We start from the raw sequence: 121896 nt of genomic DNA on the forward strand, positions 1-121896 counted from the left end.
ATTTATGTATTGTTACTCAGGCCTACACCATACCATTTTTTGTGGCTCCTGAAGAAGTTGTGCTTCCAAGAGTTTCTCTGTCAGCTGACCCTGGAGTCTCCAAGGAGGTTTCCAAAACACAATGCTACACAAACCACTATAAACTCAGCCTGCAATTCTCACCTTAGGACTGGGAGGAAAGAACACAGCAGAGATATGTCTGCAGCCTTGCTCGGCACTCGTCATGGACAGAACTGGAACTCCGCCGCCCTTCAGAAGTGCTTCCCATGATCCGATGGGAACTGAAGCATACTGGAGAGCAGCAGTCTGCCAGAACACACAATCATATGCACAAGGCCATGTCCATGAAAAGCAAATGGGCCCAAACCAAAGCTCATTTGCAGATCAGCAGTTGTGGAAAACTAAGCTTACATGCAAATGACCCATCTCTTTATCCTGGAATGAACCTAAGTCTAAGGTATAAGCATCTCTAACAGTGGAAGCTGTTCAAATCTGGATCTGAATCAAATGTTGTAACTTAGGTTTATGTTTAATGTTTAGTCATATTTCACTTACTGTAAAACAGCTAGAAGGTCGATGTTACCTTAGGAAGCTTTTTTTTTTCTGTAATTGCTCAGCATCGTGCTGTTGAACAGAAAACGACATTTCTATGTCATTGGGATCTCTGACTTCCAAAATATATATTTTTTCTTTCCTTTTTTGAAAAATCAGAATGCCCAGGAAATACGTAAGAGAACGTTTTCAGGATGCAAACTATCAAAATGCTAAGTTTCTATTTCCTAGACGAATAAGAGCCTGGAAGCCTGAAAGATACAGTCACTAACTTTAGCTACTAGAACTACAGAGAGTACAAACAGTTTCCCAGCAAGGGGAGTGCTGGGCCTCTCCGTACATGCATGGGTTCTATCCTCCAGAGGAACTCAAGCTGCAAATGCCAGCAAGACTTTCCCAGAAACAAACTGTATTTCATAGCAGTGTCCCAAATTGCAGGAGGCACAAAATCAGAAGGCCAAAGGAAAATGAGCACAATGGCCAAGTTATTTATGCCATCAGTCAAAGGCAGCATTATTACAAAATGAGGAAAATGTCTTCACTCTTCACTTAAAACACTCCAGTTGCTTGGCAAAACGTGAATGCTAAAACCACACACCTTTGTATACAGACCAATAATTGTAAAACATAAAGTAGAGAAAAGAAACTCACAACTGGGCTATTAGGAATGTGAATACCTATAATATCAAGTAAAATCTCTCACTAGTTGTTTGGTAGAACCAAGTCAGGAAATAAAATTAAGTGGTTCTCAATCTACACAAAGCACTTTTGAAACTTTCCACCCTGCTCTGGTACTCAGCGGTGCAAATTTCTGTTTCCTACTAGCCCAAGCATGTACCAGTGCAATAGTATTGACAGGAGTAATGACATCAGCAAATAGTTTCATTTCTGCGCCGCTGCCTGCTGTTTTATTGAGCTTCTCCTGACAGCTTAGATTTTTTTTTGACATAGATTTTTATCTACGAAAGCTGGTAATGCTGTGAGGTTTTACATTGTTCTTTTTTTAAATTGCTTTCAGTATTGATTCATTGCCACTATGCGATGCTGCATTACGAAAAAATTGGAAATATGCCCCCTAAATAAGGGACTGTGCTGCTCTCTGAGGCGTGCCCTCTTGCCTTACTTAATGGAAGCATACCTATTGTCCAGAGCAATGTAATTCTTTTTGATTCAGTGCACTTGAAGTAGATCATCTTGCCTACTGGATCATCTTGCCTACTGGATCATCTTGCCTTGCTGGGGTAAACAAGCAAGCAACTTACTGCAAGTGGCCAGAAAGGGTAATAGATAAACTGAGCTCAGGAATGGAGACAAAGAAAAACTCACCAGTCGAAGGTTTGCAAAGCTGCAGAATCCACAGATTCACATTTTCTGCAAAAAAGGATGAAGATCATAAGAAGGAGTAAGACTGTTTTCACATGAAAAACATAACAATCCACTTCATTTTCTAATCACTCTCTTTCTTTAATAGCGAAAAAATCAAATCCTGGCTGCACGTCCTGTCATTCAGACTACTGGTTGAAACTGTAGTTTCAACATTCCCCCATGAATGGGGAGTATCAGAGTTGACCTGTGGAAATACTGCTTTGTGCTTGCAGGTCTGTTCTGCACTTGTTGTTCAAGGTAATCAGCAGTAAGTAAGCTGGAGCCCTCCTCCCCCCAGCACTGCACAGTCACACAGATCCGGATGTGCAGAATCCCCATTTAGTGAGAGTGGGCCAAGGCTCAGGTGTTTTTCTTGCATATGAACAGAAATTTGAAACACCTGAAAGAAAGACATCCCTGGCCCAAAACCTTATGTAGGTTGATCTGTTCCCCTGACATAAATTTGCAAGACTCTCAGGATTTCAAACACATCCTCTGTAAAATAATGGGGTATACATTAAATATAGCGCATTAAAGGGCAAAATAAAGATACTTCAACTATTTTGTTGTGAAGCTTGAAACATAAAAAGAAAGGCATTGCCATATTACATCAGATTGCTGCTCCATCTATTCAGTAAAACTTGTGGGACAACATATCGAAAGAAGGAATGTATTGCTAACTCCAGACAGACAGTTGTTGGATTATATTCTGAAGTCTAGGTATTTATTTTTATCCAAAACTAATTCAATGTTCCCACTATATAAACAGGTCTAATCTCTGATGCCTGCCAAATTCTGTTCCAACAGCTCATACTACAATTACCTAAACTAAGAACTTCACCATAAATTTGGATGCTTCTGATCCTTAAAGATTGTCCAGACTCATCTCCAGATGAAAGAGCGTATGAATAATTAGTCCCAGAACATGAGTTAAATTACAACAACAGCATGCATTAAGCCTAGTAAAGAGTCTATAGAAAATGTATTAACTTTTAATCAAATACATTTTTGTTAGTGAACTTAAGTGTCAATGAAGTACAGAAAGAACATGTCTTGATCTGCTCTTTGTTTCCAAAAGAAAATGGTTTACTACAATAATGGATGTGTTTCAGAGATCTAATATCACTGATGGAAAACCAGATAATAGGAACTAGAGATGCTCAGCTTTGATTTCAAACCCTGCAATATTGGCAAGAAAAAATAAGTATATTAGCTAAATGCTAGGCAACTCAAGCAGCTGATAATGTAGAGTGTGGAGCAGTGATCATATATATTGTAGAACTGATTGCCTCTCACTAGTCCAAGTCCAGTCCAAATGAGCTATGAGAGAGAGGTGGCTATTCATTATGTGATATGACACACGTAATCAGACATCTCAGATCACCCTGCAAAAGGCAAGTCTTCACACCACATGTTGCTCTGCGCTATATATCAATAAGCAGAATCATGCACTCAGCAAGAGTGGAAGGACAGCTCAGCTACCTATGTAGGAGAATAACTGCTCCCCTGGGATCGCCTGGAAAGCTCATGATGGGAAAAGGAACAGGACCCATTTCAACCTTCCATTGTCTTGCAGAAGGAAATATTGCTTCAGGCTTTACTAGAGAACTTTTCTTCCTGGAAAATCAGGCTTTTAAAGGGCAGAAGATGCCAAAGAAACTCTCTGAGATGCAGATCTAGTGGCAACGTGCTGCCAAATAGCTGTGAGATGAAATTCGTAGAGAGACACAGAGTCAGCAAGTATAGTTGTCTGGTTACTTAATTCCATTTGATCAACTTTGCATTTAGCCTTCTGTTCTTAGCCTTTCCAGGCTTCTTTAGGCTTCTTTAGAAGGCTGCTTTCTTTGGGCTTTCTTCTTAGGCTTCTTTAAAGAGAACAGTTTTAAAAAAAAAAAAAAAGATTTTTAAAGATCTCCCTTTTTCTCAGATTGCATCCCAGGAGTATGTTCGCAGGAGAGGTGATCTGATACTAAGAAAACAAAACATCTAATTAGCACTTCTGGCAAGCTGAGCAGAGAGGCCATTAGCTGATTGAACACTGAGACTCTCCCCGCTGAGGGCTCAGCAGCACTATGGAGCACAGAGCAGAGGAACCTGCACCACCAGCTCTCTGGTAAAGAGGTAACCAGCTGCCAGTCTGGAACCTGGTCAGGCACCAAAGTTTGACCGTTACTTTTATTCTTCCCCACCTACTTTTGATTTTCAACCCTTCTTGAAACAATATATCCAAAAGAACTAGAAACCCCTGTAATTTAAGCCTACAGGACATATACTTGGTCCTCTTAGTTGTACAGATTTTCTAAGAAGCAACTCAATCAAAGAGCTGTGGAACACAGGTGCAAAATACCAGCGTTCACTTAGAAATACATAATGTCTACATTTTCCTGTCAGAAAAGCATGACGTGAAATTATTGCATGAGTCCAAAGACTTGGGATCCACACTTGTCAGAGAAGGTACCTTTGAAAGTTAGAGCGACCAGGCTTTATTGGGGAAATTCTCCCAACCATGACAGACAGAAATGAATCAATGATTAAATAAATAAATAAGATCTTTTAATAGTGTGATGGAGATTATCCACTAACTGCCCTTTTCAAAAGCTCCCTTCAGGTTTGTGTATAGGAAAATGATTAATGGTGTGCTGTTTAGCACTATCTTGTGCTGACTTGTCCTTTGCAAAGGAATGCCGTCAAGGGAGAGAAACACATTCAGTTTCAGCAAGAAAAACAGAAGATACAAGGTAAAAGGCTTTGGTGTTTGGGCTGGGTTTGATTATTTCTCAACAGCAATTTCAGAGCATAATCATTAAGAAGAGCAGAAATTGTCAGAGTATGCCATTCATTACTATTATAGGATTAAAAATGGAAATAAAACAAAATTAAAACCTGTATAGGCAATGGTACATTTAAATGTGTTCTGATTAGGAATAAGAGGAATAACAAAAAAGGTTATAATTACATGTTAATAAAGCAAATAGACTATTTTTTCACTATACTACAGATAGCTCTGCAAAGCTCCCTCCAGCCTAAACCTCAGCAAGATATCTAGTGAAATTAGAAATGTTACCTATGCAGAGAAACCAGGTTTACCTAAATTAACTGCATGCAGAAAAACAGGAAAGGGAAAAGTTCTTTTTCTCCACACCGCAAGGGTTAATTCATCTGGGCTGAAGTTCATCTCCGTTTGGTGTTGGATTAGAGTCCCTCCTCTCCCAGCACTGCCTCAGCCCCTCGCGGATGCTAACACTGATACTTGCAGTCCTGCTCACAGATGGATAGCTCACAGCCATAAGTCTATTTGTCCTCACAACATCTCCTTGAAATAGGGAACTACCACTCTCTCTCCTTAGCCCAAAGAATCTCCTTTGCTTTACCCCTTGCTCAAAGTCATGTAGCATAGGGGTATAAAGCTATTTTTCTCGCTTTCAGGTGGAAGGCCTGCCATGAGATATGAAGCTGCATTGCCATGTTTGGACCCAGATTTGGGGTTAGATTTCACAGAATCACAGAATCGTTTAGGTTGGAAGGGACCTCTGGAGATCATCTAGTCCAACCTCCCTGCTCCAGCAGGGACCTCTAGAGCATATTGCCCAGGATCACATCCAGACGGGTTTTGAATATCTCCAGCGAAGGAGACTCCACTACCTCTCTGGGCAACCTGTTCCAATGCTCAGCCACCCTCACAGTGAAGAAGTTTTTCCTCAGGTTCAGATGGAACTTCCTGTGGTTCAGTTTCTGCCCGTTGCCTCTTGTCCTGTTGCTGGGCACCACGGAGAAGAGGCTGGCCTCATCCTCTTGACACTCCCCCTTCAGATACTTGCACACGTTGATGAGATCCCCTCTCAATCTTCTCTTCTCCAGGCTGAACAGGCCCAGCTCTTGCAGTCTTTCTTCACAGGAGAGGTGCTCCAGCCCTCTAATCATCTTGGTAGCCCTCCGCTGGACTCTCTCCAGGAGTGCCATGTCTCTCTTGTACTGGGGAGCCCAGAACTGGACACAGCACTCCAGGTGAGGCCTCCCCAGGGCTGAGTAGAGGGCCAGGATCACCTCCCTCCACCTGCTGGCAACACTCTGCCTGATGCACCCCAGGAGACCATTGGCCTTCTTGGCCACAAGGGCACACTGCTGCCTCATGCTTAACTTGTTGTCCACCAGCACTCCCAGGTCCTTCTCGGCAGAGCTACTTTCCAACAGGTCAACCCCCAGCCTGTACTGGTGCATGGGATTATTCCTGCCTAGGTGCAGGACCCTGCACTTGCCTCTGTTGAACTTCAGGAGGTTCCTCTCCGCCCACCTCTCCAGCCTGTCGAGATCCCTCTGAATGGCAGCACAGTCTTCTGGTGTGTTAGCCTCTCCCCCCAGTTTAGTATCATCAGCAAACTTGCTGAGAGCGCGCTCTGTCCCTTCCTCCAGGTCATTGATGAATATATTGAACAAGACTGGACCCAGCACTGACCCCTGGGGGACACCACTAGCCACAGGCCTCCAACTAGATTCTGCGCCATTCACCACAACCCTCGGAGCTCGGCCATCCAGCCAGTTCTCAAGCCACCTCACCGTCCACTCGTCTAACCCACACTTCCTGAGCTTGCCTGTGAGGAGGTGATGGGAGACAGTGTCAAAAGCCTTGCTGAAGTCCAGGGAGACAACATCCACTGCTCTGCCCTCATCTACCCAGCCAGTCATTCCATCAGAGAAGGCTAGCAGATTGGTCAAGCATGAGTCCCCTTTGGTGAATCCATGCTGACTACTCCTGATCACCTTCTTGTCCTCCACATGCTTCGTGATGACCTCCAGGAGGAGCTGTTCCATCACCTTTCCAGGGACGGAGGTGAGGCTGACAGGCCTGTAGTTTCCTGGCTCCTCCTTCTTGCCCTTTTGGAAGACTGGGGTGACACTGGCTTTCTTCCAGTCCTCAGGCACCTCTCCTGATCTCCAGGACCTTTCCAAGATGATGGAGAGTGGCCTAGCGATAACATCCGCCAGCTCCCTCAGCACTCCTGGGTGCATCCCATCGGGGCCCATGGATTTATGGATGTCAAGTTTGGACAAAAGATCTCTAACCCGATCCTCCTCCACCAAGGGAGAGTCTTCCTTTCTCCAGCCTTCCTCTCTTGTCTCTAAGGTCTGGAATTCCTCAGGACTGGCCTTAGCAGTGAAGACTGAAACAAAGGCAGCATTCAATAACTCTGCCTCTCTGTATCCTTCGTCACCAGGGCACCCGCCCCGTTCAGCAGCGGGCCCACGTGTTTTTCCCTAGTCTTCCTTTTGCTATTGATGTATTTGAAGAAGCCCTTCTTGTTGTCCTTGACATCCCTTGCCAGATTTAATTCCAACTGGGCCTTAGCCTTCCTTGTCACATCCCTGCACACTCTGACAACGTCCCTGTATTCCTCCCAAGTGGCCTGTCCCCTTTTCCACATTCTGTACACTTCCTTCTTCTGCTGGAGTTTGGCCAGGAGTTCCCTGCTCATCCAGGCAGGTCTCCTGCCCGCTTTGCTCGACTTCTTCCTCAGAGGGATGCACTGCTCTTGAGCCTGGAGGAAGTGATGCTTGAATATGAACCCCTCTTCCTTCCAGGGCCCTACCCCATGAGATTCCCCTAAGTAGGTCCCTCAAGAGGCCAAAGTCAGCTCTCCTGAAGTCCAGCGTTGCAATCCTACTCATTGCCCTGCTCCCTCCTCGTAGGATCCTGAACTCCACCATCTCATGGTCACTGCAGCCAAGGCTGCCCCCAACCTTCACCTCTCCAACTAGACCTTCTTTGTTCGTTAGTACAAGGTCTAGCATTGCACCTCTCCTCGTTGGCGTCTCCACCACCTGAGTCAAGAAATTATCATCAATGCTTTGCAGGAACCTCTTGACAACTTCATGCTTGCAGGCTGTCCTGTGTGTGCTGCTGGCACGGTACCCAGTTACCTAAGCTGTGTTTAGATACTCTCAGTTGGTAAAGGCAAAGGGCCCAAGCTAAATCTTAACAAACTCATAGTAATTTTTTTTCCATTTGCTTTCCATCGATCTTGGATTAGATGCTATAAGAACAGGTGACATTTCATAAAGAAAAATATAGCAGCCTGCCAAAAGCAGGGTATTCCCCCTCTATTCCCCCTTCCTCCCAAAAATCCAGAAATAAACTATTTCAGTAGTTACAAGACCCAACTGATACCTCAGAGTATGGATTTTCTAATACTTGTAATTTTTATGTGTAACTGTTCCAGAGCCTCTAAGCAGTTGTGAACTGAAGCAAAAAGATAATCATTTCTCCCCATTTTGCAGCAGAAAATCTAAAGCATTGCAAGGAGGCCCTCTGCAGGGATCTCTCTACACTACAGCAGCCCCCCAGGGCATATCACCCTTTGGTGATCTCTTCAATCTGGGAAGGTCAAAGGAATGTTTTCTCAAAAAAACTATTGTTCAATCTATACACCAATGTCTAAATTATTTGTGGATTAAAAAAAATCTGACTATGGGCAGACAATTGAAATGGTTTGGAACTTCCCTGTGATTCAAGTCTCTCTCTCTCTTTCCTGGACAAAGCAGCCAGGGATTTCAAATCACAGCCCTTAGGGACTAACAGAGATTTGTTAGAGGAGAGAAAGCATAATTAAATATTCCCCTGAGAGAAGCTGTATTTTTCCTGTAAGATGAGTAAAATGAGTAAAATGAGTGCTGCAATGAGAGCTGCTAAACAAAGCGTGTGGCTTTTGATAACTGCCTGTCTCCAAGGAAAGAAAATCATTTTGTATATTATTAAAAACATACTGCAGATCTCTCTCCTGAAAGGAAACAACACCTCTTCAAAATACATCAGCCAAAAAAAACACCTTCACCATGGAGCAAACAAAAAGCAACTCAAATTCAGTAGCATTTACACTGCTAACCCTGGAACCTGCGTGAAAGCAAAAGACCATCTGGTTCTGCTGACTGACAGCCCAGAAAGAAAGCAGTGGTAATATAAAGAGATGAAGCAAATGGCACTTTACCTGTTGTGCTGCTGTGATAAAATATGCCTGTGAAACTGTAACAAAACTCCCGATGTATTGTTTAGGATGCTTTTAAAAGGCAAAAACATATATTCAGCTTCATTTTATTCAACAGTTCAGACTAGATCTGAAAGATAAAGAGATTCACTATTGATTCATTCACAAGACAAATCACTGACAAAGACAGGTCTATCATACATTCTCATGATTTGTTTGTCTTAAGTTAAAAGTGTTCAGTTAAGCACTATCTACAGGGTTTGTACCTGATGAATACCAAAGGGAAGAAGCGATACAGCAACTGATCTCTTTGAGAAGATATCTAAAAGGTTTCAAATGCCACAAAAAAGAAAATGGTTTTGTGATCAAAAATGATAAAAGGAATTATTTCTTTCAGTATTTCTACAAAATAAATCCTGTTTTGCAAAATCTGCAATGATCTGAAAACAACCTGTACAAAATTATACCCAAATGGAATAGAAGGAAGCAGATAAAGAAAAGATAAACCACCCTAAAACTGATTGAAATCATTGCCTCTGTTTTAGGTACCAAGCTGTAGAATGGGTTCAATGTGCCACCGCCAGTGTGAGGAGATCACTGAAGCTGAAATATGAGTTTCTTAATCCAGATGGAACTGGGAAGAATTTTAGATCTTTTAATCCTGACTTGCATTAGCTGCATTAAAGACAGCTTTTTGAAAACAATTTATTGTAAAGGTTTCTATTAATCTTGGTGATAATCTACAATATACAGCTTAGCTGCCTATCCTACACGTTTTCTTCACTTGATGTTCAGTGCTTTCCTCTAGGAAATGAGCCAGACCTCCTAAAATTAGTATCCAGTCATGCCAGAAAGTCAGTGGAGAGAAGTAACAGCCCCTGAAGACCTCCTGAGGGACATCCTGCTCCTAACGTCTCTCTTCATGGAAATTAATACCTAGATCCACTTTGGATCCAGCCTATCTATCTTTCACCTGAAAGGACCAAGGACTTGGTGGCCACATCTTCCACCTTCTTCAGAGTAACCTACTGAAAAGAGCCCTCGCCAAAAATTGGATCCTAGACCTCCTTCAGTCTAAAAAGACCTAAACCCACACCTTCCACAAGGCTGCTCCAGACTTCAGATTGCAAGTCACTCAAGAGAGGGGACCTGCTCCAGCCACCTTGGGTCACTGTTGGTCAGGCAGGCAAGAGTCATCAGGCCAGAAAGAAAGCAGATAAGGGGGAGTGTGATTATAAGGTAGAGATTAGGACACTCAGTTGGGAGGCATTTGGAAAATTCTTCCATAGGTCTCCAACAGAACTTTTGGGCTAGGTTTCTCCTATTTTCTTTACTTTTTGAATTGCTCATGGTAACATCTTTCTCTTGGAAGGCATCGAGAATCATTGTTGAAATAGAAATTTTAAAATCCTTAGTGAGAAAAAGTGATTTTCTACTTGGATGTTTAAGTATGTTTAAGGTATGTACTTTTACAGAACTGATTCCCGACAGATTTACCTTCCATCAATTTTTCTACAGCACACTCAGATCAATGCTGCTCACTTAAGAGTCACTACAGACTTACACTGTACTCAGTGTAATGCTTTACTCAGTATAACACCTTTATGAATGAGCTACAGTTTCCTAAAATTTAAAGGCATGCATGACAATCTGCTGTGGTATCCCAGTGGACCCAGGCACACTGAAACTATTCTCCTGGTTTACAGAAGAAGAGTTACATGCTAGCACAGTTAAATACATAAGTGCATTCTGTAATGACCCAGTGACTTATATACCAGTGTAACTAAACAGAGAGCCTGGTGCCCCATCTTCAGAAGTCCCAGGACCTAAAAAAGATTTCTTCCCTTAGGAATCTGTGCCAGGCCACTCATTTAAACTGTAGCCTACTTTAAAAAGCACATCTGTTCTTTAATTAAAATGCAGTTCTTTGAGGTAGTAATTCTCTTCTGTGTGTGCTTACATGATGACTAATGTAAGGGGAGCTAGATCGTAACATGAGTCCTTAGGCAATTAAAGAAAAATAGTGATAAAAAAATGATGATTAAGTAACAGTCATTATTAGCTAGCTTCCTCTGTTTGCTCTCTTTAGCTCAAATTCCTCTCAAATTTCTCAGAAGGAAAGCTGAAGTCTCACCAATATGAAGTACATGTCACTCCATCATACGGCTTCAGCTCATTTTTGAATGATGAGGTTTATTGCAGTGGTTTGCTTCAGTGTGATAAGCTGAATTTCCTTGAAACAAAAGACTGTTTTCTCTTTTTCAGATACAGCCTTTGTTTGTAAAGAAATTGAGTTGTACCATCTGAAGCTTGAATATCACTCAGAATTGGTGGGTTGGGGAGTATGGGGGAAGAGTAGTTTATTTTTGTTTTGCAAAATGTGTTTGTGAATAGCAAAGATTTTACATATATATGAACATATGCTTCTGGTGGGCATATAAAACACCCTTTTTTTCTACAGAATTATCAGAACTGTAGCTGTATTGCTGAATTCATCAATTATATCTTAATATCACTGTTACCCGCAATAGTAAGACTGCCCAGATCACTGGCACAGCCATGAAAACTCCCACATTTGACAAAATGCCACTATTAGCTTACCCTAAGGCAGCTGAATGAGGGCTACTGATTCAGCATCCCTCCTGCTCCAGCTGAGCAGATTTCAAGCTCTCTTCCTCTAGCCAAAGACTTAGCACTTTCGGTTAGATCACATCTAGACATAGTCTAGACCACGGCCAGTCCCCACAGGCTCAGGCCCAGATGTCCCTATTCCAGCCTTACAACTGAGTGGGTGTGCCCCAACCTGAACTCCTTATTCTCCCACATGTCCTGTTTTTCATGCAGAGGAAACCCCAATGCCTGCCCTGGACAGGAGCCATGCAGCCTCCCCCAGCTGCTGAAGATACATGCCTGAGAGGCCAGGGCTCTGGGGAGAGCTGAGGTAGTCAAGGTTAGGGTTACCAAATCAGATCCATGAGATGCAGCGTAATGGCAAATTAAGCTGATTCAGTTGCCTGAGCGTTGGTATTGAGTGTTATTTTCTACGGCCTACAGTATTTGAGACACAGGGCTGGCAGATATGACAAGAAACTATGGATGACCCACACTCCTGAGGAAAGGCAGCTCGAGCACAGATAGAATACCTTAAGGCCTCTGACATGATACTAAACACCTAAACTAAGTCACTCAGAGTTGCAAGTGGAGCATAGTCAAATACTATCACGTTTTTTTGAAAACAAGCTAAAAAATTTGCAAACCAGACAGCCAGTGCAAAAGGCTTGATGGAAAGGAGAGTGTGAAATAGTTTGTCATGACCAGTTTGAGCTGACTTCTATAGCTTATTCTTGGTTCCTCAAATATAGATGCCCCAAGCTCATCAGTAGAACCTTTCTGTCACACTTTACCATCATATATGTGCCCATAGAGTGCTATGCACAGATGTGTACACTTAAAGTTTTTTTCCATTTAGTATGCCCCTAAATATCTCCTCATATCTCATTGGCTCTGTAGACCAGCACAGTTAAGGCACACCAGTTCTTATACCCAGCTCTCCACACACAGAGACCAATGTGGCCAGCATCACCTGCAGTCATTTCCACTCAAAATAATGCCCAGCGAAACACATACCCATAGCTATGTGTAAAGCATAGCATTTGTGATGAGTAAAGCTAAAATTCTGTCCCTTTAATCTGCAAAAAGACAGTTTTTCACTTTTCAGAGAGTTATGTGCATGTTTGTGGCTGAATTCACAGGTCAACCTCGGTGCTTTCTGCTATCCATTGATGTAAAAAGAGGACAAAGCTGTCTTAGCAAGATGCGTTTCTTCACCTACGTACTCTAGGCTAGATCAGTCAAATGTTGCTAACCAGAGTATGCTAGGGCTCTGGCACAGAGTATACAGTGTGGTTACAGACGTTTAAATGCTTATACTCAGTGTGACAGTCACATCTTGGCAGAACTCTGGTTACACATAGAAATGATCAGGCTTCTCCTGCCTGAGCCAAGCAGCTTTACCAAAGGCAGCTACTACTCTTCTCTCACAGTCAGAGCACAAGGGCTTTGGTTCAGTCCTTACTGCTGATGTTTCGCCACTGGAGAGTATGTAACGCCTTGGGAAAATAGGTATACTTTTTAACAAGCATTCAAAATGACTGAATCCCAACCTGAGGTTACACTGCAGATATTTAGGGCAGGGTGTTGTTTATCTCATATTCATTTAATAGTATCTCAGCTTTGTCCAACATGACGCAGCAATTCAAGTTTTTATGAAATGTATACGCTCAGCTTTATGTTGTTAATGACAACCTTTTTATTAGAAACATTTTCTACCTGAAATTCACATATAGAAGTAAACAACAGAACTCTTCAAATAAAACCAGTGTTTCAAAGTTAGACCTTTAGACTCACAAACTTGACATTTTACTGACTGTTAAAAGAGAAAATTAAAGCATAGGAGTAGGTAGTAGCAATAGAATGTGACTAACTATCAACAGAAAAGATATATAAAAATTTTTACCTTGTGGAAAGAATGCTTGGCTTTGGACCTAGTTCAAAACTGGTCCACTACCCTCAGCAGATCCATAACCAAGCACCTGGAGCCTCAGCTTGGAGCAATTGTCATGTCCAAACAGAATTCATACTGAACAGGGGAAGCAAGCATAGACAGAAAAAAAAGGTAACATCATTCAAAGCAACAGGAAAGATGCTTTTAAGTAATTAAACCTGCAGAGGAACAGAGAATAAATAATAATCAAAAGGACAAATCAGAACTAAACAAGGAAAAGGGAATAAAAAATGTAATCAAAATATCAGTATAACAGTCAAATAAAGGAGAAGAGGAGAAAAATAAAAATGCATGAAAACAATCTGAGTAATTTCCACTATGCAAAATGAATTTGAGAAACAGTTTCATAAGCTGATAAAAGGAAGCCCTATTGTGTGGCATACTACTTGTGTAGAACATTAGGTTACATAAACTGTAGAAAAGAGTTATGGTTAACCACAAAATTTATACAGTGGCTAGCTCAGCCCTTGAAATTCTTTCAGCTGCCCATCTAACTTGTGTCCAAGTGAATGAGTAACGTTTCTGAATAGTGCCAACGTTTCCTAATTGCCCAATAGAAACTTGGTCAAGTCCTTTAAGAAAAATAAGCTCTAGAAGTCTCCAGGAACAATTTGGAAAAGAACACTGCTGACCCCAGTGGCCCACTGAAACTTCAAGCTTAAAAGCCAACAGTACATTTGAAACAGAACAGAGCAATGCTGTTTCTGATCTCCTGATCTTAGTTTCAGACCTACGTTATCTCATTCACCATCGGGGCAGAGGAGAAGAGTAGCGATGCAAATGCCCACATATCAGATCCTCATATTAGGCCCCATCATGGGATTTTGGTTCCTCTTCACTTCCCCCAAACTGGGTCACACTTTATGGCTGAGGGCATAGGCTGAAGCTAGAGTCAAGTAGATATTTTCCAGTTGCAGCACAGTTATTCCTTCTCTCTAGTGTAGGAGGAGCAGGAGAGAACCTATGACAGCATGCAGCTGTTGGAAACTCTAAGAGGTGCCAACACAGCAGCAGGACAACTGAAGGAGGATAGATTAGGGACAAGAGATATCTTACAGTTGTGGTAGACCCACACCTATTCTGGCATTTTTGGTGACTTGGTCCACTGTCTGAAGATGAGATCTCCATCACAGGAATGCATGCAAGAAAAGTCACTTTACGGGTCACAGGACTTTACTGGAGAGATGGCAATGAAGAAGAAAAGATGTGGAAATACTGCCATAGTGTTCCAGCATAAACCTGTTCCATTGCCAACTACCTAAGAGGTAGAAGGAGATAAGGTATCAAAAGAGTTCCAGCTAACAATTTATTTTTCTAAAAACATGGCTATCCTCTGCAAAAGTTATTCTAAAATAGCATCACATGGTTCACATTCATTAGAACAAGCACACTGAACGTATACCGAATGCGTATGTAAGTATTTTATTCTAACAATCAAAATTGCAAATAACTGCATAACAGTTATCTAGGCTGGATTCATTCAGGTCCACGTGGCATAACCAGAAAGGAAATTATGAGGCTAGAATGAACTTAAGAATTTTGTGGCTGGTGCCTAAACCTTCGTAGACTCTAGTTCTCTCTCCAAGATATACCAGGGGTTTAGTGCTAGAGGGAGTAAAATATAATGGTAATGTATTTTATGCTCTGAAGAAGCTGATGCCATGCAGATTCATGCCTTTTTTTTTTTCCTGTCCCAGCAATGGACTACATATGTGTGTCATCAGAGTACAGTCATTAACATCATGACATCATTTCTAGCTGACTGATCTGGCCAGACAATGTTAAGATCATTCCTTTTACAAACAGGTTAGGAAGAGTAAAATAGTTTTTGTATTTATTTCTTGATGCAGTATATTGAGATACATACTTAGGAGGAACATTACATTAGATTGTAAAGGCAGTTCATGAGTTACCATAAATAAAAGTTAAATAACAAGCAGAACCATTGCGTTCGCATTTTGGGTCTACAGTGGACTTCCAATCTCTCTGCTTATGCTTGCTTAGAAAGGAAAGAAGGAAAAACAAAGTTCCAACTCTGTTTCACTGACTGAACATGGTGTAATATGGCTGTTTTGGCATCAACTGTGACATCTGTCCTGTTTTATATTTGTTCTTCTATGTGATTACTACAGTACAATCATCTGAGCTACTTTCACTTGGACAGAAAGGGGAGCACAGGACTACGTTCTGTTGTGTATTTTTCTCATCACTTCTCCAGGAGCAGAAAAGAGTGAAAAGCCAGCAACAGCACAACTTTGCCTTGATGTTTAAGATTTTTGAGGGGGTAGTTTATTTTGATATCGCATTAGGTTATTCTTTAAAGTACATAGTGATGTGTGTTTATCTTAGAAGAAGCCAGTTTAAAAGAAGAAAATATCTTGAGATGTGTAATGATGCTTAGTTCCCCAATAGCCTCTTTCCAAACACTCAGACTTTGCCAGGAAAAGGCCATGAATGTTGCATTGTACAAAGAAGCAAATAATCATCTTGGAGGCTTAAGATACCTTTTAGATATCCCTGGCTTCAGTCACAGAGTACATCGATCAGCTCTTGAAATGGATGAAAAATTCCATAGAAAGTCAGAGTTTGTCTGAAGGGCGAGTTTGATACTGGGATCTGTGTAACTAAGACGACATGCAGTAGCAATCCATATTAGTTCAAACATCTAAAGTGCTAAAAGACTCATGCCCAGCTACATTACATTGCTATAGTGAATACAAAACATAATGAAGGCATGATTAACTGAGCCATTATTACACAGTGTAAGAAATATGTCTGAGGCAAATTCTTTCCCTGGCAAATCTTTTCAGCTGCCAACAGGCAATGGTTTAGGGACTTTCTGAGCCAAAAGTCACATCTAGTTTATCAAGTTTATGGCAATGTGTGGATTTATCCTCCATAAATAAGTCAAACTTTTTTTGATTATTTCTGACTTTGGCCTCCACAACCTCAAAAGTTCCATGATTTAGTTGTTTATTATGTAAAAAAGCATTTCCATCTGTTTATCTTAAATCTACTACCTGTTAAAGAAAAAGCCACACTAATGAAGTTAATTGTGAGAAATTGCTAATAATCATTCTGTATTCACCTCTTCCTTATCATTTAGTCTACGGACCGCTATCAAATTCCCCTAGTTATATCTTTTCCAACATTAAAAGTTCTAGCCGTCTGTCTTTGTACAGATGCAATTTTATATCTTTAATCTTGGTTCTTCTCTGCATTTTTTCTTGTTATAGTTGATAGGATGACCTAACTTGACATGATAGAAGCAGCCAAGCCTATTTCCAGACTACAGACTGCTTGACCAGCTGAGTTGTATCTTTTTCTTTGTTGGAAGATATACAACTAAGGTGAATTTTTCAGAATGTTTGGCCTTGCATTCATCCCTGGCTTGTTCTTGCTCAGCTTCAACCTGATGTTCTTCACCCGGGAGCCACCTAGCTGATAGTGAATGGCTGAATCCAGAGATCAGGTAGACCCACGTATCACATGCAAACCTCTGTAATCTGAATCCATGTTTTCATGAAACAGCTGTCAAGACTGAGTGCACCAACAGGCTGTGCAGCCTTTTCCTCCCTCCAAGATTCAGCTGCAGGCGCTCAAGGCCAGTTCTGGTAGAGTGCAGCTCTAACCTTGGGTCAGGCTGCTGCAAAAAAGCCGTGTGACAGAGCTGTGTGACAAAAAGCCGTGAGAAGCCTCATCTGGGGCTTCCTCTGGGCTCAGGAGCTGCATTTGAGCTCAGGCCTTGACCCTCAGCTGGGGACCCTTGGGAGCCTTCAGCCCTTGTGCCTTGCTGCCCCCAGCCTTGACTTGCTGGCTTGTCTTCCCAGCTAGACCTCAGACCTGCCTTGTCACTGTGGACTTGTCTGGCAATCAGGACCATTAGCTGGCCCTGGTTACCATCACCGGACCTGCTCTGCTCCTCCTGTTGGGGGCTTGGGCCCTTGTCCATAGGTCTCTGCCCTGCCTGCTTTGCTGCCACCCTTGGCTCTGGACTCACCTTCCCTTGCAGAGCAGTTCCACTCCTGCTGCTTACTGACAGGGCTGCATGAAAATATCGCAAGGGACAAGATAACTGGCATTTTTGATGTTCTTCATGAGTCAGGTCATATGTTGGATTTGCAGGCCTTTTTCACTACTCAGAAGGTACATCCCTCAAGGAAAAATTTTAGTACCTTGAAGATGACTTTTCCTTCAGGCAAGACATCTCAAGGACAAGAGCATCAAAAGCTTCAGAGAGACTTGAGAGGTTACCATGGTTATCTGTCCACTCTTCATTGTCAGGAAAATTTATTAGTTAATGTCACTAAGGTGGAACCAATTCCATCAGCCAAACTGATGCTGGGCTAAAATATAAGCAAATATCACATGGACATACAAACGGCATTTAGCCAGCTACTGTATGAACCTGCTGGAGAGCAAAGAATGTTATAAGGGGCATCAAATGGCTAGAACTGATATAACTAAGATAGGTTCCTTAGTATTTCTTACAGTTCACAGTCCTGCCACTTAATCCTTTAGCATAGGAACCTTACTATTAAAACAGCTTTTGAAAGAGTCTTTATATAAAAAGTCAAGGAAAGACCTCTTGCTGGAGTAGCTGATTAATCATAAATTCAAGAACATTCCTCCTGATATGAAACTTTATTTAAGTGAATAGCTCCAAGAAAGTATAAAAATCTACTGTAATACTAGGAGAGTAGCCTTTCTTTCCTGATAACTCATCTATAATCCAGGTGAACTGTAGCAGATACAAAACAAGACTCAGTCTTCTCTCAAGAATCAGTCTAAAGATACATAGTTTATCACATACTCTTAAGAAAGGAAAATGAGTTAATAATATTTCACTGCTTTCAAGTTGAAATACCTCATCTCAATGCCCAAAACTCCCTGGTCCACAGTATGTCATGAAACAACATGGAGGCAGCAGCAGGGTGGGGACTGTTTTTTGACTGCAAGTTTCCATTGTTATTTTTAGCCACACAGAGGTAGAAAAAGAAAAAGAGCATTGTTACGAGGAAAAAAACCCAAAGGGAAAAAGCACAAGAAAATATTCCCATTCACATTAGCTTGGATGTCTAGACAGAAAATGTGATAAGTTATCGGCAGCACATTAACTTGACATATGGTCTTTACAGACTCATATGCAAGCAATGAATTTGTTTTATTTGTTCCTGGCTCCATTCACTATCATTCTAAGCCAATAGCTGCAGATATACATCAAGTTTGCAAATATCTACAGCCTTTTTGTTTTATTTTTATTGCTTGTCTGGCTTTTACCCTGTTTCTCCTTTCAGGAATTCTTTATGCTTGTGGAAACTGAGAGCTTTCTCTGTGAATTCTTGACTTAATCCTGGATCAGGTATAACTTAAGAGCCTACAAGCTATACATTTCAAGTTAGATTTACTGAAGAACTCACAGCTCCTGGAGATCTGAGATAACAAGAGGCTTGCCTAAACTTGGCTTTGGAGATTTTCTGCCTGAAAACAAGCCACTGGACAGAATTTATCTACGTTATAACTTCCTTGGGTCCAGAAGAGATAAGTTAGGAAGAAATTAGCCAGAAGGTATTTTATATGTAAATAAGCTAGTGTGCTGAGGTGGAAATAGCTGTCATAGTGATATGATGTGAGCGCAGCAATATAAGCTCTTTCCATCGCATGAACACACACAATGCATACGGCTATGCTAGAAAGTAAAGAGGGTCATCCTTTCTGATAAAGGTGAAGATTTATATAAAAGTGCACAGAATATAGTGAAGATGGGGGCAGCACAAATTCCTATGGCTGAAGCATGGGATAGCAAATCAAGACATCAAAGCATTTGCTTCCGCCTTTCTCACAGGCTCTCTGTGACCTTGAGGCAAGACACTTAAATCCACACATGAGCACTTACATATGTGCCTTTGTTTTCAAGGAAGCTGAAAAGTGGCTATATATTTAAATGCTTGCTTAAATTTCTGCACCCAAGCATGTTCTTCATTTTCCCTTATTTCATTTTGCTCAGACAATAAAATGTTAAAAATATCCATTGTAACTAATCATGCAGGCATGTAAGCTTTATTGTAAGTTGAAGAATCCCAAGTTTTACTATTGCAGACTCTCTCTGTACGTTTTCTAATGTTTTATAGTGAAGTTTGAATTATCTTAGTGGAGTTTTAAATGTCTTAAGCAAAGTGGTAGTTCAGATGCCTTAAAAAAAGGTTAATGCTAGATCCATCCCTATTGTTTGGCTAAACCCCAAACTAGTTTTGGTAATACTAAAGCAGACAGGGAATAACTTTATAATTGGAAATCAAGCTTCTTAGTCAGAACTTCATGTTTTACTGGAATATGTGGTTTTCTATTCATGAAAACTGGCATCTGAATTGATTCTGACATTTAGCTAACAATGACCAATTCTTATGTAGGTAGTTCACTCCCACCTTCCTTCCTTCCTTCCTTGACCATCTTTACTATTTCCTGAATTCGTTCTGCACTCAGATAGAAGTCTTATCACCCCAAGTAAGCAGGTTTTTTAGCTGTAAAAAAAGAACCATTGAAATGCTGGGGGATGATTCCCCCCTCATCCCCCAGCTCATTACCTAGCCAGATAAATATTTCAAGAATGCAGACATATGCTCTCACTGAATTGAATTATTTTCAAGGTCATGCAGTACAAAAGAAATCATGTGAGGAAAAAATAATACATAATAAGGATGAGTCACATTACTTTGGAACGGACTAGAAAATCATCAGACCTCACTATTCCCCATTGGTAAATATCTTGTGGTATACTTCACATTTGCTCGTCATAGTAAAGTGAAAATATCACATCTATGAGCCACAATCATTTCTTAATTACAGTCTATTTAACCTGGAATTAGTCAGAAATTGAGAGCAGTTCCTTGCTGCAAATGTTGCTAATAGCAAACTTACATGAAACTAGTATTCTCTTTTCTGTTAAGAGAATAAACATAAATCCATCAGACAAAGAAAGAAAGAGATACTGGTAGACTGTCACAGAAAAAGTAGCTCATACAAACATATATATAGCATTTACTCACATGATGGAAGCAAACTGGAAAAGCACCTGTTCATATCAGTCCCAATATCTGGTATACAGCTTCCACTGCATGATACATACACACACAGCTATGTTCCCTGCCTTTGTAAGATCACTTTTCACATAAAAGTAGGTTAGCACCTCCCAAAGGACCCATCTTCTGGGGACAACTAAAGCAGGGTGACACTGGGTCGTATCTAAAGCCACATGGTTCCACCCCATTAGTTACCACAAAGAACCAGAAGATGAGCCTCTAGAAGACATGCTATCTTTAGGGCATAAACCCAGCTCAGATTTTGATGGTGAAAGTACTCGTATGTGAGTCAGCTCCACAGAGGAGGAACACTCCCAAATTTTGCACTTCTGCTTGTTCTGAAAATAGGCTAATGGAATCTCATAATAATAACTCAGCTACATAGTGCCCTTGCATAACCTTGTACAGATGTTCACTGGCTTATTATTATTTGTATTATCATAGTGATTGAAAGTCCCAGGCAACATGAAGGGCCTCTCATAGTACATTAAAATACATTAGGAAACAAAAACCTGTTCTGAACAGCTGAATTAGGATCTAAACACCCTGATTCCTGAACGGAGATATCACACCAAAGGATTGTTCATGAAGTTATCATCCAAGAAGTCCACCTTCTCTCCAGTGAAAAAGGTAAGAAGGGGGGGAAAAAACAAACAAACAAAAAAAAAAACCCCACACTACTCAAACCACTTAAAATCACCCTCCAAACTGCTGCAGTAAAGGCTGTGGTATTTAAGACAGGCCAGAACTTGTGACTTAAAACATAAGCGAATGTGAATCATGATGAATCTTCAGAAAATATCTACATAAAAGTTCCACTTAGGCATGGAAAAATACATTAATACATACTATGACAATAGCAAAGAAGGTGCTAATTATCAAGAATTATACTAGAAAGAGAAGCGCTCTGATTTTGTAATAATAATGTGATTCTCAAAAACTCTTTCACATCAAGAGGAATAATATCAAATTTCAGACCTTTTTATCATGTTCATTTTTAATCTGTTAATTACACTAAATGCTTCATCATTTACAATTAAAGATTTGCATATTTAATTCACTGGACATCTGTCTATTGCTTTCAGTCTAGCTTGTCTGATACAGTCATCTAAGTGTTTCCATATGTCAGTGACTTCATTCTAGTAAACACAGAAAAGTGATGAGGGTGCCAATGAATATTGCTAAGCTTCTTCCATAACAAAGTCACCGTGGCACAAGTAATCAAATACTTGAAAAGAATTACTAGGAATCAGTCATGAGAAACAGCTGTATAGTTACACAGATCAGACTAAGGCTGTGCAGCTAATGTGGGAACCCATCGGGCTTTGACTCAAAGGAGACACAGACTGCTTGTGAATGTTCAGACTACTTTTCAGTTTCTGCTTTCTGCATTACACACAGTAGGGCTTATAGCAAAACCCAGCCATCCTACTGCTCCAAGCAGTGACCTACTGATTCTGGGATGTTCAGAAATCCTGGATAATTGACTGCAGTACATGTGCAAATCTGCTGTATATATCCAGTCAGTCTAATGCAGCATATGCAGGGAAGTATTAAACAACATCTCTAGGTTTTTAAAAACTTCTATCCAAAGTTCATTCCTGTGCAAATAGGAGGCAAAAAGTGAGCTTAAAGTAACCCTACCAGAATTGTTACCACTCATCTGTGTAATATAAACATCTGTATAACAGAAGTGAATAAAGCTGCAGAAGCTATGTTAATACCTTTCTGGATAGTGAAATGCTGATTTAATTATCTGGCCCATTCTTAGCCTCAATAACCACCATAGCCATATGGACTTTGGTGTTCCTATATCAGTTTATGCTGGCTTTCTTTACTAAACGTTGATTTTGTAATAGATACGACTATCAGGAACCATCAGAGACTAGAGAGGGGAACTCTCTCTCCTAACTTTAGACCTCTATAATATATAGAGAGAAATATTATAGTTATAGTGAAAAATATGTATTTCTATGACATGGCTTATCTGTTCCATCTTAGATGACCACTCCAAGATGAGATGAATCACTTGAACCCTTTTAGGATTGATTGTTTTATACTACTGAGTAGGGTTTCATCTCATCCTCTTTTAGCTATTCAAAAATTTACATGTCTGAGCTGACCAGTAAGGTCTCCTTAATAGTCAGTGGGGAAAGACAGGCATCAGGCATCTTCAGAGGGCGATCATCTCATCCTGAAACAGATATCTAAGACAGGAGCGGTGAATAGTCTTTGGAAGTGACTACCTCCCTGGAGTGAGTTTAGAAAGAGCTTAAATAGCTATATTTGATGAAACACCTAATTTTCAGATATCAAAAGCTACCTTTCAGTATAACATGAGCAGTCAGGAAGAACCTGAGTCTCAATTAGCAGAGAAGGGAAAGTCCTCACAAAAGGTCTTTGGGTGTTTATTTTTTTTCCTGAGCTTTTAAAAAGGAGAAAGGAAAAAAAGAAATACGAAAATATTCCTTTCCCCACAAAACACACCAGAGCTCTAGACAGGTAGTGAAATACTAAATTCTCCTTTGCATTTATAAACTTTTCCCAAATAGCCAGTACTTTTCCCAAATGCTCTGCTGGCTTCCAGATATCAGTGACATCATTTCCGTAAGTGCCATGATGTAAAGTGGTGGGCCATGGAACAAAGGCACCACATCATTTTTCAGCTTCAGCGTGGCAGCCTGGAGAGGCAACATTTTCTGATAATTCCATATGATGGTTAGATCAAGAAGCAAAATCCCACTACTAATGTCAAAGCTTAGCAGGTCTGTCTCTTAAGGGCTTTTCTCTAAAGGTAAGGGACACTGAAGGTAGAGATAAAGATGAACAAACAATTGTTTTCTTTCACTGCTTATATAAACTAAGAACCATGTTCTACTGACAGGTTGAAAAAAGTGATTTCTTCTTTTATTTTTATTTTTTTATTTTTACACTATACTAGACACTAATCCATACACAACACTGTTGAGCAATCCACAGTAAAAACGCCCATAAAGTACTAGCCCCACTGACAGGCAACACCACTCCTATGTGTGCGATCAGCTTCTTCCTCTAAAACCTCTCAGTCCCAGAAATACAACCTGAGCAGAAGCTCCAACCACAGTTTCCATAGGCAAGCCCAGAAAGTTCAGTAACTTGTTCTTCTTTTCACACAAGAATCTGAGGCGGATGACAGAGAATCTGGGAGATTGCCTCGAGCCACACAGCTTTGGTATAACTGGGGGCTGGCATTGTTCTGACTGGCTATAAAAGAGAGTAAGCCACATGGCTTGGACCCACAGTCAGCCGGCCTGCGGACCTGAGGACCTGCCCGTCAGCAGGGATGCCCCTGATGTCAACGGCATGGTGAGGAGAAACCAGGGAAAAGTAGATGGGAAAGATGGACCATAAGGGGCAAGAGCAGTCGCTGTACTGAGCGCCCATTGCTTGGGTATCTGAGGGAAAAATATACTGGAGGGGTGGCCCTCAAGGAAAGGGCAAGAGTGGTCATTGTACCATGCACCTGTGATGGAACTATAGAGCTCTGATATATGTTTTCAGTTCTGTTATATTTCTAGCTTTGCTGTACTTTTAGCTTTGTTATAACATCTTATCTTTAATAAATCCTCACACCTGACAAACGATGATCTCTCTCAAGTTCAGTGCAACTAACCCTAGAATCTGAAAGAATCCCAGACGCCCCTCTAGGGGTGCGTCACAGCCTCTTGCTTGACTGGTATAAACACATCCGTTATTAGTATATCGCAGTCCTTGGAGAAAAATCAACAATTTATAAAAACCAGCTGCCTTGAGTATAAACCCAGGAAAAGAGGTCTGATGGTAACATAAAGAGAGAACTACTTCCAGTACCTTGTGGCCACACCAGTCTCAACATCAGTCACAGACCTGTAATTTGCTATAAGCAAGGCAGTGGAAAACCCAGAACTCGTTCAGATTCGTCACCACTACACAGACCATAGAGACAACGAAGGTCTTTTTCTTCTGTGGCTTATCAAGGCAATTTAGCTAGTCACATACAAGAAATCTATGACACAGTGACTCATTTTGCAACTCTGATGTTTTGTTATGCTGCTGCAAGTCATTGAACCTACAGCTACGTATAGTCCATTCAAGCTGCTATGGTCAGCTTAATAAATGATGAAGGTAAGCATCAATATACCACTTCCATGCAGACAGCTGTCCTATATTCCTGTTTCTTTCTTTCCTCAAATACCAAGCAGTAATTAAAGGCCCTGAGAGTACCAGAACCTGATGGACTTCTAGTAGTTTAATCAGCTGCCCAAATAATCTGCAGAAACACTGCCAATAGACAAATGCCTGCTGGTAGACTGTGAGGATACAGGATTCTCAGCATTAAACCAAGCCCCAATTTTCTAATGCTGAGATAAAAATGCAAAACCCTAAAAATTTCTTTAATTAAAGAATTAAAAAAAGAGTGGAAGAACTCATATACTTGGAAAGACTAAAATGGAAGAGGGAATGCATCATTTGTGTAAATTAGTAACACTTCCCTCCATCAAGAGACCAAGCCCCCTTCCATTAATACAAAAATAGGGCCCTATTTTAAACCTCAGTCTTTATTAATTACTAACATAAGTACTATTATTCTAGCAGTGCAACAGTATGCTAAGAGTCATCCACATGAATATAAAGATATCTGTCTTGATAATGCTTACATTGACTGACTACATTCCTTTATTTAATTTAGCAGAGTTATGCCAGCAGAGCGTTTTAGCCAGAAGACAAACAACTATGAAGAACACGGGAACAGAGGAAAACCACCAAAAGAGTGGCGGTTTTTTTTCCAGGTATAATCTTTTTTTTTCCTGAATACATTACTTTTTTTTTTTTTTTAAATAAAAAACTTTATTTAAAAGACTTTATTTAAAATTTTATTTAAAAGATTTATCTCAATAACACCCAGTTTTCCGTCCAGGTTTTGGTTTAGATTTATTGCAGGCAGTCTAATAAGCACAAGGATCTTCTCTGCCCAAATGACAACCTACAGATTAACTTTTGTGGCCACTTGCTGTCAGCTGCTATGACAATATGTGGTTTGACAAGAGCACCAACATTAGCTTACAGTTTTACCTTCGTTTTTAAATTAATTTTGTTTCTTTCAAAAGAGGCTTTCCTGTGATCTTCTCTTGGCTATTTTCCCCAGTTTTTCACATAATCTCTGTTTCTTCACAATACATAATACATGGAAATACAGAAAGACTTGCCTGAACCACATTAACTGCATCCAAAATAAACTCCCACTCAAACATGGCAAGGCAGTGAGAAAACCATCTATTGACTCAGCAGGAAACATGAGAGAGATAGATGCATGTGAGTTACAGACACAGAGGGATTATTTACAGCAAACTTCTGCCCCTCTGGGACAAATATGTCAAAGGGTGGGCTGTGACCCACCTTAATTTTAAACTGAAAATGTAAAATGAAGAATGATGTTTCATTCATGCGTGGATCTGAAAAGAAAAGTGTAATGTTGGTTAAAGGGCGCACTAACATAGAATATATGCCAGTTAAAAGAAAGGATAATGTATGAACCTAAGAACATAAGAACTGCCATGCTGGGTACAACACCAGGCTCATTCAGTCTTCTAATCTGTTTTCAGCAGTGGCCATTAACACCTGATTTAGGAAAAAGGGCAGGAAAAAAGGAAGTATAGAGGACTGGACTATTTCCTTTGTTCCCCACAACCATCAGTTCAGGGGCATGCGGAGCCAGACAGTGAATCTAGACCACCATTTCTAACAGCTATGCAGACCAACTTTCATCCACCCTGATTCATCAAGAAGGCCTATTTTGGGTCTTTTTGTATGATTAGAAATTGTACAATGCCATTTTCTAGCCATCTTCTCTACAAAAAGATATTTAGAGAGCATGAAAATTAAGACCAGGAAATGTCATAAATATCTTCCTCTTTTCACCACTGAATACAAATGAATTAGTAAAGTTCAGAAGTTTCCCCACATACAGATATACTTTCTCTTTCTTCCTCTCATTCTTTTTTGATGTTTTACCATTTTTTCAATGAAGAAATTCTAAAATTTAGAGGAACAGAAAGCAGAGGAAAAAAAAATGAAAGAAAAAAAAGCCCAAAGAAAATAAAACTAGTGCTAGATGTTACTTTATTTCATTCTAAGACCAAAGGAATAAAGGAAAGAGTAGTGGTGGAAAAAAAAAAGAAAGAAAGAAAGGAAGGAAAAAAAAGAAGCTTAAACCATTCAATCCACCTCATGCTGGGTTTGCAAGCTAATTCCAGTTGGAAAACCTATATTCCAAGCAATGCAATTTTATCATTTATCTGTCCAAAGTATGTCTACTGTATCTGCTATGCAAGCCACATGTTATTTGCACTATGCTATTTTTGGGGGCCAGGAAAGGAAAATCTATCAGCGGCAAAATACACGTATAATGAGGGAATGACATAATTTTCTTTTTACTGAAAACTCTGCCCTTCTTTCATGTAATTTTGAGCTTTCCATTTAAGTGCCTGGCTAACTTTAAACTTTCTCCATATATAGAGTGGTGGTTCTTTTGCTTAAATTAGGACTGATTGGAAAGTGATTTTTTCCTAAAATAACAAATGGAAATATGAAACAATTATTCCTCACTGGGAAATGAGGATCCCTTATTTTCAGCTGCCTTTTCTTTGGATAATTAGAACAATTCTGAAGCAATGACATTAAAAGGAAAAGTGTATTTGTCAATTCAAATTAATTATGTATTGTATGTACCAACCAATCAATCGCAGTAACCAAATTTCACTTACCTTGTATTTCAGCACAGTCATTTCAGCACTGCTTAGCTGTAAAAAATAAAATATCTTAAATAAAAAAAAAAAAATCTGTTTACGGAACTATCCCATAGAGCTAGCTAGGCTCGCAGCCTATGTGAGGAACAAGATATGACATTGATCAAAAGGAGCAGAAGCAAAAATTATCAGTAAGAAAATCCAAATACAGCAAGAAATATTAATTTTAACTAAACAGCTTTTTCCTCACAAAGCTTATTGGGCAATTTTTTTCTCTCTGTAATAATTAATACCAATGAAATCGATGGAATACAAACTCAGTGAAAATATGAGGATATTTGGAAGTAAAATATGTAATATACACCAAAGAATACAAGTAGCACTCTTCAGAAAGCTTCTACGGAGAAAGAAAAAGTCCATGTGAAAAAAATGGAATTTTTACACAAAGGAAATCTGTTGCTATGTGATGCTGACCTGCTAAGATCTGGACAGTAGACTTTCCTGAGCCAGTACAGCCATGCTGCAGGAACAACGCTTAAAACATAAAAAACATAGCTTAGGTCACCTTCTCTGCCCAGCTGCCTACAACACACCTTCTGATCATTAGATCATGTAATCATTCTTTTTCTATCCAATTCTTTGCCACTTATTGTGCACATGGACAATCGTGCTAATGACAACTGCTCAGCATTTTGAATAGCCTAGAGTGAAGAGAGAGTAAACAAATTTTGGTACTTTTGCACAATTATTTGCTGTAACGGAAATTGTATCTGTTTCCTAAGAGTATTGAGTCTTATGTGGTACTTTAAAGAACCATTTCCATTCGCTTCCATCCAGCTCTGAGGCCCCAGCACTTCTACAAGTTTATCCTTAACATATCAGACAGGGTAGCCGCTTACTAACCAGCAGAAAATGACTTGTCCAGCTACATAGCAGAGGTATGACAAAAACACAGGATTCTCCAGGGCTGCAGACATATATATGACTGCATAATCAGTAAGACTATCTTTCTTCTTCCAAATATTTATCTTGATTTACTAAGATAAACCTTCCAAATTCAGTAACAAATTATGGGTCTGCCATACTCCAGTAGATAAAACTAATTAGTTTCCAAAGTAGGATGGGAAAGCATTGTAAGATTAATGGTATATAGAATGTAAAGTCTGTTCCATGGCTAACGAATAAGCCTTTATTTCTTATGAGTTAGCCACAAGATGACTCCTTCTGTAAGAGAAGAGCGTCCCCTCAGTCTTACTGTTTTCCCTCTTTGAAGTCTTCCTACAATGTCTTGGGTGGTGAGTAGTACAGCACTGGGACAGTACTTGCGTGCTATCCAATACTGATCAGTCCGTAGTAAACTAAACCTCCAGCAAAACATCACAATAAAAATTCATTCTAGAGGTGCCTTTTCTCTGCCAAGAAACACAAACCAAACCCCGAAATACTTTGACCTCTCCCTTATATACCTCTCAAGCCCGGGAAGGTAGTCGTAGTACCTGGATAAACTCCAGCTCAGCCGATGGCTTTTTGCTAACTTAAATTTTCTATTTGTTCCACATGTTGCATTCTTCTTCATTTATTAACATGAATTGTTGTACTCTTTTCCATTTATTATATAGCACATGCTGCATCTGAAAAAGGTAGCTGTGCGAAATGATGTAAAAGTTAGTTATTTTAGAAGGCATTAATTTCAGACAAATATTAAAAGGCAATGCCAGAGACTTCTCCAGTTTACAGCTGGACTAACTTCAAAAGCTGATCTTTTGTCTAGCAATTCAGAATATTCTTTGCTGAGGAGAAAGGAGAGGTTCTATAATTAAGCCTGTTCATAGCATCTGCAGAACTGGACAGTTGCTATCCACGGTAGAATAATGCTGGAGATGCTAAAAAGGTCAGGTCATGGAGTCAAGAGAAAGGACATCTAACATTATTATAATCTCCATTATTAGATAAATAGCATCTGTGGTAAAACTCTTATTTCAAGCAAATAACAGCTTGTACCAGAAGGATCCCCAAATTATAATTAACGATCACTTCACATACAACTGAAATACATCACAGAGTGACACTTGATAAGGTTATACTATTCATAACATGTTATACTATTCATAAGGCAATTTGTAAAGGAGAACATAACAGTTATATGATCCCTGATCCAAATTTCTAACTACAAAATTTATCAAAAAGCTTAACATTACAAAAAAGCTTAACATTACACTGAGTAGTACCACTAACTTAAAATAGGATTACTTACATGACGTAACATAAAGTTAAAAAGGTCTGCGACAGATCACCAGCCAACTCTTGGGCATGACACAAACATCTGAGGTAGGTACACAGTGTGGTAATTAGCAGGACCGTGAAGGACAAGGGTTGGAATCCATTTCAGATTTCAGAGAGTACATAGTGATGTTCCCACACCAGATCTAGGGTGAGATTCCATTACCTAAACAGACACTTCCAGTGCCCCAGGCTCTACAAAATAGCTGCACAGAGCTCATAGTTATGACGTAGGATTCACAGGAAACTTGCAGAGCCGCAGCTGAAGTCTGGGAACATACCCCACTATCAAAAAGAACAGTCAGCTCATATGCTTAGGCAACTAAATCTTCACCCAGTCAATATAATCAGTGGAGTTCAGAGAATGATTTGGCTTACCCTGAAAGAGACACCTGCAAGTGATCAGCCGAATAACCTTCTAAGACTCGGTTAAGCTGGATTCATTCAGCTGAATCCCATCCCATTCTCTGGGATAATTAGTTCCCTATTTACTGCAGTGCGATCTTAGACACCTTGCTTGCATGTGGAAATTTCTAGGGAGACACATACATTTAAGTGTCTACAGTCTGGACATGAATCTCATCTCGGGTTCTTAAAGACACAAATACTTGGATGATCAATGCAAACATGTGCAAGATTTTCAAATAGAAATAACACACCCTCTCTGGAATTCCACGGAGATTACAAATGCACAGAAACATAGGAATGGATAGGAGGCCATCCTCAGGTATCAAATCCATTCTCCCACAATGGTAGGCAGACAAGTCGTAAGCATGAGACAACCATTCCATGCCCTTACACACATCAGAAGCCACAATATGCCTCCTATCCCACACCAAATGTCATGCTATTAGTACAAAAGACCAAAAGCATCAAAAACTAGAATATGCCTCAGGAGGTACCAAAGGCTTAGAACATAAATTAGAGTACCACACAGCTGATAATTCCAAAATATGTATGGTCAGAATAACATAGTCAAAAATTATGTTATTCCCCAGGCAGCAGTGTGTCCTGCACATAGTAATTAACACTCCTAGCCAGAAAAAAAAAAAAAAAAAAGAGAGAGATAGAGAAACAAAACCAAAGGGAACTCAAACTGTGGAAAGTTTTTGAAGGTAGATATGTAAGCAGGACCCAGGTGTGTAAAAGGTGCACTATGCATCTTTCAGGGCCACAGGTGTGCCAGTCTCTTCAATTAGCCTACCTCTTTAAATAGTCTTCAAGTATTGAGCTAAATTCCATAGGAGAAAGTCCTTAGAATCATGAGGCATAGACATGTGTATTGATAAGCCATTTATTTTAACATATAAACAGAAATTACAACCAGCTTTTCAGGACCAGAATGGAACAAACTGGCTTTGTTCATGGAAGAAAGTGCCAAATGCTTTTGATTTCAATATCCTTTCAAGATTTTGGATTTGTTTATAATTTACAGCATACTGTATACTAATAATGATAATAATAATACAGAAAAGAAGGAAAATAACAAGACAAAATGAAAAGGAAGCTAATTTCCATAGCATATCTTTCTAGATTCTCTAAACAATAAGATGATGCAGTGATTGTATTCTGTCTGAAAAGGACAAAATAGAAAATGGCTTTGAGACAATGTTCTTCTTAATAGACACACTTGAGGCTCATAAAGTTAAAAAGTGGAGGCTGCCAATAGCTGGAAAGAAACATGTAGTCTCATACAAAATTATGAACTGATATATAAGAGAAAGTTACATCATAAGGATACTTGGCCCTCTCACCAGGTAATTTTTTCCATGCTATGTCAGTTTACCAATATTTAATCTGAGTTCATTTCAGAACTACTTTAATTTCTTCATAAAAATAATATTACTTATTCTGAATAAAATTTTAAATTGATTTAAACTAGAGGCGTATTGAAAATGATAAAAACTTGAGGCATACAAACAGAAGGATAAAATAATAGGGCTCCTTCTTCCTCTCCTTTTCTGAGAAAGAAAAATGAAGTGCCTCAATTTCAGCTATTTCATGGATCAGAGACTGATTTTACTGCAGTTAAAATTAGTACTAAGTAACTTAATCTAGATGTCCCTTAAGTGCCTCAGTCTTGTAGATGAGTCCCAACTGCCATTTTAGGTGCGCTAATCAGAAGTGTAGCCCAGCAAAATCACCACTCAATATCTGTTCAAACTGGATGGAGAGAAAATCTGCAGCTGACCAAGTGTCTGCTATCAGAATTCATCTGATGCCTAGACTTCTGTGGCTGGGAATTCTCAGAAGAAACCTAATCTTGACAGCTCTGAGAAGCTCAGCACCTATCTCATGTGTAAGCCAGAGCAGGTGTTCCTATAGTCTTAGGGCTGTAGGCTTAAGACCTCAATTCACGAGGCATGTTCAGAGAATATACAGTGGATCAGTATTTCCATAAAGGAGAATGAAGTGCCCCTCTTTCCATCATTATTTTAGTGGCTAGTGCAATCACCAAAGATGTGGAAGATGGGAATTCAAGCCCACTCTTTGCATGGGCAATTAAAACTTAAGTGTTTCTGCTTTCCCAAAGAATCCCTTCCCCACTGCTTTAGCATGTTCAGAAAAATGTGTGTTTGTAGGATAAGATAGAAGGGAGAGGGAAGAGTCGAGGAAACATTATTCTTGATGGTTCTGTTCAGATTGCAGCATTTTTCATGGATAATCAAATGTTCTTCAGACTAGACAGGAAAAAAGAATGTGGAAGAAGTGAGAGAAAACTCCAGAGAAAGGACAGATAAGCAGCAATCTAATCTCCGATATCTTTTGAGAGAAAGGACTGATTCCTCTTCAGTTTTGTTACATGGGCTCAGAAAGAGTTTTTGTGCTGTGATTCTGCTGAGAAAGTGGGAAAAGTTAAGATTAGCAACATTCCAGTTTTCAGTATTTTCAACAACGTAATGTATACTGTTCCTCAATCAGCATGTCAGCATTCATGAAACACATCTTAGGTATTTATCTCTGCCTAATCGGGACATGAACGTATGTTTATACTAGTAAAATAAACATGTCATGGCACTTGTTTTGGCCCTCCAGCAAGTTAGCATAGCATGGCCTGCATCCAGGCTAGTAAACTCACCACCTTCCAAAACAGGGTGGCCTTGTGCCAGATGCAAGTTAGGTGGCAGAGACCCTGGCAGAGAATGTAACCCCCAGACTTCTGAATTTAACCACACATCTCTCTAGCATGCTATATAGGCCACACACACTCATCTGCCCCACACGTGCAGGTATCGTCACATCCACAGATGCTCTCGGATGGGCAGGTATTGATCACACTGCACCTTAACCTGCTGCCTCTGGCTGCTGTCAGGGAGCACCTGGACGCTCATGTTCCAAAAACCCTTGCTGCTATGAGGTTTTGTTACTTATGTTCATACCAGACAGCCTTTGATGCCTTCTCCAACTGTATGACGATTGTTTTCCTGTTTGCGGCCAGCAAAACTGTTACTTACCGTAGGCTCCGTAACGCATGCATCCCATGCTTTCTTCTGGGACTCGGCAACGCATAAAAGAAAATTGCTGTTGAGGCCCAGACCTCTCCACTGAGGCCAGTGGCAACAAGGAGGGTCCAAGTCTGCTATACAAGAGAGGAGGTCTAAGGCCTGAAAGACTAGTACGCATCGGAAAGACTACTTTGCACTATGAGTGGGATGACCAGCAATGGGTGAAAAACTTCCCCATGCAGATAGTCACTTTTGAAGTTCTCTGGGGAGAGCTGACTCTGGACCATCACAGTCCGTCAGCCCACCTCAATGGAGAAATAGATTGCCTGCCATCCTTCCCGCTTTATAGCCTCACTATCTCACTAATCTTGCCAATTACTGGGTAAGCAATTTAGTATCAACAGGCTTCAAACACACAGAAGGGTGCTGGAGACTGCTGAGGCTATCAACCATATCATCTACACATAACCATTCCCTGCCAGCAATGTTTGGTATTTACTTTGGCATTTATTTGCTGCACTGAAGACAAAGCTGCACTGAACAAGCAACTCTTCTTAAATTGGATGTCTTGGAAGACAATGCCATGAAAAAAGTAAAATGTGGGAGCGAGAAGGCTGAAAGAAGCAGAGATTTCAGAATGGCAAACCATTTGGTCATTTGGTCATGTGCAATACTGAGACGCAGAGTAGGCCAGCCTGGCCTGGCAAAACCAAAAAAGATGAGCACGGACTGCCAGTGTGCTATAGCAAAAGTTGAATAAAATATATGAGGCAGAATAATTAGTTGGTTAGTGACTAACATCATCCCACTGATTATTTCAGTCTTACCTGTCTACTCCTGTCTTCTAGAGATATGCTGTATCATGGAACAGTTTGTTCTCCATGGGAATTTGTAGTGAGCAAATTCCCCATAGAGCATATCAAACTCTCCACCTAATCTGGTAAAATTCAGGCCACGCAGAAACTTACAGGTCATTTTACAGTGCTTCTCACAAACACTTTATAGAAAAGGATCTCTGCCTTTTCTTGTCACAATATATATCATCCTTCATGCTGGCAGAGATAGTTATGTTTGTTCTGCGCCATCCTACACTTCTGTGGAGAATTTAGAAGTGCCCACATGGCTTCTCCCAATTTTTACTCGCTAATGGCAAGGTGATAAGCGAAGGCTGATAAATCCCAGCGCATAGTCAGAAGGATTTCCTTTGCTATGGAGTATTTCCAAATGTGCATACTCATTAAATTGCATTCTTCCACAAATATTGTTATCAGAGCTGTTCAGAAACATAACCACAACTTCCCACCATTAGAGTTCAATTAAGTTCTGTAAATGTGAGATTTCTAAAAGAATAATTAAGCCAAATACCACAGAAAGTTGACTGGATAGATACCCAATTGCATATGTTGTGTGCCAAAACCCCAAACTCAGTTTGAGATTCATTCTGCTGGCTTTGTCACAGTCCCTGTAGTCTGTATAGTTGCAGATTCACTACTCCAGAGCCCCATATATCAGATGTCACAAGTTACCCTCATCTGGGATTTGCTGACTACCAATTGAGCAAAATAGCTACTGGACTGGTAGAATGGCAGGAAAGCCAGTAGCATGATCCCACTACATGGCCCTCCAGAGCAGCCGCTTTGCACTGTCAGCCCTCCCCATTTCACATCCCCCAGGGCACACAGGCACCCTACCCCAAATGCAGGTATGCATCCTTCCTGTAATATATGCACAGCAGCTCATGGAGCTAACCATCGTTTGCAGGTACATACCCATCATAAAGCCAGATATTTCTTTGTGACAAATGAATCTTGTGTGTCTGGAGTCTGGTCACTTGAGATATTGGATATTTTAGAGAATAACATTAAAGCAAATAGAATGGCAAAGGAGTACTACTTAAAGTCTCAGGAGGAATACTGATTTTTCATGTGCTGAAGTCTCCTTCTCTTGTCACAAGTTGGAGCTAGCTATCTTACTCTTATAGTCACACAGCAGGAAAAGATATATCTCCTTTCTTATGCCAGAAGCAATAGAGAGCTTCCCGACTGCCTTCCCTTGGCTTGGATATATGCTGATTCCCATCACAGCCTATACGGTCAATGTAATCAACTTTTTGTTTAGATTTGTCATGAGCCTTGTGGCTCCCTTTACATTAGCATGTATGAATTTTACAAAAGGATACTATTAGAGAGCAGAATAAAATATTATTCCATTAACATAGCATTTATCATGTACTATGTTTTATTCAATCCTAACAACATGAAATAAGTTCTTATCACCAGCAGGTGAAAGGGTAAACCTGCCTGAGCTGGGTGTAAGGCTATGAAATATTATGTCAAAGACCTTATCCATCTTTTGCATTTCAAACCATTACTACTGTAAGCTTTTCCTTCAAAATACTGCTGACAAGGCTACACGACTAGAATTACCTCTGTTCCACAGAAGTGAGAAGTGTCCCTTATACCTGTCTGATCCTCTTTAAACAGACACTTAAATAAACAGCTTATAAAATGCAGTCACAGAGCTGCAGATAAAGCTTTAACAGCAAACACATTGAGTTTTAGGAATAAATGGGTTACAAAACATATTAGCGAAAATGTTGGTCACCGCTAAATCAAGCTATATAATTTGATAATTACCAGGGATGTACTGAATGAGGCTACTCTGCCAGCATTAATTGCTAAAGCTTATTTAATATTAACTGAATATATATAACATCTTTAGAATTTAGAAGCCTCTGATAAAATTTTCACTTCGGGCAACGTCTTAAGAGATTTTGTGCTGATTGTTGACCATCTACTTCAGCAGTGCAGCCCTGACCTCTAGTGGGTTGAGTGAAACACTCATTACAGGCAGAAGAAAATGCTACGTCGGTTTCGTAATTATTTTCGATTCAGGCTGGAAAATGTAGAAATTCTAGCACAGTCATATGAGCAGCCAAGGACTATTATACAAATGAAAATTAATTACAGGCCAACAGCAGTACTGCCTCTGCCTTATGGCAGCATCCATCTGACTGATGAGGTGTTTATGACAGTCAGTACATGAACGTTCATTCCTATTGGGAGTTCTGTATTAAGTAAACCCCATTACTAGTCTCTTTAGATATCTGCATAGTTTGCTTAGCTTATCTTTTTTGACTGACTTATCTTTTGACCCAGAGATATCCATTGGTGGCTTCACAAAAACAAAAAAGGTAGGTTAGGGATAGGAACATTGCACATTTTTATAACGCAAGCCTACCTGATTGCTGTGAAGCATTATCATCCCCTTTTACATCCAGTGAAAACTAATAGCACTAAACACTTCCATGATACACTCCAGGCTCAAAGATTAGGGATCTTACGTTTCCTGTTATTTCTGTCCCACAGTGAAAATTAAATCCAGTGCCCTGAAAAGACTGCTGCAATGATTTTTCAATGAAATAAGGGAGGCTTCTATATGAAGACTCCAGAAAATGTGGAAGATACATTAAATATAGTTGTCTTCATACTGAAGGCAAAGGAAGACAAAAGGCGACAGGAACGAAGACTGTCTCTCTCAAATTCTTGACACAGGGTAGATGACATATGGACAGTCTTAACAGGATAGCCATAGTTACTGTACTTTTGCTCCTCCCTGTAAATCCTAGTCTCCAGCATGGCAGTGCTAATGAATGAATTCACATAGTTGATTGCCCTAGTCACTTACACAATATAATCATATTAATGTAAATGACGGTGTTCTGATTTACCATGAACTAAGCAAAATGGAATCAGATCAAATGAGATACAGCGTAACAGGGGCATCATTCTCAGAATGAAAACAACAATTAAAAAATAAAATCACGACACCTCTTCCAAAGAGTCAGAAACGCACTGCACTTCCACATCATCTGTATGTGATCAAAACGCAAATATGCAGATATACTTTCCAGACTCTAAGCATTACAAGTGAAGATCAAAATCTGTTACTGATGAGGGCTGGAAAACTCAGTCAAAGTATCTCATCCAAAAATTAGTTATGTAGAAACGCTACATTTCTTTGCTTATTTTACTACAGAAGTAGCTTAATAAAAGGTGCATTTTTTATGTTTGAAGGAGAAGAAAACTTTCTCTATCATTATTATAGATTAGTTCGCAAATTCAGTCTCTACTCTCCACCTTCTTGCATTCAGGGAATCCCAGATGATCTTTACCCATTCCCTCTTACTAATCAGCTTGTGCTGTCCTCTGTGGGAGTTGCCAAGTTCAGGCAAGAGGAAAGCAACGAAGAAGGGATGATAATCAAATATTCTGGGCCAGGTTGCCCATCCTGTTGCTCCTTTCTTCTACGAGAGGCTGGTAAGAGTGAGACAAAGTCATTTATGTAGGACAGTGAAGTGATGTTAATATTAGAGGTGCTGACTGAGTTCAGGGTAGAGCAAGAGCTTGGAGAAGTTGAAACGGCTGGTGGAACAGGAGTTGTGTCCAAGTATCCCACAGATCTCCAGCATGAATGCTCTGTTCATTCTCCCAAGGCTCCATAACATGCTGCCATGTAGACAAGGTAGCCCAGCTTTCAGTAGCCTCAGTGGCGCAGCCATGAGAAGAGCAAATTCAAAATAACACATGTGGCTGGAACTGAGTGTCTTCTGTTATATTTATCCAATAGAAATCATAAAATTTTAATGATAAATCACTTTCTTCAGTTGTCCAACCTGAGAGCCAACAAAGATGTCTAATTCGTGCAGTGTAAGCACGTTCTGAAAATCAAGGCTTTTTTTTAAGGTGTCCCTAGCTAAGCCTCCCAAAACTGAGGTATCTAAAGCTCTTGCAGAAACACTGAGTTTGAGATGAAGACACCTAATTTTCTGTGTCTACTTGTGTCAATGCTGCAGGGTCAGCGGAGCTCACCAATACAGCCAAGGGAGTCAGAGACGGTGACTCAGCTGACCAGCCAAAAGCTGACAAAGATAGGTGTCTAGCACCATTTTAGGCTCCGCCTGGTATCTTCCTGGCCTCCAGCTGAAGATCTGCCCTAAGTCCGGTGTTATATCTGCTAGCCCTGCATAAGTGTCTCAGATATTCTAGGGCATCACAAAAGGCACTAGATGCTTATCTTCAAGCAACTGGCGCTTACATAAGATATCTACTTTAGGGCGAAGTGAATTTAACTCTAGGCTTTACTGTGTATAATGGAAACCTATGCTCCTAGCACACATGTAGTCACTCTAAGTGTCTTAACTACGAACTGAATCCTATCCCTAGTCACTTCAAAACATTTATTCCATGGTATCGCATGTTTAGTTCACCTCTATTGTCCAAAAGCAACTGGAGAGCTTTCTCTGTGACTTTTTGTGTATGTTTTCATGAAGGAAAAACAACGTTCAGGTATCTTTGAACATAAGTTGAACAAGAATGTTGTTCATCTCTATTTTCCAACTGTAGAATTCTCTTTCAGCAGTCCAATTACAAATACCTGCCTACAGAAGAATGAGTGGCTGTACTTGACAAGGTGTACCTGACCTTAAAAATAAATTGAAGCTGTGGGTTCTCAGCACATCTGCAAATTATTTAAGTCCTAAATATGAAGGTACATACCCAGGATAGAAAATGTTAGTCTTACAGCCCACGCAACAAGTCAATGACATAACTGAGTTAGAATTCAGGAGTTCGTAGCTCTCAGCCCTAAATTTAAACCACATGCCCACAGTCTGTCTGACTTGAACAAAGAGCTTTCTACTGATGAGCAATGCTGTCATTTCTTTTTTCATCTCTACTCAAATGAGGGGGATAGTACTTGAATCATTGTATCGGCCTGAGCACATAAATCTGATTCATATGCCTGCATACCATTTCATTGTGAAACAGCACAGGGAAATGGAAAACAGCTTTGCAATTTTCTACTGGGATAAGTGTTATCACTATGGCTACAGAACTCTGACACTCTGTTTTCATGAATGCATCAAATACACCAATCAAGTAAATCTGTTTATAGACAGATAGCTATTATGAATGAAGGCTTGTTAATATTAAAGAATAATGTAATTTAGATAGATTAGCAATGAGACTGACTTCTAATCTACACTGAAATATTTAAAGCTAAAAAAAAAATCCCATTACAATACTTTGGTCTTTCAATTTTTGCATGGCTGTTTTATATTTTTACTGCCGTATACAGTCAGCAAAGTGAAACATACATACTAAAAGCTGGTTCCTATCCAAGAAATTTTGAAAAATCATAGAAATTTCATATTCAGAGTCAGTCCTTGACTAATCTTATACCGACACCTAAACTCACTCTTCCTTGTAACCTATGTGGTTTATAAACCAAGACATCAAGGGGGATAGCAGGCTTTGCAGCAGCTGCTCTTAATCTTTTCTGTAAAAATCACAGGCTCATAGGACAACTCAGGTTGGAAGGGACCCCAGGATGTCTCTTATCCAACCTTCTGCTAAAAGCGTCAACTGCGGGCTCAGACCAGGCAGTTCAGGGCTTTATCCAATCAGGATAACAGGTAGGTAAGAAAGGAAACTGTCAGAGTTTGAACTCCTTGTCCTATTACTGTACTTGAGGTTGCATGTGCAGGAGTGTACCTTTTCAAATGAATAGACTAACTTTCCCTCAGCCTCAGGAGGAAGCAAAAGAGGCATTGCAAATACATCACAGTTCATCCTGCAATACACCCTTGGAGCAGCACAGTTATTCCTTGTTCTTTCTGTGTGGCTGTGAGCATAGGATCATTTGATTTTAAAGCCAAATGCAGTGAAGAAACAATGCCGAAAGAAGTAAGCACTGATGTCAAGTTTTGTCAGTAATACAGAACAAAATCCATTTTTGAAATCCAAGGCCGAAGAGCCACACCACACTATAACTGAAGGGATGAGGAAAGGATGCACCTGAAGAGAAAACTCTTATCTGTTTAGATATGAGAACTCAAAAGTGGTGATCAACAAACCTGGATTGTCTTTTCAGATTCAGCGACAGTCAGTCTAAGTGATGGCTCTCCACTGCAGAATCCTTTACGTAATAAACTAAACTGTCCTGTAGAAGCATGGGGTAGATGGAGCCTAATCAGTTCATCTTATCTGTTACATGAGGCAGGGTACTAGACTCAAAACAGAAGGAAGTTACACTTCTTATTGAGGTCTGAAAGGGAGATGCTGTTATAAGGAGGAGCTTGGGAGACTATGTTATGCCTGGACAATAACTCTTGTTAATTTGGATGATACAATTCTTGTTGCTGTGTTGACTAGAACCTAAGAGGAGCTGACAAGATTGTAAGTCGCATTTGCTAGGGCCCCTCTACAGAGGGCTGCATAAGACTCAAGGCTGGATTTAGAGACTGTCTTAACATAGACTTTAGGAGTAAACAAAAATCAAAAGAGAGGAGTAAGCAAGGTGGCAAAATACTGTACTAGATTTTTCAGAGTAGTAAAAATGAACTCACAGCACAGAGTGACTGAGCATTAAACTAGCAGGTGAAATTCAACACGTATAATGGTCATAAAGAAGGGCTTAAACCCCAAATTGCAGGGTCTGAATCTAAAGGAGAATCCTATCCACACTTTTCAGAAACTGAAAACGTCAAACATGAGAAGTCCAGAAACTCTATTTTTAAAACTCAGCTGTTGCCTCTCATGTATGCAGCTAATTTGAATTTGTGCCTGGCTGGTGGGAATGCTGAGGGGCCACTAGTACAGAAGGTGGTGGAATCTTGCAGATGTGATGACAATGCAGAAAATCAATGCTAAGAGGGCTTGCAGAAAGGGAAATGTAGGATGCCTGTTTTCTCCAATGCCTTCCCTGTATAGCACAAACACAGCAGAGCAAAGCCAGAGGGAAACATGGGCCCGCAATATGCATGCATTTGAAATGATCCAGCTTGAACTATGGTATTATAGCTCTTCTCAGGAACAATCTACAGTAACAAGGAAGACATACCTAGAGAGTTGGAGTCACCTGAAATTAACAGGTTCCAGAGAAAAGGAATAAAAAAAAGAGATGAATTATAGCACGGAAGGAATGGGTGAAAACTGCTCCAATTATTTATTATCAACATTCCCTGTTCTGCAGAAGAAAAACTCATCATCTGGTGGCACAAATTTCAAAGAAATTTAGTCAGTAAGCCACAAGATGACTCACAGCATAATTACTTGGACAGCATCCATCTTCAAATAGATATGTAGAAGGAATGAAATAGGCAATCAAGGAGTTTTAAAAGCTGGCTTTTTAAAGGACATATGGTCCAAAAAGGAGAAAGTGAGAATGTAAACAAGTTGAAGGACAGTTGGAACAACTGTCAGGCAGTATAGATGGTTACCAACTCCCAGGACTGATTTTCCAGTTTTCTCACTGGAAAAGTCCGTAGGTTCCCAAATCAGTTCCATACCTACAGACTTGTTTAAATACCTGTTCCAAAATCTTCAAACTTTTCCATACGGATTTAAGGGAGCACAGAGAGAACACCAGACAATTGGCTTAAGCTAACTACAATCAAAAAAATTTGACTTGCTGTAAGACATTTTACGCGAAGATTTCCAAAAGCATGAATAATGGGAGAGGGTAAGCTTCACCACGAAGCCCAGTACGGGGCAGTCAATTGGGAGGTGACTACTCAGGAATCTCAAAGTTCATATTCCAAATTACCCCAGCCTGATACTTAGAATGTTTCCGAATGGAAGAGGGTGGTGAAAATGTTCACCTGGCACAATGAACAGCTAAATGACCAGGAAAAGATGTTCAGTGTTCCAGTTAATCACTGATTTTTTTTTTTTTTTTAAAAAAAAGTCTCTAAATGTAAAAACTCCTACTTTAAGCAAATATACTAAATGCCAGAAACGTATTCCAGGATTTGTTTCTCCAGTACCAGTCTTCGTTTCCCCAAAACCATCATCACAAATCCTGAAAACTTTCTAGAAGGATCAGAACATTGAGAATCCGAAGAGCTATGGGTTCTAAATAGAACCCTACCCTGATTAAAAACTGTAGCATATACTAAAAATAAAATTGAAGCTGAAGATGCTAAAGTATTTGGGCCTTAAAAAAATCATGTTTTTAGACTTGAAAGATACCATTATTTTAATGCATAAAGAACCTATGAATTTTGATGAGATTCAGTCATGAGTTGTGCTCACTTGTTCCTTTAAATTTAACAACATACAGATAGCGTGGAGCAAGTACTTTCAGGCCAAAATGTAGCTTTTCAAGCTAGTTTGCTTCTGCAGTGGTCTCATGGAATAAGAGAATTTTAGTGTTGCACATGAAACAGATTCCCCAGGTTTTAACGCTAACAGGAATGAAAACATATTTGCTACATATTTTTATAGAATTATGAAGAAATATATATTTTTTATTTACAGAGATGCTTTAAAACTGTTATAGTTTTAACGATCTCAGACTGTAGTCATACGTGTGATTGCTTGCTAGTTAGTTCCAGTGACAATCTGCAGTGAAAGAACTAACTTCCAGAACAATACATACAACTAATATATGCCAAGCAAAATAAAATAAAGTAGAATGACTACAATAGGCTTATAATAAACAACAGTAAGTGTTCAAAACCTAATTACAATACTCTTTATCATTATAATCATTGTACAAAGTTGATCATATGCTCACCATTTGTTCCATCTGTGTACAAGACAGAACATATGTTTCTGGTAAGGGGAAAAGAGGCATAAAGAAACAATACATTTAGAGAATATGCAAAATTATCTGTGATTCTGAGAAACCCAACTCTTTCCAAGGGTACCTCCTATGGCTTTTCTGAATTTTATAAAGGGTGGGGTTATTAGCAGCACAGGTATAAAATTGTCCACCTCCCTCTCTTGCATCCATTTTTACAAAACTTTAAGGGATCTCAGAGACCTATTAAGATGAAAAGGGCCAGCAGATTTTGCTGCAGAAAGGCTTGGGGGAGACCTAACGCATACACACAGCGGCACCTCCTTTCTGAAAGAAACTGAGGTAGCGTTAAACAAAGATTCCCTAGCCGTTTGCCCACCGTATCTTTCCAGAATTATCACTCTTTTAATCCTCCATTTGCTGTCCTTCCACCACCAACTGTCACTCCCTGGTATTGGAGCCAGTGGTTTCAGCGACTCGTGGCTGCCCCAAAAGCACACAATAAAAATCCTCAAATACCCTTTCGGCATTCCTGTAAGGAAACGAAATCTGCTCCAGTCTTTACAACTGCACGATGCCTGTAGAGGTACCCTACTACCACATAAAGCCAGGGAAATTAGGCACTTAAGTACTTTCAAGCCTTGAACCGAGTGTTTTCCAGAAGGCCCAGCCACCTCGCCTGCGCCTGCCGGCCGCTTCCGTCTCTATAGCGACGCCGCGCCCGCCCCGCCCCCTCGTCCCCATGGCGACCGCCCCGCCCCTTCCGCTGGCGCCTCGGAAGCGGCGGGGCGGAAGCGGCGGGGGGCGCCGCCGTGGGCCGAGGCGGGGGCGGATGAGCGGGCGGCGGGGGCAGCAGCGCGGGGGGCAGGACCCCACGTGAGGCCGCAGGTAACGGCCCTTGGCGTCACGTGCCTTCCACTCCCCCTCCCCCACTGCCGCGCGGGGGCGGGCGGCCGTTGGGCGGCAGCGGCGGCCCCTGCGCCCTCGCGCCCTCGCGGGCCGGGCCGGGCCGGGCCGGGCTGCGGGAGCTGGGTCCGACCCGCCCCCTCCGCCTCGGCCCAGCGCGGCCTCCTGGCCCGGCCCGGCCCGGCCCGGCCCGGCCCTCCCGGCTGGCTGCTGCGGTCGGTGGCTCCATCCGCTCGCTCTCCGCCCTCGCAGGTAGGCCCGTCTCTGCGGAGAAGGCGGCAGCGCCGGCGGGCGCGGAGGTGCCGTTGGCCCCGCGGCCGCCTCGCCGGATCGGACCCTCCCTCCGTGTCGGTGCTCGCACCCGCCATCTCGCTGGCCGGCGGGCGAGGTGCTCTTTCGGTCTCCCTCTTCTCGGTGCCCGTGTCGGCTTTAGCGTGAGCCAGGGCAGCGCCGGAGGAGCCGGGGAGAGGCTGCTCGGGAAAGCAGCTGGTCTGTGCGACAGGGCGGGGGACGTCCGGCGGGTCGCCCCGCGCAGGCTTCTCTTGGCCCGCTGCCTTGCCGCCCGCCAAAGCCAGCGGGTTTCGGTCTTACGGGGAGCTTTGAGTCATTTGCCTTCTGTGTATGTCTTCTGTGGAAACTGGTGCTGGGCTGAAACTACTAAGTAAGAAGGTTCTGGGAGGTTTTAGGGAGCAGACAAATATGTCATCAGAGGCCTAGGAAGCTGTGTAACTTTTGCCCGCACCAAGGCTGATGTGAAATGCAGATGCCCCAGAAATGTTTTCACAAATTAAAATGATGTTTTGTGGAAATTTTTAAATGACGGTTTCAAGTAGTGCTAGACATGGCAATGCTCAAATTTTGAAGTGAGGTTGACTTTAGTTTTCGCGTCTCTGCTGGGAAAAATGCTAAGAAGAAACTATGTAATTAGTGACAAGTAGATGGCATTAGAAAGATTTTTATTTAAGCCCATTTTGTTTAATACAAGTATCAAGCTGAGTTTAAAAATGAAACAATAAAGGGACATAGTGTGCGAGAACATCTCAGAAATGTACTTGTGCTATGAAAATTTAATTTGCGTTGCAGTTGACAGTATGCAGTGAGTCAGTATTAAGCTCACATCGCAAAGTAATGCTAGAGGCACTGCTGGTGAGGCTGTTGTCTACGGAATAATGTTTTCATAAAAGCAAGACAAAAAAGTAATAGAGTATGTTAAATATTCTGGTCGCTTGCAGTTGCATACTCTAGCCTTCTGTGCATCTCTGGACATGAAGCTTGGGGTGTTTAGGTAGACTGCGACAATAGATGATTGTACGTGGCTATATGATTTCTATTATGTGCTTATTATTACTTTATTAATTAATATCTCTGATGTAAAATGATTGTGCAAAGTCGTAGTAGTCATTAGAATAACAACTTCTGCTCTTACACTGAATGGAACCTTTATTTCTACTTTTGGATGAAGGCTACTATGCAAATGAGATTTAAATGTGATTAACAATTAGAAATGTTGAATGTAAATAACTAAAATGCTTATTTAGTTTCTTAGTGATATATATATATTTTTTTCTTTACTTTTCGGTACCCCAAGTGTGACCAAAAAAAAAAATGATTCGTTGTCTGCTGTACGAAACATCTTAAATATTCCATTTGCCGTTTGGTCACCTGGCTTCAACGACAATGGTAAGTTATGATTCAAATAATATATTTTCAGATCTCTTTTTCTCTGCTCTTCTAGCTGTGTGGATGATGAGGAGGGAAAAGCTTATTAATATTCATCATCAGCTTAGGTATTTGATTTTACTTAGCACTCCTGAGTTTCCATCATTCCTTTTTTCAGTGATGTCTTCCTTTGTAGCTTGCGTGTTCTACTCCTAAAGACTTAGTTATTGTCCAGTGCATTATAGGAATCACCATGTAAAGCTAGTGGTGTGTTTTCAGTCGTGGCTGGTATTAGACAATTAATCATGAAGTATAAACCCTACCTGCACTTATGTTTTTAGTATTCTTCTGTTCACAGGCGATATGGCTGTGGATTTTTCCCTAATGTCAAGCAATCAGTGAATAGAATATTTGAAATCATGGGATTATCCTGTATGCTTATACAGAACACGTAAATGTTTGATATATTCATATAAACACCTAAACACTTCAAAATGTAAACGTTCTGTAGTATTAGGTTCTAATGAATAATAGCACGCTATCAGTGTATGCTTTTTCTCTCAAGAACAGGTAAGAAATTCTTTAGTAGAAATACTGTGGGTGAAAGATTATAAGCCTATGTAAGTATTTTCCTGTATATTTCTTCCTTTTTTGTTTAGTATGCTTCTCTCCCCTGAATTCTGTTCTAAAGTATGAAATAACATGCGTAATCTATACTGGAGGTAGCTCATAGGCCTGCTCTTTGAGGTTTGAATAAAGGTATTTTCTTTTATGAAGAGCTGAGAGGGATGGATGTAAACTGAAGAAACAGAAAGATATATGTAAGGAGAAATACCTGTTCAAGAGTTTCTAAGCATTACTAGGGAGTGGAAGATTCTCCAAAATGTTTCTCTATACCATTTCAGTAGCACAGCCTATTTAAAAAGTTCTGGTTGTCAGGATTATATATTAGTTATTAAGTGACATCTTTTTTTTACTTTTGTTAGAGATGATCACATGTGTATTCCTTAGGACTTTGTCCATCTGCCATTGAAGTTAATGCATTGCTTCTCATTAATTTACCTGGAGCTGAATCAAGCCCTAAGCATTCTCCTGCAATACTTCAGTTCTTAGTATCTTACAAGAAAAACTAAAAGACTTGCTCTCACCTATTTTGTGTCAGTAGGACAGCAGGTACAACTGCATAGCTAATTGAATTGTGGAACTGTGCCATATGAAAAACCAGCTCAGCTAAACCAGCTTCTGTGGGTGTTTTGTGGACTGCTATCAGTAATCCGGTTCATTGAGCAGCTGCACAAAGTTATTCCCGCGCAAAGTAAGCGGCAGAGGACAAATACAAGGAGCCAAAGGACACTGCTTTTTTGGCAGCAGTGCTTGCTTGTAGTAGACTTGAAGTATTTGTCACGCTTTAGTCCAGGAACTCATTGTTCTTATCTGTGAAGTTGTTTTCTCTTCTTGAAATACATCTGTAATCATCTGCAGGTGCACTGAAGTGATCAGACATCCCAGAGAAGTTAAATCAATTGAAATAAATGCTATCAAATATACCATGGGATATAGAGAAGCTTTTGCAAGGATTTCAGTGTGTTGTCGTAGGGTCGAGCATACTTCTTAGCCTGCCTTGGAGGAAATCTGGAGTGGAAGCTGCACGAATTTCTCAGCCACCTAATAATATATTATTAGAAAGTCTTCCCAAGGAACATTGTATCGCGCAGAGAAGTGACTTTCTGAGTCTGGGATCTTTATTTCCGTTGTATAGGAAAAATAACCATTCTAATACTTTGGCATCAGTGTTTAAACATTTAATGTTTTATTCCTGGACTACGATTCAAGAATACTTTGTCCATTACTGCTGTCTTTTTTTCATACTCGTGCTTGCCTACTCTTGGTGTTGTATTTCTTAATCTGTAGCCAGATTAAGAAAAGGGAAAGTTTTCTACTTGTTGCTCATAACTTTTTTGATTAACGTTTGTCAATACCTTTATTAGGCATTGGTTCTATTCCTGCTTTTAGTTCTAATTGCCTGTCATTGTTTTAACACCTCATAATTTGGTCGAGATTTTGGAAGCGTAGATGCTTAGTAGTGGGATTAATGACCATTAACGTGCCTACGTGAAGTTTCAGCTGCCAAGTTTAGTGTGTGCCAAACAATGTTTGACTACATCTTCAAAAAATTATTTAATATCAATAGAATTTAGTACAAGGTTATATAATTAGTTAACGTACTTTCTAAGAAAGCTGTTTATAATTCTTGCAGCAACAAGCCTTAGAACTGGCATTGGATCGTGCAGAGGTAAGGAGTAGCTAAGTTGTTTGCACATAATGTATTGGGCTCATACTTAAATATTTCAGTTTTGTATTTCTTGTGAAACGTGGAGGGGGGCACGTGTGTGTGCATACATGTATGTGTATATGTATACGTATATATGTGTGTGTGTGTGTCTGTCTATATATATACATATATATATAAAAGCACAAATACCTGTAACACTGGCTTTGCAAAGTTTTTGCTAATATTGCTAGGCCAGGCATTTGGTTTTTTCCAAATGTATTGAGAACATCAGGTGCACTGATGATAAAGCGTGCAAGATTTTGGTTTTCTTGAAAAACACACCAGCTCTATGTGCCATGAAATAATGGCACTGTATATGCCAGCTATATAGCGATAATTATCTCTAAAACCAGAGATAGCAGACAGACATGTATGGCAGAATCTTGTTTGTGATGTTAAGGGTAGCCCAGTTAGGACAAAGAGGCAGATGCTTTTATGTTCAGGTTCTTTTATGCTGCCATGTGATATAATGCTTACCTTGATCACTTTTATGGGAAATACATATTTCTGGGGAGGACCTATCTTCCCTGAAATTCTAAACTAAAGTGTTAATAGAAATACTCTAGAGAAACGTTTAGAGAAGTTTGTTAAAACATAAGCTATTTTTAGCTGTATAGTATTGTGAGTAGCACTTCTTTTTAATTAAAATGTGTAATGTACATAAGTTGTTTTTATAATACACATCTGTAAATTAGAGAAGCACAGTACTGATGCAAGAGATGGGGGGAAAAAAAACCTTCAACTTGATTATCCTGATGAGTACTTGATACGTAAATACTGTTGAGCCTGTACACTTAAATTTGACTTTATTGACTTAAATTTGACCTAGATTTGACTGTAACATGTTAACTTCAGTAAAAAAGGTGTCTGTAAATACTTACTGCTGTAATTACAAAATGTAAGTATAGAATCGAGACTTTGGATGCAGCTAATTCCTTAGCCATGAAGCGCTATATTTCACAGCTGAAATGAGAAATGCTTCCTTGTTGATGAATATAACGTACAGTAGATCACATTTAGTACATTTTTTATGGTCATTTACCATAACTGTGTAAATTATCGGACATTGTTCTGTGTATACAGTAAATAATGATCTAAAACTGCCTGATAGCAGAAATTAAATTTCTTTTTAATGTATTATTTTTTGCTTTACCTGTCTTTTCCAGTATATCATTGAAAGTGCCCGTCAGAGACCTCCCAAGCGAAAATATTTATCCAGTGGAAGGTAATAATGTTTCAGTATTTAGTTTTTGATTGTGTTTCTTTAATTTATTTTTTTTTTACATTAAACTTTTTTAATTACAGAAAATCTGTATTTCAAAAACTCTATGATTTGTATATAGAAGAATGTGAAAAAGAGCCTGAGATAAAGGTAAGTGGAAATTGCTGAGCAGTTTTTCATTGCTGCTTGAACAGGCACACGCAGACATTTTTTTTACATCACTGCCATTCCATTTAAAAAAAAAAAAAAAAACAGCACACACCCCCACCCACACACCCCCACCCACCCACACACACACCTGGTGACTCCAGTAGTTACCTAAGGCTAGAATTACAATAGAAAAGATTAATGAGTTCCGTGGACTAAACTTACTGTGTAATGTAATAGCATTGACTCAGTTCAATCTGAAGTGAAAACAGGGAGGTAAGAGCACTGATTTACTACCTGGTAACCCTAAATCTGTTTTTAAAGGCAATAAAATGAAAGAGAAACAGATGACTGTGAAGATTGTGCTTTGGTATTCTTGAGCTGCTTTTCTATATGTCAAATATCAAGGAATTAGGAAGAAACAGTCTAGAATGGAGATACATATATATATATAACAAATTTAATTTAATACGGACAGGCAGTGTTATTAAAATAACTGAATAGTAAATAGCAGGAAAAACACTGGTGTGAGTGACCTGTCCATTCTGTCTTAATCCTCCTTCGCTGAAGGCAGTTGGGAGCAAGTTTGGGACCAGTGTCAGTGCCACCTGCATCGTTGTCAGTCTCAGTTTCTGAATTTGCATGCTTAGCTTGGCTGCCATGGAAGAAATACGTGAAAAGTCTTTTAGAATCTGTGCTCTGTTGTAAATTCACATTGATTTCTGGGATAATTGATGAGACGTTGAGACGTTCTGTTAATATGAGAAAAGAAGGCCAGCCAGGCTTAGCAACAGTAAATCTAAGGCTTAAAAGCCAAAAGCTACCTTGCTAAACTGTGAGCATAAAAATGGACTGAGAAGGACGAGCTCTGGAATCTATTGCATTGCTGGTTCCCACAGTAAAATAAAAACCCATGAGATGTTACGGTTGTTGAGCACCATTAACACTTTTGGTGAGTCTGATTTAGTTGGTATTAATTAGCATATGATTGCTGTCTCACAAATGCAAATGAGACTTTAATCTTTTCACCTCTGTTTTGCTTAAAACATCAATAGTGAATGGGTAACAAGATGTTTGAACAGCAGGGAGAAGACTGGGCTTATGGGACTGGAATCTGGAAGAAGTACAATACTACTAGTTGTTGCTAAATCAGAAGACGCTTGACAAACTTATGTTTACCCAACAAAATTGGTAGTGAAGACAGGTTTTAAAAATGACATTGTTTTAAGGGCGAAGAGGATTATTACTGATTTTAGATTTGAGTAAAAACTTTGAGGTTCCTATTTAAGAATTGGAAGCTTATTATGATAGCAAACTTATATTTAGAGCCTTTATTGACTAAAATGAAATGTGGGTAGTTAATAGATACCTTAGTCATATGTCAAGGTTATTCATTATTGAGAAATGAGAGGCATAAAAATTGAGAAGCAGAGGTTGGAAGATGATGCTATTGTGGAACTTCATCCAGGAGCCTAGGACTGCTTATTTGTCTCTTAATTTTCAGGATAAACCTGAAGAGGGAAGTAGTATTCTGACTACAGTTTGGCCAATAAGTTGAATGTAGCTGAACAGTTTTGATATACAGAAGTGTGTTTGAGTTTCTATTTCAGCACTACGGTATATTGATGGTACATGTTGTACGTATATCAACTCAGAAGCAGTTTTCAATAACAACAGAATCCTAGATACTTGAGTATACTTTCTCATATTGTTTTTCAGTCCTGACTTTCTCCCTCTACCTTAGCGCTTTGTAATACCGCATCTCTCCCACGTTCTTGTTTCCTGCATCTTACTCGGTCACTCATATTCTTTTTGATCTTGATGTTCATAGGCAAGACTGGATTTTCCATGTTAATAATGAATTAGTCCTTTATGAATTAATCTTCTTGCATTACTCCAGCATGCCTGGGCTGCTTTTCTTGAAGAAAAAAATTTTTTTTTTTTCTTCTCTCTCAGAATCTCTTCTGTCTGTGTGTATGCACACTAAAAGGAGAACTAACTATGCTGTGGTGATTCTCTAGGGCAGTTTTTTTCATCTGGACGCTAGTGTGCAGGGTTTGTGCCTAAATGTAGGAAGAAATATAGAACAGAACAATAATTTTGAAAGCAGTCTTAAAAATGAATGTGGAAACACACTTGTTCTGCGGGCTGAAAGATCTAGACTAGGCGGGTAGATGTGAGGAGCTCTAGTAATTAAAAAAAAAAAAAAATTATCAATCACCTATACCCAGTAGTTGGTTGACTTCTAACTACCGCATGTGGTAGCATCAGTGTGCAAGCATGAAAATATTTCATAGTAATGAAAGTTTCAGAACACTGTTAATGAAAGTCACTGAAATTCAATAGTTTGAATTCCATGTTGGACTATGCATAAATAATAAAGCGTGTATCTGCTACTTTGCTGTAAAAATGCTGGTAGCCGTGAAAGATGAGTAATGATGATACATGAGTAAACAATACCAGATAACAGTAGTCGGAGGGGAGAGGTTGTCCTTGATTAGTCTCTGATTGTGATAAATGATACGCAGACTTAGATACGTTTGGGAAATTTTGTAAAACATCATCTTCCGTGCATCTTTCTCTAGCTGAAGAAAATATAAATAACTTGCATGTGTAAGACGAGGAAATGACTGTAAGATGCACTTCAAAATAAACTAACAGACTTTCAGACAACAGTTGCTTAAATTCAGTTTAGGAATTATGAAACTGAAAAGGCTTTTTTTAACCTCCATTACAGCGAGTGCATGGCTCTTGTGCCTTACAAGGCACATTAATACTTATCTCTTTTGGAATGGCAGCCTATGGATTGATATGTTAAGTTACATGTTAGTGCACGCATACTCAGCTCTAAGTTGCAGTCTTCTCTCAGGATCTGATTGAGGTTCAGCTAGGTCACTAACATCCTTAGGCTTCAGTTTATACCCTGTATTTTGTCACCAAAAAAATGATGTCTCCTCAAGTTGTATGAATTGTTTTTCTTTCAGTCAATGCATAAGAAATTCTGTTTTGCTCTTTCTGCTTTCTGAAAGAAAAATGCTTAGAAGTGATCATGCATTTAATCTGTAAGTAGCTGATAGCTGTGTTAAGGGAAGATCGAATCATGATATCTTTGACACTATTGACGAGACTATGCGGAGAGTAAGAAATAAATTCTTCTTGGTATGAAGAAACCTTACAACGTGAGCTTTAAAAATGTGAATTCATCTGAAATATTAAAATGAAAGTTTTTTTATCTTGATAATCTGCAAAGTGTAGAGAAATGATAAATAATGCCTAGTTATTTCATTTATGCTTAATGGATAATTGATATCTGACTTACAATATGAAGAGAGCAAAAAACCAAGTAAATCTTACGCTAGTTAGATCAGAAGTTGATCGCATATAAGCAATCATATTTAATCTTCCTTCATGTACAGTACTAGCCTTATAACTTCCCTTGTTAATTCCTGCATTGGGCCTGTTGACTTGTTTCATAGTTAGCTGTACTGCTGTTATATCTTGGGCAGTCTGTGAGTAATGCCATCAGGGTGGGATATTTGATAGAAATCTCCTCCCTCCAAAAAAAAAAAAAAAAAAAAAGATTTCTGTATATGGATTACTTTTAACTATTTTAGGCACTGTAGACTTTAAAGCAACCTGAACTACATTCCTGTGGAAGTGATATTCAATTCCCCCGCCTATTGCCCTGCTCTATATCTGAAAAAACAGCTATGCCATTTGGGGAAGTGTATCCTTAAAGTGATTCTGAACTGTTCACCCTGAAGGAAATATTCTGAAGTACTTGGAGTGTAAGATTTGTGATCTCGCTTTGAATAGATCTTGGGCTCTCAAAATTCTTCCTTAATTTACTTACAGAAGACGACACTGAATAAGACATCTGCTCCCTGAAAATAGGAAATGCTGTGCACCTTTTTTTTTTTTTTTTTTAAAGATCAAAAACCTGAGCCTCTTTCTGTGATTTTTTTTGAAAATAATAGAATAAGACAGTATTTTTTGCTTATTTTAGAACAAGATATGTACAGTGAAATCTATTAGCCCTTAAGGTTTTGAGAAAATGATTGTACCAAAGTTGCAATGGCTGTTAAATACATTTTACTTTAAACTGAAAACTCCGTGCCTTAGAAATAACATGATTGATCTGAGTCTGATATGACATAGTAAAACCTAAATTCTATATTTTCTAATAACTGAAAATCAGAGAAGCTGTAAACTTATGCAGATTGTATATTGCTGAACACAGAAGTTACTTGATTGTTGAGCCCTGGAGAGACTAAAAGAAGTGATATCCAGTCTGTTCTTGTACCTTCTATGGATTCGTGAAATGGTGCTGGTGTTAATGAAATATGTCCGCAGTCAGGGAGAACCTGGGGTGTTTCTTGTACTTGCACTTCACAAAGATATAATAAGCTGGAAGACCTTTTTTAATGGAAATGGTCTGCTTATGTTTTTTTATGTTTTTGACTTTTTTTTTTAATCATAAAGGTGAGTGGGGAAAATCCATTTAAAATGCTGCAGTGGGGGGACAAGAGAAGCAATGATAATCATAAACCATAGTTTTATTTGTGTAACCTGTGCACCATCTGAGGATAAGGTATTAAAGTCACGTTTCCCTTATAGCCAAGGATAGAGGAATTACAAGCATAGTATGAAATAACTACTTCAGTTTTGTTAAAGGGAATGGTCGATATCATTTCTTCAGAGGGACAAATCAGAAGTCAATGCGAGAGAAAGCAAGCATCCGCACCTTCCCTGTGCTACCTCCCAACCATCATGCAGTCACTGTAGCGTGTGCATGTAGGGAGGGAGGAGTGCTGTCTTTCTGTGGATGAAGTCAGGGAAGGTCAGGAACATCAACCAGCAGAGCAAAACAACTGACTGGTTGCTTGGTATCTGAACTCTTGCAAAGTATACTGTGATGAATTCCTAGGAAATATAACATGCCCCAGTGAACCCCTCAATCTTAAAAAGAAGTTTCTAGACACAGCTGACGTAATGCTTAGTATCAGCTCTGAGTGAGTGCCTGCAGTAGCCAGCTTAAAGAAGAACGCTGATTTTGTGGTTATAAATTTTTTTGTGCTTATTGAAGCATGACTCTCTTCTGCATTTATTGAAGTCCTACACTTAAAACAGTAATGTTTACTCCGATTTCTTGGAGAGGCGTTACATTTAAAATAGGTTTACATCTTAGCCGTTTCTATTCAGAATGAACAGTATGAATGCAGAGTCAGAAACATGCGATCGTCTGCTCCTCTTTCCCCTCCCTGACTTTCCCTTTTCCCCCTACCCCAAAAAAGTGGGGGGAGGGAGCAAAAACCTCCCAAGCCGTACTGGCCACCCGTTACCAAGCAAAAATAAATACAAAATAAAATCCTAAGATGTTACTTATTGAATAAATTCAAATTGGACTAGTGTGATTAACGGAATTAAATTATATTTACAAATGAGTTACCGTTATATATGTTACTTATCAGTTGTCATGAGCAGCAGCCTTCTGTAAAAATAAATCTCTCATCACTATTTCTTGTACGCATGGACAAATTTCTGGAAAAAGGTGTATTTTTTATTTAGAAGTACTCGAAGTGATTATTAGTTGATAGCGATTATTCGGTGCTTGTATTTAGCATGGAATAATGCCCTTAATTGACTGATCAGTTTTCTTCAGCTCGTGAGACTAGTAAAGCTGGATTAGAAATGTCAATGTTACGATTAGTAACAACTTCCAGAAACAGTATTAATTCTGTTCTAACGATAGAGAGGAATAGAGTTGTTTTTGATTGTTTTATAGGTGTTTCTGAGTAGTCCAAATTAATATGCAAGTGTTTTGAAATCTACATATTTGAGATTAAATTCCTGTTTACCTTTCTTTCATGATATAATGCTTATTTTTTCAAAATCAAGTCTTGGCAGAATTCCCACATTCTTTTCTGCCTTCCTAAGTAAAATCCTATGTTAAGTGAATGGGGAATTGTAGTGGGAAAAGTATTAACTATCCAACCCTGAAAACAGTTCTTTTACATCAACAGAAGACCGATGTTTGTTGACTGATCCCCTTAGAGAGAGCTTTAGACCAACCATGGCAAACTTTAACCGTTCCCTCGCTGTCACTTACTGCTCCAGTGTTTCTCTTGCATGGGTGGGAAGAGCATTTGCAGTGTGTTATGCTTCCTTTGAAATCTTCTTTGCTAGGAAATGTTAAGAGTAAATTATGCTAGAGTAATTGAGTGCTGACTTTGCTTTTAAATGGCAATGACTGTGCTCCTGGGTATTTCACAGTGTGTCTAAGTGAAGGCTCTGTAGCTGTTCCTCAGCTCAGTGATGTGACTGGAAATTGAAGCAGTGTACGTGCAGTCTCCTGTTTTATAGTAGATGTCCACAGGATTAGTGGGAGTCTTAGTTGAAGAAGGTTTTACAGAACAGGCTGCGTCTCCAGAGCCATATGTGAAGATTGGACTGTATTTACCTTTATTGTTGCCAGAACGTGTTTTCCTCCTTTCTCTCCCACTCCTCCAGGTCTTTCCTTATGAATTCCCTGGAATTTCTATGCTGTTTCATATTTCTGAGTTAGTTTTCATGTTTTTTCTGAGCCGTAAAAGGTAGCATGATGTTGTTGCCATCATTCCTAATGCGTGGGAAAGAGTTAGCTCTTGGCAACGGAACCAAAACTAGTTAAGAAATAGAAGATTTTTCTCCTTTGGTTCTGCGTACCTTTTAAAACTAAACTGACGTTCTTTCTTTTCTGTTTCGTTTTGGAGAGGGAGGCCTTTTTCTTTTGGGATCCACCCCCTAGGAGAAGTGATTCTGCCCTGTGTCCTACTAACATTTCTGTTCTTATTTGTTCAAAAAGACAGAGATAGTGCACCACTATTTAGTGAGTGTGTGTGAAATGTGCCTAACTACTCTTGGGCACACTGACTAGTGCACAAAGGATACCCTCCAATGAATAGATCCACCCAGTCCCGGCGTTCAGTGATGAAGTCAAGTCTCCAACCAGAAGGTGTAAAGGTTATCTGAAGTTTAGAAAACATTGTTTTTCTTGTGAAGAGGGCTTTTAAAATGTTTAAAATTGCCATAATTGCATGGCATGTTGGAAACATTCATTCATTTTAAAAATCTATTATTTATGGAAAAGATCTTTCTTAATCTTCTTGATAATCTCTGCAGCTCCAGGATCAGATTTCAACAAATACAGACAAGGCATTGCAATTAAGGAGGCTTCCAAATGCTACATTTTAATCCTAGAAGGAAATATTTCCTTCTTTTAGAAATATGAAAAGTATTAATTATTTTTTTTTGTTGTTGTTCTTAACATTGTATAATGGTATAAATGATCCACAAATAAATGACACAAATAATGTACACAGTAGATCTCTAACATTGTGTCATAGGGTCATTCTTATCAGTTGTATTGTCTATGGACCTATAATTAATGAGGGTTTTTTTTTAATTGAGGTAAGTGATTTTCCAAAAAACAATCTTGTGTGTGTAAGTATGCGTAAACGTTAATGAATGTACTGTGTTGAACAGAGCCAAATTAAATTTAAGTGGGTCTGTTTAGATATATGCTTTAACATTAATCTAAATAGCATTCAGGTTCTGATGATTGTTTTATTGCTAATAATTACTTGATAGTATTATGTTCATGAGCAATGTTTACTTTTAAAGCAGAAGCTGAGGCGAAATGTGAATTTACTTGAGAAGCTGGTTATGCAGGAGACACTGTCATGTCTGGTAGTGAACCTCTATCCAGGAAATGAGGGTTATTCACTGATGCTCAGGGGAAAAAATGGTTCAGGTAACATTTCTGCTATTTAATTTTTTAAAATATTCAGAGTTCTCTATATACTGTTAAACGCGTTGTAGTTGCTTGCATTCAACTGGCTTGCATTTGTTTTGCTTCCAACATGATCACCTGTACAAATTGGTACTTGAATTCAAAATTTGCATAATGCTGTAAGGTGCTTGTGGATGGGCTCTGTAGCACAGCATCAGTTAGTAGGTATGAGTCGTCTTGATAATAACCGTCCCCTACATGTTCTGATGTGTGCTTATCCTGGGGAAAGCTTTTTATACAGTCTGTCTGTATAGCCTGTCCTCTCTCTAGTCTGCCCCAGCTTGTTGGTTTTGAGTTTTTCTGTTTCTGTTTTCCTTTCCCCAGTATTATTTATCTTAGCAAGTCCCTGTTACTCCAAGAAACCCATCCAAACCCCGTTTTTGTTCAGTATTGCTCAACCACTTCCGCTCTCTTATTTCTCCTCAGCTTCCCAGCAGTTTCCTTTTTTTTTCCAGGCTTCCTTACCTGAGTTTCTCTCACTTCAGGTTCCCTCTCTCAGACATGTTTCTTCTCCCGCTGACTCCTATATCTAGGTCTAACTGAAAGCATCTACGTTCCAGTTTGGTTGCATCTTCGTGCCACCTGATACTCTGTGACATGCCATATGAGCATAAAGTAAATCATTTGGGAGCAAAACTTTGGTCCTGTTGATCCTATAAAGGAGTGTGTTGCCTTTTAGCCTAGTAAGACCTAAATCAAGCCCTGGAACCGTAAACATGAAAATGAATGCTGTGCAAAAAAATTGACAGTATGGATTAGTTTCCACTAGCCCTGGCCTGTGGCAAGCCTATGTGGCGAGTTTGTTTTAAATTTCATCTTGTTCAAGTTTGAACTGAAAGGCAAAAGAAAAGCAGTATATTTTGTTTAAATTCAGATTCTGAGACCATTCGGCTGCCTTATGAAGAAGGAGAACTGCTTGAATATTTGGATGCAGAGGAGCTACCACCTATTCTGGTTGATCTTCTGGAAAAATCTCAGGTGTGAAAGTTTTATTTTTGAGAAGAAGTTGTGTTTTGTACCCAGATAGACTTTGATTTTGGAATGCTTTTTTTGGACGTTTCCAACACACGACACAGAAAGTTTGTGCATTTGGGCCATATTATTTTATGCACAAAACAAATATTTTATTGATATCCGTAACAAATAATTCATAAGTATTGGAGAGTAAGGATAGAAGAGACATTGCTATCGTTTACACTGTTAGACCACTGGACTTCTGTGCTCTTGCGAAATGTTCTTTGTTCTTTCTTGCTTCGAAATATTTGACGTGAATTTCTTAAAATTACATTTCTGATATATGAAAACACACTGTCTGAAAGGTATGTAGTAGAGACCACTAGTCTTGATAAAGATCGTGAATATTTTTAAGCATAGTATCAATGAATAAGCAGCAAGGGCTTTATGCCGTCCCTTCTATGCAGAAGCAACTTTACAATTTGCGCTGACTTAGCAGAAATTGCACTAACTAGCTGAGGCTGAATTTTTCTGAAGTGTGTTCTGTTTATAAACCTTATTTACAGAGCAAATATGTGCATTCACGATCAGTTACAATTGCATGTAACCTTTTTGCAATAGTAACAAAGGTCAAAATGGTCTCGGGCATCAATCCTGTTAGTTGTGTTTAGAACAAACACATAACAAACTCTTTTTTTGGAGAGGGGAGATGAGACAAGTTGGTAAGTATGCAGGTATTCACACTTCTTTGTTTGTTTGTTTCAACTAGGTTAACATTTTTCATTGTGGATGTGTCATAGCAGAAATACGTGACTATAGGCAGTCTGGTAACATGAAATCTCCAACGTACCAAAGCAAGCACATTCTTTTGCGTCCTACAATGCAGGTAAGAAGTGCCTCAAGTCATTTTTCACTGTTGCAGTAATTCCCAGATTAGATACAAACTATTACTTAAGGTATTATTTTACTGAAAGATAACTACCACTCTGTCTTTTTCCTCAGACTTTAATTTGTGATGTGCATTCTATAACAAGTGACAACCACAAATGGACACAGGTGAGTCACTAGTTACTTTTAAGCCTTACAGTGATGTAGTAAATGTACTTAATTATTTTAATAAAAGCGAATAAGCAGAAACTGGTGATATTTTGGATGAAAACTGTCAGATTGATGTGCGTAGTGGTACATGGTAGGAAAACAAGAGATAACAGACCTGAGCTGAAATGAGAGGCTCACACTCACAATTTTCACTGTCTGGTGAAAATGTGTTTCACCATGAGGACAGTCAAGCAGTGGAACAGGTTGCCCAGAGAGGTTCATCCAGAGGTTGTCCAGAACCACTCCATCCTTGGTGGTTTTCAAGACCTGATGCCCTGAGCAGTCTGGGCTGTCCTCAAAGCTGACCATGCTTTGAGCAGGAGGTTGGACTACAGACCTCTTGAGGCACCCTCCAAACTAAATTATCTTACAGTCCTGTGTCCCATGCTCCAGGGATCTGCTATATAGACTTACTAGCAGCGTCTTCCTACATGGTGCCACAGAAAACAATAGGAGTTGTTAAAAGTTCTGTCATGCAGAATGACAGAGTGAGTCTAATGAGTCTAAGTGAGTCTAATGAATCTACCCTACTTCATTCATCTTCAACATACAGTCTCAGGGTGGTACCTGGAATCTAATGACACTATTGCTCCTATAGCAGCACTTACCTAATCATGTTGTTACAGCAGAGACTATCATTAACGATTAGGATCGTGCAGTTAGTTAAATGCTGAAGAGCATGCTACTCTCAAAATGCCTGTTGGTATTTCAGAGACATAATCATGCTCAAATCCATTTCAAATTGTAACCAGAAGTCCCATGTAGATCATCTTTATGGTGTTGATTACCAATCCCTCAAGAAAAATCCCTGACAGGCAATTGATTTCACTGCCACTGCTACTCTATAAAATCTACTCTTCAGTAGGATCCCTTCTGTGATTAGAAACCTCACCCACAGCTCTGTAACTCTCATTAATGGACAGTGGTACTTAATAACTGTTTAGCATTTTTTTGTTGTTGTTGACTGTTCACAGCAATCTTTTCAGTTTTCTGCAAGATAGTGTGTATGTGCATAGGTTTATGTTAATTAGTATAGAAGAGTTCATATTTATATCTATATGTATAGATATTTTCGTATTTTTATATATATAATATCTAACATATATTTGTATATATTACAGGAGGACAAACTTCTACTTGAGAGTCAGCTCATTTTGGCCACAGCAGAGCCTTTGTGTCTTGATCCTTCAATAGCAGTGACCTGCACCACAAACAGACTCCTGTACAACAAGCAGAAGATGAACACTCGCCCAATGAAACGGTAGTTTTCAATTTGCAGCGTGTTAGGACTTTCTTTCAAATGTTATGGTGTACTTAAATATAAGCAGTACTATACATCAAAACTTTGGTGGCTTGTGTGCATTCATATCTAATTAAATATATACTAGGAACAGTCAAGGAATTGTGTCTTTTGAAGTGCTCTAGTTTGTACTGAATTTCAATTAGTAATATATCCAGTAATATGTATATTTCTGCATACCAGAAATACTTACTATTTTCCTAACATAATGAATGACATTGCAGTTATGACCTTGTCTAGATTTTTGCTTAGTTCAGATGTAAGCTGAAACAGATGGCAGCTCAGCAATGTGAAATGTATGAACTGATATACTGCTTAGTGGTCTCTGATCCTTTAAAAGCTATGTACAAGTTTAACCCTAAATGAGGAAATCAAGGGGATTACTTATATGCTTGAAATTAAGGCTACACCAAAGTATTGGCGTATTAGAACTGTAGTAACTTCATAAGCAATGTGGAATGTATTGTGTACAAAATGTTGAAATTGTTTCCCTTTTGTGCATGATTGTTCACGTTGTTCCACGAAAACTTGAAATGGTTAGCTTTTTTTTTAGTAACAAAGATGCACTCATTCTGTAGAATGGTAAAGTACTAACTATACTGTTAGAATTACAAAATATATTTAAAACTGGATGTGCACTGAAATATTATGCTCCTGTACAACCCGTGGTACTGTTATATAATTGTAAATAGAGAAATTGTTCATTGACCACTAAGTTTTAATTTTAAGGACAGCTGGATCAATTTGATAGAAAAATATGCAGAGGTCTTAAATGAATGCCCAGGATAGTATTAATGTACCAAAGGATTCTATATGAGACAAAGAATGCAGGACAGTGCAAAAACAACGCAGTAACTATAACTCTGTAGGTACGTAAGCAGTACATGGGTCTTTTGGCAGAACTGGAATCTCTGATAGTATACCAGTTTCACAAGCTTGGTAACTTTTTAGATAGTTATTCGTTTTGACAATGTACTTTCATACTGTATTTCAAAAATATATCACAGATTCTTAGGACTGAAGTATACGAACAGAATACTAACACTTTTTAAAAATCCAAAGTCAAGAGTTTGAGTTACATGGTAGAGTCGAGAAAAACAATTTTAAATGACTGTTTCAGCACCTTTCTTTTAGTTTCAATGTAAATAGCATTTTCCTGCATATTTGTGTGTTTTTATAGAGGCAGTGGAGTATTTGATTTTCGTGGTTTTTCAAGCTCATCTATCATTTTACCACAGGTGCTTCAAAAGGTACTCCAGGTCATCTCTGAACAGGCAGCAGGAAGTGGCTCATTATTCAACTCCACCTCAGCTTAGACTACTTGACTACTTACAGAAAAGAAAGGAGAGGAAAGGAGCCCAGCAGTATGACCTCAAGATTTCTAAAGCTGGAAATGTAAGTGCTTTAAAATTTAGGTGGGTGAACTTTTAACTATTTAAAATATTTAATATGTTAATATTGCTTTATTCTTGTTCATCTTTCAGTGTGTAGATATGTGGAAACAAAACCCTTGCTACTTGACTGCACCTTCTGAAGTGGATGTAAGTTCAGTTGTTACCAAGAACAGTTATTGTTGTATTGCATGAAAAAAGAAATGACTAAGAGTGTCCGGTATCAAATAATGCTAATTTTTGAAAATAGGATTTACTTTAGCATTTGAAATAGTCTTTCCTGTAAGGTATAAATACAAGCTAAACCACATTATAATGCGTTGCAATTTTAACATGATGGTTTGGATGAAATAAGTAGCACAAACTGACCTTAAATATTGTCCAGCTGTGAGGTGAATAAGCACACTTGTTCAAAGTTGTCTGATATGAAAAATAGAAACAGAAATAAGGTAAAGTATTTTAAAATGAGTCACTTAGCTTAATAGAAATTCCTTACTTTTTTGACATGTTATGACACAATAAGACATGATATTTTCAATAGTTTAATATTTTTACATGGAGAAATTCTGATTTGGAACTCTTATGTTCAGTCTGTGTGTACATATAAGGGAAAATAATCCAGGAGTATTCTTCTTTCAGGGACTTGGACGTTCTTGGTTTTTGGCACTGCCAGGATATATACTATTAGTATATGGATGGGACTAGAAGCGATTGTAGTTTTGGTCCCAATGTAGGTATGGCTTAACGGAGCTGACAGGAGTGCGCATTATACATTTGAAATGATGCAGAAAGTTTATACAAACCTTCTCTCCCTTCGCTCTTCAACAGTATTGTACCTGCCATAATCGGAGTCTTTAGCAGCTTCTGCTATTGTCAGATTTCGTAACCATTCCACGTTATGGGCGGTGGTTTAAATCTGTAGTTTTAATCCATGTTTTCCGCTTAACACTTTTGTTAATTAATATACCAAATATGGTAGAACAGAACAAGGGTAAACCTCTGAAGGTTCTCAGATTCACTTTTCATAAATGCTGAACACAAAGAGGGGTGCTATAAGAAGTATGAAGTTACCTTTGGCTGGTTTTTGCGCTCGCTTTCTAAGGATCTGATGTTGCTTTTCAAAACAAGATGATGTTCTGTATTAACTCCAGATGTGTCCCACAAAGACTATTCTTGTGTTTCTTCTCTAATATCTCCGTTTTGTTTAAGGTGGAAAAATATGCCAAAGTGGAAAAGTCTATCAAGCCTGATGATTCACAACCAACTGTCTGGCCAGCGCATGTGAGTAGTTTAAACCTTTGGTCAGTCTTTCCTGTCTCTAGTTAAAATGCCTCTTATTTCAACAAAGTCTAAATAATCTGGGAATAATCTTCCCTTCCCTAAATTGATCTTGCATGTATTATATAAGTATGGAAAGGAGATTCTTACAGAGACTTGTAACTGAATACAATACATCAGGCACGTGATTAGTAAAAGGAGTCATTTACTGTTATTATTCATTGGAACATAAAGTAAATAAAAATCTACATGTAAAGTTAGTTCATAAATCTTAATCTCAGTTTTCTAATTAGAGCATGATTAGGAAAGCGGTAACTGTTTGCCGAAGTCCTTCCTGTAATGGAATAATAGGTTAAACGAGATACTGTAATTTCATCAGGTTTTCCAGAAATACAAGTAAAAGCAGCTTGAATCTACGAAATAACATGTGATACCACTGTATTGCAAAGACAATGTAGTAATTTATAGTGAGCAGTGCTTTATTCAACAAATTGCGTTCTTCGCTCACGTGCTCATATACAAATTGATGGAAGAGCTTTTGTTAAAATGAAAACAGTAAATTTGGAAAGAGGTTATGCTATATTAAATACCTCTTACGGAAAGTTCTTTCTGCAGTGTTTAAATTGGAACTTAAGATTTAGCACAAATTGCATGATTTGGTAAGGAGAAATCATTTAATGATTAGCCATAAAATCAATTCATTGGTTCTGGGTAATTTCCGAGGCAAGATACTACTTTATTATCAGCATCTTCCAGGATGTCTGTGTAGTGTCATATTAACAAAATAATACTTTCCCGTCTTTACTATATTTCTGTATTTTTAAGAGACAGTAAAATTTTTTCCCTCCCACCCCTTTAGAGAATTTCTTCTCAAATTAATTTCGCTTTAGACATAGAGAAGCTTTTTATAGTGTGTTACTTAACTCTCTTATTTTCCAGAACTGTGATGTATTTTACTAGCTGTTTCTGTTATTGCTTGATTAACATTCACTTGTTAATTTTCTTTTGTCTTTTAGGAAGTAAAAGATGATTACGTGTTTGAATGTGAAATTGGTAATCAGCTTCAAAAAACAAAACTGACTATTTTTCAGTCTCTTGGCAATCCATTGTACTATGGTAAAATTCAGACACTCAAAGGTGATGACGAAAATGATAACCTATTAACTCCCTCACAGTAAGTTACATGTTCTTTTAAATTGTGCTATGATCTGATAGATGAGAGAAGACAAATAATATGTAATTTTTTTTTGGTCATGAAAGGAAATTCACCATGTTTCACTCAGGAGCTAGAAATCTGATTTAAGAATTTTATCTGAAAAATCAGAAAATTAACTTCTCGTGCAATTTTTCTACCAAAAAAAGATACATTTTCCAGCAACCATCATAACTGAACGTTCTCTTAAAGTAAATCTGCGTGTTCTCTTGCATTAAAGCTGTATTGAAGAAAATCTCAAATTGTGAAGATGCTGGTGTCAGCACTCTCTTTCAGTGTTGCATGTAATTTTGATCCTTGTGTCAAAATCTGTCTGATTTTGTGAAACCTAAGAGCTCTGGATAATACAATTAATTCTTTAGCCTAAATAAATAAATGATGAAGGAAAGCATGAACTCCAAAGAAGTTTAATCCTCCTGTTTGTGATCATGTTTTGAATCTGCTGTTGTTGCCGGCAGTTCTACAAATGTTCTCTATTAGCTGTGTTTTTTATTGTATGCAGTGCCATATTCTTTCTATGGATGAACCTGTGCAGCAGAGCAGACCCTATAAATTGCATCAAGGCAGAGAGCAGTTAGTTGGAACAAACCTTAGTTCTGTTAACGAGTAGTGTTTTTATTGTTAAGTAGTATATAATTCTTATCTATTACTTTTTAATTACAACTTTAATCTTTTCACACTTGGGATGTTTTATCCCTGGACTTCTTGACCTATTTGCTGTTTGTTTCCATGACTACTACTGATCTTCCCAGAACAACAGTGTTGGCTTACAATGAAATAAGGTTGAGAATTGAAAGGACTGTAAAGGAGTTAGATGCCCAATTTTTCTTGAAAATCACTGCTCTAGTTTATAACTTTTAAAATATTACCAGTTGGAGTTCATCAGAATTTGGATTCTTAATCATTTGAAAATCCTATCATAGGAAGTGAGAGAGGCATAAGTTGTTTTCATCATTTTAATGTAAAAAAAAAAAAAAAAAAAGTTTTTTTGACCTAGAGAAACAGAAAAAAGGTCTATAGTTTAAAAAAAAGTTCTAACACGTTCGCACATAAAATCTGAAGTAATAAAATAGTTTGCAAACCATAAGCATTAAGCAAAAAAAAAAAAAAATCCTTAGCTTGGAGTTTTTGGAAAATTGTGAGGAATTTGGACAAGCCAAACCAAGCAATGGAAACTGAAAATTTAGTTAAAGTTTTACAACTAGGGCTGTTAACATACCCACAACACACTTATGTTTTTTTCTGTGTGAACAGATTGATACATTGGTTTATATATACATTTGCTATACTTTTTTTGGAAATACAGAGTAGAAAACTCATATAATGCCTTATGTTTTATAGAGAACTCACTCTTAAGGGGACCATGTTAGAATGAGAACAGAAATTTATCATGCTTAACGTAACCTTAGTAAAGTATACTGTATACATAGTTACGAAGCCAAGTTTGTAATTCAAGTACTAAATAATGCCCAGTCCATTAGATTAACGTGGTTTCTCATGTCACTGGGCAGTCCCCAAAGAGAGCAGCATTCTCATTCTTTGAAAGCCTTGTGAAAGAAACAGAAACAAACTTTTTAGTCCAATTCATGACTGAAAATGTATTTCATACTTTTTACATTTCAGGTTCCTTATTGGTTCCAAGACTGATGCTGAAAGGTAAATTAATATGATATGTATATGCAGTTGGCTTGGTGCCAGAGGATGAATTAGGTCCTTTTAGCCATTATGACTCTTAATGCTGTGGTTATGAAAGCAGCTGTAGAACTTACAAGGAAAACGTGGGAAACTAATCATTGTAACAAGAAGAAACAGGATTTGTACGCTATATGCATTTAATATTCGTAAGAATAATAGAGGAGAGCAAAGATCTGAATATAGCTTGTTCCATTACCTAAATTCCAACAATGTTGTTACACAGTGATTTGTGCAGTTTTTGTTAATTACACAGGTAATGATAAAATTCTGAGAGCACCTAACAGAGGTGTTTCACCTTGAGAATTTGTATGGTAAATTGGCCATCATGAAAGTTGTTAATTTGAACTTAAAGAATAAGACTATTTATTTTTGTATGCTATTCGTTATTTGATTCAGCTTTCTTAAGAGAAGTGATTTTTTATTTCTGAAGCATGTTACAAAATAGTTCTCTAGGATATTTTAGTTGTAAAACGATTAGGAGTATCAAGTCTGGGATAACTAAGGTAGCAAAATGAATATTTCTTCAAATATTTTTCAGTATGGATCCCATTAGATACCTGTGTGCTTTTGTGCATATGAGCACAGAACCTTTAAAAAGCAGCTTCTCTCAAAGCTGTTCATGTTTTTGTGCCTCCATAGGAGATCTTGAGGTGGTATGCATACCATAACCCTGCCCCACTCTCTTCTTACGTGCCTGACAGAAAGAGGAATACTTGATTGGGTTGAAATTCAATGTTTTTTGGTTTAATAGATGACTGATGAAGAAACTCTTTGTTTATATTCTCTGCTGCCTCCTTTGTGCTAATGCAAAGTTTTGTGAGTTGTGCTGCAAGCTGTACTGGGGAGCTGGTTAGCCAAAAACTTAACAGTAATACAGGAGTATAATTTTAACTGGGGTTGATTTCCTGATCATGTTTGCCACTCTGTAGTGCAAATCCTCCCATGAGAATAAGCAGTTGGGTTTCAGGGACCGGGGCAGAAGAAACAGCGAAAGGAGGATGGAGGGACCAGATTTTTGAGTGCAGAGTATTTTCTTACTCTGGTTCCACTGTCATTTTAAGCCAGTCTAAATCCTAGCTGCTGAAGAAAGGACACTGCTCTCTTTTCTGTGCGTGTATCTTGAGGCGCTTCCTTGTGCCAGCACAAGTGGTCATGTAGCGGCATATTCCGTCAGTGCTATACTAAACTAAAATTCACTTCATTACACTTAGGTGTAAGCTAATGTAAATATCATATCTCCCTACCTTAAAGAGTATTCTGCTCATGTTTGTGAAACGCTATTCTGTCAACAGTTTTCTCAGCGTAGTTGTGAGATATATATCATTGCTAGTTAGTCTCCTAGAAGGAGGTTTGTCTGTGCTGATACTCAAAGAAGAAAGAACTGTTACTCTCCCTGTGATTCTTTGAGATACGCTCAATGTGGACTTCTCAATCCATTCCTTGCTTTTGGAGTCCTCATCTAACATAGACTTCAAACTGAAGGACCGTTCTCTACAGAGCATAAGCAAGCATGGGACACATGTAAGCCCAGTGAACACAGCCTTACAAAAAATTTTAGATTCATGTGAAAGAAATGGATTCCCCACTGACTAATATTCCAAAGAATTACAGTTGCTTTGAGGAGGGAAGCTGTTCTGTCTTCTCTAGTTTATTCCTCCAAAACAGTGTTTCTTGACCTTAGATAAAGCAGTTGGCTGTCTGATTCAGCTTCACTGCAGGGAACTACTTTATCTAAGCATTGGTAAAGCGCATTAGAAAAAAAGTAATAAAATGTAAATGGAGTAAATCTAAGCTAGAAAGAAAAAAAAAGGGGGGGAACAGAGAGCAGAAAAGTTTTATTGGAAGTTCAAATTTGTTAATCTTTTCAAATCTTTTTATGTCCTCGTGTTTGTTTCAGAGTGGTGAACCAGTACCAAGAGTTAGTTCAAAATGAAGCTAAATGTCCTGTGAAAATGTTTCATAATTCAGGTGGATCAGTCAATCTTAGTCATCTTTCTCCAGGGAAGGAAATGGAAGTGAGTTTATTGAGCCCTACGTTTCTTATATTTGTACTTGATTTTTGAACTATTTGAAGGATCTTTGCTAGCCATATTTAAAAGTAAAATAACCTGAAGGAATTTTTAAACACAGTATTGTTGTAATCAATCATTCAGGTTAAATATTTTGTAAAGAGGTTGGAGGAAGGTACTTTTGTTTTCACTGATCACAGGCTCTTTTGTAGTCCCTATACCCTATTTTCTGTATTTTACAGAGCGGCATAGGATAATACGGTTGTGGACTTTCCAGTGCAGGCCAGTAAACAGAGAATCAGATGTAGCAGCTGAACTTTTACCTTTATTAAAAAAAAAAAAAAAAAAAGTATTTTTATCTGAATTTGAAGAGGCAAACTTTCAAAAAAAAAATAAATCACCTTCAGAAATCACTTTCAGAAAAAAGCACCTGTGCTTGTGTGTACATATACAGTAGAGATTCCTGCATTCCCAAATTCTCATGCCTGTTGACATTGCCCTATATTTATTGGCTTCTTCTGGCTTTCTTGATCAGATTCAGTTCTCTAGTGGTAAGTTGTATTTACCAACTAGAAAATGAATTTCAATAAATTAAGACTCTTCAGTTTGCTGCCTCTCTCCCTTAGATACCTACTTTTAACCTAGAATAACCTTTCTTTGAAAGAGCGTTCTTTGTGTTAGCCAGAAAAGTAAGCAAAGGCCAGCAGTTGCAGAGAAGAATTCATAGGTATACGTGTATGCATAAGTATGCATATACATATATATGTTCATATGTATATGTATGAATATATACACATGTATGTGTGGGAGGGCTCTGTGTGTGTGTGTATATATGTATATATATAAATATATAAAAATAAAATCATAGAAAAAGTTAGGTTGGAAGGGTATTTCTAGAAGTCATCTTGTCCAGCTGTCCAAAACCCCACTGAAAGCAGGACCAAAATTACTCGGGTTATTTTATTAACAATCTAGCCTCATTTTGAGTGGTGCATTAATCTTTATTTTCAGAATTAAGGAAAATTTTTGTGTAGTAGAAGAGAAAGGTAGTCCTCAGGAGTTTCTTCAAAAAATTCTTTTTTATAAGAAAACAACTAGAAGTGTATAAATGAAAGATAGTCAGTCTCTTCTATTACTGAGAATCAGTGGAGGCTAAGAAGGTTGATTCAGTGCAATTGTGGATTCTCAGATTTGTTAGCCTATGTGCATCCAAGTTAGGCTAACGCACTGACATGCCTTGTTCACTGTGTCGGGATCCTCTTTTTATAGTTTCACTATCTAAAACTAGTTAGCAGACTATGTATGCTTAGACAACTGTTTTCATTTATGAAATACATGGCTTTATATATATAAAAAAAGACAGGTTACAACTGTAAATGTATTTTCACTGTTGTCTTTTGAGTGTTATCTTTTGAAAGTATGGATTTAGAGTCAGTTATGAGTGACGAAGAAAAACAGATTTGAATAGCTGAAGTTAATTCCTTCTGGAGCTTATAAAAACAAACAAAAAGCAGAACACCTTTCTTCTGAACAGATCAGTGAAATTCTGATCGCACAGAAGTCAGTGGGAAAAGGCCTGTTGATTTCTGCACATTCAGGATTTCCCTGAAATATTTCCCTGAAATGTCTAGATTTCTACTCTTAGAATGCAGAAATCTGATCCTGCTCTCTAAGTCCTTACTGGTTGGAAATGGCAGATGAATACAAATGGTCAATGAATGAAATGAAATAATTTTTCAAGTAAGACCATACTGGAGACTGACCTACTGAAAAGCAGCTCTGCAAAGGAGGACCTGGGGAGTCCTGGTGGACAACAAGTTGACCATGAGCCATCAATGTGCTCTTGTGGCCAAGAAGGCCAGTGGTGTGTCCTGGGGTGCATTAGGAAGAGCTTTGCCAGCTGCAGGTCGAGGGAGGTGATCCTTCCTTCCCCTCTACTCAGCCCTAGTGAGGCTGCACCTGGAGTACTGTGTCTAGTTCTGAGCTCCCCAATACAAGAAAGACGTAGAGCTACTGAAGCGAGTCCAGCAAAGAGCCACGAAGATTATTAAGGACCTGGAGCATCTCTCATATGAGGAGAGGCTAGAAGAGATGGGAATGTATAGCTTGGAGAAGAGAAGACTGAGGGGGCATCTGATCAATGTGTATAAGTATCTGAAGGGAGGGTGCCAAGAGGATGGGGCCAGACTCTTCTCGGTGGTGCCCAACAACAGGACGAGAGGCAGTGGGCAGAAACTGAAACGCAGGCAGTTCCGTCTGAACACGAGGAAAAACTTCTTTCCTGTGAGGGTGACTGAACACTGGAAGAGGTTGCCCAGAGAGGTTGTGAAGTCTCCATCCTGGGAGATACTCACAAGCTGTCTGGATAGGGACCTAGGCAACGTGCTTTAGGTGACGCTGCTCGAGCAGGGAGGTTGGACTAGATGATTTCCAGAGGTCCCTTCCAACCTCAACCATTCTGTGATTCTGTGTAATTCTCTGATTGTCCTTTTTTTAAAGTGTATCTGTCACTCTTCCATTTGTGAATAAGTGCCAAGAAGGACTTCAGAAAGACGGAGAAAAATCAAATTCCTTAGTTTTTTTCCACCTCTGCTTAAATTTTAGCAGCATTTTAGAGTTTATTCTTCATAGTAAGCGTTCTGTCTGCAAAGAGTCAGTCATAGGGTTATGGTTTGATAAAAATCTTCAGTAACGTTTCAAAGGCATTCTATCGTGGTTTTGAGAATTCTAATACAAATTAATTGGATTGTTACACTTTCCTGTCAAATATATGGAAGCTCGCATCATTGCTAAGGTAGTGCTAATTTCTCTTTCCTCCTAGCAGCCAGAAAGTTTATCAGGCTCTGTTCAGTCTTCAGTATTGGGGAAAGGTGTAAAACACCGACCTCCTCCTATCAAATTACCTTCAAGTTCAGGAAGTAGCTCTTCAGGTAATTATTTACTGACTTTAGTGTCTCTTTTTCCATGTGTTCTGACTATTGTAAAGTGACATACTATTACTTTAGTAAAATCTTAATTAAAACATCATTATCTGATGTGTGAAAAGAGTTTTCCAAAGCATCATTGTGTTGATTTCCAATTATATTGTTTAGGAATGTATGTAGTAACAGGTTAACATAAACTCACAAAATAATAATATATTTTAATTATGCTTTTTCAGGTAATATTTTTAGTCCACAGCAGTCAAGTGGCCATCTAAAATCCCCAACTCCTCCTCCTCCTCCTCCTCCTCCTCCTTCTAAGCCTGCTGGTCTTTCTCGGAAACAGTCTATGGATCTTAATCAAGTTAGCATGCTTTCTCCAGCTGCCATGTCTCCTGCGAGCTCTTCACAAAGTGAGTCACGACCTAAATTCTCCATTAAATCTTAGGCTTTTGCATAAATGCTTCTTGAGATAAACTTCTTAACCTGTGGTATGATGAAATTTAAATGTACAGTGTACCCTAAATTGTATAAGTTGTGCAGCTTCAGGCAGGTCTCTTGTTCACTGTATGTATTTTATGTTTATTGTAATTGTGTTTGTTTTTTCTGTATATATGTATGCACCCTTTGTGTATACGTTTTAATACATTTTTATGCAACTACTATGATCTCCTCTTTTATCAAAGGGTGGTAGATGATGTGACAACATAAAATTCCAAAGTGTAGATTTTTCCTCCAGTGTAAAAACAGTGTGTTAGATCAGTTTGCCTTTACATAATTTAAGCATCTGTTTTTTAAAAAAAAATGTTATAGGAGCTGGTGCAGTTGTATCTCTATGTATGTATATAATCTGATCAGTCCCAAGGTGGTGATACAATAAACTATAAGATGATTTTTTAAAACGCTCCTACACTGTTTTACAAATCATTGCTGATTACAAGCGTGGTGGTGATGCTGCTGCTGATGGTAATAGCACCATATTCTCAAGTGTTAAAATGTAAATTTCAGTAACGAGTGACATCCTAGTTTAATTTTTTTCATTAACACTGATAGGATTATTATAATCAGACATATAGATCATAAACAGTTTTTAAAATATGTATGCGTCTTGAGACATTTCATGAACAGATTTGTACAAAGAGAGAAATCACCGCTGCAGTTTTTCAGACTTTTTTATGAATAATTGTATACTGAACATTCCAGTATCCTGCACAGTATTATACTGTGGTTTTTGCATTAAATAATTTGAAATCTGGATAGCTCAAAAGGTGTAATTTTTCTGCCTTCTTGTTTTGCACAAAGAAAAATAGAAAGCTTAAAAGTTTTCTTCTAACAGATTTACTCACATTTTTATATTACTGCTATGGATGGTGTAAATTACTGCACACAGTTGTTACTGTAAGTAAGGCTCTGGTCACAACCTCTGGACATTCACATTTCTTTCCTTTCTTTCTGCAGGACATGAAAGCTAAAAAAGAAAACACCCCAAGAGCTTTTTTTTTTTTCTTCTATTGATAAACTGTGCTTACTGCATCCACAACAAATATAGCTATACATACTACATTTTAGCAGAAAGAATTACACAATAACTTTTAAAGATGCAGTATTATCCTCTGTTTAAAGAAAAAAACACACATTTTGTTCTCTTTGTTTGATCAAAATTTGGCAAATGGGAGTTTAGTTATCTGAGCAAATTTAGATTGACCCCACAATTACTGAAATAGTATCTGTTCTTTGTTCAATCTGTTGTTTTCCATGATATGTTTTTTAATATGATGCTATTGTGCAGGCAGTGCATATAGAGTATATGTTTAACTTTTTAGGACGAAAACATTAATTAGGTTAAAATGATCACTCAGAAAAATTGTTTTATTTTGACTTAAATATTTCTGAATAGAGTTATGACTTAATGTGCCAGAAATTTTGGAGGAATGGTACGAATTTGTGTTCAGTTTAAAGAATTAAGCATGGAGAATGGGGTTTCTGTGTGATATACTGCATCCTTAACAATGAGTGCGTGCTGCAACACTCGTGTCGTGTAGAAATTAACACTCGCAGTTTAAAAAATGGAACAAATTATCAGTGCTAAATAAGATTCCATTAACCTTATTATACAAAAAGGACTGGCCTTTTATAACAAACTAGCACTTTTTATTTTTCTCAATGAGCAGGGTCTGGAACTCCTAAACCATCTACTCCTACTCCAACCAACACCCCTTCATCGACCCCACACCCTCCTGATGCTCAGAGCTCAACTCCTATTACCCCTTCTGCCACCCCTACTCCCCAAGATTCAGGCTTCACCCCTCAGCCCACTTTGTTAACCCCGTTTGCTCAGCAGCAAATGTCTCTGAGCCAGGCATTGCCTGTAATGACCATTCCTCTTTCCACCATGGTAACATCCATTACTACAGGAACAACCTCCACCCAGGTCATGGCAAACCCTGCAGGACTTAACTTCATCAATGTAGTGGGCTCTGTGTGGTAAGTCCTTTGTTATGATGGTTTCTTAATTTATCGGGGTGGGGGGGGGGGGTCTGTTTGGTTTTTTGTTTGTTTTGTTGTTTTTTTTTAATACCAAATTGTTCAGCATACATTAAGATAGATATTTTTCAGAATCTCCAATACAGAAAGGTCATTCACCTTGTAATTATGAAGTGATGAACAATTAGAAATTACTTATATTATTGAAATTTGAGGCATCTACTATCAAAGTGTTAAAAAAGTCTGTTAAGAAACTTTGAGCTTTTAAGATTAAGGGTTTCATTTTATAAGGCTTACCTCAAAATTTAAGTATTTTTTTGAAGTTTTGCTCTTTTATGAGTTTGATTTTTTTGTTTTATTAATCATAAAAGAGGAGATATCATATGCAGAAAGTTCTAAATGAAAAAGAAAGAAGTGCAATATTAAGGTCCCTGTAAATCAAAATATTTTGTAAAATATTTATAATAGGAAATCAGCAAATCTGATTTCTAACAATTACTTAAACTTTTAGGTTAAACTTATTTTGATCCTTAAAACTCATGTTGTGGTTAAAAAGAAGTGCTGTTGAAAATAGATTACGTGATATAAGACTGCTTTTAAACTAAATGAAATTTCACAGTCAGTGTCTGATGGTCAGTGCAAGTCACACGGTATGCTTCAGTGCAAGTGTATTATACTTGAATTACTCGTTTAAGATGTTCAGCAGTTGATTACTGATAATTCATTAAGCAGGCTTTAAATGATGCAAAAGGAAAATATGAACCTGTTCTTCAGCTTTCTGTTACAATAGTGCAATGATTTTGAAGACTGATCTCCAGTCTTTCTAGTATATCTTGCAGACTGGTTCTTAAAAGAACCAGTTATATTTTATTTTCCATAGGTTATACCAAAGCAAAAAATTGTATAATGTGGAAAAAATGGATCTACATATTTGTTACACCCCAGGAATAACAATTTTTTAAGCTACCTTAAAGCTTTATCCATAATTCCATTTAGAGCGAACAAATGAGTGTACTTCTCATGAGATAGCAGGAAAAAAAATTAGTTCTTCAGAATTACTTCTACCTCTTGGGTTTGATGTGTTGTCTTTCCTCTTCTACAGTGGAGCACAGACACTGATGAGTGGTTCAAACCCTATGTTGGGGTGCAACACTGGTGCCATAGCCCCTGCAGGTATAAATCTGAGTGGCATTTTACCATCAGGAGGTCTGGTACCAAGTGCGCTGCCTGCTGCAATGCAGTCTGCCTCTCAAGCAGGTTAGTGTGAATAAGTCAAAAAGCCATCCTTCAGATAGGGACAGTGTGAAACCATTCTATGAGAACAATGGACAAAAGAGGCTGTTGTGTGAACAGAGTGTATATGTGATGACCTGAGCTTAGGAACAATATAAATATTTTTTTCTCCTAAATTTAAGCTGTGGTTGAGGTTGTTTGAGATTATGATTTTGAGGAGCTAGGCTGCGGAAACATACTCTACGTCTGGGTTATATGTTTGGTATGCCCAGCAGGAAGTTTTGAGTTAAACTGCATTTCAAATTCAGATGCAGCTTTGATAACAATGACTGCCAGAAAAAGAAGGCATGACAGAAATTAGAAAGAGGCCTTGCTCTTCAAATGTTTGTGGTGGTTTATTCTATTGCTGATACTGCTTTATTCTCGTAAAACAGTTAATTATTCCCATACGGCTTTCAAGTATGACTGTATAAATCTATATGCCTGAGTATTCATTAAAGGAGCATTTAAATTCCTAGTCTATTCAGTTTTTTGGAGAATATAATAAAGACAAAAACACTAATGTATGATTATGGAATCAGAAGGATAGAAGAGATTTTGATAGCTGTCCCTTACACTGAGACATGGGCAGTGTTTATCTAAACTATCTTTAAATACCTTCACTGAAGAAGATTCCAGTCTCCCTCAGTAGCTGTTTGGAGTAGTTCACTGTCCGTACAAAGTGTTTCCTTCTAATTACAATGCATCTCCTTAACTGTGAATTAAGTTATTTCTTTTATCCTGTTCCTTGGAGACATGAGAAACAGTTGATCGCTTCCCTTTACCTTCTAAATATCAGAAACATGCTGACACGTCCCACGTTTGTCTTCTCTTTCTGATAGGTCGTATTTTTCAAACCTTTCATAATCCTATCACTCTCTTCTAGACTGTCCAATTTGCTTACATCCTTCTTAAAATGTGATACCCAAAACTGGATACAAGCCTGAGCTTGGCTGATTTACCACTGTGGAGCACAGCAGAATAACTGCATCTCATCTCTTTCACAACATTCCTGTTAACATTCCCCCAAATGAGGTCTGCCTATTTTTATTTGTATTTTTTTGCAACAGCAATTGCATTAACATAAGAATGGCTGTACTGGGTTAGGCTGAAAATCCATCCAGTTTATATTCTGTGTCTGACAGTGGCCATTAGACAATACTTAGGGGAGAGTGTAAGACCAAGCACGTATAGGGTTATACATGTGTACAGCCCCCACCTCTTCTGGCAATCTACAGCTTTGAGACGGTCTCAGATAAAGGCTATCCATGTGGATCTTTGGGTTTACCATCCCTTGGCAGATTTCTCTTCTGTGGATTTATCTACTTTTTGAATCCATTTATATTTTCGGCATCTGCAGCATCTTGCAATAGTGAATTTTATAAATGTGCACTATGTGTGAAGAGGTGGTGTGTTCTGGTGTGCGATACTGATGTTTCAGATACATTTGTGATTTACTGTAATTTCTCGCATCCTTTCTTGCTGTATAGATGCAAAGCTGGTTACTCACCATGTTATACTTGTTCATTTGTCTTTTTTGAATTCAATATCACTGATTTTGGACCTTTTCTCCAACTTTTTAGGAACGTTTTTAGTTCGAATCCTGTCCTTACAAGCACTACTAAATTTTAACAATTTTGGTGTCATTCACAGATGTTACAAACACTGATGTCCACATAACAAATGGAAGTAGTGATTTGAACTAGGTCTGTGGCAGACCTCTGGGGAATTCTGTTTGACCATTAATGTTTTATTGAAGCATTTTAATCAAGCTCATAGCTTACTACACACAAACCTTTTTTTTTTTTTTTAATCAAAGCTTTGAAGAATGCCATGTGGAATAATAGCAAAAGCTCTACTGAAACCAGAAATGTCTTCCTAGAAGCCTTCGGAGGGAGGACAGTTGTTAAGATTTTAGGTGTTTTTGTTTAGTTTTTTAATGATTGGTGTCACTTGCCACGTTAGTTCCCACATAGTTGCCACATAGTTTCTCTCTAGAGAAACTATAAGAACCTGTACATCAATGAGTCCTCAGATATTTCTGGATTTACTGTACAAACAGTAAAACATTAAAGCCAGGAGAAGAATCACTGAATAATAACTGCTGTAATATTCTCCACATTCATCTTTGTCATAAATGCGGTGATAGGTTACAGGGTTTACAGTGTACCATGTTTAGTAGTGATACAGTTTTCTTTCTGTTTAGTCAGCACTAACTTTGAATCTGGACAACTATGCACTTTTCAACTCTAGGGAAAATGCAGCACTGTGTTTGAGTATAAAGTTTCAGCTTGCCAGCTTCCACCTTCCAGATGTTTAGAAATAATCCTAGTGGAAGGGGGTATTTAATGCAACACACGTAGTTAATGACTTTCTACTAATAAAAAGATGTTTTCTTTAACAGGCAGCCCTTTTGGTTTGAAAAATGCATCAAATCTTCGGCCCTTAAATCTTCTACAGGTAATTGATATACTTGGACACACTAACAATGATAATTTTTTGTATTGCTTTGGAAACATGTTTAGTGCTTTTTACCACATTGGCCCGCACAGCTCTTTGAAGACAGTTGTTTGGAAACAAGCCATTTATTGTAAATTTTTGATTACTAATTAAATACATAAAGCAAGAGAAAAAGCTGGTCCCATAAAGATTGCAAGAGGAAATGACATTCTCAGCTCACTACAAAGCAGCTGTTTCTCAGTAACAATATAAAAATGCTGACATTTGAATTCAAGAGATTAATCCTAAAATACCATCTTCTGTTTTCAGCATTAGCCTAGGCTTGCAGTGCAAATAATTTTTAAACTGAAATTATGCCTATTTGAAAAGTGCAAAACAGTACAGTAGAATCACTCATGGTTACACGTATAGGCCTAAAAGCTGAGGTGAGCATGCACAGGTAGGTGCACTAATTGCTTTAAAAAACCTTCTGGTAATGGAAATAGAAGTCCATGTAAGATAGAGAGTTTAGAGGCTCTATAAATATCTTCTTTAAATTAAACATGCACACACACAAACATGCACAAAAGACACATTATGTCTGAGCTCCGCATAAAAGCATAACAGGGAATGTGCATAGAACTGGCTTTAGTTCCTGGATCTTGAAGTCACTTGAAAGTTACAGCTGCAGAGGTGCAGCTTCCAACTTCCACAAATCCCAAGTTCTACAAAAAAAGAAGTTTCACAAGCACCATGCTTCCAGAATTTAATACCAGTAAGACATCAGCCACAACTTTGATACTTCCTCTTCCAACTCCTGTACGTGCTCCAGAAGCATGGAATAGGGCTGGCACAGGAGGCAGTTCTGCCAGAGTAGAGCTCTTCTGTAAAATTAAATATTTGTATTTGTGATTCCAAATTAAAGTGTAGCCACTCAGGCTATATCTTTGTAAGTCAAGAATAATTTAGTTGAAATCAGTGCAATTAATACTGTAAAACTGGAATAAGTGAGACGAATCAACACTGTTTGGTTTTAACATTTCTTGCATCGGACTTTGCAACTTATTCATTGGAAGCACCTAAATACAGTGGAATATTCTGAATATGAAACTAGTATACTGTGCTTTTGAAGACTCCTTTATACCTCCAGTGTTGGTGCAATCTCTACAATTTTAATTAAAATAGGCTAATAAAAAGGTATTTCGCTGTAGAACTAGCTAGCTACAATTAATGCAGGTTTGTTTTCTGAGCATGAGGCTTTCTCACAAACAACAGCTATTGTAAACGGATTCATTTTAAAGGATTTTTTTCAAAATCTCCAAGGCGTGCATCATTAGCAATATCATATTCATCCTAGGACAATGGGAAACTCAGCAGTTTGATTGAATTATGCCTTTTGTTTTTAATCTTTAACAGCTTCCAGGTGGTTCACTTATTTTTAACCCACTCCAGCAACAGCAGCAGCAGCAGCTGTCACAGTTTTCTCCACAGCAACAATCTCAACAGCCTACAACCTGTAGTCCTCAGCAACAGGGAGAACAGGTGTGTGCTAACAGCCCTCAGCCTGGGGTGCTTGGATGAAACAGTTTCTCCTATTCTCCCCAGTCTCCACAAGTAAATAAGCCTTTACACAACAGATTTGAAACAGATGTGGGGGGGAAAGTCCTCTTCCAAATTCTTCTCAAACTGCAAAGACTGCAGTGGCTTTGTTGCCATGGCTGGAGCTGGGTCATACTTACCTACGTCCTCTATAAAAGAGCAATAGCAAGACAACTGGCTAAGCATTATCTTGCTCTAACATGAAGAGAGCCAGCCCACTGTATGAGTGGTGTGAAATTAATTAGTGTTGTCCTGTTTATCACAGCTAGCAGATACCATACACTTCAGATGAACAGAGAAGAGACACAGAACAGGATTACTAGAGAGTAACTGAAATTTCCTGTCGGGAGTTGGTTTATGATCCTCACTGCTGTCGTTCTCTCTGCACCCAAAAAAGTACCCGTTGGCTTTAAAGCTGTAATCTTAGAATAATTTGCTCTACTGCTGCCTATACTCAGTGTTAAAGGGTTTAATCACTGAAGAAGTCTAAACTCTTGATGGAGACTAATCTGTTTTCAAAATACCAAATTTTGAGTGGTTGGTTCTACCTGTGCCTAAAATCTTACCAGGACTAATGCAGCAGTTGGGGAAAACTGTAGCTGCTCTGCTTTTGTGTTCTTTAGGGCTACAAACTCTTGTCTCCTGGACATTCAAGACTTCTGTTTATCAAACAGTCTCTACTGGATACACAAATGTTTGTCTTAATTTTACTTGAGTATTGCAGACTGTTCATAAATAGGTTGACTCTGACTATAAGACTATCGGTCTACTATTTTCTATGCCTGCTTTTATGTCAGTTGATTTCTTAAAATGTTTCCAGGGCGTACAGTCTCCTGTGTCACAGGCGTTGTTCTGGAATGTGTGAAAGTTTAATGAGAGACTTCTAGAGATTTATTCTCAGAATCCAAATGTCAGTTACTAGTTGAATTATTTAAAAAAAAATGCAAGCTGGTGCTCTTAGGATTTATTTTTTGGACATTGAAGTAAGGACATTGACAAAGGCTGATTTGAGCCTAGTCCTTCCTACAGCAAACTTCTTCTGGAGGAAAATCAGTCTCTCAGCATTGGCTAACTTGCCCCCAAGGAACTTCTCTCTTATCACAAGTTACAGAGTAGGACTAGGGTCGTTAGACAAAAATCAGCAATTAGAAATACTAGATTCTTTAGCTTCAGTGAGAACAAGAACTGTATTTGTTCAGTGTTGTAATCCAAGTGCTTAGTGAAAAAAACTTTAGCCAAAAAATTTCCTGTTCTGCCAACAGAATGTGGGCTCACTTTTGTCATACTTTGGTGTTTTTTTGCAGATGTTGGTTCTATGGCTTTGATTTGTAAAAAAAAAAAAAAAAAAAAAAAAAAAAAAAAAAAAAAAAACCATTCTTAATACACACTACCATAACATTTTCTTTAATGTGCAGTCTTTTGGCCAAGTTTACCTAATCTTAGTGGCAGTATTTCATATGGTTATTCTAAAGAAGCACTACAGCAGCTCAAATTTGTTTCCTTTTTCCCCTTAAGATTGTTAAGCTAGGCAGCTTGCTAAATCACATACATAAAACACACTTAAGCACTTTCTTTCCAGATTTTATAAATTAATACGTAACATAAGGCCTGAAATAGACTGTAATTCAGCAACCATTGACCTCAATGGGCACCAGATTAGGCTCTAATAAATCAATTTGTATGATTAATGTGAGAGAGACTTTGTTCTGAAAACAAAATTTTAAAAGCAGTTTCTTTTTTCCATGAAGCTAAGGAAAGTGGCACAATCTGAATTTGTGAATATACTTTTCAGGCTTTTCACATTTTGATTATCATTAGGATTTTTGCATGTGGATAGTTTCAGGTGTCAGCTGAAGACTTCAGGGGCAGGGGGTTGGAGATGAAATATGATGCGATCAGAACTATGCACGGTAGTCTTTGCTGACTGACAGTGAGGAAGCTGACATCTGCCTGGGCCTTCTGCTAATTAACAGGCCCAATACTATCATTTCTGCCAGAGCTGTTTTGGGGTTTTCAGCGTGAGTAGTGACTATATTATTGCCTACACTCTATAAAAAGCAGAATTCAGAGTTTTAAAAAGGCACTTCAGAAGTTTGTCTTCATACCAGCTTTACTTACTTATTGGTGCCAGAGTTTGGTAATAAGGATCAAGCTTTTTCATTTCTGCTAGGGGTCTGACCAAGGTCCATCCAATCAAGATCAGGCATTATCTGCCCAACAAGCTGCTGTAATTAACCTGACTGGAGTAGGGAATTTTATGCAACCTCAAGCCACAGGTATGTGCTTGCTGAGCCTCCTTTTGTATTCGTGTATGTTGGTAAATTCATACTGAAATGAAGTTTGGTCTTAAAGAAGCCTTATGTTAGATCAGAACAATTTCCTCTTTATTATCAGCACATGAATTATACAAGAAATAATTTCTTTCAAAGCTGCACTTTTTTGCTTGATTTGGCAGTTATGTGTAGTAAATTGATTATCGTTAAAGCATATGGACATACTTCACACTTAATACAAAAAGAAAATACAGAAAACTTCCATGCCAGACTTCATTGAGGAATGTTTCTTTAACTCTGTGCCTAACCTCCCGTATGAGAAAACTTTTTGTGTCTCTACATGCACTTCATAACCTAATTACCTTCAAACTAACCGAGTATGTATATCACATATACTTTATTCTGTACTGTTTCCAATTTTACTCTGAAACTAATTCTATTGATCTCCCTTTTCTGTTGCGCTCTATTCCTTTGTCTTTCTTTCCTAACCTTGACAAACTCGACCTGACCTCTTTGACCTGCCTGCTTTCCCCTTCTCCTTTTCGTAGTGTTGTCTCAGCTTGGCTCTGCCATGAACAGACCTGAGCAAAGCCTTCCTCAGCAGAGACTCCAGCTCTCTTCTGCCTTACAACAGCAACAACAAGCCTTGCAGCAGCAGCAGCAACAGATACAAGTAATCCAGCAACTTCGCTCTGACTGCATTTAAAAAAAACAAAAAAAAAACCAAAAAAATACAATTCTCGGCTCCAAAACCAAAAATTCTGCCCCTTAGATTTTTTTGTTACTACTGTCTTCATGGTCTCTCAACGAGTAAAACATTTTGGCACACTACATCTTGAAAGACTTAAAATCTATTGTTAAATGAGCTTGGAGCACTGAATTTATTTTTATTCATTTAAGCCATCCACCTTCCTGATTTGATAACATTCAAGGAGTGTTTGTGGCACATTAAAAATAAGCTCTGCCAGGTGCCATTAGGATTTCAAAATAATGCGACAGCATGAACTTTGTAAGCACCTGTAAGTTCAAATGTACCACAGCTACAGTTAGCACATGGAAAAAGCAGCTCTAGCAAAGCATTCCTTTGCATACCATCATTCAGATGCTTTATAAAGAAATATCTTGGTGTTCTACCACACATTCTCCTTCAGGTGATACATGTAGAAGATACACATACTGAGGAAATACTAGGCTAAAAATGTAAAGCTACTGCTTAAACAAACATTCACTGAAGTTGCTGAGTTACTGCAGTTACTGCAACAGAGAGAGAGAGGGCAAAGAAACAACACCATCTAAGTATATGTGTAAAATGTTAAGATATGCCCTCAGCAGGCTTCTGTGCCACTGGTGCTGCTTGACTGTATTCATTACCCCAGTATGTGGTGTATTTTTTTGTTAACCCTGTACTTTCTCTCAGTTAATTTCATTTTTCCCCTTCCTATCGTTCTTCCTGAAATGAAAGGTAGCTATAAAGCTAACTCTTAACAAGCTTCCCCCCCACCCCCTTCTTTTTCATGGCAGCAGTTGCGATTCTTGCAGCATCAAATGGCTATGGCAGCAGCAGCAGCACAAGCAGCTCACCTACGACATCAACAACATTCAGGCAGCCACTCAAAAAGTAAAAGGAAAAGAGGCACACCGGCCCCTCCAGAATCCTGAGACTTGCATTTTTTTTCTACATATAAACAATGATTCAAAGGGGATTTTTTTTATGCTTTAAAAGGAGGAAGCTTAAACACAAATCAGTGTTTTACATTGCTGGTGGGAAAAAAGAACTTAAAGTTACACTGAAATAAATGGAACTGTTTCAGGAAGCCAACCCTTTGAAAATTAGAGATTTCATCTATAAAGCAGCTAAGGCTTGGTTTCCTGAAGTCATTTAATTTTTTTAACAGAATGTTTTATCCTGTATTTTTTACCATTCAGCAGCTTGTACATAGTATAAGGGTAAAAATCATTTTAGAAAAAAAATGAACTTTGTAAATGTAGTATTGGTATTTGTTTATTTAGTATAAAAAGTTTGTGAACACTGTAACAAATACAATTTTTAGAAATCCATTTTTGAAAAGATCTTGCTTTTTTTGTTCATTTGGGTTGCATACTTTTTATCACTTTGTCTATCAGCTTCTTTACTTCCTTGTGTCTTGTAACAGCTCTGGTGATACAGTCCTGAAGCTTGGCTCCTGTCAGAGGACTTCCACCTAAAAATTAAAAGAATTTGGTTTTCCCTTTATACTTTCCTTAGGTTTCTTTAAACATGTTTTCCAAGTGGAAATGTTAAATAATACAGTAATTCTTGTGACCAGCAACTTATATCTCGGGCATATTTAGCTTCATCAACTATACTGAAGCTGTTAATTAAGTTTGCTTCAGGTTGGTTGGTTGGTTTGTTTTTTTTTTAAAAAAAAAGCAAGAAGCATGACAGAGACTTTGTACAAGATCTGTCCTTTGCTACATGCAAGATTTTATAGGGTTAGCCATGACTTTTTTTTTTTTTTTAAACCTAAAGTCATGCTACCTTTTTCAAACTTAATTTCAAAAGCAAGTGACTTAATAAGCACTCCAGCCGTCCATCCCTTATCATAAAGCAGCCACATTTTACAAAGAAATGCAGGTAAAGCATATTTGGATCAAAAAAGGTTGTCATCTCCATAGTTCCTGTGTAATAAAACTTAGAAGTACCTGGCTTATGGACTGAACATAGTCTACCTTCTTCATCAGTTACAACTGTTACTGTTCCAGTTGCTAGGTCTTCCTCTTCTGCAGTTGGATCAACAATCAGTAACGTGCTTTTGAAAGAAAACGCATGCACACATATTTGGTATATGATGATCCATTAACTTCATTGCAAAATACAAGTTACTAATTATGTTTAAAGACTTAATCTTACCAAATATTTATCGTGTGATTTACTGTACAGGCTTATGTAACATCAGTTATGTTATCAAAATACACCAATTTAGAAAAAGAAAAAGCAAATTAGAAAAAGGGAGATTCCACATTAAATTAAAGGCTCTATTTTAGTCTGTAAAGACTTACACTGAAATTTTTATGTTTAAAGTTGAATCAAAAGATCTGCACTATCCACTTATTCAGGAAAATGTCAATTAACTGCGATTTACGTTTAGTCACTTAGAGCTACACAAAGAAAGCGTCACTGCTTTTGCACAGGCTGCACACTAATCTCTTTACCAGACCTTAAGGTAAACTACACTTCCAATAGCAAGTTAGTTTACCGAAGTAGTTCTCAGTTTCTTACCGGATTTCTAACACTGATCAGACTAGGAATAGTTCAAAAGTTAGATTGACTGGGTTCCTTGAGGTAACTGAAATAAGCTGTCATAAATCACATAATGCAGATCATTAAAAGAGATTAAATAGTTATTTTTGAACCATGTAATAAGTTAGAGTGAATCAACTAAAAAAGTTAGACAATCTCAACTGTGAGCCAACTTTGCACAAGAAGAATATGAAATTGAAACAAAAACCAAAACAAACTACAATTCAGCGTTACTTTTGTTAAAAAAAAAAAACATTGCTGTTACAAACATTTGGCTGTATCCATAATTTATCCATAACAAACTGAAGTGTAGGTATCAAAATGGGAAAAACATTATCTGAAATTTTCATGAAGTTGTAATTTACATTGTTCAAATAAAACGTTTATGTAGTGTTGATGTAACCAAACTCAGCTTACCAGCTTGAGTGCAACTACGCTACATGTTTACGACAAGTTTGGGGGAGAAGTCAGTAGTTAACTTTTAGGAGCTGATTAAACAAATCAATCTGAAGGGCAACAATTTTTTTGTTTTGAATTATTCAAATACAATACATTACACTGATCACAAACATACACTTCCTAATTTAAAAAAAAAAAATTCTTCTGGATAATATAAACCTTACAAATAGTTTCCACTTTGCTCTTTTAATAACAGTAGCGTAGTGAAAACATCAGTCCTTAGCTATGCTACACAAAAATATGGCTTTTTAGTTCTACCCATGTGCACTTTGCAGCATCAGCCCTTTGCATGATGCAGGCAACCGAAATACATGGAGAGTCTACTGCATGAGACTTACTATTTCTGAATTGGTTGATTCCACAGAGGCCATGCAGTGGAGCTGTGCAGTGCTCTACATGAGTATGCCTGGCCCAAAGCCCCTACCCAGTAGCCCAGATGTTTTATTTACTCAAAGAGGGCTTTTAGGCAGGAAGAAAACCATCTGTGAAAGCCAGGGTATGTAAAGCTATTATTTGGAGGGCTGCGCCAATGCTATAGAAATACTAATAAACCAGGAAACATATATGCACGCATGTATACATACCCAGATTATATACACACACCCCCACACCCACATACCATCAATGTTTAGTTTTAGGAGATAAAAGCCAGACTTACAAAGAGTAACTTGTTTGATGCAAGGGTCAGTTTCAGTGAAGGGAGGAAAGACCTACGCAGCATAACCGATAGCTTTCTTCTAAAGACAACTTTTTGTCTATTGGCAAGTGATTTAAGTGCAAGATGCGTGATTTAAGTGCAAATAATACCCTACTGATAACTGCGTGCCCGTCACGGTATACAAACTTCCTCACTTTTAGTCTACATCAAACTTTAAACCCACAAGTACTGGTATTAAAGCAATTAACAGAAGCACTCTAAAATACTGATAAATCTTAGTTCAGTTCATTTTGGTAATCAACTGGTCAACATTTGAGTTTGACATCCCCTCGGCCCGCCCTGGGCATCTCATGTTTGAATGAAAGGGTCTATTAGTCATTTCTGTGAATACAAGTAAATGTGCCGTAACCCCCAACCACCATAAAAATACCTAAATCCTGAATCAGATTCCTAGAGCAATGACTATCATCCTATTTGTCATTGCCTGCTTCTCAAATAGGTATCACCCTAAATACTTGCATTTTTTTTATAAGCAGCTACAGAACACATAAAAGTTCCACGTTCCCAAGAGCAGAAATACTTAGTGCTACTACTTAAAAGCACTGGTTGAGCCAGATTAGTCTGTCACAAAATAGAACCACTGTATCATTAACATGCCTAGACTAAATGAAAAGCCAGTAAATAATTTCAGGAAAGGAGTGAATTTGTCAGATGTCATTACTTTAAAATTTCCATCATCAGATTCTTTACCTACAGGAATAATGATTCAAGAGTGCTGGTCATAAGCCATATTGGGTAATTACGTTTTCAGTTACCCAGAGTTTTTGTTATTTTAACTGGACTGTTAGTTATTACCTCTTCTTTTGACTAAGTCCTTAGTATAAGCTGTTCAAAAATACTGTCTTTTGCATCCATAAGCTTCTTAAAGATTAGTTTGTGTTGGCAACTTTTTTCAAAGATACTGTACAAACATAATACCCACTCCAGAAACTTATTTCTATCCTAGAGTACTTTTAAGTGTCTCTTTTAGGCTAGGAACCAGTTCTGCTTTAGGCCACAGGAAGAAGTTGGACAGACTTCGCTTTGTTTTACTGTATACTCCTTCATATCATAGAACTGTGGGACAGTTCAGCAGGACACACCTAGGATAATAGGTGAAACTGCACTGACTGAGACTGCATGGTCTTCACTAGCACAAATGCCTGAAAAGTGACTTTCTTGGGTAGCATCCTCCATTTTTCTACACTTACAACTACACAGCTGGTTTTTTAAGTACAAAACCTTTATCAGCTTACTCATCAAATACAGCAAATGATGTGGCAACTGGATGCTTTCTGATAATCAAAGGATTCTTCTGCTTTAAATTAACTTCTGATAAACCAGTTTCTTCATTTACAGTAACTGCTGGCAACTGTACTGAAGAGAAGGAAAAAGGAAAAAGGCATATCATTGAACATTGTTTTCAGGAGGCCTAGAGATGATCAAGACTACTGAAATATTTAAGCTATTCTTTTACGATATTGGTAATCCACTGAAAACAGATCAGAATAGTGTTTTGGCTACATTATCAGTGTTCTGTACACAAAATTTCTGAATTTAAGGAACACATTTAGCTTAGAGCTATCTGTCCAAATAAGTATTTCATTTTTCTCGTCAAGTTTTTCTTTAGACAGAAGCATTATCTGCTTCTGAAATGCTGTAAAATTATAATACCTTAAAACTCATACTCCACAAAAAGCACTCCCTCAGAGCCTACTAGCTATATTAAGAACAGTAATATAGTGTCATCTGAGTGACTTTTTAATACACCTATAGAAATAGTACAATCCAGTTTTCAGAAAACTCTCCCTCAGACAACACATACAGTATCAGAGGCAGCATCATGGAAATAAAAAGCAAAGCTGCTACAGGAATTCAAAGGAAAACAGTTCATGAGAAAATTTTCACCAGAAAATGAGGCTTTGCCGTAAGGCTCCCTTTATACTACCTTCCTACAGGCACATATAACCTGCAAGCTTGTGGACTATCAATCCACCTCTGGGATGCATCAAAAACGTTTTTCAAACTATAATAAAATTAGAAATACTCTATTTTGACAATAAGCAAACCCACAACCACTTAGTTTGCCTATACTAAACAGATTAACAAGGTAAGACCCTGATCTAGATACTGAAGTGTATGATCACTGTTGAAAGATTCAGATTTCTGGGATTCAACATACCGCAGAATGGCTATTAGTCTCAGAGGGATAATATGCATACAAAAATACGCAGCTTACAGCCCAGCTGTTAGGTATCTAAAGAATCCATACTGTCATTTCCACTTCATTTTTTTAAGTCATTTGAACGCTGAATTACTAAAAAAGAACAGTGTGAAGGAATTATGAACTAGTTGCCTAGTTGTCATGTTTCAGAACTAACATAGTTCCCCAAATAGTAATGAGGGTGCAGATATTACTCTAGAGAAAACTTACCATTTTTTAATGCTGCTAACAAAGCAAAGGTACTGGCATCCAGAACGTTTCCATCATAATCCAGACATATGATATCACAGTATAGCACCCAAGCAAGCTACCAGAAAAGATTTGCATATGTGAGATATTACAGCAGGCAAAGAAATGGTGCAATATTTAAGCAAATGCTCACGATATGAACAAAGCTGCTTATTTCTATAATAATAATAAACTACTTTTGCCTTTAGATGTAATCCAAGACATCAAAACTAAGAAGTAAAAATCTATAACCCCAAATACCTTCTTTAAAGTCCTTACACTGTGACCTTGTTAGCAATTCCCGCTTCATTTTGAGATACATCTTACCTTGCCATTTGCAATACACAGATCTTCCTTCTCTATTATCTGTGAACTAAAATAAAATGAGAGAGTAAACTAAGAAACAGGAAATTGTTTTGCAGAGTTGTTCTTGTTTTAAAAGCATTAAAACGGTTCTTACTTTTCAATGACATCTGCAATGAACTGGCTAGCTGCTTGAGCCTCCTCACCAGGAGGTCCAGGGCGAAACCTTGTTGAACAGAGGGAGGGCAGTTCTACATTGGGAACTAGATATCAAAAATCATTAGTTACAGACTAGTGAAAGCATGCTACGGAAAAATTAAAAATATAAATGCAACAATATACATTACCATTCATACCACTACCTCTTAATACCGTTTTATGGACTTCAAATGAAAGGCAAGATCAATAACCTTTCAATCAAGTCTTCCTACTTCTCCCCTCAAAAATTAAGTTACATACGAGCTTTGCAGTAAAGAATTTATATTACCTTGCACTCTGGAACTATTTATTCCATGAAGAATCACGTACTCCTAACTACCGTTTTCTGTTTGCAATCCTGCTATGAACGTTAGGCATTCTTAACTAGATCAAGAGACAACAGCATATTCATCCCACAGCCTGACTTTACTGGTATGCTCCCTGCTTTTCGTCAACTGTTACAACTTGATGACATGAAGCAAAAACATGCATAAAGTTTACAGAAAAAAAACTGAGAGCATAACCCATTCCACCGAAAACAAAATTCTTTGGAGCTACCTTACGAAAAAGGGATTTAGTAAAAGCTCTCAGTTCCACAGAAGGAATTTATTTCAAAAAAAAAAAGTCCACAAAGGAGCAAAAAATCTACGCTCAGGATTTGTACAATCCCCTGAGAAATAAGCAGTTACAAAAATGGGTCTATTTCACTGTTTTTAAGAGAGTTGATTTTTTTGGTCTCTATTCGGATAGACTTCAAAACAAACGTTAACATGCCTTTGCACAACCTTGCATAGCACAATCTTTTATAAATGAACCTTCCTCCCCTTAGCATACATACTTCCCCCCTGCTGAAGGCACCTTTTCAACCTAGGCCAGAAGCAGCCATGAGAAGACACCTTTGCATGGAGAACTCAAAAGCAGGGCAGGGAAATTTCTAACTTGAGAAAGGCTCAGCAGATCCTGATTTGTGTCACCACACCAGCACTAGAGAGCTACAGTACCAAAATTAGTAGTCCCTAATTTAAGCTATTGGATTTTGTTTCTGCAATACCGTATGATAATTTGGAAACTGTTTTTTAAGGAATGTAGTACAATTTTATCTAGTTTCTTTCTATTAAAATTCTTCACAACGCATTCAATCTATCCCATCATTACAGCCATGTATCTGAAGTAACACAAGAGCTAAATAATACGCATACTGAAAAACTTACCAATATATCCCTTATTAGGGGAATCTACTGGGGGTGTGGCAAGTTCCTGCAGAATGGAACAAAATAAAGAGGTGAATTTTGTTCACAAATAGAGTTTCTGACTATTCTGTATGAACAGTCATTTTCTAGCTGGTTATCATTAAAAATGCCTCTTGTAAATCCAATTGTATCAGCCACTTTCAAGTTTTCAGGTATCTGTATCTGTATTTGGCATGAGGGAAAACTCAATACAGGAGGGTAAAGTGATTCATCTCCTGTTTCACAGCAGGAAAGTTGTACACTTTCCTGTTGTAAAAGTCTCACAGATGTAAAGTTGAGGCTAGAAGTCACTCAACAGTCCAGCCACCTAATTACCAATTCATTTATTGATCAACATTCAGTAACTCTTCATTTAGTTTTTAAATCAATAAATAACAAAGACTTTAATTTTGCATATTTCTTGTCCCCCATACACAATACACAACACAAAATACATGTTTTCAGACTGTATAGGTAGGATTAGACAGTGAAATTATATTTAGTTTCAGACCTGAAAGTAACCTACGTGAAAGACTGTAATTGTGTTTGTCTGGCATATTATTGCAGCTCTCCAGGAGATTCATTCTAAAGATGAATGCATAAATTCAAGTAAAGTTAAAATAAAAACCAACCATACCGCTTTAACACCACAAATTACTGTAGTATTTCCTAACTTCACCAGGGCAGAACCATCTGCAGTTGTAATTGAACCTGAAGAGAGAAAGCACTGTTCAATAAAATCTGTTTCTATTCAAAGGGCCTCACCTAACATCCAACTTCACAAAGTATTTACATGATTTAAAAATAAATACAAGCTAAGCAAAGCGTACATGATTTCAGGGTGAGAACAGAACCTCTCCTTCTCTACCAAACAGTCAAAAGACTGGATTATTAACATTTCTAAAATATAAGCAAAAGGTTGCTGAATCCGTGATCCAAAATGCGTTACCACTATTTTCTCCCAACATTCTGTCTTAGAATAAGCCTGCCTCATCAGTATCTTGATCCAGTTTTCTCATACATACCATATGACTTTTAGTTCATTAATGCAAATTTGAGGTAATAATTCCTTTTGGATTAGAAGTAGTCAATGGTCTGCTGGATGAAAATGTATATTTTTACTACGCAAACAGATAAAACAGCAAAAGAGAGCTCTAAATACCACAGATCCTATCAACAGAGAACTTTTATAGACTAGAAATCATAGACAGTTAACATAACACCACCATCTGGGTGACTTGCAGCAAGACCTAATGGAAAGGCAATGCTGTTCAGTGGAAGAGACCTACTAACTCCAGTTTGAACAATAACGAGCAGCTTTTCCATGGTGATACGCTAACCTGTACTTTCTTCTCAAAAAGAGAAGTTAATTATACTCTTCAAAAATCATTGCAAGGTCTAGGGAAGGCTCCTCAGGAAGGTAAGGTGCTGCTGCTCACTACATAGCAGGTATCTTGCTTCAGTGAGAGACAGCTGCTCACCAAGCTTGGAACAAAGCAGAATCCAGGAGTCACTGCCTCTCTCAAGATGCTAGAGCATCATACACAGCTTATGTGAGACTTAAGACAAGCACCCAAGCATCCTAAAGCATCCTAAATTACGCTATGCAGATCAGCCCAGAAGTAGACCTGAATAATAGCATTCAAATATATTCCTGCACAATGCATTCTCTTTAACACTGTTTGGAACTACAAATGCAAATCCTACTCCTTTCTTGTTTCAAAATTGAAGCACCAGGAAAACCAATTAGCAAGTCATTAAGGGCACCAACTATAAAAATCTGAGAAAAATAATTAAAAAATCCTATCATTATTGTTATTCCAAATAAGCACTTACCAATGTTGACAGTTGTTGCCCGGAATTCACCTAACTCCCTTCCATCAGGTCGACAGTTCTCTTTCTAAACAAAAATTACAGATTTCAAATTAAAAAACACGTTTCATGAAATAACACACCAACATTTATGCTTCAGGAGTTTTTTTTAATAAAAAGTGTTTGCTTATTTTTAGCAGAAATATGGAGTTACAAAATTGCTAGGGAAAACTCAACCGAGTTTTCCAGCAACTGATACCCCATTTGTGGTTTTAGGCCTGTAATTTTTTAGAAAAATAAATATGTAACAATGAATTGTCTCAAGAGTAAGTGCTAAAGGCTAGACTCAGAAAACCATCCAAGAATGAATAGTACTGATAACTTTAGAAAGTTTCCACCTTTCTGCACTGTTTAGTTTTTGTAGCTTCCCCACCCAGTGGAGCTCTTAAAATGAACACTGGACTGAACCAAAAAAAAAAAAAAACCTTAAATATTGTCAGTTAAAAGCTGTCAACAAAACCTGGATATACACATTAAGTTAGAAGCAGCTCCAATTTACCATCATGTTAGATGGGAATGATAATGCACCCTAATTTCAAGCTTCTCCAAAACAAAGACTTCACTTAATGGTTCAATTAATGTATTCTCATAGCTTAATCATACTTTGTTACCTATCTCCCTGCTAACCAGTGTTTTAGAAGGTAAAGAACTCTAGACTAAGCCCTCATAGACAATGAAGCTCCTGTTAATATACACATCAATTCTGCATTTAGAAGAATTAAAGCTGACTGCAATGATACTAGACTCATTTCTTAGTATTATTTCAGTAATGCATAGACTAATATAATATGCATTACCAAAAAAGTCAGTGTTCTTCCTCCATATTCATGGTAAATATGGTTAGCAGCAATAGCTCTATTATTTATTTTTCAGTAACAGCTAAAAGCCCAGCCTGGGATCATTTTGTACTAGAGACAAACCTGGGCCGCTATCTTAGTCAAGTTTAATTCACATTGCTTCCGAGGCCAAAAGTAACATTTACCCATGTGAAGTTGCTCCAGAATGAATGCCACAGACGGAACGCAAAATATGCTGTGAAGAGTATGACCATTTTTCCCCTTAATCAATTTTTTTATTTTTGCATTACAAGTATCAAGATTTCCACAGAGACAAATCAGAAAAGCAAAAGTACATCAGAAAAAAAAAAAAAAACAGATTACAAGCAATTTACACATGCACATCATGTTTTACTCACCAAAAATCTTCTGTAATATTCCAACGGTTCCACTGTTCTAAAATAAAAAGAAATTGAAGTTCACATGCAAAGTGTCTGGTAACTAAGATATAGCAAAAAAAGAAAAGCAGGCACCTTCCTACAACAACTGTCATTTGAGAATTAAGCTAACTAGCAAAGCTGATTAGCAATACAATTATAGCAAGATCAGGAAACTTAACTGATCTAAGATGAGGCCTCCTAAGTTTCAGAAAGCTACCTACTATAATGCATGTATGATTTTTAAAAAGGAGAAAAGGTTTGGAAAAACGGAGAATGAAAAAATAAACATTTTATCTACTTGAAACAAAATGCTTCTGTCTTACAACTAGGGAATCTGCATGCCCATATGCCCATACAAACTAGCTTTCGCCTCAAGAATCTTTTTAAATTTATTATTTAAGTAATTAGTTCTGATCAAAAAGAGTGTTTATTGAGGCAACAGTCTCAAGTGCTTTTGAAGAAATGCTGCAGAAAGGGTAACCTTATCTGATTTATTTTGTTCATTCAATGACTGTATTCAGATATACAAAGCAGTTAAAAAACAATTTATCAGTCTTGAAATGTAATAGCTTTTTCTTAGAACCCTTTTAAATAAAAATATAACATTATGAAATATGCTGTATGCAGTGCTTAAGTTGAGGAATACTTAATGTTTACTATTAATCAGATACTACCAGCACAGCTTGTGTACTAGTATTTCCAGCACAGAACGTCTAAGTAAAAAAATACTTATAGAGGCAGCGTGATATTTGACCAAAGCCAAAAGTTTTGTTCAAACAAGCAATTCTGGAAAAACGCGATTAACTGGGAAAAATTCAAACAAGTTTTCCAAATGCAATCTAACGCACACAGTCATCACAGCTCATGACAACAAACATGAATTAACGCATCAGTCCTCTATATGATAGTCCTCTGCCACTGTTTGTAATGCCAATATATGGCCTATTCTTTTCTGATTCACACAGGGAGCACCTGCTACACCCTGTTTCACGATCATAAGGCAGAAACCTGGAAAGAACAGCGACAGGAAGAATAGTCATAAACCAGCAGCCACTGAATTTCCTACTTTTCCATGTTTTTCGAAATTGTGGCTCTTGTAATTAGTTCCTTAAAGCGATACTGCCAGTACCTCTTCCCTTTCCTGAAGGAGGCTGCCCTCCTCCAGCGCTAACGCGCTGGTCGATGTTTCAGAAGGCAAAGGAAAACACAACGTGTTGGAAGCGGCCTCTGGAGCTTGTACGGTCCCAGGCCTCACTCAGGCTGCTCTGGGCTTTGCCCAGTTGCCTGTCTCCAAGGAGGGAGATTCCACACCCCGGCTGGTTGACCCCCCTTCAACCGCAAAAAAATGTTTCCCAAGTAGCTAATCAAAATCTCCCAAGTTTCAATCTGTGCCCACTGTCTCTCATTCTGTCATCGCCTACCTCTTCTGTCTTCCCTACGAACCAAACGAGAGCAGAAAACAGCAGCTTTAAAAGAAAAAAAAACACACAAAGAGAATGCGCTCGATCCCTGTCTCCTTCAGCCGCCACCCTGCGCGGAGCGGCGCGCGCAGCCGCGCGCCGGGAACGGCCCCAACGGCCCTAACGGCTCCGGCGCGAGGCCGGGCCGCGCGGGCTCCGCTGTCACCGCCGTCACCGCCCCGCCCCGCCCCGCCCGCGCGGGAGCGGGGCCGCCTCGGCCTGCGCGGCGCCAGGAGCGGCCAAGGCAGCGGCCGAGAAGCCGCGGCTCCGCGCTGGCGGCGGCGAGCAGCGCCGCTAAACCTCCGTCACTTACTTAAAAGCTGTCGCCATAGTCGCGTCGCTACCTCCCTGCCGTCTCTTTCCGGGGTTGCGCTTTCCCGTGACCCAGCCGGCCGGAAGCCTCGGCCCGCCGCCTCGGAGAGGAGGCGACGGCGGCGGCGGCGGCGGCGGCGCGGGCAGGCCCTCACCGACGGGGGGCGCCGGCGGCTCCCAGCGCCGCTCGGCGGGCGGGGCCGCCCCTCTTGGCGGCGGCGCCGCGGCGGCGAGGCGGCCGCTTCCGCCTCGCTGGAGCTGCCCGAAAGGGTGTTGGCAGCCGCCGCTGCCGCCCCCCCCCCACCACGTCCGCGGGCCATGGCGCTGCCGCTGCCCGAAGCCGCCGCGGCGTTGGCGGCGCTGGCGGCCGCTGCCCTCGTCCTGGTGAGAGCCGCGGGGGGCGGCACGGCGGGGGCAGGCGGTGCCGCGCACCCCCACGCCCGGCCCGGCCCGGCCCGGCCCGGCCGGGTGTGCGGGCAGCGGGGCTCGCGGCGCCGGGCCGGGGCTGCCGCGGGGCTGCGGCCGCGGGCGGCGCTTCGAGGCCGGCCGCGCTCCGCGGGTCGCTGCGCTGCGCCCCGGCGTGGCCAGCGGTGCCGGTTGCCGCCGCTCTTGTTCCCGCAGCGGCTTAGCTGGGAGCGTTGTTGTGTGTTTGCGCAAGGCGTGTCGGTGCGCCGCGTGGCAAACGAGATGGAAAACGGAGGGGGCTTTGTTCGTTTCGGATCTCTCCTAGAATAGCCTCATGATGCTTTTTGCATCTTAATCGTTTAGGGGTGTTGGTCCTTTCTAGGTGATTAAAACACGGTGCAAGGCTGAGACCTGTGAGGCTTGGAAACCGGGCGCTGCTGCTAGTCAGGAGAACTGCATATATATTGTTCGCTAGGAAAAGTACTTCCAAAAAAAAGCCTTACTGATTTATTTGAGCTGGGCAGAAAAGTGATTTTTGCAAACGTGGGGCTGGCTAAGCTCATGAGTAACACCATCCACTGCAGTGGCTCCGCGGGGGATCAGCGGTGGCAGAAGTTAGTAGTATTAGAGGTGGAGGCTGGAGAAGGTGTAGTGGGGCTTGGACCACATCTTCAGAAGCATTCAAGGTGCCTTCCGTCTGAAAACAGAAACTCCCGATGCTAAGTGTGTCCAGGTTAGATGAAGAGGAGTGAGCAGGTGGCATAAGAAGGTTTTGATCCTGGATGATGTGGTCAATAGGTAAAATACTGCATCGTTTAGCCCAGCTCATTACCGAACTACATTTGATTGTCCGATTGTAGCACGTTGCAATAGCTGGGTAAACCTTTACTAGGACACTACTCCATAAACAGTGCGCAAAGACTTTCTTGCGTGTTTTTTTCTTTTTTCTTCACAGATTTGTATAATTGCTCACATAACTGCCATAAAAATGCCAAGCCTTCACCGACATGAAGAAGAGAAGTTCTTCCTAACTGCTGAAGGCAGGAAAGAATCTGTACCAAGTATACATGATCCCCCTACAAGGGAGCTCTCTGTTGTTGTGCCTTCATACAATGAGGAAGACCGGTGTAAGATTTTTCTTGTTTTGAGAAAAAGAAGAAAATCTATCTGTTATTACTCTAATAATGCAGAGGTTAGTTTATGTTAGCAATAGATTCTGGCAGGCTAGACGTGTCTAATGTTGTACCCAGTTTCCAGAAACCAATCCAACTACACTGAATTTCAGAATTAAGAAATTGTATAATTTGGCCTTTGCTATTTTTAGCAACAAAAATCAGTTGTAAGAATGCATTATATTAAAATAAAGCACAGCAAAGTAGCTGCTTATTCCCCTGTAGATGCTGTGAGAAGAGATGTAGAAAAGGCCTTTTGAACTTGATTTGAGAATTTTCCACTCTGAAACCGGCAGCAGCAGCCTCAAGCAGAAAGAAGATGATCGCATGGGTTTCCCTTTGACTTTTGTCTTGGCCATTTATATGCTGCTAAAAGGTGAAGGCTTTCTGATGGGATAAGAAAGCATCAAGCTCTGAAGCTCTGCTTGCGGTTGACATGATAGCACACACTGTCATTCCCTTTTCTAGTGAGCTGTTCAGGATTCCATGACAAGGGATATTGGCAAATAGTATGTATCTAGTCTGCAGAGTAGGCCCGGCACTTTCTAGAGTCCAGTGTATTTCTCAGTCCTGGTTCTCAGGCGCTCGCTTTCTGTGAGCAAGGATTTAATACATTTCATGTGACTTTCATTTGGCCTTCTCTCTTCAGAGACAGAACAATCACCTGAGATTTGCTCAGGAATGAGCATATACTGCAAAGGCAGCTGAGAATGAACATCTTTCTAATGTACAGATAGTTCAGCTGCAAAAGTAGTGCCTGTTAGGTGCCTAAAGCATCTGGGTCAGCAGCCTTAGTAAACGAATGCACAGTGCTGACTAGTATTAGGAATTTCTCTTGCTGACTTCTGTCATCTTTTGTGAACACAAAGATTAGTCAGTGCTGGTTCGCAGAGTGAGGCAAGGCTTTTTTTTTTTCTTTAATACTATGTAGAGAATTACATTTTCAAACTAAAAAGTTGTTTTTGATCTTTAAAGAAACATTTTCATCCCCTGTCTTAGATGTGGGTTTTTTCATTATTATTTTCATATTCAGGAAGGACAGCACTTAGAATTGCAGGTGCTAGATTTGTTTAGTGAAATTAGTGTTTTATGAAGGAATCAATTTGCTCTTCTTAGTTCTATGGTTGTTGTCAGCTTGCTTGTGCATATGCTTGTTGGTGGTCTTGGTGTTTAGCTTGTTATATCTACTAACCTGAGCTCCTCCACCTTTTCTGTAGTGCCTCTTATGATGGATGAAGCTTTAGATTATCTAGAAAAAAGACAGGTATTTTATTTTGCATTCATAATTCATTATTTTTGTATGTATTGCATATAAATCTGTGATCTAATCACTTGATTGTTTTGTTATATGTTAAAATAGTATAACTTCAGCTACTTAGAAGTAGTGCTTCTGTCTCTTATCAGTTATTCTAAGATTGAATGCTGGAAGGTATTTTTTAATTAAGTAAAAATTTAATTAACTATTCTATCATGACAAAAATTTCCATGCAAGGTATGTATCCAAGATAGAGTTTAAGAATTAACCAGATATTTAAGTCTCTGAACTACAAGCTAGTTTGTTCTTCCAGTATTTTTAAACACTTGTTCTTCATTAGGATTGGTTATCTGATTAAGACGCCCATTATGAAGGTGTGCGGGGGGGGGGGTGTTTGTTTATTGGATTTTTGTTTCTTTGTTTTTTAACAGTGATGTTCTGAGCTTTCACATACCCTTTTTCAACTAAATTGATTTTTCAGTGCTAGATGTAGCTCAGGAAAAATATGACAAGCCAACAGACATCTAATACGGCAAAATTCCTTAACTGTGTTTACTGTCGTAACAAATTTACCACATCATATTGATGCCTGTCTGTAAACACAAACGGTAGAAGAGAACACTGATGTTTGAAAGGCATGCTTCCTACTGAAAAGATTGTATTAAATGCGTTGTTTCTCTCTTTATTTTCAAGAAACAAGATCCTTCATTCACTTATGAAGTAATAGTGGTTGACGATGGTAGTAAAGATCTAACCAAAAAGGTAAGAGAGAGCAGTTTCTTACCAAGTAATTGGATGTATAGGTTTATATATTGCATTTGTGAACCATAACAATATTTTGTTCTTACATTTTGGTATTTGAATAATTTTCTTTACTTGATAATTAAAATTTAGGCTTCTGAACGCTTTCTGTCATTATCCTGCCTGCGTTATGGATGTCACGTGCACATATGCCTGCATATCTAACTATTTTGCAAATGCAATTATTCATGGTTGGCTAATGTGACAGCCACTTTCCTGCAGCTAAATTTCAAATTCTAATTTCAAATTCTAATTCTAATTAAAATTCAAATTCTAATTAAAATTCTAATTTCAACTTCATCAGGTTTCTTCTGAAATATTCTGCGTGTACATAGTGATGTAAGTATGAAGTTGAGTGAGGCTAGGAAGCCTTTTGAAATAGCTGATTTGTACTGTGATGGACAGAGTGGCTGACATGTTCTATAGCTCTTTCCCATACCGTTCATGGAATGATATTCCAAACCGTTACAGCTACACAAGTACGCTACCACTTCCACAGTGTCACCTCAAAACATTATAATTTGTAATTCATTATCTTATGACAGCATCGGTAAGTCGAGGGTGGGGGGAAGGGTTTCTCTCCAAATTTCCACTTCTTTCAGAATTTCTCCTCTTCTAAGAATGCTTGTTCATCCTTCTCTGTGTTTCTCTTTTTAACTATCACTTTAGTCTTTTTTAATGTTTCTAACATAGCTTGCTGTGATCGTGAAATTGTTCATTTAAAAATCTCCTTGCCACTGGTAGTGGTTTTCAAAACCACTTAATTAACATGAGTGCTGCTTTTCCATTTCCTTCCCTTAAACTTGTCTGTTAAGGATTGTGTGTGTACATTTACTGTCTTCCTTGCACTCTTTCTTTATAATTTCTAACTGAGCACGCTGTGGCCATGGACCTCCAAACTTGCAAGGATTTGAGGCAACCTTTGGAAAAGATTAGAGGAGAAAACTCATGTTTTTTCTTCCCCCACCGTCTGGACCAAAAGAGCACATCCCTGCAGTGTGAATGGGATTTTTGACCTTTGTGAATTTTTTTAATACCACAGATAACAGTGAAACAAATGAGAAATAGGTGGCACTAGTAGCAGACTTTTTCTTTCTTTGACTAGCTATAGGTGTTAATGTAAAAGGCCTGTAATAGTATAATATAAACTACATTAGTGCTGAATCTTTTAGACTTTGGTGAGATAGGTGAAATGAGGTCTAGAACTGCCTGGGGGAATATCATATTCTAGTTGAACATGACTGTCTCTTTCAGTCTTCTTGTGTTCACTGTGAACTGGTTTTTATTTTCCTGAACAGACTTCAGCAATCTCTGGGCAATATATTTGTGCAGACTGAAGGGACTATTACTCTGTGCTATTGAATTAAAAAAAAAATGGTGAGCAAATGAAAACTTCTGCCTTGATTCCTGTTTTTGTTTTATGCTGGTTTTTTGTGTGTCTGTTAGGTTGCGCTGAAGTACTGCAAGAAATATGGAAACGACAAAGTGCGAGTGCTTTCTTTGGTAAAAAATCGAGGGAAAGGAGGAGCAGTCAGGATGGTAACTGATGCTTTCATCTCCTTCTGTATTTGAACTAGTTGTGCACCATATGCAGGTGATACAGCTGTGCTGATCTAAGTTTTGAATTTCATGCATTAACAAAATAATTATAGGAGAACTGAGAACAAGTTCCATAAATTACTTTGTAAAGTAAGCTTATTTTAGGTCTTGAAAGCAATCTTTTCTAGCTGAGAAGGCTAGTAACAAAGAGTTCTTTTCATATGAGCATTCAAAAGATTTAAAAAAAAACAAACTATTGGACTTGAACTTCATGTTCCTGTTAGTTTTGCTTAGAAATAGGCCTGCATTTAAAAAGCAAAAACAAAAAAACCTTACAGATTTAAGTAAAACTCTTATAAAAGAAAGTACAGCTAAATTTGCAAACATTGCTTTCCAGCTTGTAGTTCTAACTTTAAAAAATGGCTGGTGAACTAACGTTTTCCTCCAAAGAAGTTTGTATTCATTGAAATCCGCTGTTATCAACTGCACTTGATGGTAGAAGAGGCACACTCTATGCTTTCACGTATTAACGTGCACATAGATATCATATACAATCATCATGTCCAGAAAATAAATTAGTTGTTACAAATTTAGAAGGAATGTTCTTTCCCAGCATAAATGATGTATTATTTTTTTTGTAAAAGATAGAGGCTCTGACAACCCATAAATTATACCTACTAGCCTGATAAGTAATTGTAAATAGTATAGTTGTTAGGTGCAGAATATATGAGTTCAAAAATCTTTTTCTTCATGCTTCCCCCCCACACACACACTGATTGTCTCAGTAAAGCTTGAATATTTAATGGCTCAGTTCAAGGGTTTACTTATGAAACACCAGTATCTATAGCAAATAGAGAAAACATGAAGTACTGAGTTCTTGTAAGGTACATAATTTTTCAGTTATCCTAGGAAAAGGAGAACGATTGTGTGATACAGTTGTATATTGCAGACTGTAGAGTGGGTGTATTTATTAAGTCACATGTGCTCAGTAATAACAGTACTTTTGGCAAACTCACTACTGTTTTCCTGTGTGGACTCCTTCAAAATTGTCAAAGATCTCTGACTAAGAATATGGCAAAATAAACTGCGAGGCCTACTTTGTCACAAATCATTTACAGTGACGCTGCTTTATTTTAAATTCGCTTTGAGAAATATTCTCTCTTCAGTACTGTTGAAACTCTTAGAAGGTAGCACTGCATCCTCCTTTCTATGGCTCTAGACTGATAAAGAGGCATAGCTCAGATGACAAAAGAAAAGCTATCCAGTGCAGTGACAGCTGCTAATCACTGCTACTTTGTGCTTCCTGTATAGCTGACTGTAGCAACTTGTTATCTCTCAGGATTTTAGTTTGCAAAGCTTTTAGTTCGTAAGCTCTTCAGGAGAGGGACCGTTACTCTGCTGTGTTTATGCATTATGTACTCTTGTGGAACGCTCGTCAATACGTGAAGTCTCTAGGCATTGTTATAATATAAATTAATGAATTGTAGTTAGTAGCAGAATATTAAGGATCACCTGTAGTGTTGAATTTCTGTGGTACCACTACTCCAGTTACTACAGTAGGTTTCTGCAATGTCTTGCAGCTAGCTTATCATGACAAATACTGATTTAGAAGGTGTAGGTTTTTTATTAGCTGTTTCAATTGCAGGGTGTCTTTGGTTCTCGGGGGAAGAAAATTCTGATGGCTGATGCAGATGGAGCTACAAAGTTTCCAGATATTGAAAAAGTAGAAGAAGGTCTAAACAGTCTTCAGCCATGGCCAGTGAGTACAAGCTCTCATGGTTTGAGTGTAATACACGTGCATACAGATTGATTTTTTTTTTTTTTTTTTTTGTAATTCCCTTTAACCTGTGTTCATTGAGATTCAGTTAAAGATTTAGATACAAGTCTGAAGAGCTGACGTTTTGAAATTGCAAGAATGGCCTGTCAGGAGATAGCTTCCACTGAGTTCTTACCTCCTCTGCATTCACGGTGCCTCTCTCAGTGCAGTACATAATGTTCTATTTAGCGTTTTTCATTTGTAGTTACTGTGCTCTGTAAAAATCTCATACGTTGTCTACTCGGTTAAAAACACTTTTTTGGTTTGTTAACTGGGTTTTATATTTTATTTTCATCTAATGTCATCCTGTATAGCTTTAAGGATGCATCTTAATTTCACCCTATTTTATATAGATTCTCTTTTCTAGGAGTTGTCAGTTTAGTGATATTATTTATAAAGAACTTTTTTTCCCTCTTTTGATTGCAATAAAAAAAGAAAAAAAACCCACTGTGAAATAACGGCTATCCAGGGAGAAGCTCTCATCTTTCAGGTGCTTGATTTGAAAGGATTGAGACTTATTTCTGTTGACCTAGTGTTTAAAGGCAGAACAATGTGGTACTTTTTAGCTAGTTTCCAAAATGTAAGAAGTGATATGCAGCCTTCTGGGGGGGATCTAAGGGGTGTGTGCCCGCATGAGAGAAAGCAGTACCCCGAGTCAGTTGTGTGAACGTAAGCACACGAGCGCTGGAGCCACAGGGTGGCAGTATTTCCCTGATGCTCCACTGTCAAGACAGCAGCAGCTGCTGGTTCTCCAGCATCCCTCGCATGCTCCCAAATGTAGCAGGTTTGAAATATTTTATATGAGAAGTAGTAGCATGAGAATGATTTTTAACTCTTCCATTTGGATCATCTCATTTGGTTTAATTAGAGATGGTATTTTGACTGATACCTTGGCATTTGATGTATTTGAAAATACATCAGTGAAGCGTTCTGCTCTCCCTTTCACAGAGTAATATTTAGGGTAAACATACCTATATGCATTGAGCACGCCTAGGCACTTCATGTGATGTGTGCTGTTCAGTGCATTTGCTATCTGCATACCTCGGAGGAACAATGTAAGCTAAACCAGACATGAATAAATTACAGCAATTTATATGTGCCGTATACAAAAATGCAGTAAACTTTAGCTGATCTGTTAATTGTAGAAAAGATTTACTTTAGCCTCAGAATCTAGCAGTAGAAAAAGTGCAGCTACAGGAAGCAGAAAGGTGTACGGCTTTGAAGTTTTCATTATACAGCTATAATCACTCTTAAAGGTTTCACTGAGAACCTCAAAGAGAAGTTTCTAATGATTCAGAGAATATGTTAGTTTAACGGTCAAGTCTTTAATTTGTATTTCTGTGCAGAACCAGATGGCTATTTCCTGTGGTTCTAGAGCTCATCTGGAGAAGGACTCAATAGCAAAGGTATGTTTCCATCTCCTTCAGAGTACTAATACTTGGATATTTCCATTATTTGATACTGCTATTCAGATTTCACAAATACGTAACAAAAATTTTCAAAAGACTGGAAGCTAAAAGTAGGAAAAACTTGTCATAAGTGTAGCATATATTCAGGCATATACAAAGAACGTGTTCTTCTAGATTTCAGGCACTACTAACTTTGAACTGATTTGAATTAATGTTTCAATGTTAAGGATTTAGTTTCTCTAGTTGAGAACATCTCACAAGCAGGACTTCAAATCCCTGACATAATTGGTAGCAGGAAATTATTTTGATTTCATATCATTTAAATGCAAAGTTTTAGGCACAATCTGTAGAAGTTAACAGTGTTTGTTTGTGTTTTTTTAATTTACTGATGAGTTAAAGCTCCTACACTGGAATAGTTTCTGTGCATGTGTGTATGTATTTTGCCAATACTCTGGCTGGGGTAAAAGACAACTGACGGGTTTTTATTGATTCTCTTCCAATGCAAGAGCTTGTGGTCTGCAAATCTTGAGACGTATTCAAACTGAATTAGGGATACTTAGTAATAAACTGTTTGAAGAGCATCTCAATCCATAGCAAAACACTGTAGTTTTTCTGTATTACTCATAGTGAAATTTTTGAGTTTTGAACACACAGACTACTATTCAGTATGTGGTTCTTGCAGAATAAACAATGATGTGTAGGCACACAGTTTTATCTTGCTTCTGGTTTTCTTATGTCTTGGCAGTAGTTGACAAAGCACAGGCATGGAACTTGTATTGCAACAGATGCATTGCTGGACTGATGTCTTTAGCATCACTAGATGTGCTCATAATGTTGAATGTTCTCAAGAGTAAGCTTTGTTTATACTGGTGTGTAATACTTGAAATCTTTCTAAAATGTATGCACAAATACTAAAATAATTGCAAGAGTCCAAAAGAAGCCACGCTGATGGTGTTCAACCCCTGGTAGATCTTTGATTTTTTTTTTTTCTTCTGATTTATCAGGTAGCATTGGAGGGTTATTCTCCCAGCAGTTCACTGGAAAGAGTTTTTATAAGGAGTAGTGTGTGAATGTTAGCATCCTTACAAAAATGAAGCCCTTCATCTCTTTCAGAAATGAGGATAAATCTTTGATGTGCTTTGACACGCTTATAGCACAGAATACACTGTTTAGAATAATTTTAGCTGTACAGCCAGTATATCCTGGAAGTGTTGCTGGTGCACATAAAGCATTTAGCTGGTAAATCTGAGTCCAGAAAACGTTTCTTATTGTGTGGCCATTTTAAGGCACTGGATATAAATAAACTTTCCTCAGTGCATTCCTATCTCTTTCCATCTTTGAAAGTCTTGCCAGATGAGGGAGGATTGGAGCAGGATTTTTTTCTTAAGGCTAAAGTATGATTTTCAGGATGAGTGTGCTCTCCTTTTGCTTCTTGTTTCTTCCCTTATTTCTGACTTTATCATAAAGGACTCCTTAACTGTTTAGGTAGTATTGCTCTTTGAAGTATGAAACCTGTTTCATCACCCCAGCTATCCCTTGACCAGAAAGGAAAGACTGCCTTTACCACTCTAACATTGAAGAGAAACTGTTCTATAGTGCAACAGGTAGAAAAATTACAGAACAGTTTTTGAGATCAGGATTTCTCTCTGGGTTTAGTGGTTTCTAGAACAGGAGAATGATGCTATGATGTGCAGCTGTAAGGAATTTATGATTAAGACCAGAATTTCACCCTTAAGTTCAATCTCATGAGATCAAGGCTTCTGCTTTGTTTACAAAACTGTTAATGTACTTTAGTGAGTCCTTAGTATTATGTACATAAGCACATAGTAGTCCTGTGAGCAAGAAAATAACCCAGGAGCTCCTCTTCATGAAGTGCACGGTTTGATTGGATGACAGTCATACAACCTCTTGCTGCTTTCCTTGGCACTAGTAGCCTTGCACCCTTGATCACACTGTGGTCCACCCTCACCTAAGGAGGCAGAGTCCACGCCAGGTCTGCGTTACCCTGGGACTAGAATACTTATTCTGAGAGGCACAAGATGTGAATTTGAATTGTCTTATGCCAAAGGGAAAATTGGAAGTCTATAAAGACAAGTCTTACTTCCTGAATAAGTGCTCTAGGCACTAGGCTATTACATAATAAGTTGAGCATCTTCTCGTTTTTCAACTGAAGCTTGAAATGAGCAGCCGTAAAGGTATTTCTTATCACCTAGAGAATTTTGCCAGCTAAAACGTTGGTTCCCAAAGATTTCACGTTTGGCTTAACAACCTTGGATGCAGGCACCCAAATTCAACCTGAGACCTGCAGTGAGTTCATAAGCGAATTCTGGATCTAAGTTATAGTTCTTTAGAAGCTGTCTGCAATACAAGGCTAGGAAGGACATCCTCAAAACCGGAGTTCAGCCTCTGGCTTACGTAGGCAGACATATCATACGATTATTACATTCAGAGCAGAAGAGTAACCAGAGAGTAGACTGGGAAAACATTTATGAGGAACGTTAAATATACTTGCAGAAGAACAGAAGAAGTGACTGTGGCTCATTGCTGGAAATAAAAAATGAAAGAATATCGTATATATCAGCTGTTACTTGGATTCTGTTTGTTGCTTAGTCCACCATATACTCCAAAAAGTGCAGTATCCTAATTAGAGCTTACACAGTGTTAAGACACTTAGATCCTTGGATCTTGAATGAAAGAATTGTGTTGCATACAACAAGGGATGCTTCTGTTTGGTGTTTTTAGGAATAATATAAAACTCTAATTTTTGTGTTAGAGTAGCAGCTGGAGACTTGTTTAGTTTTTAGTGTGTATTTTTGAGAAAAACAGTTCTTATGCAGTCCTGCTGGGTTTATTCTTCAGTCACTCTTCCTTTTGAATCCTTCTTTTCCGTTGAATTTGTTGGACCTGTTCAGCAAAGTTATGAAAACAGAAGACCAGACAGACAAAAAAAACAGTATTTAAGTGGCAAGTAGAGGTAGAGGAAATAGCATGAGTTTCCCCTTCTTCATTTTTCCCATCTTGGCACCCCTAATTCCCAGGGAATCACACAGAAAACGTTATGACTGTCCCATTCATAACCTGAAATTCAGGTTTCTACTCTAATATGGCATTATCTAGAATGAAAACGTGCCGTGGATTAAGGAAAGCAGGGACAAGAACTTGGACTTCTCATATTCTAGGCCAGTATCCTACCCATGGGCTTAACTCCAGGCCTTTCTTTTCAGCTCCGATTTTTGCTTTGGTGTAACAATTGACAAGTTCGGATTTTATTCCAGTGTCAAAAACAATTTATAAACTTTGCAAGGTGTTACAAAACAGGCTTATTGTCTTTTAAGCCATCTCTTTTCAAACTAACTTCTTGCCTTTTGTTCACAGCGCTCTTACTTCCGAACTCTTCTTATGTATGGGTTCCATTTCCTTGTATGGTTTCTCTGTGTCAAAGAGATCAGGGACACGCAGTGTGGATTTAAACTTTTAACGAGAGAAGCTGCTGCACGGACGTTTTCAACTCTTCATATAGAACGCTGGTAATGCCTTCCCCCTCCCCTACCCCTCCTAATTGAACATAGTTTGAAAATCTCACTAATGTTTACAGTAAAGCCTGTGATGTGTATGTATAAATCCTAGCTGCTCAATATTTTTAGCAAATTATAGTACTAATTGTGTGACACTTTAGATTTCTTGTGATGTTAAAATATCTTGCTATTTGCTAGGAACTCTATTAAGATACACTTTAGGAAATTGTCGGGTATTTGAGTTGACCCTCTTGTGACAGGGAGAAGAGATGGCTCACTAAGTTTTACTTTTAAAATAGAATCCAAGGTAAACTGAGGTTTGTAAGACTGCAGTGCTGAAATTTTGCATGGTGACAGTTGACTCCTTGCAAGCTCATTTTACTTTGGCATGTGGTATAGAAAGTTGTGTAATACTCAGAAGTAGGACATTTATTTTTGCCTTATAGATGTAATCGGTTTAGCGAAGGGAGCGAACAGAATTCTAGGAACTCTTGTCTTCCCGCACCCCTGGAGAAACCTTAAGCAAACTACCTTTTGTTGTTCTGTTGTAGTCATTTCCCTGCTTCAGAGATTCCCCTCTCATTTTATAGATATAAGCCATGCAAGTAGGGTAAGGAACAGAGAGAACCTCTTATAATGATTCGTGCTTGAGAGAGTTTCTAGCCCAATTCGAAACTTTGACTAGTCCATTTCTATGCAATATGACTCCACAATTCAGTACTTTTGAATCAAAGTATTTTTCCCAGAATCCGTATCTGATAGGTTGTCTTTAGTCACAGAAGGCATAAAGGGAAAGGAAACACCTACCCTTTGCTTATTTCCTTATTTCTTCTTTGATCGATATCCCTCTCTTATTAATCTCATTAATCTAAGACAGTAGAAAATGATGTATAGCATTTGAATTACTTTAGAGCTGTCTCTCATTATAATTTAGCTAGAACAGTTCCTTATGAGACTGACATAGTGATGACTGCTGTTAAGAAAATGAAACACTGTTTCCACATAAATACCATAATTTCTTTAAATTTTCTACACCACAACTATTGCTAAAAAGGATGACGACAGTTCCCAAGCTTAATTAAGTATAATCAAATCTTTTCAAACTACTGTATTTGTCCAAGAAAATCTCTCACAGGGTGCTGTTTGCTGGCAAGGAGTAGAATTACTGAACAGTGTTCCCATACAAAAACGTGTATGATCCCACAATCCTAGTCAAAGCCAATACATCTGGTTTTAGCTTGAGCTTTGGTAGCGATAGCCAGACTGTGTTGCTCTTCCAGAATGGTTTCGCAAAGGTAGCGTTTGGGTGTACAAATCTGATGTATAATGCACAGTTTTTGTTGAATTCAGTCTGGAGTTGTGAAACCAGCATTCAGAAAAATCACTTTTCTAGGTGGGTAGTTTGCTAATTGCCATAAGGAAAACTATAGCAGAGCCAGAAACGTAATTTGTGCTCCAAACTTAATCTGTAAAACTGTGTAAACTGTTATTGAATCCTTCGTATTCCAGAATGTTCTAAATACGTGGCTAAATATGTATTCAAAGCCCTAAAGTGCCCATCTCAAAATTATGTTATTTAACTTTACTGCCTTTTTGAATTAATTGCTTCAATAAGAAATACTGAAAGAAGTGAATGAGGATAATCTGCTTCATCAGTAAAAATGCAATCAATCTTACTGAAACTGAACAATTTTGAATTTAACTCTAGTTATTGGTCAGCCATACTATATAAAACATTGAAATTAAAAAAAAAAAAAAATCCTTTAACAGACTTTTTTTTGCCATTCTGAGATTCTTTAGGAACAAAAGAGCAAAAATGATGATATGCTGTACATTGTTATCTGCACCCCACTATCTAGGAATAGAAGCAGTGAAAAGGGGATATTGCTAACTTATTTTATAGGAGTTTTATTGCTAGTGTGGAACACACCAGAACTTCAGGTTTTGATGTGCTAATTTATTGTGCTTATATGTGCTGCTGCAAAATTAAACTTCTGTTCTTGCTCTTCCATTTATAACGATCCATAAAATAATTCCATAAATGTTCTCTTATTTATCTGTGAGTTGTTGATTGGTGATGAACAATACTTTGCTAGTGAAGAAAAGAGCAACTCAGATTCTTCCAAAAAACAGCTCTCTAAATACTTCTAAGCAACAAATTTACCTACAGCAGACAGACAAAAAAGCTTATTGTTTGGTTTACTTTTCTGCCAAAACAGGCAATGTATTATCTATTTTTCTCCTCATCTGTCCATGAGCCAGTCCCTGTGCTCCCTCCCTTTATTTTCATACCTATTGTCTAACTTCAACCAAATTTGGCAGAACAGCGGAGATCTCAAAGATAGAAAGTTTCAGCAAATTTGGTGGAGGTTGAAAGCCAGGTAGAGAAATTCAAATTGGTGCCAATACTGAAGAAAAGGCTACAATACGCACGCAAAAGGTACTTACTGTTAGATTCATAGCTAACCGTTCAGCCTGTGTAACTGGAAGCCAGCGTTTCAGCACATGAAACAGTGCTGTAACTTTTCTGGTTATTTTCTGGGGGACCAGGAAGTAAACTAGCAGATAGGGAGGTAGGAGGGCATGGGGAAAGTCTGTGTTTCAGAAGAAAGGGCAGTCATAAGTGAAATGTATATGGTGTTGAGAAGGCAGCTGGGATAATTGCAGTGGGAAATTATGTATGGCCATCAGGTGTGCAGGAAAAAAGCATTGGTTAACCCTTAACCCTAATACTCACAGAATAACTCGATTTGTTCCTTAAGAGCAACCAGGCAGGCTTTGGGGTAGGGTTTTTTGTTCCTATCTCTCTCCCCCCCCCCCCCCCCCCGAAAGCTAAGTTTTGCTCTATGTTAAATCACAAAATATGCTATGCTTCCTTGGTAGGTTCAATTATTTGTGTACTTGGAAACATAATGCATCCCATAGAACCATACATTAGATTCCTTTGTATTTAGTATTGTAATATTCTGAAATAATCCAAAAATGGAAACTTGTCATCTTAAACAAAATTGGCCTCTGATATGTTTCCATTGCATAACATATGTATAAAGCAAAACTTTTTTTTTTTTTTTTTAAACTTTCTACCATGGATGTTTTGGTACATGTCATGAGTTTGAGTGAAGATGTAAGAGCATTAAAATAGCCCCCTCTTACAGCTGCCTAATAAAATCAGTAGTCTGTTAATCTTTCTGCTGACTTGGAACAGTGGGCAGTCCCTGAGTAGGTCACACAGTAACTCATCCGTACTGAGACCATCAGCTGGGGATTGGAGAGAAACCACTTTGTTAACAGTCACTAGACAAGAGGCCCTGAAGTCTGGGTTTGTTACCATTTCTGCACCACTACGTTAGTGTTTTTTTGACATCTGAAAAAATTAGTTAATTTCTTTGAATCTTAAAATCCCATTAGGGAAGTGGCACTCCATTAGGTATTGAAAGAAGAAATTTGATTTAGTGTGGTCAATGCTCAGATACTGTGGTAATGAGGGAGAGTGCTGGGGAATATTCAACAAACAAACAGCATTTAATAAGATCATATCCATCTGAGAACCATAACCTTGCCTACATCTAGTCTCTCAAGTGCTCTCCCTTGCTGAGCCTGAGTGTGTGGAGAGCTGTTTGAGAGGATAAAGGCCATTCAGCTTCTGCAGGAGCCTCGTGTCCTTTCTATTCGAGGTTGGTTAAGTTCAGATTTTTTGAGGTATTACTGAGCTAAGTGAGTTCTCATGCAAGAACGTAATAAATACTTAGACCAAACATTACATAACGTGTAATGTATTCATGGTGTTAATATAAAATAGCTATAAAATTGGTTACATAATAATCCCTGCCCTGAACTGTTAGGCTTATAGTTCAATTAGAATATAAATATGTGCCTAAAAAGGACAGAATTTGCCTCATCACATCCTCAGTGTATCTGTTAGGCATTTAGTCTCCCATCATAGGCAGTGGACGAAGGGTATAGTTCATTTCATCTTAATATAGACATTAAAATATGCCAGCTGAAATGCAGCCTACTCTTGACTGTAAAGGGAATTTAGATAATTTGTACAGAGGTAAGTATGTGCACTTCAGGTGAATAAAGTTCAGCGAGGTAAATTCCACTCCTAGTGTAGTAATATCTGAGGAAAAAAAATTCAGCTTACTGGGGCCTCTTTTATCAAAGAGGATACAGAGATAAGTTATCCTTATCAAAAGGATAAACTATGCAGTAAATCCTGAAAGAAATAGGATAAGGGATAGACTAGTGACTGTATAGGCAATGGTAGTTGTTTCTGTAGACAAAGCCCAAAGAATTCTTTAGAATAGAATTTTAGATATTCTAAATGGAATTAGATAAAGGAACTAGATAGAGGAATTCAGGAATTCAGAGTCTACTGAATTCCTTTAGATAAAGGAATTCAGTAGATTTTGTTGCATACAAGAGAGCGCAAGTTCTGAATTAGCACTGGGCAGTGGCAGATTGCCTTGAAGTGTTGGTTGTTGTCAATACTGCTCCAAAAGAGAGAGCAACACTTACCCAAGAGATAATACAAGTTTTATTTCTGTGTCTCCCAGCAGGCTGTTAACATACCTCACTGAAAGACTGCGTTGGGAGCGCGTTCTTTGTTGGCAGATTGCACCCTGGCAATAAATACATCAATGTAAACTGCGTAGCTCTCCTGCCGTTAGGTTGGACAGACTGAAAGATTTTTACATTTCCACGTTTAAATTGTTATCAGAGACACCAAAAAGAAATGCTTCTGTTTTTTTCCGTGTTTCATCAGGAGCACCTATTAACTGGAGCCTTGTGTTTCCATGTTTCCCTTTCATATGCAAAAGAGAGGAATCTGTCAAGACTGTCCTTTATATGATCTTCTGTGTGCCACTGACAGTTTCACAATCACAAAGAAATAACCTGATTTCAGCTGGATTAGGAGTGAAAAACTGTTGGCTTATCTCCCCTTTTTTCTCCTTTCAGCATGCTCTTTCTCTTCCAGCTGATGTTGAATTAAATATCACCTCTTTAATGTTAAAGATTATAGAAATCTGAGAGCACAGTTGTCTACTTCCTGTGTTGAATTTGATTTATAGATGCCTATATTTAGGAAATATTAAAAGCAAACTGAAGTATACAAGGAAAGATATTTCTTCATTATGGGAGGAGGGTCATATAGCAATACATTCAAAGAGAGACTAAGATATCTCCAAGAAGGTCTTTTTTTTACTCTAACTCTAAAATTTGGAAAGCATTTGAAAATTAATAGATACTGGAAAGTCTTTATATTTTTAATACTAAGAAATCATGTTCATATCCTAAGTGAGCTGCTTTTTTTTCATGTTCTCATTGACTTTTTTTTTAGCTGCATTTTTGAGAGCTGGCTGTATACATACTAGCATAAACCAAATGTTGTTGAAATTTACTTTCTAAATAGCAAAGTTTTGACATTAGTTTGAATTGAGAGCAACCTTTTGAACAGAGAGCATATGCTTTGCATTTTAGGTTCTGAATCTGATTACACCACTAATTTATTTTTCAGAAATGGATGGAGCACATTTTTTAAATTAAAACTTAAAAGAAAATTAAAAGGGATATTTTAAAAGCATAATAGAGACAGTTGGAATTGCTCACTTCCAGATTCCAGAAGAAACTCTATTTCTGCATCTACAGTCTTGACCTGAAAGATGTAATTTTTTTTATATTGAATTATAATGCACAGGAGGAAAACAGGGAAATTCTCCCAGTGAGGCCATTAATTTTCCAATCTGAAATTTGGTCATTGATTTCCTTTGACTGCAAGAAATACTATAAATTTGCTTCTAGCCTGAAAATGTCTTTCCTTACATAAGGCAACTGGAGATGACAGTATTTATTGTCCTACCTGGAATATTAGTCAAATGAGGGAACATCCAAACACAGTTATAGCCCTATCTTGATTGGCACACTTTTGTGACTGGCAATTTGTAATAATTTTAAGTAACTCAGCAGATCACTGATTGGATAAAAAGAAGAAAAGATACTGGTATTACTTTTTTCTATAAAAATGACGTTGTGCACTGAACAAGCCATTCTATTTCATGTTTGTGCTAAGCTAGTGAATTTTTAAAATATTAATATTTGTTTCTGTAATTTGTCACTAATCTCTAAATGTGAGTCTAAATGTAAAAATTAGAGGAAAAATCAACATTCATGTTATATAAATCTGCTTCCTGTAGCAGTGGGGATTTTCTTCCATTCTTTCAGCCATGTAGATCAATATAAGCAGTGGAATGAATTGTCTTTTCCTTGTTTTGTGCAGGGCCAGTAGAATTGCTTATGAATATCTAATCTACATAAAAATATCATGCTATTATAACTGTATCTGGTTCATCTTGAAGAAGTAAAAAATCTTCCTCTTGGCAGGCATACGTGGACTTTCAAAAGCCTCAGTACAATCACAACTGTATTGGTAGTGTAATCCTCTTGACAGCATCTTTCATTTTTAAAACTCTTTGGTTATTGAAAGATGTGTCTCTAATTCCAGAGCTTGTTACACAAGCACATCATTTTGATTGTAGAAAATCTTAAATTCCAGTTTTAACAGTATAACTGAAGGTCTGATTTTGAAATATGAAACATTTAATATCAGCGGTGGTGCACTAGCAAAAAAGAGCCTAACTGCAATTTCAAAATACAAAGTAAGTTTGCAGGCTAGTTATTTTATAAGCTGAAACATTTTAAGGGTTCACTTTTAAAAAGTTTAATTCAGTTAAATACCCTACGGACTTGGTGTTCAACCAAATTTTAGCCAGCATGGTCTTAAATTGTAACTTAAGCAAAAGTACCCCTCAGCTGAAACACAACCAGATGGCAAAGTTCTCCGCTTTCTGTATTTTACAACTCATATTTGTGTAAATTAACACATAATAGAGCCCCTATTTGAAGCTGGAGAAATTGTTTGCATCATATGTTTTGGGTGTCTAACTTTGGGTACTTAGGTTGGAGCCTGAACTTTCTGTATGATCAGGGAAGAGTGTTAAGCTTTTCTAGGAATCCGTTCAGGCTAGAGTGAAACTTAAGATAATCTGAACCGAGTTCCCCCTGCCTAGAGGCTTTTACTTCCATTGCCGGCAGCATGAGCCTCTGAAATACATGGTGTGAATAAATCCCTGCTATTTCTAACAGTGTTTCTGTCACATGTTAGCTAGTGACAAATGGATGACTTGCTGCTTCATGTCAAAACACTTGTATTGCACTCACCAGCTCATCCACTGGTGTTCCTTTGATCTTCTCTAGAGTAGGCTCCAGCTAACATACCCACACTTAAATCCTGAATATGGAAACTGAGATCTGTACCATCTGGATCTGGTATCTGCAGTAGAGGTATAATACCATCAATGTACTGAGTATACTGCAACCTATATTCCCCAGGTGCGCGTATTACGTACACTGAAGAGGGGGTGGGTAGTATCCCAGCAGTATGCTACAGAAGTCTTTTAAGCTTTGAATAGGTTTTTTTTTAATTTTAGGATATGTTCACTGTTACACAGATGGCTACCACATGTAAGTGATGTCAGTGCTTAACCTGAATCGTTCCTGTGTTGTTCATCTTTTACGCTGAGCACTGTAGTTCACCAAACTATTTAATGTTGCTCTACTGTGATGTATTTTGTATGTGCTGACATTCCAGTAATTGGTTATCCGTAGAAATTGCTGCAAATGACTATTAGTTTGCTAGACTAATATTTTATGAAGTAATATTTTTAGAGCAGCTCATACAGTGTAATTCATCAGACAATTAAATATTCTGTGTGCCTCAAGATTTTTAGTCAGTTAAGTAGTATTACAAAATTAGATTTACTCTAATACACATGACTCATAGACATTCAAAGGTGTACACAATTTTTTTTGGCTTACAAATGTAAAATGTCAACAAAAAAAAACAAATAATGCAATTTCAGTAAAAGAGGCCATGGCATAATTAATAAAATAATATTCAGCCCTCATTTAAAAAAAATAGTGAAATGGCAAGGTCGCTTGCAGCAGATTCAGTTCACTGAGAGAAAACATTAGTTTATTCCTGTTAGCTGTTTTGTGGCAATTGAAAGGCCTGCATCATAATCAAAATCAGGCTTACAAAGAGGTTCTAAATTCTCTATACAAAACAATTGTGTGGTCTCTGTAGATAACCTTTGTTTACACGGCTTTCGCATCTTTTAACGTGATCCAGAGTGATAGCAGTAGTTTTCCTGTAATATGCACATACGGTGTGCGTTCAGGTTGCTGCTGTTCAGGTTATAATTTCAGCAAAAGGTTCCTGTTAGACCTTTCTGTTCCATGGTTTTGTCAAAGGGATTACTAATGGCTTGAATTCAAGCAGCACTTGAAGCATGAGGGAATAATGTTACTTTTCTATTGCATAAATTTTCTCCAATGGCAAAAGACTTTTTTCATTTACCCTAAATTCTAATGATTAGAAATCAATTAAGAAACAAAAACACCTCTATTGACAACTGAGGACTATAAAGGGGGGAAAATAAAGACCTAGCAATTAATAGTTTTAAGAAGCCTAACCAAAAACTTTATAGTTGTGATTTACGTTCTCCCTTGTCAAGAGTAGCTACTGATATTTTTATATGCTGATTTCCGTGTGAAGAATACAAGCTGTGGTTGCTAAAGAACTTTTGTAACATCAAAAGTCTTAGTGCCTCAGGTCCAAAAGGCCTACTTGAGCATTCAGTTGAAAGAATGGAATGACAATTCTCTATGCAGAGAACGGAGAGAATTAAAGCATATTTTGACAAATTATTGTGTGGGGGAGAGTGGAGCTTGGCTGACAGAATAGGATCACTTCCCCAATTGATGATGCTGTGCAGCCTACAGTTCTGCCAATAAAAACGAGAGGTCAAAGCAGCGGAAAGAACGGATGAAGGAAGTTCAGGGCTGCTTACACCAGCTTTGCTAGTGAAATAAATTCATGTCACACTATGATATTAGATCCTTGGTGAGACCTGAGTTAATGTGAAATGTGTTGGAGAAGCTGTGTGCGTTGGAGATTCTACCTGTCTTTTTTTTATTTAAACTTCAAACTGCAATCTAAGTGTGTCTGGTACTCTAAGCATGAAACTTTCTGTCTTAGATCCCTGGCATTTTTAGCGCTAATAGTGCATCCTTTTTATGCAATACTGATCCCACATGGGAACATTCAGCTACTCTGACTTCCAAAGGGAGACATTTTTCATAGCACTGTTAGCTACAAGAGTACACAGGCAGGTTCCCGTATTAGCTCTACCTGATTTTCTCGGGATTTTTTATTACAAGGTGTCAAGCCGGTTTTGCTTAGATTTTGACTGTATCAGAACATATTCCCTGCCACAGCAAATAGAGTCTGGATGCACTCATGTACATGCAGAACTAATGCTTTAACAGTAAAATGGAAGGTATATAGTCTGTCCCTTCTTACCTTAAGGAAATTCAAATTCACATCTCCTGCTTTCCTGGAGGGTACCATATCCACAATGATAGCTCGAATTCTGAAGGGAAATGAAGCCCCTTCTCTGATGAAGTTTAGCTATGTGGCAGTATCTTCAAAACTCACTGGCAAGCGAAAGAGAATGGACTGTGAAGTCCAGTTGTTAAAGTATTTGCTTTGAGAAGAGAGGTTTGGGTCCTCTCTCTCAAAAGTGCTTGTGTGTTATATGTTAGGTGGTCATCAGCTAAAGTGCAACTGTTGTTCATGCTCTGTTACCGCACAGTACCTTCTCAGATCACTTTGGTGCTGCTGCCTTTACTCTTGACTTAGAGGAAACAAGGAGAACGCATTAAACCAGCGTAAAGACACAGCAGGTAGTCCCCTTTGATGAAAGTTCTAGAGATACAGATAGACATTGCACACTAGACTGCCTCGATCTTTAAAAATTTCTCAGTCATGGTTGTGACAAAATGGAAAGTGAATGGTGGTCTGAGCACTGCATAACATATACCTTTTAAAAACAGGAGGCAGTGAAGTATTGTTGTAGGTATGTTGGCTATTTTCTGTGTCATTCAGTCATATAACTAATTTCCCATTCATGTACATCTGACCTTTAGAGCGTTGGTATCAACTTTATAACTGCACACCAAGCTTTTTAAATTATATCAGGCTAGAGATTTAATTAACAGTGCTACCATCTTTCTTCTGAAAATAAATATCACTATTTGTTATTTCCTGTTCTACTTCAGGGCATTTGATGTGGAACTTCTTTATATAGCTCAGCGCTTGAGAATACCTATAGCAGAAGTTGCTGTCAACTGGACTGAAATTGAAGGTAATTAAATTGGTTACATTTTATAAAATCCCGTGAATGTCAATGCAGAATAAAATATCCAAGCATCTCTCCAGAGCAAGTCAAATTTTATCCAGCCTTTTCAGCCTGTCCAATTTTGTGTCCTTACCAGCCTTCTGGACAAGGCATGGGACCATAGGCACAGGAGGAGTAGCAAGGATTCCCCCTGGAGACAAATGTGGGTGATTATACTGCTAGGGCAAAGCAGTACTTCATTGGCATATCCTCTTGCTGTAATGTCTTAATAAAAATACTGGAACTAGAAGACCTGTGTGCAGGAAGCATAACCATCTTTGTTTATTGTTTTGGCTCTGCTTCTCCTTCTCCTACCTTCCAAAACGCCCATCGTGCCTATTAGGGCCTCCTCTAGGGCACCCTCTCTTCCTAAGATTTGTTACTCTTTCCAACTTGAAGGTCTCTGCTACTGGCGTACTAGAAAGCGTAGCTTTGTACGTCTGTCTTAGTAGCAAAGCAAGCTGAAGAGGTACTTGTCTCCAGCTGCCTGCTTCATTTATTCAGCTCATTTATTCCCTCCCATCAAGTGTGGTTCCTTTTTTTTTTTCACTTAATTTTTTTAACTTAGATTTCTTCTCTGCAACACAATCACTGAACAACTAAAAGTATAATGAACGGCAACAGTGATGAAGGGTGGGAGGAACAGGAGCAAGCAAGCAGGTAGAGAACATCCTCAGCCAACTTTGCTAGAAAAGAGAATGCTTCCTTTCAGTGCAGTTCCACATGTGTATTGCACCTGGCGTGAATGCTAGCAGAGATGGACAAGAAATTAATTTAATAGTCTGGGTTCTTTACATTACCCAAAGACTGGTGCATTCGTGCTGTTGCTGTAAGTCTCCCAAGTCACTCAGAAACTATTTGCATAACTGTTAGTGTTCAGGTTCCTATTTACCTGAACAAAACCTTGTCCAGCAGAGAAGACCGTTTAGGTCCTGTGGCGTGTGTTGAGTTACTGTGCTGTGCTGCTTCCAAACTAGAATCTCCCACTCATTGTATAGTGTAATTACTATAAGGCAATATAAATATTTGCTATATAAATTTTTATTAAAATTAAGATCTAAGCTGAATGTGCTCAGAATGCAGAGGTTCATGACTAGTTAAATGTATGCCTTGCCAATGTTCATTTTATCTAACAATGTCCTTCTGATTTTCTTTATTAATCATAGGTTCTAAGCTAGTTCCCTTTTGGAGCTGGCTGCAGATGGGCAGGGATCTTCTTTTTATACGACTGCGATATATGACTGGTGCCTGGCAGCTTGAAACAAGAAAATATAATTAGGTTATTTACATTCTCCAAATGTATTATTATACTTAATGGAACATGAGAACAGTTTCAATGAAGCAAAATGGTGATGAAAGCTTGAGGTAATTCTTCATTGCTCCTGTTGTATGTGTCATTTCTGCAACACGTATATGTTTTATAAGATTGTCAATGGGGAACTTGTATAATGTTCAGAAAAGAGAAAAGTGTTTCTCGAAAGATTTTCTTTATCTGGTAATCAGGTTTTTATTATATTGAATAGTAGCTTTAACGGGTCTTGCATAAATTCACCCACATAAATAAATACATCTGCTTTTGTCTCATCATACATTCGGAATTCCTGCTAGTAGAATTTGCACGTGTTGAAAAAAGGCACTGTATTCTACAAGGTGCAATATTCTGTCTGTTGTAAAAGGCCACGACCATTTGTTTCTGTAGTATCTGGAAATATACAGCCATATCACAACTTGGAATGATCAATCATGCTTCATGCTGATGCATATTTAGATTCAATGTTACGGGAAACATTAATCGATTTTACTGAGTTATAAAAGTAATGTTCATAAGGCTGTTCTAAGAACTTGCAGTAGTCTCTTGACATTCCAAATGTTCTTGTCTGAAGCTGAAATTGTTTGTCTGAGATCAAACTTTAGATTGTCCCTACTGACTGTAGAAGTTCCAAGAGAAAGCACATTTCATTTTAAAATGTTGTCTTTTATAAATAGATTTGTTTCTTACATACTAATGAATACTGTATGTTCAAGGCTAGGAGTCGCTGGCATCTCTAAATCTGTAGTAAAACGGTATGTAGAGGTAATTCAGAGCATACGACAGCAAGACCCAACGTATATTGGGGGCCTGTGTATTAGCAATGCCAATTTGAAGTTCTCATGCTTCAAATGAGATCAGAGGGGGGAAAAAGATCTTTTCTTTAGTAATGTCATACCCTATTACAGAATGCAACTTTTAATAATGCTTTCAAAACCGTATAGTTATGGACTGCCAACAAACTAACATCGTCTTTCTTTTGGAAGCATATACAAACTTGAACGTGTTTAAAGCATGGAATGGGTACAGTTTTACCTTCACATATTTTTAATTGGTAATTTCTCTTCTTCATTCTGCCAATGGTGTTACACAATAGTGGGTGTTGTTTCTATTAAGATTACCTCAGTTTTCTATAAATCAAAGTGTTGGAATAAATTTCCAAAAAATATATTCAGTTTATTTTGCAGGTTTCATTCTATTTTATATTCTACCTACTCCACATACATCTTTGTCACTTTTGCAGAATCAGTCACCTGACTCCTTGTTGCCATTGCTGGAATAAAATACCAGCTTCTCGGTTCAGGTAAAGTGAACTGATCTGAGCAGACTTGGAGAGTGATAGCTGTGTCTATAATTAAGTTGGCAGCCAGTTCTCGGGAGCAGTTTCCTTAAATTTTCCTAATTTTTTACATTAAAACTGTACTTTGAAATTTTGACTGAAATAGTTCACCTATTTCAAATGATGAGACTTAAGTGATGCGTCATTTTCCCCATGATAAGTAAACCTCTGATGACCTATTATTTTAGAATGGATGCTTTTGAACAGGATGCCAAAGCTTGGAAATGAAGTGCTAGGGTAATTAATATTAAAAAAAAAAAAAGTCGTGTGTTTTCTACAAAGTCTTTCTAAAACTTGGCAGATAAATTCTCCAGTAACTCTCTTGTTAGTGAGCTATCTCCTTTAACAACTCCTGTACATATGTCATTCCCACAAAATATTTGATATCTTCCAGCTCAGAGATGCGGAGGTAATGCTAGACTTGCTATCTTTTAGCTTTTTTGTGTTGGACACTAGAACTTGTTGAAAAGGACATCTCTTATGCTTTCCAGGAATTTGAGCCATGAATAAAGCTCACTATATAGCTTCGTAGTCCAGGGTCTGTTCCCAGTCCCTGAAGTCAGCAGAGCTCACATCCAGATGACTACGTCTCCCCTCTCTCCTTTGCCACAACCAAACTGTCTCTTTGAAATAGTCCTTGACCTGTACTGACTCCCAGACTGTGCCTGAAAAATGTTTTGAGAGCGTGGTAACAAGCATAGGCAGCTGTGGGACACCTGGCAGTTTAGTTTACTTGTATAGGTGTAGCCTGTTCGTTGCAATGATGATAAAAGCTGAACTGGGATGAAAAAAAAAGAGTAAACTGGGATAGAAGGAATATACGGAGAAACTGAAAGGGAGGCTAATCTGGAGCTGAGACTGAAAGCCATTAAGTGAAGTGGAAGAGAGGGAGTATTAAGACCATATGAGGAATGGGGATGGAACAGCAGTGGACTCGGCAAAGAGACTGAAAGAAGGGAATGGGGAAGGAAACGTTGTCAGTGAGGGAAGGGGAAGCTGAAGGATCTACTAAGCCAAGTTCCCCATGAGAACAGGGTTAGGACAGAAGTGTCATGGTCTAAAACAACCTGACACTGCGACAAACAACCAAAAGGGCTGTCCAGATTCTGGAGTGGAACCCAAGATCCGTTTCTCAGTGTTTCTCAGTTGTCATTCAGCCTCCACGCAAATAATGTCTCAGTCCTCTTTCAGTGCTGGTCCATAAAGGGAATAAATGGCTGCTGATGCCAGTTATTCTTCCAGCCCTGGTGAGTGAAATCTAATAGATTTACAGACTCCAACTCTGAAGAGCGTTAAGGAGCAGTAGAATCTCTCACAAAGAAACAGGAAATTGTACACCCCAAGTTCCAGTGAAAGATCACTTTGCAGAGTTAGAAAGCAAGGTATAAAGTAGGAAACAAAAGTAGCATTTTTGACTCTTTCCCATGTTGTGTGTATGTGCTATGAAAGCAGATATTTGCTTAACTAAGCAAAATACTTATAATGAAGCAAAAGATAAAAGAGAGGAAGTACACTCTCCTATATCAGGTAAAGTTAAAACAAGACAGGCGTATAGGTTCTTTTCACCCCCTTGTCCAAATGGCCGGTGCACTCAAATAGGATGTTAGAAATACGGATTCAGTTCCTCTATTGTTTAAGGGAATTCATGCTCACATCTTAAGAAATGCTGGCTGGATTTTCAAACCATTCTGCAGACCATTTTGAATGGGTGTTTGGACCATTCAGTGATGCAGATATAGTACCATCCCAGCATTGCAGTAGATCAGAGTAAAAAAGGCACTAGCTGCTTAGATAGTAAATACAGCTGCAGTAGCCTCTCCCTGCACTCACATAGAGTCCCAAACAGAGCTGTGAGCCTTGCTTTCATCAGTAGCTGGTAGGAAATGATCTGAGCAGTGCTGTGTGCGCACTGAAGATGCTGCTAAAAAAATTTTGAGTTTAAGAGTCTGCCATAGTGTGTTCTGGGATTGAAGCACTATCAGTCCTTTCCTGAAGGCAATTTTCTTTGGAGTATCACAGAATCACAGAATGGCCAAGGTTAAAAGGGACCTCTGGAGATCATCTAGTCCAACCTTCCTGCTCCAGCAGGGACCTCTAGAGCATGTTGCCCAGGATCACATCCAGACGGGTTTTGAATATCTCCAGCGAAGGAGACTCCACTACCTCTCTGGGCAACCTGTTCCAATGCTCTGTCACCCTCACAGTGAAGAAGTTTTTTCTCAGGTTCAGATGGAACTTCCTGTGGTTCAGTTTCGGCCCGTTGCCTCTTGTCCTGTTGCTGGTCACCACGGAGAAGAGGCTGGCCTCATCCTCTTGACACTCCCCCTTCAGATACTTGTAGATATTGATGAGCTCTCCTCTCAGTCTTCTCTTCTCCAGGCTGAACAGGCCCAGCTCTTGCAGTCTTTCTTCATAGAAGAGGTGCTCCAGCCCTCTAATCATCTTGGTAGCCCTCCGCTGGACTCTCTCCAGGAGTGCCACGTCTCTCTTGTACTGGGGAGCCCAGAACTGGACACAGCACTCCAGGTGAGGCCTCCCCAGGGCTGAGTAGAGGGGCAGGATCACCTCCCTCCACCTGCTGGCAACACTCTGCCTAATGCAGCCTGTTGGCCTTCTTGGCCACCAGGGCACACTGCTGGCTCATGCTTATCTTGTCCAGCAGGACTCCCAGGTCCTTCTCCACAGAGCTGTACGAAATATGTATGAATATATATATATATATATTTATACACCAAATATGCACGAATTCAGTTAATTTTGACCTGTATTTTGATATGGGGCTCAAGACACAGGTGGACTTGAGATACCTACATCTGGCACAAATCAAAAATGTAATTTGTCAGTGTTCAAAATCCTTACTCTCTTGTTGTCTGACCTGACAGCAGGTAAAAGCCATAGAGAGTAAAATATTTTCAAGTTCCTTGT

At 38.6% G+C, this 121896-nt stretch overlaps 3 protein-coding genes across 52 annotated transcripts; 2 read left to right on the forward strand and 1 right to left on the reverse strand.

The window, feature by feature from the left end:
- Positions 1-43380: 43380 nt before the first annotated feature.
- Positions 43381-82868, forward strand: SUPT20H (SPT20 homolog, SAGA complex component). 50 transcript variants are annotated; one of them, XR_011138661.1, is made up of 25 exons: positions 43381-43500; positions 45107-45198; positions 47435-47470; positions 48676-48734; positions 48815-48881; positions 56541-56670; positions 57584-57687; positions 58433-58549; positions 58666-58719; positions 59883-60022; positions 61300-61456; positions 61546-61602; positions 62662-62733; positions 63747-63904; positions 65567-65599; positions 67536-67653; positions 70472-70577; positions 70808-70981; positions 72740-73052; positions 74155-74309; positions 75211-75359; positions 76729-76784; positions 78180-78305; positions 80533-80638; positions 82157-82693. XR_011138661.1 is itself a non-coding variant. In XM_068929980.1 (24 exons), the coding sequence occupies exons 2-24, from the start codon at positions 45196-45198 to the stop codon at positions 82255-82257; spliced, it is 2445 nt and encodes an 814-aa protein (XP_068786081.1). In that variant the 5' UTR covers positions 43381-43500; positions 45107-45195; the 3' UTR covers positions 82258-82868. The 50 variants fall into 50 exon arrangements, 47 of the variants coding, with proteins under 47 accessions (XP_068786081.1, XP_068786105.1, XP_068786082.1 ...); XR_011138660.1 differs by lacking the exon at positions 82157-82693 and adding an exon at positions 81184-81308 and having other exon boundaries at positions 70469-70577; XR_011138662.1 differs by lacking the exon at positions 43381-43500 and adding an exon at positions 43648-43770.
- EXOSC8 (exosome component 8) lies at positions 82620-94303 on the reverse strand. Its single transcript, XM_068930027.1, has 11 exons — positions 94115-94303; positions 92321-92357; positions 91090-91153; positions 89891-89964; positions 89236-89281; positions 87984-88089; positions 87851-87896; positions 87506-87602; positions 86328-86448; positions 83318-83424; positions 82620-82836 (listed from the first exon to the last, which is right to left on the reverse strand). Exons 1-11 carry the CDS (start codon positions 94129-94131, stop codon positions 82721-82723), a joined length of 831 nt encoding a protein of 276 aa, XP_068786128.1. The 5' UTR covers positions 94132-94303; the 3' UTR covers positions 82620-82720.
- Positions 94279-118815, forward strand: ALG5 (ALG5 dolichyl-phosphate beta-glucosyltransferase). The gene is made up of 10 exons (XM_068930026.1): positions 94279-94497; positions 95474-95645; positions 96908-96954; positions 97639-97707; positions 99193-99285; positions 100931-101044; positions 102448-102507; positions 105886-106037; positions 116205-116290; positions 117490-118815. The coding sequence occupies exons 1-10, from the start codon at positions 94432-94434 to the stop codon at positions 117600-117602; spliced, it is 972 nt and encodes a 323-aa protein (XP_068786127.1). The 5' UTR covers positions 94279-94431; the 3' UTR covers positions 117603-118815.
- Positions 118816-121896: the final 3081 nt, after the last annotated feature.

Source organism: Struthio camelus, chromosome 1, assembly GCF_040807025.1.
Source record: "Struthio camelus isolate bStrCam1 chromosome 1, bStrCam1.hap1, whole genome shotgun sequence".
In the NCBI taxonomy this organism is placed as follows: Eukaryota; Metazoa; Chordata; class Aves; order Struthioniformes; family Struthionidae; genus Struthio; species Struthio camelus.

Coding starts and splice junctions, on each gene's coding strand:
- SUPT20H (XM_068929974.1), top strand. Junction 65,600..67,535: donor TCCAAGACTGATGCTGAAAG/GTAAATTAATAT, acceptor TGTTTGTTTCAG/AGTGGTGAACCAGTACCAAG. Junction 78,306..80,532: donor CTCAGCAACAGGGAGAACAG/GTGTGTGCTAAC, acceptor CATTTCTGCTAG/GGGTCTGACCAAGGTCCATC.
- EXOSC8 (XM_068930027.1), bottom strand. Junction 87,897..87,983: donor ATTGCAGATGTCATTGAAAA/GTAAGAACCGTT, acceptor ATTTTATTTTAG/TTCACAGATAATAGAGAAGG. Junction 87,603..87,850: donor TGTGTATTGCAAATGGCAAG/GTAAGATGTATC, acceptor CTTTTCTGGTAG/CTTGCTTGGGTGCTATACTG.
- ALG5 (XM_068930026.1), top strand. CDS start 94,432: ATGGCGCTGCCGCTGCCCGAAGCCGCCGCGGCGTTGGCGGCGCTGGCG. Junction 101,045..102,447: donor ACAGTCTTCAGCCATGGCCA/GTGAGTACAAGC, acceptor ATTTCTGTGCAG/AACCAGATGGCTATTTCCTG. Junction 116,291..117,489: donor CAACTGGACTGAAATTGAAG/GTAATTAAATTG, acceptor TATTAATCATAG/GTTCTAAGCTAGTTCCCTTT.